The 144179-nt window shown below is 37.0% G+C and overlaps 1 protein-coding gene across 1 annotated transcript; it reads right to left on the reverse strand.

The window, feature by feature from the left end:
• Positions 1-33517: 33517 nt before the first annotated feature.
• On the reverse strand, positions 33518-93382 carry LOC131038494 (ubiquitin-like-specific protease 1A). The gene is made up of 9 exons (XM_057970931.2): positions 91969-93382; positions 74072-74154; positions 73853-73946; positions 73619-73717; positions 35405-35494; positions 35198-35317; positions 34953-35056; positions 34341-34413; positions 33518-34245 (listed from the first exon to the last, which is right to left on the reverse strand). The coding sequence occupies exons 1-9, from the start codon at positions 93073-93075 to the stop codon at positions 34183-34185; spliced, it is 1833 nt and encodes a 610-aa protein (XP_057826914.1). The 5' UTR covers positions 93076-93382; the 3' UTR covers positions 33518-34182.
• Between the last annotated feature and the right edge of the window lie 50797 nt (positions 93383-144179).

The raw sequence follows: 144179 nt of genomic DNA on the forward strand, positions 1-144179 counted from the left end.
CACTGTACAATGTGCTAACCCCAAAATGAGGGTTTTGAAGGGTTTCTAGGCCTTCTAGGTGGCAGTGACTGGTCTAGTTGAGGTTTGTGCATCAAATGACCTTTTCAAGGCTCCCCCTTTCATTGGAAACTTTTTCCCAACTCCTTGGACCCCTCCAAACTCTGAAATGGTGATTTGGCACACACCCCTGCACTTAGCACTTCATTTTCACCTTATTTCCTCTAGCCGAGTTGCTCCTGGACTTGCCTAGAATAAGTTGGTAGTCATACTTAAACTCTTATCCAGCACTTAAACCTACATAAGTACAATTTAAAGGTGGTTACCTACCATTTCCCAACTATCTGTGATGGCAGCACGTGTGGAACTCATGGGGCAACCATATTTACAAGAAAACTGCTATTTACAAGCCAAAATTGGCTATTTGCAAACAAGAACAAGAAAACACTAATGAACAGTATTTAAAAAGATCTAAATTGAACCAAAAATACAAAGATACACAATATTAACTCAATCCATTTTTGGATCAATGGATTCAATCCATATTCACTTGCAAAATGAGCAAAATCAAGTCAAACCGCTGCCAACAAGACTGAAAATGAGTAGTTTCTGTTGTTGAACTTACATCACACATTTGTCCAACCTTGGTAAACATGAAATGGAGGGTATTTATAGGTTTCCCACATGTGGAGTCCTCATAGGGCATTAGACAATCCCTAATTCCATTGCTAACCAATTTAGGACAAAAGTTGTCATGACAACTTTTTGCAACTTTGCACTTTTACACTTTTTGGTCTTCTCAACCTATAAGACCTATTCTAAGTCACCACATATGACTTTTAAAACATGTCTAAGACCTATTTAACCCTCCCTGATTCTTATACCAATTTTTGACACTTTTGACCATCAAGAAGGTCAACTACCTACTCAAACCCACTATTTACACAAAAATGCAAACCTAAGAAGAATTAACTCAACCTAGGCCTACATTGACACAAAATACTAACTCTTGGACCCTCCTAGAATTGTTATTCACTACTGACTTGGCTAGGGTCAGTACAAGCCAAAATTATGAAACCTATATTGCCTAAGTCCTAGGTGCTCCTGCACCAAGTACGACAAGAGCAAAGGACATAAGACTAGAAATTGTCATAGATTGAAGAACATCATACAAGATTGTATTGACAAGGGCAACATAGAAGTTGATGGTCACCCTTCCAATGAGTAACATGAGATGTTTAAGGAAACATTCCCTATACATGATAAAGGAAAACCCAAAGCAGATAATCAAGCTAATTATACTAAGATATCCTATCATTATGATTCTACCATTAACCATATTTAAATAGACAATCATGTTTCTACCATTATTACAAAGGACAAGACTCCTGAAGGTTCTACCCAAAGGAGTAAATTTGTTTTGAAAGGCATTATACCATCATCATCATCAACCCTTGAATGTAATGTCATGACCCGTCAAGGTAAAATCGGCATCGGAATAAGATGGATGAGGCTATGGGTGTCATCTCCTTACATGTTTCAGAAAACTTGTTTTTTCACCTTGATGGTTTGCTCACTCCTCAGGCTATGTGATCCTAATTTGAAATACTCTTTGGTATTGTTAATGAGTTCTGAACATTACAGATTGAGGCAGAGATCTCTTCCTTGTTACTTAAATCTTTTCCTCACATTGAGGACTTTCTAAACAAGTTCAAAACCACCAGATCTATCCTTCACAGTTGTGGTAAAAATAAGACAGACCTAGAGTGTATCTACCTGATTCTCTCTAAGCTTCAAGGTCCCTATCAGATATTTGCTTCCACCTTTTATTCTACTATGGATGCATTGGGTACACGCTTCACCATGCCTACTTTTGATGTCTTATATGATCGCTTGACTCGTGAGAAGGCTCACCTATCTCAATTGGACATTCTCATAGGATCAAAGTCAAAAACATGGGTTTCTCAGACATATAAAGAGAACAAGAAGCGGAAACCAAAGCCTAAGAAGGATTCAGCCGGCAGTGAGCATTTCTCCAAGCCACCACTTAAGTCTAATTACAAACCAAAGTATTATCCCAAACAGGAGCACTCTTCTAAGTCTGGTGAGTCTTCCTCCAAGACTAAGAAGAAGCCAAATGAACTTTGTAGTTTCTGTGGCAAAGAAGGTCATCCAGTTTCTCATTGTTGGAAATGATTAGAGGCCTTGGAGGCAGCCATGCAGCAGCATCATATTTCTCCTCCTCAGCCTTTATCTTCCTCTTCTACTAGGAAATGACTTGCTCTTTATGCACGAGCTATTCCTTCTCCATCCACTTGGATTATTGATTTTGGGGCTTCTCACCATAGCTTGTTTTTTATTACGAGAAAAGTAGGTTTTGAAGGGATCCCAAAACCCTTTACAAAAGATCCTTAAAAGATAATAGCATTAAGAAACATGAAAAGACAAACTGCCAAAAAACCAGCACAGTTTTGGGCAATAATCAACAAAAAAGCCCAACAAAACCAGCAACATCCAACCATAACAGAAAAAAAGACAGAAGACAAATTACTATATGTTTTTTAGGGCATTAGCCAAATTTCCGCTAATCCCTTGCAAATATTTAATATTATCCCTAAGCGTAAGGATTTCCTTGGAAGAGGCCACAATAGTTTTTTTCATGCTCGCCCTTGTTCTTTTTGCCGCACCACCAGGAGCACTTTCCAAAGTCCTTGTCTCAATAGCATCCTCATCAATATCTAGGTCCATGACAGGTTTGGAGGTGCTGGAGCCATCAACGAACTTGGTAATTTCCTCTAAATTCTTAGTAACAAAGGTAAGGATATCCGGAATCATTACCAAAAAGTTTTTCATAGCATTTTTTCCTTCCTCTAGATTACTAATCTGAGCTTCCAACTTCTTCACTTTTTCCTCCATATCCTTATTCCACTGCTCCTGGTTCGTTTCAGCTTTCTTCCCTTTCTCTGCCTGATGCTTATCAGTTTTTTCCAGATTCTTGATTCTTTCATAAACCCACCTGTCAAAACCCATTCTAGCCTCAGACTGGTTTTTGAGTTTATCCAAAATTATCCCCTCTCCAACTTTATCATGATCTTTTCTCGAATTCTCCTTGTCCTTCTCCTGCTCAATTTCCATTTCCCTTTCCTCATTAATCTTATCGTCCTGCTCCTCCATTGGTTGGTTGTTGACATTACCTATACTCACATTGTGGGTAGGACTATTCTGATCAGAAACATCCTCAGCTCCTCCTTCCTCTTCCCCTACTTCCTCTTCTTTCCATCTCTCCTCTCCTCCAGGCTCATCGGTTTCCATCTCACTTTCATCTTTTCCAATATCCTCTGAATCAATTTATGTCTCCTTTTGATTACCCTTGTCCTCTTGAATTTTCGCCACAGTAGCTTTTTGCCCTTTTTTCTATATGTCGACTCATCCTTGCTACGCCCACCTTCCTCCATCTTCCTCTTTCCTTTCCCCGGTGACACCGACAATCTCTTGTTTTCCAAGAAATCTTGCAATGCTCATAAATGAGCAAAATAAGGCCGCAATGAAGCACAAGTGTTGAAGGGTTCTTGCTATGATTATTCAGAGAGCGCGACAAAGATCTAAAGAGGTAATAGGGCAGAGAAATCCTCTTCTCATGTCTAAAATGATTTAAAAGCACAAAATGGTATGTGTGGACCCTTGTAAAATGACCCTCCACAGTAATATATTCCATAATTACATTAAGCACATAGCCCTAGATTTTCTTAATGTTGGAAGCATCATAATACCCCCCCCGTAGTTTTTCCTATTTTCGCCCTCTCCTTCTCTTTACGCGGAAAAAGCTTAACTAAATTATTAGACACTTTCAGGTCTCTAAAGAAATTAAGACCAAAGTGGGGCATACCTATGACCGTCACAATGAGGTCTTCATCCAGCTTAAACCTAACACCATGAATTTTGAAGGAGCCATTTATCCAGTTTTCAGTAACTTTGGTGACCGCTAGGTTAACTCTACCTTTATAATAGTCGACCAACTTTTCCATGAAATTCATCATGAATCCTTTCTCCAGCTTTGTCCAAACCTTAGGCATCTCCTTCCATCTGGAAATATTATCAGGTTCCTCTCTTCTTAGATCCCCCCCCCATTTTAGATTTTGTTTTACAATTTCTCTTCTTCTGCAACTTCAGAGCTTTCTTCCAAATGACACTCATTTTTTTGAAAATGCATACCCACAAAGTGTGCGGAAGATTAATATCTTTGATTAGGACTCTTCCATTCTGACGTGTCATCATTACCTTTCTAAAAATGTGAATATTACTCATTAAAACTTTCATGATTAATTGTGTGATCCATCTTTCCCCATAAATCTGTCCTTTCTTATTAGTTCTTTAATATTAAAATCAATATTAACTTCCCCATTCCATATACTTTGAGCTTCGGAAATTACGCCAAGGTTTGCTAGACCATCCACAACCATATTTTTTTCTCTGAATGCATGTTCAATGATAATAGATTTAAAGCTAGCAATAATTTCTCTAGCTTTAAAAATAATATTTTCTATAGTCCACGAAGGCTCAATTTCTCCCTTAAGGCATTTAATAATGTTAAGTGAGTCTCCCTCTAGCCATAGGTTATCATGATTTAGATTTTTTGCAATAATCAAAGTATTCAAAGCCGCAGAGGCTTCGGCATAATGACTAGTTTGATTACCCAAAGGGCCAGCAACTGCCACAAGGCAACTTCCAGCAAAATTCCTGACAATGCCCCCATAACCAGCTTTCCTCAGGTTCCCCTTAGAAGCCCCATCAAATTTGGCCTTAATCCATCCCTGAGAAGGAAAGCACCATACAAGACCATCCTACCCATATCCATACTAATTTTGTTATTGGAGAGGTTCCATCTTTCATTAAAGTCTTCTTTAGCAGCTAAACCATGATTAGTTCCATTTAAACATTCAAAAATCCCTTTATATATTTTATCCACCACCACTTTAGGGTTGCACTCCTTCCAAATGTTCCATATGACATTAGGGAGAGTAAGTTTCCAAAGCTCGACATTCTTAGAATTGGAACTAGGACAATACCATTGCTGCCAAAACTCTTCCAGAGAGTTTGGGAAAACCCAGCTCAACTTCCACCTACTAAAAATAATATTCCAGATTCCTGACTGAAAATACACTGGTAGAGGATATGATTAGCAGACTCCTCTTCCCTGCAACAAAGAGAACACATGTTAGGAAAAACAAATCCACTCTTTTGGAGATTATCAAGAGTTAGCACCTTATTTTGGATAAAAATCCAAAAGAAGATTTTAATTTTGGGCGTCAACTTCTTTATCCACACTTTAGCCCACAAAGGGATCTCTTCCGGAACTTTGTTGTGGATAGACACCATTGAAGACACGGAATATTTCCCATCCAAAGTTTCCCTCCAAATCAAACAATCCTCCACATTGTCCCTAAAAATTTTAGAAGAAAGCAAAATCTCAAGAAATTTTAATCCCTAACAAAGCTGGCTGAACTCAATCCACTTACCATTTCTCCAGTAGTCTCTAACAAAGCCTCCATACCTATTTTTGAACCATTATTTCCATTCCTTAAGGATAGGAATATCCTCCAACGGTTTATCCATAAGCCATCTATCCTCCTAGAATCTAATAATTCTCCCATTCCCCAATTTCCATGTTCTTCTAGTTGCTGCCCAAGTTTTAGCCGTTTGAACTACATTCCAAATTGCAGAGTCTTCAACAAAAAAAAATTCCAAAAATTCTTCCTCAGATGGTTGCATGTAAAGGTATTTCTTTTTCTAAATTAAATTCCATTCTCTTTCCTCCCCTTTCATTCTCCAAATTTGTTTAGCTAACAAGGCATTATTCATAGTTATAATATTCCTTAATCCCAACCCCCCAAAAGCCTTAAGAGTACAAATATTATTCCATGCAATAAGGGGGATTCTATTTTTATCTTCCACTCCCGACCATAAGAATTTTTTTTGAATTCTTTCAATTGCCTCTGCAAACTTTCTAGGGATTTTGAATAGGCTAAGGGCATAGATAGGCAAATTTTGAAGAGTAGCTTTAAGCAACGTCACCTTGCCCACTTGCCTAAGGATGGCTCCTTTCCATCCAGCCAGTTTGGAATTGAATCTATCAACCAACTTCATCCAGAAATTCTCTGAAGGCTTTAAGCATAGAGGGAGACCCAAATAGGTTGAAGGAAACTCAGCAATTTTGCATCCAAGGATTCTTTCAATCCTTTTTTGTCTATCCACAGGGGTATTGATGAAGAACAAATAAATCTTATCCCAATTTATTTTTTGACCAGAAGCAGTTTCATAGGAATCCATAACACTCTTCATGTTTCTCGCTTCCCTAATGGTAGCTTCCCCCATAGTAATTGAATCATCAACAAATTATTCATGAGTACAGGTTTAGTTGGAAGATGAAGGTTTAAGGCCTTTGAGTTTCCCTTCTTCCACATTTCTTATAATAAATCTGCCCAAACTTTCAGCCAAAATAGTAAACAAGATAGGAGAGATGGGATCCCCCTGTCTTAGGCCTCTAGAACTTTTGAAGAAACTAGAAGGGAATCCATTAATAATAACTGTAGAGGTAGAAGTTCCGGTCAGGTGAGAACAAAGCTGAATCACCTTTTCCCCAAACCCAAAGCTTTCATAATTTTGAAAAGGAATTGCCAATTCACTCTATCATAGGCTTTAGACATGTCCAGCTTAAGAAAAAAAACCCTGATTTTTGGCAGCAATTAAAGAGTGAATATTTTCATGAACAGAAATAATAGAATCCAGAATCTGTCTACCACAGCTTGTTACCTCACTTGCTCACAGTAATACTTTACAAATTATAGTTGGTGACTCAACAAAACTTTTAGTTTCAGGTTCAGGTTTTGTTCTGTTGGCGGGTGGTTGTTTTCAGGATGTTCTTTTGGTTCTTGACATTTCTACGAACCTCCTATTTGTTTATCAGATTTTTCATTCTAGCTCTGGTAAAATGGTTGAGTTCTCACCACATGATGTGGTTATTTGAGAGTTCCATGATTCTTATTTGGTTGTGGCTACTGGCAATGTTGATCCTGATTCTCGATTATATCAGTTTGATGTCTTTGAGATTCCAGATGGTTTAGGTGTTTCTCTTATAGCACATGCAAAGTTAGTGAGCAAACTGTGGCATGAGCGTTTTGGCCATGTCAACTATAGATACTTACAATAGATGAGCACATAGGCACTTGTTATTGGGCTCCCTCAGATATCTTGTACTGATGGTGTATGTCGAGGGTATGCACTTGGAAAGCATCACCGTGATCCTTTTCCTTCAGGCAGAGCCACCCGTGCTAAGGCACCCTTGGATTTGATCCACAGTGATCTTATATCATTTCTGACTAGATCTTTTTCAGGGTCCAAGTATGTGCTCACTTTCATTGATGACTTCTCCAAACGCACATGGGTGTACTTTCTTAAGTACAAGTCTGATGTCTTTGATTTATTTCGAGTCTTTAAGACATTTGTACATAGAGCATGGTTTGCAGCATCAGTTATCAGTTCCTCACACCCCTCAGCAGAATGGTGTTGCTGAGAGAAAGAACAAAACATTAAGAGAGATGGCCAATTGTATACTTCAGTCACGTTCTATGCAGCCTTCTTTTTGGGCTGAGGCAGTTAATTGTGCTACCTATATTCAAAATCAGATGCCTCATAAGGCATTGCGCCAATTGACTCCTGAGGAGGCTCGGTCCCATGTCAAGCCTGATGTTTCTTCATTTCAAGTTTTTGGTAGTGAGACTTGGGTGTTTATTCCATATGCTCAAAGGAGATCCATGGAGAGGGAGAGCTGACCACTCATTTTTGTTGGCTACTATGAGGATGTTAAGGTGTACATGTTGTTTGATCTTGATTCCAGAGAGGTCTTGTTTAAGCGGGATGTCCAGTTTGATGAGCGCCTTCCTCAGATGGATTCTCCGTTGGCAGTTTCTCCCTTAGTGCCTCCTCCTCCCTCTTCATCTTTTGAGGATTCCTTCTTCCTTGAGGATGATGTAGATGATGGGCCACCTTCACCACCACCACCCGCTACTCAGCCTTTGCCCAAGTGGGCCTAATTTACAATCGATGTTGTTGGTTCTATGGCAGGTGATCCTATTGATACTCATCATACTCGTGCATAGATATCTAGTTCTAGTCTTCTGAGTCATGCCATTTCAAATGATCCTCAGAAATTTTTCAGAGGCAACAGGTCACCTAGAGTGGGATAGGGCCATGGATGAGGAGTATTCTTCTTTGATGAAGAATCATACTTGGGATCTTTGTTCTCTTCCGAAAGGATGAAAGTTGGTTCGGTGCAAGCAGGTGTATCGTACCAAGTATGTTTTCGATGGTTCTATTAATAAGTACAAGGCTCCTCTTATTACGAAGAGGTTTCTCAGGTGGAGGGTATTGATTACTCCGAGACATTTGCTCATGTCGCCAAGATGAATTCTATTCGCTTTGTACTTTCTCTGGCAGCTTCACAGGGATGGACAGTTTTTCAGATGGATGTGAAGAGTGATTTCTTGCATGGAGACCTTCATGAGGAGATCTATATGGAGAAGCCTCGGGTATTTGTGCGGGATTCCTCTTTGGTTTGCAAACTTCGACGTTCATTATATAGTATCAAGCAGGCTCCTCGGGCCTGGTATGAGAAGATAGACTCCTTCTTGCTTTCCACACTCTTTACACGTTATTATTATGATCCTATAGTCTACATTCAGTGTCAGGAGGATGATATAGTCATTCTTGTGCTCTATGTTGATGATCTTATCATTACCGGTAGCTCATCCTCCTTGATTCAAGATATTCAGTGAGCCTTGATGGAGCAGTTTGAGATGACAGATCTTGGCCTTCTGCACTATTTTTTGGGCCTATAGGTTATTCAGTCTTCCGATGGGATTTTCATACTTTAGCAAAAGTATGCTCTTGATATGATTCACAGATTTAACATGCTTACTTGCAAGCCTGCACCCACACCATTTCAGTCGGGTGTTGTTTTGTCTACCACTTGTTCTACACCTTCTATGGATTCTACCTTATATAGGAAATTGGTTGGCAGTTTGTTGTACCTGACCCATACCCACCTGGATCTTTCTTGTGTGGTTGGTCTTGTCTCTTGGTTCTCCCATGATCCTCATGAGAGCTATTGGCAAGCAGCCAAATGTATTTTGAGGTACATTCGGGGCACTACATAGTTTGGCATTCACTATACTTCAGGATCCCCTCACATTGTTGGCTTCACTGACTCAGATTTGGCTGGTGGTGCTCAAGATCGGAAGTCTACTTTTGGCTTTGTTTTTTGCCTTGGTTCTGGTCCTATCACATGGTCTTGCAAGAAGCAGTCTACTATTGCATTATCGTCTATAGAGGCTGAGTACCGAGCAGCGGTGTTATCTAGTCAGGAGGTTTTATGGCTTTGACAGTTGATGACTGAGTTTGGGTTCCCTCCTGATAGTCCCACTATTCTTTGGTGTGACAATCAGAGTGCCATTCACCTTTCCCACAAACTAGTGGAGCACCATAGGTCTAAACACATTGCGCTTCACATGCACTTCATCAAACAGTTGATTCGGGATGGATTTCTCATCTTGGAGTACATTCCTATAGAGGAGCAGGTTGCTGACTTCTTCACTAAACCTTTTGCATCTTCGCGCTATCTTCAGTTGTGCTCTATGCTTGGGGTGAAGGAAGTTATCCTTGGGGGGTCTCATTGAGGCCTTCCTTCCTTCATGTTTATTTTTGCATTCTTTTCCCATCTCTTTTTGGAGTAGAGTTTTTTCCCATGTGGTTTTCTCTATTTCTCCGTTTCATAGAGATTTGGTTGTGATCGGGTACCTCATCAGGCCTTGTTGTCGAGACCCAAATTTGCCTTCTTGTAGTTGTTTTTTCCTTTCCTGCATTTAGTGTTTTTAACTACTCCCTAAGTTCATCTTAAGGGGGGGTGTTAGAGTTATCTTGTATTAGCTAATAATTATTTATTTAATTATTAGTCTATTATACTCTACACTTAAGCTAAACTTAGGCATTTAATAATATTGTAGATATTTAATAATTATTCTAATTATTAAATACTCTTTATCTCTTTAGGGTTGCTCATCTTTAGGGTTTCTCATACTCCTTTCATAAGGATTGTATTGTAACTTTGTTTTTTATTCCCTCTCTAAATGATAATCTCTCTTTCAGAGCCTTTTTTGTGTTCAGTCTCCAATCTTCTCTTGTGACAGGTATTCTTGCATACAGATGCTCTTGGGATCTCAGAAGTTGTACTTTCTCAACTTCTTCAATTTGCATCACCGATCCATAATAAAGTTTCATTCTTCTCCACAATAAAGTATCAGTTTCATGGATTAAGTCAGTTTCAGGTGTGGCACAATCAGTTGTGGGCTTTCAACAAACAAATCTTTCAGCAAACTTGGGCAACATCATGATTTTCAGCATTATCTATCCTTTATCAAGAAAACAACATTGTGACTAGATCAAAATTGTTAACATATGTGGCAAGAAACATAAATAACTTGAGGATTTCATTGGATGTTAGTGTCAAGTCCTAGTTTTCTTTTGATTTGATCTTTTATAGTGACATGTCTTTTAGCATTTGTGGGATGTCTTTAACTAGAGATTTTATCTCCAAGATGTCTTTGACTGAAAGGCGAGGATGGGATATGTTCACTTATTTTGATATTTTTGGATTGTCTATTAGTAATACTATGGCTTGTCCAAGGATATAACGACACTGTGAGTCTAGTGTGAACTAGGACATTCCTTGTTTGTGACTATATGATCTCCATGCAAATGGGTACAATGATTTTCTAGGTCGAAACTATACCTAGATGGTTATAACTTATTTGCCATAATAAAGCTCAATGGTGATAATAGCACAAGAATCTCTTTCACCTCCATATCTTCTACCTTCCATCCCCCTTTCTCATTTGTCCTCCTTTGTCCATCTTTAAGTCTTGTGTAGTCAGGTATCAATTGAGTATAATGACACGCCAAAACTATTTGCATCTCATGAAGTCTTCATTTTCATCAACATATGTTAGTCTGTCTCATACATGCATATAGAAATCATAACAATATCACATCTTGCACACACACCACTTGTTAGTACATACTATAAGCATTATATTCATGCATTTATTGGCATTAGTACATATATATTTTCATTATACATGACATTAACATAAAAAGTACAAAATATATATAAGGCATCACATTATCCACATAGATTGCATTGCATGAAATATTGTATCTCATAATCATCATAATCATAGAATATAAGAATCATAAAATCATACATGCATCCATACCATAAATCATCACATAACATCGACATATAAGCATCATGCACAATATATATGCATCTCATGAATCATATAAAAAGCATACATATCCTGCATCATCATATAGAAATATCACATAAGAACACATGCATATAATTACCACAAAGGATGTGTCATCTCATATATATATATATATATATATATATATATCAAAAAATATCAATAGCATGATACAATGATGTCAAAATATCATATGGCTACAAAATCACCCGAAGGCGCCTATATCATTATCCAAAAACCAATAGAAAAAATTGGATCCAAGAGAGCTATGATGAAGACCCTCCCTCAGAGTTGGCAGGCCTCGAAGGAATTTGAACTCCCGAAGGACCAACCCCTTGATCATCTCGTCAGCCTCCTCCTACAGACCCTCTGGGACCATCTCTCTATTAGAGCATTCAACAGTCCTGTGATTGCCCAAATCTCATACCTATACATAATGTGTCTCAATCCCATCACCGTGATTGTGGTGTGGTCCTCAGTAGTCAAATATGTCTGTAACCTTTGTGTCATCAGGAATCGCTCTCTAGACTCAATTTGGGGCAAGTACTCCTGCATACAATCAAATCGATTATGTCAATCATAGTAGTACTCATGTTCATCACATAGTGTTTCTTATCTTATCCTATCCTAGCCTAGTGGTACCTATGTCTATCACATGGTGTTGTTCATCAGGCTCTATCCTAGTGCTTATGTTTATCACATGGCGTTGCATCACATTGCACTATATCTTCTCTTGCTAGAGCACTCACCGGATTTTATCAATTTGACAACTTATCTTATATTCAGCTTCGCAAACCTACCTATTTTAGGGAACCTGTTGAGTGAGTCCTCTCAACAACTTATTCAATTGGTGACGTATGTCCCTCACATGGTTGTTGATTATAGCCTAGTTTTCAATTTGTTTTTCCCTAGGGCACATATTTGAGTGAATCCTCTCAACAGTTTATCCAATTGACAACATCTTTATAACAAAATTGTCAATTTTAGCCTTTTTCATGACATAGACACATTTATGTAACATAGACGTGGTTTCCCCTAATCTACATGCAGTTTTGCAACATAGACATGCTTTCTCAGAAGAAGACATGTTACTGCTCACATTGTATGCAATTTCTAGACACATATGCGCTTCTCAGTCATAGACGTGTCCATAAGTGCACACAGACATTGTGATATACACAGACGTGCACAAACATCACCTAGACGCGACTGTCTATCACAGGCGCCTTCAAAACCTACCTAGACGTGTTTTGACCTAAAACATCGCTTTCACTTTTTTGTAAATCTACCTCTCAAAAGCATTAAATGTCCTAAATGCAAAAATGTACTAAGTAGGATCAAGGTACTTACTAGCTCAACCATGTCGTCTAATCGTTGGAATTGTCGAACATGATTGAATTGATCGATCCTCTCTACCATCTCTCTTGCACTGTTGACTGCTCTCTAGGTGCTCTGCTCTACTCTGATATCCTAAGTGTTGTGGATTCCAATGAGGATGTTTTTCTTTTAGCCTGCATATATAGGCTGCCTAACCCTAGCTTATTATGTCAGTCTACCTGAATCTGTCTATTTTTCTTGTTTGGCCTTATCACTCTAACCTTTCTAGCCTTTCTTTCTTATCGAGAGAGTGTCTGCAAATTTTTCATCCAATCTGTTAAGGGGGCATATCTTCCCCTCTTGGAGAAAATTTGTATTAGTTTATCTTATCTTCATTGAGCCAACACAACAAGCTGCATTGTCTCAAAGAGGGGCAAAATGTAGACACCTAAAACTGTCTTGTTTAATTAAATAAATATTTTTTATTTATTTAATTCTTTTATCCTAAGTCTTGTATTAATAAAATAAATTATTATTAATTTAATTAATTCACTTATCCTCTTCTAGCCTTTCCTCATTTAAATAAATATTTTTATTTAAATTATATTTTTCATCAATTAAATAAATATTTTATTTATTTAATTGTTCCCACTTCCTTTATTAATTAAATAAATATTTAATTAATTAATTAATTCATTAGCTTTTTCTCTTCATGACACATGTCATTTATCTCTTAATTTTCCTCCACCTACCCCCTTCATATTTTATTATTTCTTTTACCTACCCTTTAATCCCAATAAACCACTTATTTCTTTCACCTCTTAATCTTATCCCTCCATTTTCTAGTGTCTTCTATATAATAGGATACTCTCATCATTATCAACCCTAACTAATTTGTCTAATTATCAATATTAGCTAATGCGTTTATCAAGCCTTCTTGCAATCAAGCGACTTCCCAACCACAATCCATTCTTTGTTGAGCTCTTGTGCACATACAAAATATTAGAGCAAATATATCAAACAAGATCAATAGAGATCGGAGACAATGGAGATCAAATCCTACTTGGCATGTGAATGGTATTATTCCTTCAATTTGTTGATTTGCATGTTCTTAGGTTTCTTCATTAGTGTATGGTGAATGTTTTATTGTAGAACTAGGATTGTTTGTGGTTGGATCTTTACAATTTTGCAATAGTTTGTCATCATCATTTTTCACCTCACATAATGGTTATTACTAGATCCTTGTACTGAGATAATTTCAACTGCCTAACATGATATGCATCTATGACTTGATTTACAATAACCTTGGAATCTCCATGGATTTAGATATGATTCACTTCCATTGCAATCGTGACACATAACCCAGGGCTTCATATTCAATGATGTTATTAGTACAATGAAATTATAGACAAAAAGAAAGAGGGATTGGCTCTCCTTCAGGCGAGATTAACACCACACCTTCTCCTGAACCAGTCTAACATCTTGATCCATCGAAATAAATATCCCATACGGGTTTTTGATTAATTGTTAATAAATCCTAATCAAGAAAGAGATCCAAAGTGGGAAATGACTTGATAGAAAGGGCTTCAGCCAATTGGTCGATGACATCCTACCCTTTAATTAATTTCTGAGCCACGAATTTTAAATCAAACTTAGAAAGCAACATTACCCATCTAGCTAGCTTACCTAAAAGATCGGACTTTGAAAAGAGATGCTTAAGAAGATCATTTTTAATATTTACCTGAATTTCTACATGAAGGATATAATGTCTTATCTTTTGTGTTGCAAAGACGAGATAAGCATTGTTTTTCCATTGCAAAATATCGAGTTTCATAATCAACAAGAACATAGTTAATATAATATACTACCCTCTCTCAACCATCATCATCATACTGAGCTAACAAAGCTACTAGAGAACTGGATGAGGCAAAGATGTAGACAAGGAAGGATCTATCTGACATAGTTAGCATCAAGATAGGTGGATTTTTCAAAAAAAATCATAGAATTAGTTTTTAACACTCTTCATTCCACCTAAAATGTACATCTTTCTTCAACAGTTGTGTAAAAGAAAGGGTGCAATCAACTAGTTGAGCCACGAATCTACAAATGGCCTGAATCTTCCCTTGCAAACTACGAAGTTGAGAGATGTTCTTTAGTGGAGGCATGTTGATGATTGCATCAATTTTGTTTGTATCTATCTCGATTCCTCGATGAGAGACAACAAACCCTAAAAGCACACCAAAACTACATTTAAGAGGATTTACTCTCGTCTTATATAATCAAAGCCTTTCAAAGATAGATTGAAGATCCTTGACATGATTCTAATGGATAATAGATTTTGCAAGGATATCATCAACATAATCTTTTAAAATCTTGTGAATGAAATCATGGAATATGAGGGTCATGGCTCATTGATAGGTTGCTCCCGCATTCTTCAATCCAAATGACATGATGAAATAAAAAAAGGTACCCCAAGGGGTCGTGAAAGTAGTCTTATACTGATCTTTCGAGTTAATGTGAATTTTATTATAACCAGAGAAGCCATCCATGAAAGAGAGCAAGGTGTAACTTGCAGTTGAAACAACGATCATATAAATATTCGAGAGTGGAAAGTCTTCCTTGAGGGAAGCTTTATTCAAATCCCAAAAGTCAATACAAATTTGGATTTGACCATCAAGTTTACCAACTGGAACAACGTTCAGCATCCAAGGAGAGTAGTCGATATGGATAAAACCTGCCTTAAAAATATTTTCTATCTATGTCTTGACTAACAAGGCTACCTTGGGATTCATCTTTCATATCTTTTTCCTTATAAGTTTGGCATCAAGACATAGCACAATATTGTGAACCACAATCAATTCATAAATCCCTGGCATTTCCTCATATGACCAAGCGAAGATATCGGGAAATTAGTGTAGGAGGTCCAAATATTCCTTAGATTCTTCTAAGGATAAACACCTCCCAACTTTGATAACCTTCTCAGGAGCCTTATCATCCATGGAAATGTCAATAGTTTCTCCTTTTATGAGGGTACTATGGTCTTCTGAATGAGATGTAGATATGTTATCTTCATCATGGGATAAAGAGGATTCTTTAATAATATTCACAATGGATTCCCCAAAGTATGCTTGAGCATTTAAACAATAAGGAAACCAATGTTTATGATGATAAGAAGGTAACTCCGCAAACACACCCAAAAATTCCTTCAAGGATTCCTCCTAAGGAAATAGATCCATGTGAATCTCATCAGGTGGTGTTGCAGTATCAATATACTCAAGATGTACAAGCTTAAGAGGAAGACGCTCAGCATAAACCATGTTGACAGTTAACCATGGTCTAGCCTTGCAAGATGTGGGACAATATCCTAATCCAATGTTATGATGATGAGTATCAGGTTTCAAAGGAATCCGAATACCTTGTTCATTAGATCTGTAACCCTTACCACCATAACAAAGTTTTGATACAAGATTATACCCTAGACCATAAATATCATGCAACTCTTCAAAAGTTGGAGGTTTGGTATAGAAAATATGATCATCATGATAAGTATCACCCATCTTTATGGATGCATATTCATCTTTTATAACCAAGGTGAATGAGATTTTAGGAAACCTCAGGTGAACAAGGTCAACTTTGTATTCACCAACATGAGAATCCGTGAAATCCAAAGAACCCCAATCATCACCTAAACATGCATTCACTTTAGATGGAGAAAGTGATTCATTATAATATGATTCAATAGAGGCAGACTCAAATTTTTGTGCCTTTGGGAGTTTTATCTTAGGACGATCCTCTTTCAAAGAATCCTACTTCTTAGATAATTCTTCCTTAGCGACTTCTTCACCCTTCTGACTCACCTTTTTAGGGGACACAACAGAAGTAGAAATCATCACTATAGAGGATAACGTTGGAACATAATTCTAAAATAAAGGTGTAACCGAGGTTTGGCCTACTACCGCTATTGATATAGATGCATAGCATCAAGGTCATCCTTGATTGTGACCACTTGATTATTTGCCACAAACTTTACTGAACCATGAAGTGTGTAAGAAACAGCTCCCAAGGCATGAAGCCATGGTCTTCCTAAGAGAAGGTTGTGAGATAAAGGAACAGGCATCACATGTACAAGAGTTGGAATAGTGATTGGTCCAACTTTCAATGACAATATGACTATTCCCAAAGTAGTCTTTCCACCATTATCAAATCCTCAATAAAACAGAGAAGACGTTGCTAAACAATTTGGATCCACCTTAATTTTTGGTAATAGGTATAGGCTATATACATTGAGTGCAAAGCTTGTATCAACAAGGATCCATCTAATCCAAACACCATTAACATGAACAATTATCATCAAAGGATCCACCAATTTTCCTACTTCTATAGGTAGGATTTCATGGGGATAGAATGTAATATTTAGCGTATTCGCACGAATATGATCCATCAACACATTCACATCTATCAGTCTTGTAGAAGAGGGCAACAAAATATTTTGCAAGTTTTCTTGTAGCATACCTTGATACGCTGGAGTAGTGTGAATAAAATCCCACAGTGAGATGTTAGCAAGAGTAACCTTGAGTTGCTCAACAAGATCATAATCACTAGGGCGCTTGACCGCAAGTGGATGTGCTTGAGGAAGACTAGGTTGAGAAAGTGGTAAAGGAGGTTGTTGTTTATTCATTCCAGTATTATATGTATGAGCGATGGTATTATAGGAAGGCTATTTAGATTGTATAAACCTAGAATATAAATCAGGAGCATCTCCCTTAAAACGGTTTCCCACCAATGGTTTTAATTTTCTTTAGAGAAGGACTAGTTGCAGTCACATAAATGAATGGTCTCCTAGGCTTTCGTGGATCCATAGAGATGACAATGGCATTCACGAACTCTTCATTTTTAAATGAAAAAGAGTTAGAAGAAGAAATATCTTTTACACTTCCATTAGAAGGAGATACCTCTAAAAGATCGTCTAAGACCTCATCTAATATATCAAAATCATCTTTGGAAAATGCCTTGTCAAATGCATCAAATTCTAAGAGAAAATGATCTAGCATTAGGAATTCACATCAATTTCACCAAAATGTAGAGGAGGGAATTTGTTACCTCTAGGATGAAAAATCTTAGAGAACAAATTGTCCGTTGCGACCTCACTTAAATTGGCGTTAAAGATGAGCCAGGGAATATGAGTATAACAATAAATGAGCACTAAACCATGCTAATGAAGTTATAGAATATTAAAGTATAACAAATGGATTAACGAAATTCCAATTATTTAGAAAGTATAGAATCAAATAGAAATTATACCAGAGAGCTTGTTTAGTCACGAGTTCTAGATGTCAGCACTCACGGGGACATTTGTGCAACGTGTTGTCGTCTATATGAATAGAGACTTGAAAACACATCCAAAATGCACTAGAATTCACCCTTAACCACGCAAAATGTGGTCTCCACCTACACACATGAAGACGGGGGAAAATATTGGGGTTCTATAGGGGTTTGCCTCAGGGGTGAACTCACAATATTGGTTCCCACTTTTTGACCAACTTTGACACAGATTAACATTTTGAAAAAACCTTCACATTCCAACACCAAAAAAATTTATACCATTAAGAATTTAAACATGGTGTAAACTAGTGATTTGTACCATCTTGTTTGTAGACTCTAAATATATTTTTTTCGAATTTTTTTGAATAAAATTTTATTGATTTTTCCATCTCCCTCAAAAAGTAGTTTTTTACAGCAAACAACATTTTTTAAGAGTGATGTGCATCCCGAAATGCATAACTTTACCTCTATAAGTGATAATAACTCAATTCTTTTGAATTTTGGTTTGTAACATCAATACCTACGACATGTAGTTGGTTTGATAGTGATATGTTGAATATTTTTCATTTTATTAAGTTTTGAAGTTCGACTAATTATAATTTTAGTAGTGATATGTTGAATATTTTTCCCAATGCATTGAACAAAGAAGTTCATGTTTGGTGAAAAACCTACATTCATAAGAAATAAAATAAAAATATATTAACGAAATTAAATATATTAAAAATTATACTATTTGGATAGCTTATAATAAGGACTAAATAATTAAAAAAGCAAAACTTCTAAATGAATTCATTTTAACCCCCCAAAAGCTAGTGTAAAATAGGTTTTTTATCAGCATTTGATAGATGCAAAGGAGACTCCTTTGCAAGTATGATTTAGAAGTAGAGAGGTTCTATCCAAGAAATTTTGATCTAAGAGCCTTTGATCTAACTCTCTTCAATTAATTACTTCAAATGGGACCTCTTAAAGCTTAAATCATTATATTTTTTAAAAAATATATGATTTCAACAAAAATCAGGATGCACCAAAAAGTGGGAACCAACATTGTGAGTTCACCCTCAGTCAAACCCCCATTTTGGTGTTTCTACAACCATGGACAGCCAGATACATAGATTGGATAAAAAGATAAATGTAATAGAAACTAACCCCACTTAATGGAGAAAAAACCCTACTACATGAGATGCAGGATAAATGATAAATGGAATAGAAACAATCCCTATTTAATGGAGGAAAAAAGATGATAAATAATAGACTAAATGCACCTATTCAATAGATACATTTAGAAATACAACAATGTAAGATATACAATGTTGCAAGATAAGAGATAAGAGAGAAGACAAATCATTCCATCCAAACCCCTCTCTTGAGATAAGAGAATGATGAATCTCAAGATGGTGTTGTTGTTGCAAGATAATTGCCAACTATCCACAATGAGAACCAAGAGCTTGAGAGCTAAGAGAATGAGTGAGTGATCTTTTGAGAGCTTTGTTTTTCAAGAGTGTCTAGAGAGCTTAGAGAGTCTAGAGAGCCAAAAATGAACAAGGAAACGATATTTTAATGAAATGAAAAGGTGTGTGGAACCGTTATGGATAAATTCAAGCAAAGGGGAACGCATCCAAAAATGTCTGATGCAAGACATGTGATTTTAATTCGAGAATCTGATAAGATGTTAGTGCAGCGCACAGACGTCTGTGCGACGCATCGTCGTACTCACCAAAATGGTCCCAATTGAGGCTTTGGGGAAATTGGAGGCACTTTGTCTTTTGACCTCATCTGTCAAAGTAATTTGATCTTGATCATGAGGCTTGTCATAAATGCACTAGGCACAATGCGTAAGTTTCATAAATGAACTAGGCATAATTTAGGACACTACACTATTAATCATAAAATATCATAACCAACCTTCAGATCTACAATCATGTCGATGTCTGGTAGAGGAAACTCGTCTTTTGGACGTGTTTTATTTAGGTTTCTAAAATATGTGCAAATTCTAATGACCCTAATGGCTTTGGTGACTAGTACCAAATTAGAGATTCATTATACATTATCAATGGGCCAGATGAAATCAACATCCAATAGTTTCTTGAGATTAACTTTTACCAAGAGATAAAAAAAAGTGGATGCATCTTTCTTTACTACTATTAGGCGAGCTTTTCTCCTAGATAAAGAGGTACATTATGTAGGATTAGTTCAGGGTCTAGTCCAGACATGTTGGCATATGACCAAGAAAATTTCATTTAACTTTATGTGAAGAATCTGGTAAAATATATCCTTTTTGTGTCTGAGAGATGCGGCAATGTGGACAATCTTCTGATTTTTTATCGTACCAACGTTGACCTCTTGTGATTTCTAAGCTGACAATGGGGATCTCTCTTGACTTGTTGGGAGTACATCCATCCTTCCATCCTCAGGAACCTCAGAGATGTCTACACCCTTAGATACATTTCTTCTTTTCAATTATTCATAGTCAGAAGGTGTCTTTCAATTTTCACCTAAAGACCTATTATTTTTATTTTTCAAAATTGTACTTTGCGACTTGAAGGTGGAATGAAGTCTCCAAAGTAGTCATAACATTAAATTTCATCGCAAAACCAACTTTATGATCACCCAAGGGTAGTCCCTTTTGAAGATCCACAAACTCAGCAATGGCTTCATCATTTTAAAAACGTCCAAGTTCGGAGGGCCTTGTTAGCTCCAATTGATAAGTTCAAGGTAAACTAGGGATATGTTATCATCAGTGTTAGGAAACTCTATGGATAAAGTATTTACGATAAAGACTAAGGAATCATTAGGATCCAAAAAGGTTTTGTTCGATGCATGACCATTGACATATTTATTATCATAGGAATCTAAATTGTTATCTCCATTGGATGTCTTGACACCATCAATAGCGTTCATGTATTTACTCAAAAGAAAATTAGTATTAGGAGCTCCCATATTCAACAATATCAACCCAATCCCTTTAATCTTTGACAATTGTGGAGGTTAAATGGGATCCTTAATTATTATTTTTGTGGTCCTAGGCCATTGTGGTCATCATATCCTTTTGTTCCATAATTGTGAAGCCCTTACCATATTGCTCAACATGTAACTTAACTGGTTTTGAATCTTCTTCATCCCTATAAATCCAAGTCGAAACATCTTCTTCTATGGATTCTTTGTCAACTTCACCCCACTTAACAAATGTGGTAGGAGGTTGATATTGTATGGTGACTTTCTTGTTCTTCTAGATTAGATGTAGTTTACCATAAGATTTGGGTGAGTTTGGTAATATACCAATGTAGAAAGATTCTCCAATAATGAACTCACCACAACCTTGATCTTGAACTTGAACCTTGATCTTAGGGTTAGAGAAAGATGGAGTATAAAATTTGGATAGTGGGCCAATGTAGGATGTGATGGAGGATGAGGCCACTTGGTTGATCGGTACAATATTTATGGGAATTGCTTTTGAATTATTGCAATACTGGAAGGGTCTGGATAACCCGATATAGTGATCTTTGTGTCATCATAGAGGAATTTGATGCATTGATGTTTTGTGGAAGGGATGTCTTTCATAGAGTGAATCCATGGTTGGCCGAGGAGGAGGTTTTCTCCAAGATTAAGGTCTAAGACTTGACATAATTTTTCCTTAACTAGAGGTCCAACTCTAATCGGAAGTATTATGACACCCTCGGTTAGATGCTCTTATCACAATTCTCTTTAGGTGTCTATACATCCCCTGAAGAATCCAAATGTTTTGACCAAGTTCAAAGTACAAATATTGAGTTCTAATCCCCAATCTATCAAAACTCATCTAATTTTTTGTTTGTGTATGAAATTTTTAAGACACAAAGGATTGTTATTGTAAATTTTGCATTAAGGCACATCTTTCTCAGTGAATGTGGCATGCTGCAAGGTTGCAAGATGTCCTACCATGGCCTAAAATAGGTTTACATTTATGTCAATGGGATCTGAAAACTTTTGCAAAGCTTTGTCTAAGACAACCTTATGTTCTAGAGAGATGCACAATAGCTCGAGGATAGACATATGGGTAGGTAATTTTCCTAGGTGCTCTAAAAGGTTGTACTCATTAGCAAGATGTGACCTTGAAGTGGCTCCATGCAATCTCACTTTGGATCGACAAGTTATGGAAACAACATTAGAATTTTTTCTCTTTATGATGATAATTGAAAAATAATTGTCAATGTATTGCATTTGATTGATTGTGTATTCATAGGTGACATTAATGTAACTCATATTGTTGTCCTAATACTTCATCGAACAGGAGGCCTTACCTTTCCCATGATTTTCCAGGGATCTTTGAAAATCGTGTGATTTATGTTTGAGGATCTTGATGGGGTCTCCACTTCTATGTCTCCTTGAACAATGATATCATGGAAAATATTCTTAAGTTTATAGCAATTAGAAGTTTTAGGCCCTTTAGTCGTGTGATATTCGTAGAAGTTGATATCATTCCACTAGGATGGTTTGAAGTGTCCTGGTTCATAGTGTTTTATCTCTGGGAGTGTAATGGAACTGGATTGTATTAGCTTCTTCAAAGATGATTCAATGAGTTCCTAAGTGCATGTATTTCTATCTAGGTTTGTTGTTGTTATTGGTTCTTGAGGACCACAATATGAGCTACTTTGAGCCATGTTTTTTGATTAATCATTATAGTGTGGTCGATGTGTTTTTTATGTGTTTGAAGATCTTTAAGGTTTATCAGGGGTTGAGCCTTGTTGATCATGTTGCCATTCACAACACCATCATTTGTAATGATTTTTTTTTGTGACCAAAATTATGATTTGTCATTTGTTGCATTGGAGTAACCATTATTAGTATCTTTGTAAATTTTCACAAGTCCTTTTGTGATTAGGGATTTCTATATGAAGATTCCCTTCTCTCTAACTTCATTAAATATGTTCAAAAATTGGATTTGAAGCTAGAACATCACTTCTTGGTTTAGATTTTGGATGAAGATTTGGACTAGTTGATTCTCTAATATATTACACGGTCATTTGCTTGCAAGATTTCTCCATCTTTTTAAGAATGAGGCAAAAGATTCCCCATTCTTCTATTTTGTGTTGCAAAGGTATGGCATTAATATCTCATGTTCCATTTTGTAGGCAAAGTGTGCAATAAATTTCCCTACTAACTCATTACATATTTGTAAACTAGGTGGTAGATGTGAGAACCATTCCATGGCTTTCCCACCAAGACTTTGTGGGAAGAGGCACATGAGATATGCATCATTATAAGAAACCTCGAGGAAAGAAGTGAAATCCCGAATATCATCTCTAGGGTCTCCCTTCCCCTTGTCTTTATCAAATTTTGGCATTTAAAAGTGGAAAGGTGGCATGTGAAATGTTCTTTCAAATGGATAGGAACATCATTCCTTTATCGTGTATGTCCTTTTATGTTTGACGACTTGTATGTTGATCATTTGTTGCTACAGATTTTGTACTTGCTATAATAGGATTTTTGTTTTTTGTTGGTGTTACATAAAAATTGTTGGTTGGAGGAAAAAATGTTTGTAGTTGATTGAGATCAATGAAAGGGATTCTATGTTGGTAAATCAATGGCTGATTGAATGTATGTGTGTATGGATTTTGAGGGTAAGTATTTTGATTGAATGTGTTGTTAATTCATGTGGTGGGTATTCAAGTTAGATGAGGATGTCAGGTTAGGTGGCGGTATGTATGTATGTAGAATATTGATTAGCGAACATTTTGTGTCGGGTGAAATATGTGTGATGTGTGTAGCAAGTGTTTTTTCTATAGGTGTTTGATGCAATGGGGTGGTGTTGCAATGGTGAGGGGGATAAATAAATTATTATGTGGGTTTGGTGGTATTATATGAATGTTTGAGGTTTGAGCATTGAAGATTTAGTTTAATGATGTCGCATGAGTGTTTGGGGGTTGCACGTTATAAAGGTTTGGTTCAATAAATTTGTAGTTAGTGTTTAAGGTTTGGGTCTTAGAGGTTTAAGTGTTTTCTGTGGTGTTAGGTGGTTTTGAGGTATGTTTGTTGCAATGGGTTTGTAGTGTTTTGTTGTATAGGTTTGTTGGTGTTGGTCTCGAATATCAGAAGTGGTTTGTTGGGTTGTTGGTTGTTATGGGTTGGAATTAATTTTTTATGACTTGCATTATGATATGTGTGTGTCTTCGTCTAGCTTAAACTCATGGTGTTTCTATTTCAGTCATTTGGGTCAAGGAATGGTGTGGTAAATAGCGAATTGGTGAATTGTAGGCCATACGTGGAGAGTGGAGGGATATTTGTGTGGATCATGTCATGTGGTATAGTTGTCAAAGGCATAGCCATATTTAACTGTTGAGACATGAGATCATTTTGTAGCAAGGGGATGTGTGTGGATCCTAAGTTTTGGGACACTATGTTAGGCACAAGTTCTTGCACAGTGTAGATATTAAAATAAGGAGGAAGCTTGGCTCCATTTTGTGCTAGCAACAAGAAGTATCTATTAGGATCTTTGGACAAAAGTTCCTTCATGACTTTGAGGACTCTAGGATCTTTTGATGTGTCATCGATTTCCTCTTGGCTTATATTATTGCTAGTATTTTTCAAGGTAAATTCATTATTAGGTGGTTGCATGGTAGTTCCTACATGGGGTGCATGATGTGACTCTGGTGATGACGAAAACTGCATTGTGCTTGTAGGATCTTAAGTAGGATCAATTTTAAGGTCCATTTGTTTTCTCTTGAATTTTGATCATGTGTTAACCATAAAAGACTTTTGGAGACTATCGAGTTATGCTAATGGATGCTAAAAATGCTAATGATGTTGTGGATGTATGATGATGAGGTAGATGTTTTTTTTATATTTTTGGTTGAATTCTGATTTTTGGGATTTTAAATGCTAACTAATGCAATAATCTACCAAGATGAGGAAGGAATGTCAAGACCTCAAGAGGGACAACGATCAAAGTGTTGGTTGTTAATGTCATACCTAAACTAGCCTGGTGGGTTTTAGGTCCTATTGTTGATAATATAATGATGAAGATGATGTGAGGTCAAGACAATCAATCGACAAATAAGGTTTCATCAAGTCTAAACGGGTTGATTTGCTGAGTAGGTATCTCAAAGGATCTATCTTTTCCACAAGCTTTATCTAGTGATATAGCATATAATGTTATAGCTTCTTGGAGGCAAAGGCACCTACTAGGCATAGGGGCTCAAAAGGTGTGTAATTGAGCTCATACCTTACTAGTGTGTGAGTTATAGAATATATGGATCTTTTTTTCCCTTCGTCATGATGTGCCACGATAGCCCTTATTGTCGATGTTATAGCTTAAATATATATAATCAATGGCTTCCCTTGTATAGGGGAATCAGCACTAGAGGTGAGAATAAATAGTCTTTGAATTGTTCGAAGGCCTATTGACTGCTCAATGTATGACTATGAAATTTAAACATTGTGATTCAATAATAAGCTTAACCACAAAAAAGCCTAAGAAACACAATGAATTCCAAATCACAACAATAGAAAATCGAAATGAAAGCAAAATTAAATCAAAAATAATTATACCTTAATTAAACAAACATTCATTTTGGCCTCCATTGTTCTTCTCACTTTCTAAATTTGATAGTATTATTGCCCTCAGAATTTATCTTAAGCACTATTTGAACAACTTCAATGCAAGAAAGCTTGAGGATTGTGGTTGTTTATCATGGATAATCAAGGTTACATTGGAAAAAATTTTGATATCGATCGATGGTGATGAACAGAGGAGATTTGATGATCAATGGTTGAGGTTTGATGAGAGGAATTGATTGAGTAAATTGATTGTGTGATGGAGACTGATTGATCGGTCAAGTGATTTGATTGGCTTGTTTTTTTATTAAAGAAAAAACAAGTTTTGAAGGGACCTGAAACCCTTTACAAAAGGAGATCAATTTGGACTTGACAAGACATTAAGCCAAAACAGACCACAACAACAAAACAGTCCCATAGAAAACATTTTTAAAATTACAATGATGGGGTAGAGACAAAGCCAAACAGGGAATAAAACTCCCAAAAACAAAGATATGGGTTTTCACAAAAGGCTCCCACAACCTGAAACAAATCCAGAGAAAGGCCAGAAAAAATCCAGCCAGGGCTCCCCCAAACTAAAACCATCAAGATTTGCACTTAGTACTACTATTGTGGGATCGAAGAGTCATATCAAAAGAAGGTTTTGAAAGCTTAGCTTTCTTACTTTAACAGTAATCCAACCCTCCTCCACCTGTGCTGCCTTGTTATGCCAAGCCAGCAAAGGTCCACCATCAATCTGAGAAAGAGAACCAGCAAAAAGAGTGTTCACCATATCAGGGGAATCAACGGTATTCCTCCCAAAATCAGAAGAGCCACTGAGATTGATTGTCAGAATGCTATCACAAGACATAGTAGCCTGAGGCCCAATCTCTCTCGCATTTGGGGAATCACCATGTACAACCTAGTCAACATCAATGTTCCCTCCCTTTGAGACATCCAAAGAAGATGTTGCATCAACATTCCCACCATTTGTGGTCTCCAGTGGGGATATCGCAACACACTGTGAATCCAATGCAACCACCCGAGAAAAACCCCTAGGTTGTTTAGATTTTTTCTCAACCATATAGTGTTGTTCAGAAGCCCCTTTCCACCACAAAGCCAACAAAGTCTTTTTCTCTAATCTCCATTGTGCAACTGTGTGACCTGTTTTAAAACATCTTCTACACCAAAAAGGTATCCTCTCATAGTCCAAAGATTGAACCCAGCATCCCTTAGAAGATTTTAGCACAATCTCAACAGGCGGCTTTTTTGAAACATCCATTTCGACCAAAATACAGGCAAAGGTAGAGTGAATAATATTAAAAGATTCATCATCCACCAAGGGCTTCACCCACTTCCTCTAAAAGAGGATCAACCGATAGATGAAGAGGAAGATTAGGAAGTCAAACCCAAATCAGGATCTTGCTAAACGTTTCAGAGGAAGGATTGAAATCTGAGTGCCAAGGTTTAATCATCAGCATAACCTCCCAACTAAAATAATGATCACGTAATATTATATTTCTGTCCTAAGCATTCTCAAACTTTGCAACAAAAAACCCTTTAATCGTGGGGTAAATATGAACTTTATCAGTAATGAGTGGTTCCCAGATCCAAGAATGCAGTTAAGGGAGGCTAGGCAAACCCCTAAACCGGCAGATAACTCCTTATGTGGAAAAAAACATAAACATTGTAATCTATTTCCTCTTCTGTCTGCACTTTCAACTTAATGCAAATGGCATTTGAAAAAGGTATAAACCCTTTGTCAACATTTCGTCTCTTCAGCCCTTGCTGAAATCGTGGACCAAAGCCAGCAACCACAGACACCGTCGCACCAAATCCAATTGCGGCAAACTGCAAAACCCTAGCGGCGGTAGGTGGACTGTGTTCTAGCAGCGGACTGCAACGTAGTCGTAGCGAACGACAAAGCAGTAGGCATAGCTGTTGACATGAATATCTTCAATTGATTTGATTGGATTGTTAAGTGAATTGGTGATTTGGTTAAGTGGATTGATTGATCTATGGAACTCGAAGTGAGTGTCGTGCAGTGGATTTAATTAATATTTAAATAATTAATTGCATAAGAAGAATAAATAAATAAAATAAATATTTAATTTATTTTAGAAGAAATTAGAAAAAGTGAAAAATTAGATAAATTAAAGAATTTATTTAATTATAGAAGACTTACTTAACTAATGAAATAACTAAAATAATTAAATTAATTATGGGAGAGTGCAAGAAAAAAGAATTAATTATAAAAATAAAAGTAACTTATAGTAATAACTCACGAATCTATTCTAGATGAGAAAATAATTATTAAGGAGATTTTGTTTTATGAACTATTAAAATCACTCATATATTTAGAAGTTGTAGAAGGTTTCCTATATTATAAGATGTGAAAATTCTATAAATATGTAGCCAATGAATAAATAAATCAAAAAGATTGGATATAGTGGACAATGATTCAATACTAGTGGACTTAGAAGACATTTTAAGTTTGAATGTGTGGCTCCGTTAGAAGTATAGGAAATATTTCACTATGTCAAGTTGTTGATGTGCATAAATTCCATTAGAGGCATTGTATCCCAAATCCAAGGCTTCAAACAATGGAGTTTCCCTATAAATATTTGTTCTCATGCTTTGCTACAAATGTCACATTTTTGTAGATTAGCTTACATCAGATTGCTCATTCTTTTTTTTTTTAAGATTTTCATAAGTTTGGTGCCAAAATGGTTGTGCTATGAGCTTTTAGGGATGGCACACAAGGTTATTGTCAAATTGTAAAGGATATAGTTAGGGGAGCTTTATTCCTAGAAGCGGATATAAAAAGTGGATTTGGTTGTATGGGATGATTAGATTGGTTGGATGTCATGCAAAAAAAAAAAAAAAATTAAATATAGTTGCTCTCTCTCTCTCTCTCTCTCTCTCTCTCTCTCTCTCTCTCTCTCTCTCTCTCTCTCTCTCTCTCTCTCTCTCTCTCTCTCTCTCTCTCTCTCTCTCTCTCTCTCTCTCTCCACACACACACACACACACATATATATGCATGAATAGGTACCAACTATGTCAACCACTAACGATGAAGTTGCTTTCAATATTAATGCACTTCCTATCAAAAAGATATTGTGTGATGAAAAATATTTTAGTGAAAACAAAAGCACTAGTATAATGTAGTTCATGGATCTTGAAATGGTTAGTGGTAACCAAAAAAACCATATGAGGTGAACAAATGAATATGTTCATGTGTGTGTACATGTATGTGGTAGACCTATGTGAAAAACATCAAAGGTTGATGAGAGTTGCATTTCATTTGAACCAAAATCATAAGTCACAAGAGTCGATCTTACTGTAGTTGAAAGTGTTCAAGTTTTAAAAGAGAAGAATGTGGACGTCATCAACATTGTAAACAATTGTGTAGGAAAGCAAGTGACTACAAAGATCCTCTAACTATCAGACTTATAATTACGGTTAGTCAATGATGAATTCGCTAGAAAAGAAAGCAAGATAAATTCAGGTATGTAGGTGATCATGTGCAGGCAGATCCAATTAGTAGTATGCAAACCTAAAAATAAATGTAGGCATATGAATCTATATGCAGTTCATGTGTTGTACTCTCCCCATGTTCACATTGAGAGGGGTGTTAGAAATCATGTTAGTGTTCACATTGGTAAGCATAATAATGTGTTAAAATAAAAGTGAGTTATAGTAGAAACTCACAAATGAATTCTAGTGAGAAATAATTATTTAGGGGTGTTTGTTTTATGAGCTATTAAAATCATGCATATATTTAGGAAGGAGGTTTCATATATCATAACATATGAATATCCTATAAGTATGTAATCAATGAGTAATATAATATTTTTGGTGTATGATATTTGCACTTGTAATGTAGCATTTTAAAAATCAATAGAAACCACTACGAGATTCTTCAAAGATGGATCAATGGTTTTAGCCCCCACCTTTTGTCTCATTAAAAGGTTGTGTTTCTCAAATATGCTCTTGCATGGCATGAGAGTTACGCACATTCATTGGAACTTTGAGAACTGGCACAATCTCCAAGTGGGATGAATTTAAGTGACTACTAAAGAAGCAATTTTATCATATTTGCCATGAAGATGATAGGTTGATGTGGTTCAATTACTCGAGGCAAAGGGAAGGGCTATCCAAACAAGTATCAGCAAGTTTGAGAATAAAGTGGCTCAATTAGGGAAGGATGTTATAGACCAAATAGTTTCAATGAAATACATTGGTGGATATGGTCATCTAAGAGCCTATTTTGATGGCCAAACTGTGAGATATCAATAAGGATTATACAAAAGCACACTACCTCGAGTTAGATGGAAGGTTAACTCTTCCTTCACAAAAAAATGAGGTGACTAACGACTTAGTGGTGAAAAGAATAAAGAGCAAAGCGAAGGTAAGGACAAGAAGAATGAAACCTCAACTACTAATAGTGAATTTCATTATTCTCATTCTAATCAAAATGAGCATTACAAGGAGAGCTGTTGGTGCTCAAATACAAAGTTCGCACGTTGACATAAGGTGGACAATAATGTCCCATGTGAGCAAAGTTATTGAAATTACTCAAAATAGACGAGATTGTTTTGTACCACAAATTATATGGTTGTTCGTGAGGTAAAAGATGGCTCTTGTGATGAGATGAGCTCAATCAACTTTCCACATCAAGCTTCAAGTGAAAAGTAAGTTCAAAGCTCTTTTTTATTCATGTTCGAAAGTAAACCTCCTTCTATATAAGCTTGTCAATAAAGTTTGCTTAGATATTGCAAATCATCTGCATTCCTACTATTAAAGCTGGTTGCAACTTGCAACATGGAATGGAAATGACACATCAAGCAATATAAGTTGAAATTTGCACTCAACCCACATTTTAAAAAGAGTCTTAGAAATGTAATTTCATTGAGATGTTTGTGATTTCATTTTTGGGACCCTCATAAGTGTGGATACTGCAGACCAATTACATTCACACTATTTCAGGTGGCTGCAACGTGTAGTCGATATGACACATATCAAGCAACATAAGTTGTAATTTGGAGTCAACCCGCAATTTTAAGAGGAAGTTGGAAATCTAATTCCATTAGATGCTTATGATGTCGTTTTTGGGAGCCTCATCTTGATGAGAGATGTTAAGGAGAAAGAATCAATATAGACTATATCTGGTTGGATAAAAATATACATTGCACTTTTTATGTTGTAAGTCCAACTTCACTCAAGCTAGAGTTGTTCCTCAATTGTTGGTTGGCTAACAAGAGCAAGAGGGTTGAGGTTGAACCTATGCGAGGGCTTCGACAACAAGAGAAGCTGCAAGGAGTAGGACAACCATGTGCAAAGGATCTAAACTGAATCTCCAACCTGGAGGATTGCACTCTTAGAGGTAACAAGCATGGAACTCAACCATACTTTCTAAAGTTGGGTTGAAAGTATTGTTGCCAAGAAAGGCCAAATGGGGTTTTAAAGAGGGCATGGGAAAAAAAAATAGCTGACTTTTGGATCATTCGAGTTTTGCTGACCAAAAACCTCCCCATGGGTGAGTCAGCTGCAAAATTTTGGTCAAGATGTTGGAACATTGCGATCATAGTCATTTAATGTCATGGGCTGAAGAACCTCCTATAGCAGCAAGTTATAGTAAGAAATCAAACTCATTAAGAAATCGAGCTGTTTGGGCCAATCCCAAGGAAGGATGGGTTAAACTAAATTTTGATGGAACTTCCAGAGGCAATCCAGGGCTTTCTGGGGAAGGAATAATTGCAAGGAACAGTACAAGCACAGTAATTGGCAAAGCCTCTATTCCCCTCCCCGAAGATACTAATAATGTGGCAGAGTTTAATGCACTTTTAAATGGTATTCTCCTTTGCATCGAAATAAAATGCCCCAAAGTTGAAATTGAGGGTGATTCCTCAATTATAATAGATGCAGTAAGCAAAGGGCACACTCCAACTAGAAATTGGGTGCCTTACTTGATAGGACTTTGGCACTTCTAAAACATCTGGAAGCTTTTAGCTTGAACCATATATATAGGCAAGGCAAACAGCGAGGCAGACCACTTAGCTAACAAAGATTGGTGCACAGGGTACTAGATTTGAGGTGGATTGTATTCTTCAGATGGTTGAAGGAGTCGCCCATGGTAGTCAAGAGAGGGCTGAGAATTTCATGGCAGCTCAAACAACTGAGGAGGCCACAAAGGAACCCATTCATTCAGCTAAGAAAATGAAAAAGTTTAATGAAGTCCTATGATTTTTGCATACTGAATAGTATTAAAGCCTAGGATCTTGATTTTTACTGTGTTTAAATCGGCTTTAGTTTTCGGAAATGTTACTAGGCTAGTCAAAATCGCTGTGTTATTTTGAACCTTGTGAGCAGTTTATCAGGGAATCCCTGTGGGCAATTATATAGAATAGGCTCACATTTTACCAAACAGGAGTTATCCTTTTTCAAAGGCTTCATAGTAGGCCATTTCTGCAAAAATGGTCTTACTTGGTTGTTTATGTATTGCCCTTTGTTTCAACTAATACATTTTATGGCTCTTGCCTTCATATTAAAAAAAACAATTTAAAAGTTGCCTTACAATGAAGACACGAGTTAAGAGGTTTTGATTGTCAAAAAAATTGTATCTTTACCAAAAATAGATTTGGGATGATCCGAAGCATTTCAAGGATGTCTTAAAACATAAGTACAAATGACCAAATGAAATAGTAACCAGTTTCAGCAAAACCATCAAAAATGTCATTAACCACAACAATTTGTTCTTGACCATAGCAATATCAAAAACCCCACCATCTAGAAGCAGTGAATTCCCCACAATTTAAGCAAATGTGAAGAATGTCATAAGAGTATGTGAAGAATGTCATAAGAGTTTATAACATTTCAATCTCTTTTCAAAATTTGATCTTCCATTTTTGGCATCCATGAGTCCATACAAGAGGACATGTTTTATTGTAAACACCGCTAAGAGGGAGTGGCTCTCATGTTTTAGCCTTCGTATCATCCATATTGATTCTTGTAAGCATTAGAGCAGAGGTGTCATCCAATACCATCTATATTGACTGTTGTAAGCATTAAAGCCGAGGTGTCACAGTGGAGGCACACTGCAGGCATTTTTAGATGTGTATGCGTAGTCATAGCCCTTTGTAGCCAATGGTGCAATTTTCACATTTGTATCTGATATGAGGAGCAAGATGCTCACTTTTGCGGAATTTATCACCCCTTCAGGGTTTCCCCAAGGTAAAACATGTCTCAATCATTGGGTGTGCTCTCTTTGAATTATTACATCTGTGTTTTATGTTTTTGTTTACGTTTACATAAGAACATAAGAAATTGTCTTAGTGTAACTACATCCATTAAAGGTTAATATACAATGTTCCGTGGTGTTTGCAGGGTCGGCACAAGGATATCCAAGCTGGTGAATGTTAGGAAACTATCTCCAGTGTTTTTTACAGTTCATCAAAAAAATAGCATACAGATCACTGAAGATCAATAACATACTTTAGTGTGTATGCAGCTACGTACACTTACAGGAATGTGTGCCTAAGGGTTAAGATACATAAATTAGAGCATACTAGTGATGCAAGCTTTTGTAAATAAATCTGCACCAAATACAAAATACAAAACTATAAAGACCTGTAAATGGATGCTACTTGCACGTTACCCCTTCCCAAACTTTACTTACTGAAGGTATTGGTGCCAAATGAACACTGGTATGATTCTGTAGAAAATATGAGATGCTAAGGGATTAACATTAATGAGACATAAGTATCAATGTTGCTTATTAGAAATGCATATTCTTTTGTAGAAAATAACATTTTCAACTCATATTAGGCACAATCTTTCTTCATTGGTTTTCAAGATTCCTACACAATTAAATCTCAAATCATGCACCTACAGGAGAAGCAGAAGCGCTGCATAGCTTTGTACATCAAATGGTTTTTCCATAAAACATTATGGTGCTGATTATACTTAGCATTATGAAGATAGCCAATTATTGTGTTTCATATAGTATGTACTTCCTCAAATATGCTTGCATTATCAACTTAAGGTAATTTTTGTGTTTCTTCAGGTGCATGCTCTCGCATATACAAAATGTTACATTGCTCCAGGCATGAATTGCTCCTCATATATACATTACAATTCAACTTTATAGCTTCGTCCAATTGGGCATAAAGGTGACAGAATAAATCGATATGTGCTTCCGTCTCAGCATAAAGCTAACAAACTCTCCAATAATTTGTTGACAAGACAAAAAAGCAAACAGACATCCTGCTGCAAGCATAAAGAAACCAAATCGACAAAAATTGTTACAAGAAATGCAGCCTTGATTACAGAAAAGAAATTTCTAAAATGGCAACTTTACTATTACCACCATGTTATCCTAGAAATGGCGTGACTCAGCTATGCACTAAATTTCACTGTGCCCTTTGGAAGACAACAGTGATATAGCAGGCATTGAAATAGATTGATATATACTGCATATGCTGAGAGATGCAGCATAGACATTCCAATTATGATATATATCTTGAATCTCCCAAAAGCTGGTGCTGATGCTAAATTGATGTCATAAGTGTGGTCAACCTGCAAGGAAATTAATACCATACTACCAAGTAGCAACACGAATCTATAACCATCGAGCAGCAAAATAACTTCAATGAACCAATCTTCGGAAACAGTTTAGTTATTCTGCCCTTAGTCTCAAGATCTCCTTTGCAGTCCTCGTACGAAAGTAGGGCATGTTTTCCTGCAAAAATTCATTACCTCAATTCAAGAGGAATATCATATAGCAATCTCCACCAATCCAATAATTAAATAAACTATAGATCTTACTGGTTTTACCTGAGAGAAACTAAGGGGCAAATCCTGACTATGGAAATCAGCATATTTGATCATAAACACTCCACAATCCCACCTGTCAAAAAGGTAGAGAAATTGATTACTACAGTCAATCAATCAACAACAAGAAAAAAAGTTCAATACTTTCCAGAGTCTATCATTAAAGGAATCTGAAGGTAAAGGAATGCACAAAGAATCCATCTAGAATCACCTCTAAAAATGTTGAAATGACAATTTAATAGGAAAATAGCACAGACAATTCATAAACCACAGAAAATTGCACGGTTGTTTTCCTTCTAAGAAAAGTGCTATTTGGAAAGTAACATCAATTTTCAAAAATGTCTTGAAAGATCAATTTCCAATGGCCCAAAAACACTCAAAGCTATACTATCAATTAAAATTTCAACAAAACCATGAATTTTTCGGTGCACATTCTATGCAAAAAATCTCAACCTTACTATGATTATAAAAGAGATGATAAAAGAGCACTAAAGGATTCAGATTGTGTCAACAGTAATAAGCTCCACTAAGCTAAATCAGCATCCCTGAAAAAAGAGGAATGCATAGAATGGGAGAAAAACTGATAGAAACTCTTGAAAATCAATCCTGACATACCCATTTTCCTGTGCAGGAAGATCTTCAACAAATTCTTGATCCCAATTACTTACATCTAGATCCTGGTCTGTTTTATCCTTTGCCTCATCTGCAATATATTTGGCCTGAAATGGATACATAAATCAATGTCATACCCTACTATTCATATATAGCTACCCCCATCACGTTTCCCCCAACCCCAAACCACCCAAAATTTAAAAAGGAAAAAGTTTGCATGAGTAGGGGAGAAACAGATAATCATTTACCAAAACTTGCAACACACGTGCATCAGTTCCCTTAAGTGAATCCAGATATTGGAACTTCTTTGCCCTCATATCAATGATAGCCAAACACCAGTGTATTTCCTTATGGATAGGTACAAATATCTGCATCAAATAGGGCAGAAACATTAAACAATCAAATATTGCTACCAGTAAAACCAGAAATAAGCAAAATCATTATTACAATATTACCTTGTCACAATCAGTAAGGCTGTATCCTATCTTCCTGTGAGTAGTCCATCTCCTGACAGCTTTGTAATCATATTTTGTCTTATTATAAAGCTGAAAAGCAGAGTGAATAATCAGTTTAGAAAATAAAGACCTTTTTGCATATCACAATCACAATAGATTAGCATGACTTACGTAAATAGTATCAATGGAACAATATTTTCTTCAATAATGGTCCCCTATGGATTACTCAACAGACAAGTCAACAATGTTATAATGCACAAAAATTACAAACATGACAAATGTCCAAATTACTTGTCTGTAAATATTATAGATACTCATTGAACATCATTAATAACTTAATAAGTAGGTTAGAGTATTATGTCTTAGTGTTTGTTTGCTAACAGATCAAAAAATGAATGAATATTGTTGTGACACTTGGTAAAGCAAGAATCAATTGTTTGAGTGGATGTAAATCCCTCTTATCAGACAATTTGTATATCTGTAATTCATGGTGAACAGTGAGATCTACTACAATGTGCAGATCTTACCTTACACATCATCAATTGTATAGTACCCGTATTAAGTCCCCACCCATTTGTTATACAATTGTGATATCCACTTTCTTAAAATATATGGTGTGATATTGGAGTCCTTGGGAGATTCCTCAGTCAATTCTCAATGTTTGCGTTCTACATTGTAGAATATGAACATTTCCTTATTTATTATAGCATATTACACTTGAACTCTATCATTGTAGCAGAGTGGCAGAGCCTTTAGTATTTAATCTAATGTTTTTATCCCTTGGCAATAAAACCGACTGCTGCTAAGGCATTTCTGCACACAAGGGAAGTTTGGTCAAGCCAGGCTATTTTGTTATCAACTGGATTTTCTAAAGAAATAAAAGAGATCACAATTCACTATTCAGCAGATCAACGGTTCAAAAGCTAAGTTGCTGAATCGGGAATAGGAACAGGAACGGGTAAGTGGGTACGAAACGCTGGTATGGCAAAATTGTTTTGGGTGTTCAGTACGTTTTCAGTATGTTTATTGTATGTATGCATATATATGTAGCTGAAAAATAAAAATAAGTTTTTAGAATGTCATATACCAATACATATGCTACACAAAACCATTACAAATTCCAAATTTTGAAACATAACATACTAATTTAAATTCAGTTTTCAATATCTTAAAGATCAAACTATAATCTTATGATAGATCAGTTCTGAGTTCACTAATCAGCACTGTAGGTATTAAGAATATCAAAAAGATCAAACTAGAATCACTAAACATTTCAGAAACATTTCGGCATCTAAAAACGTGAACCCTGGATGTGTTGATGTTTGTAGCTATGGTCGGATTCCTTCTATGGCCGACATAGCTAATAAAATTGTCTAATTGGCCTACCGGCCTGTTGTGACCATTTCACACATTGCCCCATCAAAATGGGGACCCCCCCTTTTTTTTTTTTAGGGTTTTGCTTTCCCTTAGTTAGTTTTTCTCTCTGCTTGCTAGGTTTTGAGTGAGTGAGTGGTTGCCTGGGCTGGCTAGATTAGGGCTAATCTCTAGAAGCTCGTTTTAAGGTTTCTTTCAGGTTGAGTCTAGACTAGTTTTGGGAGGTCGTTAGTTGTCTCCCTAGAACCTTATGTTTGCCTTAATGAAGTATTTCCTTTCAGGAGAATCAGGATGGTGAGATTGAAGAAGAGGGTGAATAGGTCTAAGGTCGGGGTAGGTCTAGTTTGATGGTTTTCTTGTTAGAATCCTATTTTCTTCCAGGTCTGAGTCAATTGAGCAGAGTCAGTAGTCAGAGAATAGATGATAGTTAGTTAGTAGTTAGTAGGTGAATAGTTAGCTAATAGTGAATAGTCAATTGATAGAATAGCAATTAGAGTAGAATAGCAAGAGAAGGCAAAGATTGTTGCCAAGATGTTGTTGTAAAAGACTTGTAAAACTTCATTGAAGAAATGGTGAAATCTATGGGTCGATTCAACAATTTGCATGGTCTTTATACTTCTCAAATTTGATTTCATGTTATTAGATGAGTGGAAGAAATGTGTTTGATTGATGGTGAAATTTGTATATCCATACTACTAGCAGTTTGTTGATTGCAGACTTGCCTTGTGTAGTCAACTGGAATCATTCAGCTTAAGCTTAACTTCAATTGTCGCTTCTTCACTGATATGCATCAACCTGATGGTGTCTATGCTTATAGCGATGATCTGAACATCATAAAGCTTTCCTCCGAAGATCGCACTAACCTTGTGGAGATGGTCCTGGGATGTCAAAACAAGACTTAGTTAGAATTTCACCAAAGGTTATTCATTGCTCCTACATTCTTAGTGTCAGAATTAGATCCTTTCCTCGCCCTCATCCTTTTTTTTTTTTCAAAATCTAGGCCAATGAAATCTTGTGATTCCAGCAAATCAGACGTTCGGGTCATCGAGTGTAAGTCCTCTTGTGATTCCAACAAAATCACGTCATACCACAAAGAGCTTATCCGCGAGTAGAGATCCTACAAAGCAGAACCTTTAAGTCCTTACGATTGATCCTTTTTGCGATATCTTCAGCATTCGGAGACTTTACTCAAAAGAGGATAAGATACCTCTGGGTATTTTATTCTGTGTTTGGTCGTGTACAAAATACACATTAACACGGCCTTAGACAATTATAGGTTTGAGTTATAGACACTTATATGCACCAATGTATTAATCAAATACGATTTGCTTATGTAATAAATAAAGTAATTATTACTTTTGGGCCGACTCGAAAGTCTGCCACCCCTTAATGAAAGAATACGATGCAGACGTGTTCCTTTGAAGGGTGTTGACCCTTGGGGAAGGGCTACCATCGGCGGATATAACGGGGGATTATATCTCCATTCCTTGGTATCGAGTTTGTTAATGCATTAGTAGCTTATGCAAGATAAGACTTCTCTAACCCATTAATCTCCTTTATTATGTTATGGTTTATTCATCTCTGCTATTAGATTATCTGATTTATGCTTTCCGAACTGAATATGTTTATTGTAGCATTGATCATGATTATGATATTGGCATTGGATAAAGATGGATTAGATCAACGACTTGCTTAACATAGTTAAGCATCGATCTAAATGCTATCGGGCTAATAACCCGATAGCATATTAATGTCGATTCATTTATGAATTGGCATTAATAAATACCCCGATAGCATATGTAATGCTATTTGTTATCGGGCTTAGTTCATACCAATAAACATTTATAATCGGGCCATTAACAAAGCATCATAACTAACACCGTTTCAACCGAGTGTTTAAGTATTAAATGTTAGTTACCAAACATAACCAAAATCAGGATGTGCAATATGGAAAGACACTAATCAATAGGTGCCTTGATCGGTCATGTCTAAAAGACATGACCGGTCAAGACATCTATTGACCGGTCTTCTAAAACATATAAAGCCCGACATGAATCATTTGGAGAGGACATATAAAAATATTAATGATCTCTCTCCTTCAGCCTACAACAAAACAATCAGATTATCAGACAATATAATCATATAAAATTCTCACATATATAATTTGTTCTTTTATTGCAATTGAATAAAACTTTACATGGTATCAGAGCGAGGCTAATCGAATCTGAGGCTATTCAATTTATGAATAATTCAAGAACAAAATTATATATTACATCACATTTCCAAAATGGCCAACGCTATTAGATTCGAAGATAGACTCGGAGGTAGCGATGATTTTTCAGCTTGGAAGTTTAGAATCAAAATGATTTTGAGAGAACAGAAAGTTGATTCATATGTTCAAACTGAAAGTGCAGCACCCGAGAATGAACTCGACAAAACAGCATGGATTGAGGGAAATGAAAAGGCTATTAAAATAATAGTTGATGGGGTAAGAAACAACATAATGACCATCATAAAGAAACAAGAGACGGCTTACAAAATGTTAAAAGCACTTGAAAGGACATTTGAGATATCAAATGCAAGTCGTACTCTGGCATTGAAACGAGAGATAAATCATATCACAATGAACAAAAAGGAGACAATCAACTCCTACTTCATGCGAATATCAACCCTAAGAGATGAACTTGCAACCCTTGATTATGAGATCCAGAGTAAAGAATTAACACTCATTGCTCTAGATGGGTTGCCCAGTGGATGGAATACATTTGTCCAAGGCATTAATGCGAGGTCCAAATATCCTAAGTTTGAAAGGTTAAGAGATGATTGTCTCCAAGAAGAGTCGAGATAGAACAAAATTGGAATAAAACAAAAGAACATAGACGAAGACCTTCAAGTCCTAAATACTAACGCAAATAAGAAAAGTAAGAAGAAGCAATTTAGGAAAAGAAAAAGTCATCAAGGCAAGAACACTCCAAAGAAAGACCTATCACATATTCAATGTTATAGGTGTGACAAATTCGGACACTATGTTGTGAAATGTCCGGAGAGAGCCAAACATGCCACATTTGTCAAAGTAGGAAAATCCAAAAGGGAAGATGACTTCAAGAACTATGTCCTCTACTCAGCACTCACAAGCCATACAACAAACAAGTCTAACTCATGGGTGATCGACAGTGGTTCATCCAAACACATTACTAGTTTTAGAGAAGTGCTAGGCTCCATGATAGAGGAGAATGATGAGGAAGTGACCATCAGAGATGATTCCTCACATCTAGTCAGAGGAATTGAAACCTGCATCATCAAATTAAAGACAGGCATGTCATTGCAACTTGAAGGAGTACTATATGTCCCCGGCATCAAAAGAAATCCAGTCTCCATATTAGCACTAGAGGATAATGGATACAGAGTGACCTTCATGGAAAACAAGGTGTTGGCTTGGCCGAGAAATTCTACCATCAAGAAAGCTAAAGTCATTGGACAAAGACAAGGCTATTTGTATGAGCTATACACAGAGCCCAACTTAGCCTTAATTCATGAAGCCACAAATGCAAATGAGGTGTGGCATAAAAGACTAGGCCACCTGAATTATAGGGCTTTATCATCTATGGGAAATCTTGTCACAGGTCTACCTAAGTTGAAGCAATATCATTCAGAAGCGTGCAAGGGATGTGCCCTAGGTAAAAATACCAAGGGTGCCTTCCAAAATAGTACTAGGAAGACAAGCAAAATATTAGAATTAGTTCATTATGATGTATGTGGACCTATGTCCGAACCCTCTCTAGGGGGATTTTTGTATTATGTAATATTTGTTGATGACTACTCTAGGAAAACTTGGATCTACTTTCTGAAATGTAAAGAATCGGAAGAGATCCTCAATAGGTTTAAAGAATTCAAATCATTAATGGAGAACTACTCAGGAAATAAAATTAAAACCCTAAGAACTGACAATGGGGGGGAATATACTTCAAAATTATTTAAAGATTTTTGTAAAAATTCAAGGATTAAGAGGGAGTTAATAATACCTTATAATCCTCAACAAAATGGGGTAGCTGAGAGGAAAAATAGGACTATTGTAGAAGCTGCCAAATTCATGATCTTTGATAAAAATCTAAATATCAAACTTTGGGCAGAAGCAACTAGCACTACGGTATATATACAAAACAGATGTCCTCACTCCCACCTTGAAGATAAAACTCCTGAAGAAGTCTTCACCAAAATAAAGCAAAATGTCAGCCACCTTAGGATATTTGGGTGTCTTGTCTATATACATGTACCTAAAGAGAAAAGACTAAAACTAGAACCTTCTGGAAAAAGGGGAATACTTGTAGGATATAGTGAAACATCCAAGGCCTATAGAATTTATATACAAGGTCAAAGAAATATTGAACTTAGTAGGGATGTAATCTTTGAAGAAGACTTGGCCTTCAAAAGAGCCCAAAGTACAATAGAACCTGAAATCTATATCCCTACTCCTAACATAGAAGAAGATCCTACTCTTGAGCTTCAGAGGGAGAATCCTGAGGAGACTATAGGTGAAATTCAAAACCCACCTAGAGAAAAACTCAAGAAAAGACCACTATGGGCCACCAAGACTGTAACAGAAGCTCAGAACTTTGTTGCTCCTTCAGGAACCTTCAGGGAAAGTAAAAGGCCTAATAAATTCACTAGCTATGTTGCCCTTATGAATGATCTCTCTAAAGTTGAACCAAACAATGTATCAGATGCACTTGAACATCAAGTATGGAAGGATGCCATGTCTAAAGAGTATCAATCCATTATGAAGAATGATGTTTGGGAGATTGTTCCTAGGCCAACTAAGAAATTTGTTGTTTCATCTAAATGGCTTTTCAAGATCAAACATGCTGCAGATGGCAGTATTGAAAAATACAAGGCCAGATATCTGTTATGTTGTTAATGCTCTAAGTCAGTTTATGTGTGAACCTAAGGAGATACACCTGGTGGCAGTAAAACATATTATGAGATACTTACAAGGTACCCTAAACCTTGGTCTTAAATATGAGAAAGTTGATATAGATCTACACGGATTTACAGATTCAGATTGGGTTGGCAACGTGACTGACAGAAAAAGCACTTCAAGGTGTTGTTTCAGTTTAGGTTCAGCCATGATATCTTGGATCAGCAGAAAGCAGTCTTCTGTAGCTCAAAGTTTCACCGAGGCCGAATATATTGCAGCTTCTATGGCTGCCCGAGAGGCAGTATGGCTTAGGAAGTTGCTTGTGGGATTGTTTGGAGAACCTATGAAACCTACTATTATTCATTGTGACAATCAGAGCTGCATAAAACTTTCAGTAAATCCAGTATTCCATGACAGGTCCAAACATATTGAGATCCCATACCACTATGTACGAGATATGATTGACAGGAATGCAATTCAATTAGAATATGTTTGTACAGGAGATCAAACTGCAGACATTCTGACCAAACCTCTTTCCAGAGTGAAGATTGATCACTTCAGAAAAGGTTTAGGTATGATAGAAAGGTAATCTGCTTTGTACATAAGATGTTTAATGTGTAAACTTCTTTTGTCATGTTGGGACATTTTGGGTTTCACCCCCTGCGTTCATATCTAAGAGGTGACAATCTCTCAGATTATGAACACTTGTATGCAGACATCATAAGGTGATGATCTTATGATTCTCTAAACCAGTTATCATGTTGGATCTCTAGTATGTCATGGATGTGCCATGATGGTGTTGTGGTAAAACATTTGTATAAAATGTTTGTGCACATATCACAACCTGGATAAGATGAGAATTTAACCATCCTCATATGTTTATCCGTAGTATTGCGTGTTTAGGCAATACTAATATCACATGTTCAGGTGATATCTTGTCATAATGAAATGATGAATCTTCTATATCACATGGTTAGGTGATACTCTATGTCACATACTTAGAGTGATGTTTTATATTTGTATCTTGTGTCCTGATGGTACCTCATATCATATGTATAGATGATATATATTCTTGGAGACTGACATTATTCTGGTTATGAAAGAGAAATGTGATGCAAGTTACTTTATCTATCTTCCAAAGCTAAGAGGGAGTGTTCATGCATTCGTAGCTTATGCAAGATAAGACTTCTCTAACCCGTTGATCTCCTTTATTCTGTTATGGTTTATTCATCTATGCTATTAGATTATCTGATTTATGCTTTCCGAACTGAATATGTTTATCAGATTGTAACATTGATCATGATTATGATATTGGCATTGGATAAAGATGGATTAGATCGACGACTTGCTTAACATAGTTAAGCGTCGATCTAAATGCTATCGGGCTAATAACCCGATGACATTATGAATCGGCATTAATATGCTATCGGGGTATTAACCCGATAGCATATGTAATGCTATTTGTTATCGGGTTTAGTTCATACCGATAAACATTTATAATCGGGCCATTAACAAAGCATCATAACTAACACCGTTTCAACCGAGTGTTTAAGTATTAAATGTTAGTTACCAAACATAACCGAAATCGGGATGTGCAATATGGAAAGACACCGATCAATAGGTGCCTTGATCAGTCATGTCTAAAAGACATGACCGGTCAAGACATCTATTGACCGGTCTTCTAAAACATATAAAGCCCGACATGAATCATTTGGAGAGGACATATAAAAAATATTAATGATCTCTCTCCTTCAGCCTGCAACAAAACAATCAGATTATCAGACAATATAATCATATAAAATTCTCACATATATAATTTGTTCTTTTATTGCAATTGAATAAAACTTTACAGAGTCAACACACAATAAGCAGATCGAATACACCTAGCACAGCATAGAAGACAAGCAGGTCGCCAGATAGTTGTGCTCGGGGGAAACAATAACAGTATATTGTCTATGGTTGGGAGGGCAACACTATGTCATTGCCTGTGGTTAATCAAGCACACCTAAAACAACATGGTATTAGAGCCAGGTTACAATCCTGGGACCTGTGAATCGCGTATGCAGTGGCTTGTCGTGCAAGTTGAGGAATCTGTGCTTTATATTACCTTCGGCAGCGAGAATTCCATCTCGACGACACAGGTGGAGGAGCTTGTGCTTGGCTTGGAAGCTTCTCACGCAACCCCTCAATTGTTGGATTGGGAACGTATGATGGCTGAAACCTCTAAATTTCCTACATACTCTGCCATGTCCCCTTTAGGATATTTTTTAAGGGAAATTAACAAAGGCCTTTGCGCAGCACAACATCGATACGGAACGACAAGGAAAAACAGAAGGTTTACAATACCATGTTCTATGTTCCCTGGCGATGTGAACTGGACAGACTGAGGTGCATAAGGATGATGAGAAATTGCATTCAAGGGACGAAGAACTTGATGCATCCTATGAGGAAGTGACCCAGGCTGAAGAATGAAGTCACAACTTTCTACCTTGGACTAAGTTGGCAACGCATAACTAGAGACATCTCTCAGTGAGGAAGAACCTATTCAGGTTGACCTTTGCAATCAGTTTCTTCGACCAGGAGGTCAAGAGATTGATGCAAGAACTTGGGCTTCAGAGAGCCACATCATCATGAAGACCTAGTAGATCCTACCATGTACAGCCAGCGGACTGGATTGTTGATACTAGACCAGATATTTGCTATGTTAGAGTGTAACTGATCAGAGGAGCACCTCTGGTTGTTGCTTCAGTTTGGGGTCTGCTTTGATGACTTGATGTAGCATGAAGCAGTCTTCAACGACACTGAGCACCGCAAAGGAAGAATATATTGCAGCGTGTATGGCAGCTCGAGAAGCAGTGTGGCTTCAAAAGCTCCTTGCAGGATTGGTTGAGCAATCATTGGAGCTGACTGCTATTCATTGTAATAATCAAGTTGTGTGAAGCAATCTGTCAATCCTATGTTTCATGACAGATCAAAGCATGAGGAGATCAAATATCACTATATTAGAGATATGGTGCAAAGGAATGCTATTCAGTTGAAATACACTAACACTGATGATCAGACAGCTGATATTCTCACCAAGCCTCTTGCCAAAGTGAAGTTTGAGCATTTTCGAGACAAGCTTGGATTTGTACAGAATGAAGCCATTGTTGAGAGGGAGTCTCAGCATCACTAATTTCTTGAGATGTACTATAATGCATTCTTCTTTGCGAGAGAAGTTTGATGTGCAAGCCCTTGTTAATGCATCCTTCTCCGTGAGGGAAGTTTGAGGTGCAAGCCCTTGTTAATGCATTCTTCTCTGCGAGAGAAGTTTGAGGTGCAAGCCCTTGTTAGTGCATTCTTTTCTGTGAGAGAGCCTTGAGGTGAAAGCCCTTGTTCCACCCTCTGGAAGTAGCCATGGTGGATCCACCCTCTGAGTAGCTATGGTGGATGTCATGTGACAGACTGCATGACTTAGCACTTGTGTTTATTCACCCTTTGGGAGTAGCCATGGTGAACGTCATGATGAAATGACAACATCACGTTGAGTGATTCCGTGATGAGCACTTGTGTTTATTTGCATTTCCATACATGGGAGTAGCCATGATGGACCCACCCTCTAGGAGTAGCCATGGTGGATGTCACTATGTGACTCAGACATCGAGAAGGATTCATCGCTAGCTAAGAGGGAGTGTTGATGTTTGTAGCTATGGTTGGATTCCTTCTATGGCCGACATAGCTAATATAATTGACCAATTGGCCTACCGGCCTTAGACAATTATAGGTCTGAGTTATAGACACTTATATGCACCAATGTATTAATCAAATACGATTTGCTTATGTAATAAATAATGTAATTATTACTTTTGGGCTGACTTGAAAGTCCGCCACCCATTAATGAAAGAATATGATGCAGACATGTTCTTTTGAAGGGTATTGACCCTTGGGGAAGGGCTACCATCGACGGATATAAAGAGGAATTATATCTCCCTTCCTTGGTATCGAATCAACACACAATAAGCAGATTGAATACACCTAGCAGAGCATAGAAGACAAGCAGGTCGCCATGTAGTTGTCCTTGGGGGAGACAATAACAGAATATTGTATATGGTTGGGAGGGCAACACTATGTCATTGCCCGTGGTTAATCGAGCACACCTAAAACAACAGGATGTACCCACAAGAGATTCGTTTCAGAATCTGATTCTGGTTGTTTTGTACCCGAAATCCCCTGGAAAACCCCACGATTCAGCAACTTAGTTCAAAAGACTTGTTCACAATGGGTCTAAAGAATCCTGTGCAAACCAAAGCACCAGAACAAATTATTTATATACGAACATTAAAGACCCTAAAGTAAGTAAGAATCTCAAATATCTAATCACATTTTAGGGAGCTTAAGAGTTGCATGTGGGCACGGTCATATCAGAAACCACCACCAAAAGAATCAAAAAGAAATCAAGAGATGACTAAGCAGTGTGGAGGTTGCCATTTAAAGAGGGCAGTGATTGGGAGGTGTTTCAGTGGCAACCAAAAAGCTGTTTGAAGCAAAGGCTAAGATCTTGCTCATGAGCTGGTGGCTATGCAGCACAGTAGCATATAGGTAGCAACAAAGCGCATTTTGAATGGACACCAAGCAAGAAAATCAACAAGAGCAAGCAAGGCAGCAGCTAGAAGCAGGTGGCACCTAAGAGGAGCAGCTAATGTGCAGCTCAAAGGAACGATGATTGTGTGTGCGTTAAGGATATAGCCTCATTCGGATTGAAGCAAGTAATATATATATATATATATATATATATATTGACATGTTGCAAATCTCATCACAGAATTATCCTGATAATTATCGAAATCGGAAGACATGGATAGTGACTGTCATCGTCATCCGATGACAGTCGAAGTAGTTAACCCGAGCACCGTAAACAAACCCAAGCACCGTAAGGAAGTCGAGCATCGTAAATGAAGTTAACTAAATGGTGAACGATATACGAAGAGTCGTGTTCCCATAGGGTCGTGACTCTACGTGGCATAAGCCACATAGAAGTCATGCCCCTACGTCGACATGACCCTTCACTCCTCTATTTATGAAACGGCATCGACACTTGCTGCAAAGTGAAACTAATAACCGTGGCAATTTCACGAACCAGCAAGTTGTCGATGTTATTATAGGAGGTTAATAAATAGATTTATACATATATAAATCAGAGGTAAACTTATTCATTGCAATGATCTCATTAAAGTCTATCCTTACTACATATTATCAGACTATTGTCTTCTCTATCTCTGATCTAGATTCCTTAACGTGGTATCAAAGCCAAGTTGGTAGAGAAATAATAAAAATAGTGACACCTCTTTTCTAAAAATTCAGACTTGCATTCAGAATCAAAGGAAAAACAATCATGGTGAACAGTGTTAGAGTGGAGGATAGACTCGAAGGCACATCCAACTTTGTCTCATGGAGAATTCGAATAACGGAAATTCTTCAAGAACTCGAACTAGATGCATACATAGAAGAAGACACTCAGATGCCCGAAGACGAGCCAGAGAAAACAACCTGGAAAAGACACAACAACAAGGCTAAGAAAATCATAATTGATGTTGTTAAAGATCACATTCTCCCAACCATCTCAAAACTAACCACATCTTATGATATGTTCAAGACCATTCAAAACTCATATGAAATAAATAATGCAAGCAGATTGCTCTCTTAAAAACAGCAATTAATGCATATCTACATGAACAAAGGAGAAACAATCACATCCTATTTCATGAGGATTTCAGAGTTGAAAGACCAATTGTCAACTATTCGTAATAATGTAGATGATATGGAGCTATCTCTAATAGCGCTTAAGGGATTACCATCCAGTTGGGAATCCTTTATTCAGGGCATTAGTGCTCGTCCGACACTACCAAAATTCGATCAACTCAAGAATGATTGCACTCAAGAAGAATCTCAACTAATCACAAGAGGATTGGGTCCAAACAAAGAGGGAGAAATTCAAGCACTACATGCTAACACAAGCAACAAAGGGAAGAAAAGGAAGTTCAAACGGAAGAGAGGAAATAATCATAAAAGCAGAGACTTCTCTAAGATTCAATGCTACAAGTGTGATAAATTTGGACACACTCATGGGTTCTGCCCAGAAAGAAAGAAAGCTCAAGTAACCATAGCTGAAGTCAAGGAAGTAGAGAATCCTCTATTTTTTTTAGCCTTATCAAGCGAACTAAACTCAAACAAACATATGTGGATAATCGACAGTGGAGCATCATGACACATAACCCAATTTAGAGATCAATTTGAAACCTTTGAAGGCCACTCAACTGAAGAAGTCACAATAGGAGATAATTCTACCTATCCAGTGAAAGGAATTGGGACCTGCTCAATTCAATTAAGAACAAGAGTTACATTACAACCGAAAGATATTCTTTTTGTACCAGGTATCAAAAGGAATTTGGTCTCTATTCCAAGACTAGTTGATCAAAAATATAGTGTCACCTTCCATGAAGATAAAGTTCTACTCTGGCCTAAAAATTCTAACATAAAGAATGCTATTCCTATAAAATCTAGAAATGGTAGTTTATACAAATTATGTAATACTCAAAAACAAGCACTAAATCATGAAGTATCAAACTCTAACGAAATTTGGCATAGAAGATTAGGGCATCTTCGATTTAGTGCCCTACCTTCTATAGGAAAGATTACTATAGGATTACCCAATCTAAAATCTGACCATGTTGGAACTCGTAAAGGATGTGCTCTAGGGAAGAACTCAAAAGGGTCCTTTCCCTCAAGTGAACACAAATCAAAAGTTGTACTAGAACTTGTCCACACTGATTTGTGTGGTCCAATGTAATTACCATCACTCGGGGGATTCTTGTAATACGTGATATTTGTTGATGATTACTCTAGGAAAACTTGGATCTATTTCATAAAACTCAAAGAATCAAATGACGTATTATTGAAATTCAAAAAATTTAAATCCTTAGTGGAAAATCAAACTAGGAAGAAAATAAAGACTCTACGATCAAATAATGGGGGTGAATATATCTCTGAAAATTTCAAAGAATTCTGCATTTCTGCTGGGATTAAGAGGGAGTGCATTGTACCTTATAATCCTCAACAGAATGGAGTCGCAGAAAGAAAAAACAGAACCATCATCGAAGCCGCTAAAGCCATGATGCATGATCAAAACCTACATATCTCATTTTGGGCTGCAGCCTCAAATACAGCTGTGTACATTCAAAACAGATGCCCTCATTCAATCCTAGAGAATATAACACCTGAAGAAGCCTTTACAAGGAATAAACCAAATTTAAGCCATCTAAGAATCTTTGGTTGCCACATGTATATTCACGTTCCTAAAGAAAAGAGAACCAAACTAGAACCCTCTGAGAAGAAAGGCATATTTGTTGGCTACAGTGAAACCACTAAAGGATACAGAGTCTATATTCCAGGACGAAGATCTATTGAAATCAGTAGAGATGTCAAATTTGAAGAAGATGCTGCTTATAAACTCTCTCTAAGTGCAGAAGATGATCTAACCACAGAATCAGATGAAAATCTTACAATTGAGAATCAAAGGGAGAATAGCATAGAAAATCATTAACTTCAATCACCTAATTTCGAGAATGCTGAAAATCCTAACAACAAGAAAAGACCACTATGGGCAAGAAAGATGATTGAAGAAAATAATGTGTAACCTGATGAAATCTTCAAAGAGAATAAGAAAACAAGAAGTCAATCATGCTATGTTGCACTCATGACCGAACTTACAAAATCTGAACCATCAAATGTTGAAGAGGCCTTCACATGTCAAGCTTGGAAAGAGATGCAATGATCGAGGAATACCAATCTATCTTAAAAAATGATGTCTAGGACATTGTACCTAGACCAAAAGACAAATCAGTTGTCTCATCAAAGTGGTTATTCAAAATCAAATATGCACCAGATGGTAGTATTGAAAAACGCAAAGCCAGATTCGTTGCCAAGGATACTCTCAAAAGGTTGGAATTGATTACGAAGAGACATTTGCTCTAGTTGCCCAATAAACCATCATTGCCATTGCAGCTTCCAAAGGGTGGAAGATACACCAAATGGACGTAGAGACCACATTTTTTAATGGTGTTATTGAGGAAGAAGTATATATAGAACAACCTGAAGGCTTTGCTGCACATGATAAGAATCTCTGTGTAACTCTTGACCGTAAGGAAGTCGAGCACCATAAATGAAGTTAACTAAACGGTGAACGATATACGAAGAGTCATGTTCCCGTAGGGTCATGACTCTATGTGGCTTAACTAATAACCATGGCAATTTCACGAACCAGCAAGCTGTCGATGTTATTATAGGAGGTTAATGAATAGATTTATACATATACATCGGAGGTAAACTTATGCATCGCAGTGATCTCATTAAAATCTATCCTTACTACATATTATCAGACTATTGTCTTCTCTATCTCTGATCTAGATTCCTTAACAGTGTGAACAATGCAGAAGAGCATCAGACCTACCATTTCAATAAGGCTAGAAGCAGCAATCAAGTTTGTCCCTGTCCTGTCAAAGCTTCTATAAAATCGCAGAACACAATATTGGGGTTAACACAGTAGCATGCCTGCCCACCCACTTGAGCAGGTCATTGGGCTTCTTGGATGTGGTCATGAAGTTAAAATCCCATCCTATCTCCTTGGTGGTCATTGTGTACTGTAAGGAACAACATGGATCTGAGCCAGAACATGTAGCATAATTTGATAGTTCACTTTGTATTCATAAAAATCTAAGGTGAATGTATGTGCTGTGTATGGAAAACTAACATGAAATTTGAGATGGCAACACAATCTTAAGTATTGATGTTGACCACATTTTTTAATATATTTACCAGTGTTCCATGATGATGCAAGTGGGGCATCCCCAACACATACCCATCAAATGGAAACATCTCTTTTTTGGGAATTATGACCTGCCCCGACAGCTTGCACTAAAAAAGGCCCAAACAAACTCTAAAAAAGAAACGGTTTAAAAAATGTAATGTCCCCTTCCTAGGAAACTGGTAGTATGATGACATTCAGCCATTTCAGAGGGTTCCCGCAGGCTAATGAGTTAGGGTTAGGGAGCTCTTTGGGGTTTGGTGATCGTTTGGTCCAATTAATCCAGCAAGAATTGCATTTTGACTTTTCTGGTGGGGTTTCAAAGAATTTGTCCACTTTTACTATTTTTAGTGACAGTCTCGACACTAACTTGGTCAGTTGACAGAGGGTCTAACCTGGGTTAGTCAGTGATTGCATTTAATGATGTCATTTTGGCAAGTAATGTTGTCTAAAGGTATTGTTTTAAGTAACGTTAAAGGTATGAAAGTTAATTTAAACGTTATTTCATTTAGTAATGTAACTTTGCATGGGCGCCTAGGGGCTACAAGGAATTGTTTTTAACTGGTAAATAAAGCGCTTCCTAGGGGTGGGCGCCTACATGGGCGACATAAGCAGATATTTAAATTAAATTAAATATTAGAAACCCTAAAAGGGAGTATGAGTTTTGGAGAAGTGTAAATAAGGCCCTTGAGCTTATTTCAATCATTCATGCATTCAGAAAATTGATAACAGCACCCTGCCGGTATGAACTTGTTCAACCTAAGGCTTTGTGAGGACGAAAACTTTCACAGAGGACATATACTTCAATGGTCAAAGATCCTTCCTGGTAGATTTGTTGGTGATTTCATCCAAAGACTACATCCGGGCTTCATTGATTAAGATTTCAGTTTGCATCTTCAGATTTTGAGCATAGAAAATAAAGGATAGATTTGTGGCGACAAGGAGGAGACATTGGAGGCATCTATTGCAGACTTTTCACTTCATTCCCTAGATGCTCCCTTCCTATAGCTGGCCATACATCCTCCATGTTGAGCGTGGACTCCCTAAACTTGGGCGTCTAGGGTTTTGGGCTGTTTGGTGCTGCAAAGGAGACAACTCAGGTTGCAATATTATATGCCATCAGTTTGGAGGAGGAAAAGTTTCCTTCTTGTGCTTTTTGACATCATTTTCAGAGCTCAGTTTGCTGGTTTCAGACACATATTATAGTTATTTTGTAACAGCATCAAATGGGTATGTTGGCATTGTGATTTAAATGTATTTTAGCCATCTGGATTTTATTGGAATTGATTTTATATTGGTGTCCACAAATTGTAATAATCTGATATTCATGTCCAGTTGTGGGTATTTTGAACATTGTGCTTTTGCATGTTATTTTTATATATCAGTATTGCAATCATTGTTTATCGCACTATCTACTATTTCTATATTGTGAGCTTTCAAAGCATCAAAACCAGAATTCAGGAAACAAAATCCAAAAAAAAAGTTAAAGGGTGTATATTACATAAACACCTTTTCCAGATTTAGGGTGTTGCATTTAAAGAGAAACAATAGTAATAAACCTATGCAAAGAAAAATAGTGTTAAGAAAATCTTGCATACGATAGAAAGATATAATGACAAACTCACAGTATATGAAGAGATTTCACCTTAGGGAACCCTTTCACAAACAGCACTTGCTTATGTATTAACTCAACCATTAACAATACAATAAGGTACTTCTCACTTGTGTTTAAGACTATTCCATGTGCAAGTATTTATGGACATATCAATAGAGGAAAACACTAAGCAGTATTAAAATGTGATGAGCATAAACCCTGGGCTGAAAAATCACCCATAACACCCACATATAAGTTATAACCCTTTATATTCCCTAGCCAGGGCACCCAACCCCAAGTCCCACTAGAAATGGTAGAGTGTACATAAGGGGTGTAGAACATGCAGCATATACAAGACATATCTAACAGCACTAAGGTTTTACCATAGAATGGATTTTGTGCTTTTAGCCTAAGTTAGCAATTCAGTTCTGGTTTGAGTATACTAAACAAGAAATTGGGTTTAGGCTTGATTCAGGTACAGTGTTACAAGGTATATAGGAACTAGATTCAAAATACTACATAACATGCATATAAAAAACAAAAAATATTACATTGATGTCAATTATCAATCGCAAATGTCATAATTGATATTCATTGATCATATAAAAATATAAAAAAATCATCAATTAGTGCCATATGGATCTTCATAAAGAGAATTATCATCATTGGCATTAGATGATGTAGGTAGATTATGAGAACCACAAGGAGTACAACTACCACTCGCACAAAAAGTATACTTGGCTATTTGACAGCACAAAAAAGAAAAAGAAATAAAGATTGTCAGGCAGCAGAAGCATCCAAGTCAGCTTGCTCTAGCTCTACATGCCACAACTCCGTTGCCCTTTCTTTGTGGTCATTCTGTTTATGCAAAAGGTGCAAATTGGAACAGGCATAAACTAACTCCTGTCTCTTCTGATACCAAACAGTTTCACTTTACTTGGTGGGTGGAGTGTATACACCAATTCCACTCAAATGAGTACAAACTAATGCCCTATTGAGTCAATGTAAGAGAGATATAATTACAAAATTATAAATGGAACTCCAAACTTGAAAAAATAATTTCAAAAACTAAACAAAATACAAATTTAAAATATTTTAAATTAAAAAAAAAATCAAAATTACTTGCAATATAATTTTGATTGCATGAGATTGTAGGTGTTGGAATATTTGGCCATGGAAGTACCACCAATTGTAAGCATACTTCTTATACTTCTCACAAAGAACAAAAATACTTTCACCATTGGAGTGTAACAAAAATACTTTCACCATTGGACTGTACAGAATGTACAAAAATCAGAAAACTCATTCACAGCTACATCCTCCAAATCAAGATCAAAGAAGCATCTAGCAAATGTTAACTTGTCAACTTCACTAAATTCCACATCTTTGTATGGTGTCACCCTCGACAAAGAATAAAGCTGTTGTAATTTGGAGTCAATGCAAAGGCAAAAAAATGTAGTAGGGCAATCATTTTATTCCATTGCTCAACAAAAATTCTGTGCACTTATTTCAAAACAAAATGCTTCAAAATTTTGAACTTTCTTATTTCTGATGTCTTCACCTTCTCAATCATTGAGTTAATACCACCACATACCTCTGCCGACCAGGGGTTATCCATGTCAATATAATAAATCATACTCATGATGGGCCTGATGAAAGTAAGAAGATAGTCCACTCAATCCCACCAAATGTCATCTAAAATCATCTACTTAATATTTCTTGTCCTCTCAATGTTGGATAGTCTCCATATCAACTGAAGTTGGCTAATGGCTATGCTAGAAAGTATCACCTAAACCTTAACAAGTTATCTGAAAGCAATTGCTGGAGGCAAATTTAAGCATAACAAACTACTCAAAAATTAAATATAAAAACTTAAAAGCAAAGAAGGAAACAGACTTAAATATTAAAAATAAATTACAAAACTAAAACATATCATGGTTCATAGACTTCATGAGTCACCAAGTACTCACCTGTAATGTCCCCACTTTGAAATAAAATTTAATAATAAATAATAAATATAAAAATAAAATTCACAAGAATAAAAAATAAAATTTAAAATTAAAATATAAAAGAATATAATTAAATATAATTAAAATTTAATTAAGTTAATGAATGGTCAAAAGACATGGAATGAAAAGTTGTTACTCCCTCAAACATGAGATATAAAGGAAGAAGATTAACTCATTTGAGAGGGGAGAATGGTGGAATAAAAAAGTGCAGAAATGATTGTGAAAGGCTGTGTCCCTTTCAAAGGGCGGAAATAATGAAGAGTTGCCCTTCTTCAAAGGGTGCTAATGGTGAAAGGGTGTGTCTCTTGCCGAAAGGCATACATGATGGAGAGGTGTGACCCCTCCCTCACATTGAGACATATAAAGGAAAGGAATCAAAAGCCTCTTGTGGACATCAACATCGATCAGATCAGATCGGAACTGTTGCTAAGTTACAGGCAGTAACATCCTTGTTCTTGATGTCATACTTCAAGAAAGAAAAACGGAAGAAGAATATAGAATGCAGGCCAGACTTAAATCACGTCAGACTCTCGACATCTCTCTGCTATTGTCCTAATGATATTCCTACGGTAATCAGTAAATTCTATAACTGATAAGAAATGGTAATAAACTGAAATATTAGAAATTAACTGAGCAATGATATAGTATGTGATAATAATTGAATATTGACAAATAAACTAACTGGTAAATAATCAGAATATTAAGACATAGCATGATTTTATTTATAAACAACCTGAACAACTATATTATCTTATTAATTCATGAGAGGTAGGGGAACTGTTACAAGACACCCTACATGATCATATTGAGTAGGGGAACTGCTATATAAGACACCTACATGATCATATTGAATAGAGGAACTGTTATATAAGACACCCTACATGATCACAATGAGTAGGGGAACTGTTATATAAGACACCCTACATGATCATAATGAGTACATGAACTGTTGTATACGACACCCTACATGATTATGCTTGAACAGTTAATCAAGACACCCTATCAACCCTACATAACAGCACATGGTGTTGATGATTGTCTCTATCCCTGATTCTGTTACGTGAATCTCTTTATGCTTAGTCATTTCTGTATATAGATGTATATATGGCCACTTCTTTATGTAATTTGTAGTATCTTTCTGGCCTTGTTTTTGCAGATTGACTACAGCAGAGGCTAAGGTACTTTCCTAAACTGTTATCTAAGAACTGAAAACCGTAATTAAAGTATTCTAAGGCACTTTATAAATAGGGGACATTACATCGCCACAAACTCCTCAAGTTTTTTTGACAATTTTTTTAAAGAACTCGTTGAGTTTTTGGGCAAGTAATGCGCAAATCTAATGTGTCAATTCACACCACTCCAACAACACAGAAAAACGCAGATTTTTTTCCTTTATATGCCCTTCGACATGTTAAACACGCACAACATTAAAGCATTCTAAAGCAAATTGGAAGCATTTGAAAAACAATTATTTAAAATTTCAGATTTGAACCAACTTGGTTCATTTTTTTCCATTATTACAAACATAAAAAATTTATAAATCATTTTCCATGTTTTTAAGAATATAAAATTTATAAATTTATTGCACTGAATTCATTCAACTATGTAAATTATAAATTTTATTGCACTGAATCCATTCAACCATGTAAATTTATTTGTAGATTAAAATTTAAATGATTTACAGCAATTAAAATATTATTTGAATCAATTTTTTTCATTTTCTTATTTTTTGTTGAATCTAGGGTTTACATTTTAGGGATAATGAACAATATATTTATCAAAATCCTTATTTCAATTACCATATTACATTTCAATTCTTCAAATGCATTTAATTTTACATCCATTTTTTAAAATTTGCGTTCAAATCGTTGTATTATTTTTTTAAACTATTTTTTTTTTTTTTATCAATGTTGCGAAGTAATATACAATGGCATTTGATTCTACTTCAAATTCAAACTTAGCAAGTAGAAGTCATGCCATTAAAAGTAAACCCTGTAGAAATTGTGACCTAACTTAGAAACATAACACAATAGGACCGGTAGCACGTACTATGATTTGTACCTAGTATGCAAAGAAGCTTAGCTGGGGCATAATTGTTTCAAATACCATCTTGCAAACATTCCTAATCACAATTCCAAGCTATGTGTAGAGGCCCCAAAAGAGGTGAAACAAGAGATGGTAGCACTTCTTGCATTATTGGATGAAAAGAAATTGGAGAAGGCCACGGCACAAGCAGCCATAGAAGCAACCATTACTCCTATTTTGGCAACAAAATCTGATATAGATAAGAATACACAATGTGCTCTAGTCATGGTCCACCCATACATGTGACATCCACCTCATTCAACTCAAGGATTGCTCAGTCACAAGGGCTCTTTGTACCTAGAAACATACATGGAACAATCTTCATTGCAGAGCTGAGTCACAAGGTTTGAATAAGAATTCAAAATCGACAACAATAAAATTCAGATGAAGTTCAACAAGGTAAAAAATTTGAAAAGAAAATTTACATTAAATTCACCTTATATTTAATTTAATTTTTAAAAATATAAATAGTATATCTATAAAATAACTAAATAAACTATTGTTGAAAATGTAGCTAGGTCGTATCCCTTGATTGGGCCGACCTAGCTTGGTAAATTTTAATGTGGCCTTCGGCCTTAAAATTTATTGTGTATGGGCCTATTTGGGATATTATTTAACTTGAATTAGGGCAGGCCCTATTTGGGCGAATTACATGTGTAACTTGTAAACACAAAATAGGTCAAGACCTATTCATGTAACTTGTGTTCATATGCTTGGGATAATAAAGCAAACGATTTTAGCTAAGGATCCTATTTTGAGATTGCATGAGCAACATACTAAGCCCATTGTGATGCAGAGGTGGAACACAATGAACACCCCCTTTTATATGGCAGTCTTTGCTTTAAATCCCAAATGGTATACACCAAGGGATGGAAGGGTGCCTCCATGCGATGACCAAGAGGTTTTACATGGGTTAACAAGGGCCATTGATAACATGTATCCAAAGGAAGAGGCTTCAAAACTTCACAAACAATTCCTTGACTTTGCAAATCTTTGTCGTCTAATATTAAGCAAACCACAAGCAAGGTTTGATAGAGCTATATTAGCTCAAACTAACCCTATTGGATGTTGGACATGGCACGGGAGGGATACACCACAATTGAAGATTATTGTCACTTGCTTCCTTGCACAAGTTGCCAGTTCCTCTATTGCAGGTAGGAATTGGTCCACATAAGGCTTTATCCACTCCATCAAGAAGATTAGACTTACCTCTAGACGAGCAGAGAAGCTAGTAATTGTGCATAGTGTTCTTTGACTTCAAGATTGTTAGACTCCAGAGTATCAAAAATCTCCAGCTTTACAATGGGATGTTTATTCCAAAGATGTCATGCAAGTTGACGAGGAGACACCAGAGAGATTGGTACGGAATCCATTGGATGAGATGGACCATGAAAGTGGCAATGACTCAAAGGACTCTGATTTTGATGTAGTGTTGAGAGATGCGGATTAGGGTCAGCAGCGTACTTGTATGTTATTTTTTAATATCACATGCATATTGACAATGAATTCTGAAAGCACTTTGAATTAAGAATTAATGTTTGAAAATTTGAATAAATGTCTCAATTGAACACAAACGTTATATGTTAAGGTTCTGTAATGTATATATGCATGCTTCATCCATGTTTTCATATGAAAATAATGTATATATCCATGATTTATTCCATGTTTTCATGTGAATATTTAAAATTTCCATATATATTTTAAAATTTCCCTTTGTCCTGAAAATTCAGGGTAACCTTGAGTTTTAGCAGTTTTAGCAATTTCTGCTTCACTTCACCAGCACTTTAAATTTCAGATTTCTGTTCAAATATTATATTGTATGTTTCTCTGAGATTACAGCAGTTATAGCATGCTCATAATTTAACTCACAAGATTAGATCAATGGACAACACACCTGATATGATACGATTATCACTGCATCAGATTGATCACTGGAACAATGGATTCTAATTTTTCTCTGTCTATTGCGTTTCAGATTTTAATCATTAATTATGGAATCTCAATGTCTGTTTAAGAAATCTGGGTCAGGTAAATAGTAATTACTTCTAAAAAATTAACTAATATTTGTTTATATAATTTTTTTAATAGCCGCCTATCAAATCTGGGAAAAAGATTGCTGTCCTGGCTACTCAGAGAAACACTGATTCTTATGCTAAACACAATAACTGAACTTTGCAAATCAGAAATCAACAATAGTATGCAGAGCACATCAAAGAATACTTGATGGATTTGTATTTTTACTGTCTGCTTTTTTTAAAATTGTGTTTAATTTTCATTTTTTTGCTTAATTTCTAAGAATTTGAGTATGCTTGGAAACCAAACTTTAAACAGGCTCAACTTTGTCATATGGACTTCATTTGACCCTGTTTCCAAAGCACTGGAAAAAATTTAAGTTCTACACAGTGATACATAGCTTGGGGTGATTTGAAGACCTTTGAAAAATAGGATCACTGCTAAGATCTACATAATGGATAATGAATCTGACCCGGTACTCTGCAAACATAGATAACAACAATGGGCCAAAGCAATAAGATATATTCATGGCTTAGAGTGTGTAGCTAGCAGTGAATGGGAACAAAACTTCATACATCAGAGAATAGGAGGCAACAGTGGCATTGACTCATCATGCTACTTGTGTGCTTCCTTAATATTGGGCCACTGGCAGGACAAGCCTCCAGCATAGATGCGGAAGCACTGACAGTCTTCAATCTACCTAAGGTCTTTCAGATTGGAGCAAGAGACATTAAAGCTTCAGCCTAAGGTCTTTAAGCAGATTAATGATTACTTAGCAAAGCTTATAGATCTGCAAAATACTACCTAGTTAGAGATAAATGCAAGGAAATAAATCTGCAGATGGTGCAAATTGTCATTGAAAATCTGAAGAAATGATACGATATATTATATCCTACATTTTACACCAACATGCTGATGAAGGAAAACATTTTTTGATTACCTACCAGGCTACCTCAACTGCAACCTGACAGACATGACAAGCTAATCAAAGTTGGCATGATTTCAGATTAGCACCCCAACATGACTAATGGCAAAGCTAAAAAGATGTCTGAGTGGTGTGACAAACAAGAGCAAGAAGGGATAACCAGGTTGACAGCAAAGATGCCACCAGAAAGGTATTCTAACAAGACAATCCAAAGGGAGTGAAGACATCGTAGGCGAGAAGAAGAAAGGGGTGTTCACAACACAACAATCAGGACATCACAAGAACCTTTGCCCAAAGAAGATGGATGGCCTTATTGATGAGAATGAGAAACATGGGGATCATCATGAAAACGGTAGAAATAATTCTACACTTATTGCTTGTACTTCTAAGCTATGTCACAAGGTTTGAGTTAGAGTTCATGATTGGCAAAAATAAAATTTGGATGAAGTTCGGCAAGATGAAATAATTCGAAAAAAAATCATAATTAAATTCGTCTATCAATTTGATTTTTTTAATATAAATAATATACTAAATTAAATTTTGACATTGGCATATTGTGATGGTTAAGTTGTAGGGGTGGTGTTCTTACCATCAAGGTTCAAAGCCCATTGGGGTGCTATTGTTGAATGTTAAATGGGGATGAGGTCCCCTATTTGTGACCTCATCGATTCATAGCTCCAGGTCAAAAGCATTTACCCTTCTTTTCAAAAATATATGCTGAATTAAATTTTGTTTTCAAAATATTAAATTTATAAATACTAAAATAATATTATAAAATAAATTTATAAATAATATATTTGTACATTTAAAAAATTTAATTTTTATATAGAATAAAATAAAATAAAAATTAAAAATTAAAAATTTAATTTTTATAGAGAATAGAATAAAATAACTATATCTAAATTTAAATAAATTATCTTAAATTTAAAATATTTATGTTTATGATTTTAACTATATATTTAAATAAAAAACAATACTATTATCTTTTTAATTTAATTCAAAGATGTTAGATTTTATATATTAATAATTTAAAATCATAATTAATATTTTAAACTATTAAATTTATATTGCAAGCAACATTGACAGTAGTAAGAAATCGTATAGTTCAGGTAGATTATGGGATTGTTTATGATGTGTATCATGTTCCTGACCTAACATATAATCTATTGTTCATATGCAAATCATTCAGAAGGAAAAAAAGAGGGAAACTTGTCTGAGCTGACCTATTATGAAACAGATTGATAACAAATTCCAAGTAGTTGCTGGTAGGTAATTAAATAAGTCCTATGAGGCTTATGTATTCACTGGATCTGAAGATGTTCCAAATAATGAGGGACAATTTGCACTAGTGGCAATGACAACTGATGATAGTGCCTCTGGTAATTTGATAAGGGACACCTGAACTTTCAAAACATGCAATCAACAGTCATTGAAAGATTCACAGGCTTTTTCAACTCTTGCTAAGGGTGTGTCCTCTGAAAACTTCCCTTGAGAATGTTTGAACATGATATTGCATGCAAAGGGGCAATCAGAGCTTGTTTATTGTGCTCTCGGTGTGATAAAAAAAACCAAATATTCCAGGTGCCGCTGTTCTTAAAGACTATTGGTATATATTCTGCACAAAAAATGCAGTCTAGGAAAAAACATTTAAAAATAATAAATATAAGAAAGTTGTTGAAAGACAATTAGTGTATCTTGTAAAATGCTTAAGAATGGGTCAAGAGGGTGTATACGTCAACAAAGCAATGGAGGAATTCTATTCCAAGTATTATGTCTCTGCGAGTTGTTTAGCTTTTCAAGCTATTTTAGTAGACAAAAATATATTCCCGATAATCCAATTTGTACGCAGGATAAGCTCAGTTGTAATTAAATAGTGTGAGAGGGAATTAGAGTGTTATATTTGATTGCACAAGAAGACCTTGATGGTGCAGAGAATAACAGAATGAGAATAGCAATAAGATCAGTGTTGTAATATGCTCTACCTTATCTCTTTGTAACTGTGTTTGTTGAAGGAAAGCGAGGATGGCAAGCAATTTGTAAATTCTATCTCGTTTTCACCATACTGAGATATCCAATGTAAAACCTTCTTATGTGATTTGTTCTATAGCTGTCAGCTGTGTTACTGGGTCCTTCAATTTCAACACCAGTACATGTGTGGATGTGGTCCGATTACTGGTCCAATCCAGGTACGCCCAAGGTACTGTTTGGACATACCTAGGAGGACCCACACATACCCACAGCTGCTGAACCAAAAAAAACTATTTTTTCATTAAAAGAAAATACTCATTTTATCTATAATACCCCCCAATGCATCCATTCACCCTAAAGTGAGGGTCTTTTATGTTTGCAACTCCTCCAACAAACACAAAACACCAAGAAGAGCATTTTTTGCCTCAAAGCTGCCATTGTTGGGTTTTGAAAATTGCTTCATTTTTTTTGAAGGCGAGGGCTACGGGGAAGCAAGACCTATACCAAAAGGTTAGAAATTGCTTCATAAGGAAGATTTAGTCATCAAAACTGACTAAATCTAACATTCTTTCCAAATTTTCAATAATTTTTTTGAAGATTTTTCAAAAAAAAAATAATAATAATTATTAAGTTCTGAATTTATTTTAAGTTCATTCCAAATGGCTAAAAGTTCTATTTTAGTTGCATAAAAGGTAAGAGTTTTATTTTAAGTTTAATGCAGCATCGCCTCATTGGTGACATACAACAATAATTCAACAACTTCCTAGTGGTGGGAGTTATCTTTGGCATTGTAACCAAAATACAAGAGAGTATAAGAGCTCATATTTTCGAGTGAAAGCTCACTTCTGCCCCATTACTTTACAAAACATAAAAGTTTGTCTAAGGCCAAATATAAAAGAATAGCCAAGGTGTAATGTTCCCACTTTGATATACAAGTTAATGGTAAATAATAATAATATAATTTAAAATTAAAGTATATGAGTATAGTTCAATATAATTAAATTTCAATTAGTTAATGAATGGTTAAAAAACAAGAAATGAAAAGTTGTGACTCCCTGTAATGTCCCTACTTTGAAATATAATTTAATAATAAACAATAATAATAATAATAAAATTAAAATACAAAAAATAAATATAAAAAATTAAATTAAAATATAAAAGAATATAATTAAATATAATTAAAATTTGATTGAAGTTATGAATGGTCAAAAGGCATGAAATGATAAGTTGTGACTCCCTCAAACGTGAGATATAAAAGGGAGACTTCCTCATTTGAGAGGGGGGAGAATTTGGAAAATAAGAAGTGCAGATCTGATTGTGGAAGGTTGTGTCCCTTTCAAAGGGCAGAAAGAATGAAGAGTTGCACTCTTTCAAAGTGTGCTAATAGTGAAAGGGTGTGTCTCTTGCCAAAGGACATACATGATGAAGAGTGTGACCTCTCCCTCACATCGAGAGATATATAGGGAAGTAATCAAAAGCATCTAGTGATATCAGCATGGATAAGATCAGATAAGATCAGAACTGTTATCAAGTTAAAGGCAGCAACATCCTCATTCTTGGTGGTATGCATGGGGATGTGTTTAATAATTAATAAGTATGCTTAATATATGAAGCCTGATAATGTTCTTATATAGAATTAATAGTAATATTAATATGAACTGCAATATGTATGGCAGTCATACTTAATTTCATATATATTCATAATACATAAGAAATTAGTATACTTATAGTCTAAATCATGTTATTACTGTCAGTATTTAAGAAGATGGGAATGAGATGTTCCAAAGAGGGGCAGTCTAAATCCGAGCAATAGGTTAAGTCCCAAAATAGGGTGGGGATCAGCAACCCGTAAGCCTTGAGGGCATTGACCCAAGAGAGGTAAGGGCTTGGATCTGTAAACTTTGAGGAAACCTATTGTAGTTGGTCTCTAAGCGCTTTGGTGCCATACATATCCTCCTCCTTCCTTAAAACTGAAGTAGTACCAGAGGTTGGTACATTGCATTAAGATTTATGGATTAGGGATGATAGAATTAATTATATAGTATGATAAATTGATAATTTATCCATTAATGATTGATAAATTATTTGAACCATGACAGCTTTGAATAGGGAACATTACACTCCCTCAAATATGAGATATAAAAGGGAGAAGAGAACCTCATTTGAGGGGAATAATTTGGGGAAGCAGAAGTGCAGATCTGATTTAAATAAGAAGTGCAGATCTGATTGTAAAAGGTTGTGTCCCTTTCAAAGGGCAGAAATAACGAAGAGTTGCACTCTTTCAAAGGGTGCTAATGGTGAAAGGGTGTGCCTTTTGCCAAAGGGCATACATGATGAAGAAGTGTGACCTCTCCCTCACATTGGATTGGAGGGTATAAAAAAGAGAAAGTCTCATTTGAGGACATCAAAGGGAGATCAATTTGGAGAACAATTTATATTTCTCAAAGGGCAGCAATGAAGAGTGATGACTCATTTCTTATGAAGAGGTGTGACTTCCCACAAATGAAGATAAGAGATTAATTCAATTGAGAAGAGAGAATTGGGTAAAAATTAGCAGACTTTGATATTTAGAAGGGCTAGATTTACGGCAACCACAAAAGCGGAAATTACAAGTGGTATCAGAGCAGTGATTCTGCCAGCTTGTGAGAGCAGCACTATGCAATATGCCTGGGGATAGTGATCAAGAACAAGTGTGCAAGCATCGAGTGGAAGAGATGAATGAAATACACAGGCATCTGAAGAAAGATAAAGATATATGAACAGAGCTATGGAAGAGTTATGAGCATTCATTTCTGAAGGGGTGTTCACAGGTAGATCTAAAGAAAATATACAGCACAATTAGAACAGACATATAAGCCACTTTAGAGCAGAGGACTTACGAGCAGATTTCTAAAGCAGAAGTTTTATGTGAGAATGCAGCAAATATTATTTAAAGAAGAATAACCTAAGAGCAGATCAAGAATATCAGAGATATGTTGTGAAGAGGAATTGATGCAAAGATAAAGAAGACTTTGGAGCAGATTTATGAAACATTTTGAGGAGAGTATTTTTAGAACTCCATGGCAAATTTATGAGGACAACTAGGAGCATAATATCAAGATGATCATTAATATAAGCAGATTTGAAAAGAAGAGCTTGTTGTTTCAAATGTAATGGTTCATCACCCATTCATGTGGACATTCACAAGGAGATGATAGAATTGATAGAACCTATATGAAGATCTTTAGATAAGAAGCAAGTTTGATTACCCCAAGAGAGGGATCTGGTCCTGGTTGGACATTCTTGCCTCTTGTGGGCTAAGTAACGAGTTGATCACCCCAAGAGATGGATCTGGTCCTGGTTGGACGCTCCTGCCTCTTGTGAATTGGTTACTCCTAGAGATGGTTCTGGTCCTAGTTGGACGCCCCTGCCACTTGTGAGTAAAGTGAATTGACCTAAGAGATGGATCTGCTCCTAGTTGGACGCTCCCGCCTCTTGTGGATTGGTTATTCCTAGAGATTGTTCTGATCCTAGTTGGACACTCATGCCTCTTGTGAGTAAAGTGAATTGGCCCAAGAGATGGTTTTGGTCCTGGTTGGACGCTCCTACCTCTTGAGAATAAACTGAATTGGCCAAAGAGATGGTTCTAGTCTTGGTTGGATGCTCCTGCCTCTTGTGGATGAAATGATAAAGTGAATTGGCCCAAGAGATGGTTTTGTTCCTAGTTGGATGCTCCTGCCTCTCATGGATGAAATGATAAAGTGAATTGGCCCAAGAGATGGTTCTGGTCCTAGTTAGGCGCTCCTACCTCTTGTGGTTTGGTTACTCTGAAAGATGGTTTTGGTCCTGGTTGGATGCTCCTACCTCTTGTGGATGAAATGATAAAGTGATTGGCCCAAGGGATGGATCTGGTCTTAGTTGGACGTTCTTGCTTCTTGTGGGCCAAGTAAACTATATCTGCATGTGTATGCTTGTATCTGAATATATCCATGTGTCTACTTCTTGTTTTCATGTGTATATTCCATGTTCTCAAGTGTATGCTTCATGTTTTGCTCTATATTTTTAGTTAATCTATAATATGAGAATAACAATAGTGAACCAAAATGGATTTAAAGGTCATAAATATGTTTCATGCATCTAATCCTCTCCTCAATGAATGAGGATTTCACATTCGTTTGTATCGAGGAAACAACCAAACACGATTCTTACGATTACAAATCTTCAAGGGTTAATTAGGAATCCTTGCATTGGGAAAATTTAGTTAAATTGTTCATTGCTTGAGGAAAAGCAATTTTGAGTAGGGCGGACTGTAATGTCCCCACTTTGATATACAAGTTAATGATAAATAATAATAATAAAATTTAAAATTAAAATTTACAAGTATAATAAATATAATTAAATTTTAATTAAGTTTCTGAATGGTCACAAGACAAGAAATGAAAAGTTGTGACTCCCTCAAACATGAGATATAAAAGGGAGAAGCGAACCTCATTTGAGGGGGATAATTTGGGCAAGCAGAAGTGCAGATCTGATTGTGAAAGGTTGTGTCCCTTTCAAAGGGCGGAAATAATGAAGAGTTGCACTCTTTCAAAGCAATCCAAAAGGGGATATTACACAAGGGAACCAAAAATTGGCTTATATTAAAGAACAAGGCACTTGCACAAACTCTTGCAAAGAGAAGCTTGCTGAAACCTCCTAGTGGTTTCTCACAATCAGCAAGCCCACATCCTTCATGTGAATGCCACACCATCTTTTGAAGAAAAGAATGTTTCAGTTTTGCGAAGAAGACACCCATTGGAGAAGGCCTTCAAAAATGAAATGTGGAAGATTGAAGATCAAAGCATTGATCATTGCATTTATGCCAATGAACTTCCTTTCAAAGTTGTAAGATCACCTTATTGGCACAATATGGTGACGACCCTTTGTAATACACCTCCTAATTATGTTAGTCCTAGGTATGAAAAGATGTAAACCACCTTATTAGCAAAGGAGAAATTTTCAATACAGACATCATTGAGAGTAATTAAGGATACACGGCCCAAACAAATGTGTCCATCAATTTTTATTAATCGAAAGATTTCAAAAGTAGACCATTGATCAATGTTTTAGGCTTTTAGTGTGTCACTTAAAGTGGCAATGTTTTTGAAGGCAAAGGATTGTGAAGGGAAAGTAAAAGATCCTAGTTTCATTGCCAATATCCTCATAGAATCCACTGAAATAGTGTAATGTTCCCTTTCTAGGAGATAGGCAGATGAGCATGGTTGGCCTATTATCTGGGTTCCCGTAGGTCAGGAGAATGGTTAGGGGACTCATTCTAACAGGCATAGAGCTTTGCAAGGGCTCTGTGAACTTTTTCAGTGTTTATACGGCAATTCCTACTTTTTAGGTAAGTCTCCTATTTTTTGGGGAGAACTAGTAGTTGAAGGGATGACCACCCGGGGGACCACAGAATAGAGCAAGAGCCTTTTGAGCAGTTTCTAGAGTTTGGAGTGAGATTCCTATTTTTTAGGGCAAGTTCCTAGTTTTTAGGAGGAATTGCTAGTTAGCCTGCAGGACTCAAGTGGCATCGGTGACCATAGTGCTTCAGACAAAATGACGCATGAAATGGTGATTTAGGGCAAAACTTAGGGCTTTTACTAAAAAGGGACATTACACCAAGCCCATCATCAACATGATCACATATGCTAATATCAATTGCCCATGTTCGGGTGAAATTTACCATGGCATGGACTTTATGGTGGAGAAATAAGAGTTATAATAGAAACCAAGGAACATGATCCAAAAGAAACATTTTTTGAAAATTATACAAAATATCATCGACCATTGGAACAAGATCACCACCCCCTTACAATTTTTGGCATTTTTTTTGTCACCGAAGTATTAAGCAAATAGATACTTTCATTGTTGAAGGGGTTGCCATTGGTCACAAGGTTGAAATTAGCAAGATACTTTCAAATGAAGGTACATGATCCAAAAGAAACATTTTTTGAAAATTATTCAAAATATCATCAACCATTGGAACAAGATGACCACCCCCTTACAGTTGTTGGCATTTTTTTTGTCGCCAAAGTATTAAGCAAATAGATACTTTCATTGTTGAAGGGGTTGCCATTGGTCACAAGGTTGCAATTAGCAAGATACTTTCAAATGAAGATATCCATAGCATAGATGCACTATTCATCGAGTACTCGCATTTTTTTTGTTGCCAAAGTATTAAGCAAAGAGATACTTTCATTCTTGAAGAGGTTGCCACTAGTCACAAGGTTGCAATTAGCAAGATACTTTCAAATAAAGATATCCAAAGCATATATGCACTATTCATCGAGTATTCGCCAAGTTTTTGGCTCAAAGGAATTATTCCAACAAAAACTCACGAGTTTTACTTGTCACGTTTTGACTGAAACTAGCCGAGTTTTGGCGAAAAACTCGTCGAGTTCTGACCAAAAACCAAACTTGGCGAGTTTTGCCGGAAAACTAAACTTGTTGAGTTTTGTTGGAAAACTTAACTCGTCGAATTTTGCCTGAAAACTTAACTCACCACGTTTTGCTGGAAAACTTAACTTGTAGAGTTTTGCCAAAAAACTTAACTCGCTGACTTCTGCCAAAAGACTGAACTTGTCGAGTTTTTCTTGGTTCGACAAAAAGACTTGGCCGCTTATAAATATATGCCCGAGACCCCCACCGAAAAGCACATTTTAGTTTCATTTTTGCAACAATCTTCTATCGAGGAGACAAAATTAGAAAAGATTTTTGGATGAATTTCAAAAGCAAATTGAAATCAAATGTAAGTTTTTAGCTTTTGTTAATCTTTGTTTTTAAAACATTTAACTTCATTTTTGTTGCATCTAGGTTTTAAAAAAAATCATATGCTAATACTAAGTAGTCTAAATAGAATTAAATTCCACAAAACAAAGATTCATCACCTTTTTTTGGCAATTTTTTTCTTCTTTTTTCACTATTTATACAATTTTTTGAATCCTTGTTTTTTGAAGAAAACGTTTAGGATTTTAGATTAGATTAATTTTTACTAATCTATATTGACTTATACTAATTTAGGTTAATTTTTTAATTTTTCTATGAAAAAATTAACAAGTTGTGCTTTCGCTTTGTATGTGTAGGTTAATTTATAATGGCAAATAGAGAAGTTTTTGCATCTAGTTCAGCCTCAAACTTTGCCCCATTGATGTTGCCATCATCATTTGTAGGCACTTGTCTTGCAAGAGCTAGAGACCCTGCTTGGAAATATGGCTATCAAGGACCATACCCTAGGTTAGTTTTTTGCATTAGATGTGTAAAAGTATATCGTGGAAGCATAGGCCACCTATAATACCATCTCGCAAACATAACTCACCGTTATCCCAAGTGTCGTCCTATGACCACTGAAGAAATAAAAAGAGAAATGAATGCCCAACATGTAGTCACAAAAGATAAAAAAATTACAAAGGGGGAGAGCAAAGGCAAGCATGGCAGCATCCATAGTTGCTTCTCATGGTGCTCCAATCAACCTTGAATCAAATAAGGATGCACTTTAAAACATAAACTACCCTCTTCATGGTCCATGTATCCGAAATGAATCCACCACCACCACTAACACCAATTCATCTACTTCTGGTAGAGTGACAGCACTAGCCCAAAACAACACTTGGAGCACGACCATCATTGGAGGCAATTGGTGGTAATAGGGAGATGCATGAGCATGCAAACATTGCATGTGTTGATTTTTCATGCTTTAAAAACATCCATTTCAATGTGACAAATAATCCTTACTGGGAGAATTTTAATACCGTATTATAAGTTGCAGGAAAAGGCAACAAGGTGCCTTCTTGCAAAGACTTGAGTGGCAGGTAAGCTAACTTGAGTGGCAGGTAAGCTAACTTAAAAAAATTTATAATTTATAATTTATACTGATAGTTATAGTAATTTATGTTGAGTTTTAGAAAAATTTCTGTTCTTTAATTTATAATAATTTATGTTAAATTTAAGCTATTTTTTGCTTAAAATTTTAAATTGTTATCTTGATTTCAATTTGTAATTGTAGGTCGCTCATGAATGCAATTGATAGGGCAATGGAAGTGGTGGAAGATCAAATAAAGAAATGGAAAATATATGGGTGCACTATTCTTCCTGATGGGTAGATGAATGGGAAAAACCACACCATCATTGATTTTTTGGTAGCTTGCAAAAATAATGTGGCTTTTTGAAATCAATGGATGCCTCCAACAAAGCAAAAAATGCTGAAAATTTGGCTCTAATGTTGGTGGAAGTTGTCATCAAGGTGGGAATAAAAAATGTGGTGCAAATAATTACTAATAATACAGCAACATATGTGGTGGTTGAAAGAATCCTCCAAAAGAAACAGAAGACACTTTTTTGGTCACTTTGTGTGGCACATGTCCTTGACCTTCTTTTGGAGGACATAGGCAAACTTCATTTGCTGACATCAATTGAAGATAATGCAAGCATCATCACAAAATTTATCTATAATCGCCCTTGGATTCTTCACTTGATGAGAGATCACACCCAAGAGAAAGAGTTGGTAAGATTGAGTGCCACAAGGTTTGCAACGATTTTCTTAACATTGCAAAGCATTCTTGGTTTATTGATGATTTTGAAACAAATGTTTGAGAGTCAAGCATGGCTAACCTCATCTTATTCAAAGTAGTCTAAACGAGAGAGAGTTGCATGTGTAGTCTTTGACAAACTTTTTGCACAAGGAGCTACACATATAGTGAAGGTAACTTCAAAACATCGAATTAAAATTCAAATTAAATATTTTTTTTTATTTAAGTCTTTCGTTATAAATTTGTAACTTTAATCTTTATTAAATTGTGGGTGTCGGAGCCCTTGATTAGAATTCTTTGCTTGGTAGATGGGGATCAAACCCTGATGGGATATCTTTATGAGCCTATGGAAAGGGCCAAGGAATAAATCAAAAATGATTATAAGGGCAACCGCCTCAAATTTCATCCCATATGGGAGATTATTGATAGGAGGTGGAACAATCAACTCCACCAACCCATCCATGCAGCAAGGTACTTCCTCGACCCTCCCCAAGTTGAGGTTAGAAACCTCATTGTCAATGAATTACAAAGTTTATAGGAAAGCAAGGGGTGTGCTCTTTTCTTCAAAACTAACTAAGCGAGGAAAAACCATTCAAACACCAAGAATAAAATTTGAAGCCTTCCACACGCATCTTACAAGTTACATTTACAATTTACAATTATTGATAATTTGATCAAATATGTTTTGACTTTGCTTTGTAACTCTTCAATATTTTATTTTGTGTAGCCTTAGAGGATAAGTTGGGGTGGAAATACCCCAATTCTCCAAAGATTTGCCCTACGCATCTTATGCCAACCTATAGAGTATCCATTTGTTTGCGCAATTGGAGCTTGTTCAAGGCCATCCACACAAATAAGAGGAACAAATTAGCTCAGAAATGCCTCAATGACCTTGTCTTTGAGCAATACAATCTTTGGCTACCCACAAGAAAGGTAGAGGAAATATCCGATGATCCAATTGATTCAGATGAGATAGATCCTTATGGTGATTGGACAGGCAGTATCGGCAACCTCCATTGCTTATCGAGGATGAGATCTATGATTTGGAGAGGCGGGCATTGGAGGAGGGGGGTGCAACATGAGATTTGGGATTGGATGACATTGATGAGGCTAAGGAGTCATTGCCACCAACATCTACACCTAGGATGGAGGTCGAGCCACAGCCCATCAAGTCAAGTGAGGCAAAGGAGCCACAACAAACTCCTAGGACTAGACCATCTAGTACTACCTCTCCCCTAGAACTAAAGCAAGGAAAAGGCAGATGTAGAATGTTTTAATGAATTTTTTTCTGTTAGTTTTACAAAAACACTTTGCTATTTTCAATTTGTTTCAAACTATTAGGTATTAGCATTCCATAGGAGGATGCCATTTTGTACCCAATTTGCATTCAAATCAATCAAATATAACTTAGACTCAACTTGTTTCTGTTATGTACTCATTGGATGCATCTTCTCACTGAATTTTGCAACAACAAAAAAATGTGTTTCAAATGAAATTTAAGCATATTTTTTAAGTTGTCGAGATTTTGCTGAGTCGTGTTTTTGGGCTTGGAGAGTTTTTCCCAGGTATGGGTAGTTCAACTTTTATCCATGGTATTCTCTCAAACAAGTTTGACCACTTCATATCTTCAAAAAAATCATGATGTTTCCAATCTTCGAGAAAAATATAAGATGCTCATGATTGGTGGTATCTAAATAGTCAAAGCTCCATTAACTTGCAGCCTCTTGCAATTAAAATTCTCTCCTAAGTATCTCTTTTTTTCTATTTTTCATTCAACGCTATTATGTAATATATTATATTTTATCATAATATAATTTTATAATTTATGTTTTGAATATATAAAATTAAATACCAAATGTTGTATGCAAACTCAATAGGTTGCAAGTTCTTCTTCAACCGAGCAGAATTGAAGAACATTCTCCTTCATCCACTCGATCATGCACAACCATTTGGGAGCCGAGAAGTAGAGGATTTGGCCAATGTACTCTCCAACCTTCATCTCTTGTCACATAAGACACCTAAATGCAATGAGGACATGACAAAGAATCAAGATCTACCCCTTAAGTGTGCTTATTCGAAGTCTCTATGGATGAGGCAGCTTTTGCACGTGACACAACTAGTGGGAGTGGCACTCCAATTGATTGTGTTTCAAATAAAATTGAGCCAAACGTTGACCTTGATGCTTTTGATGAAGAAGAATTTGAAGACTATTAAATATTGATTGTAATTTTGAATTTTCATTGTGTAATGACATTGAGACTTGAGTATTTTCATCTTTGCACATTATGAATGTGATTATATGAGGTATTTAAATATTCTATTTATTCGCAATAATGAGTATCACTATTCTTATAATTTATAATTTTGAAAATACCGTACCCAAGGGGAAAAATATCACATACCATCATACCGATTTCAATATCTGTACCCGAACTGGTAACTTAGATGTTGGTTTACACTCTTCACATTTTGTTTTGTACAACTACCATCTATCTAATTTTGCAATAGATGAAGACCAATTTTAGCACCAAGTTGCACTCCAAAAGCACTACCATTTAAAGTTGACCCAATTAGAAACATCGAAAAAAATAAAAGTGAGATTTGTTTTGTTTTCTCACAAATACAATTGCAAATAAATTATATCACTTGGAGGACACCCGTATTTTATTCCAATGGACTCTTGGTGAAGTCAGAGTAATCATGGCTAGTAACAAATGGATGCCAACTATCCCAAAGCCTCATGGATGGTAAGTGATGTTATCTAGTAGCTGGCGCTTCTGAATAAGTGGTATCCCTGTGGATTATTTTAGCTCAGTTAGTACCTTCTGCACAAGTTCAGTGTGAACATAAAAGTGGTTTGAGTTATTTCTATTTTGTAATTCACTTAAGTGATAAACTGAAAAACTCTTATTTAGTTAATTAAGTCTAATAAAGTCTGGATAAGCACTAATGATTCAGACTTATCTTCCAAAACATCTACTGCGTGATATAAGAATACCATTCTTGAAAGATAAGATTTTTTTAGCTGAATAGTATAAAGATAGATACAAGATAAAAGTATCATAACTCAGTACAATGTAAAACTTCCATGCAGCTGTTAGTTTGACAGTTGTGGAGGATTACTTGTAAGCTTTCAAAGAAATACGAAGTAGTAGATATAAGGTGTAAATTGTTTGCATACTTGTCTTCGTTTCTATAGTTTGAATTTCAATGATTTTTGTGATTAATTCAATGTTTTTCAAAGCATTAAGTAATTTGTCATCATATTGGAATTTTTACAGTCCCTGAACAAAGTGAAAGTCATCCTTGAAGTCTATAAAGCAGCAAAGACTTTAGAAGACTTGTAGCACACGTCACCTTGCTCTAAGAGTACCACACTACAAGCACTCAAAAAGCAACATGAAAAACATTGACACGAAATTTGGAAAATATCTACACTATAATATTAGTTCTCAAGTTATTTATGTGAATGAGGTGCTTTTGATTTACTGGGGTGTATGCTGAGTTCCAACTAAAAGTGAAATATCTAAGCAAACAATCTTAATTAAATCTCAACCATTGGAAAGGAGAGAGAACCCACACCATAGCATAAACGCCTATCAATTTACTGAATGGCTGGTACATAACTTTCAAATAGCTCTCCTACTACACAAAGGAGTGTGAGACGAGACTCAAAACAATGCAAAGATCTTGGTTACTGTAAAGAGAACTAGCATAGGAGAACCACGCACAACAGCCAATCGTTGAGGGCTTTAGCTAAATGTAAAGGTATGCAAAAAAGGTCTTTGGGGAATGATGGAGAGCTTTAATGATGGCATTTCTGCTAAATGCGAGAAATAATTTGTTGTCATTTGCTTTCTTATATCATTCTTGAAGAACAACAAACAAGACAATTGCTTGGATATATTATCTTCACAAAAATGATAATAGCTCAGAGATACATATAACATACCTTTTTGTAAAAAAATGTATTAAAGAAATGGCACTTTAAGAATTTCTCTGGATCACGTTTCTCTCTCTCTTTTAGTAATTCAAAATATAAGTTTATAACCTGTAATTACAAAGAAAAATTTCAACATTAAACTACTTTAAAAGATATTCTTAGGGCATATACTTCCCTACATTTATCAAATGTACATATGAAGACTAAAAAAATTGGACTAAGCAAGTTTTTCTACAGACTTACTTCATCATTCAACCATGCACCAGGCGTCAAACATTCTAGTGTTTGTTTTGTTATTTCAATATTAGAACTTTTATGCATGACCAATACTTCCTGTCTGCAAACAAAAAACTCAATTATCAAGAGAGGTCATGCATGCGAACTCTTGAATCTGCAACAATAAAGTCATCCTACCTCCCTTGATCTTGTTAATAAATACATATTACAAGAGTTAAATCATACCTCCTCCGACCCTTTAAGACACGTGCTACCTCAGCTTCAGCTTCATCATCAAGTGGTGCAAGTGCATCACGTAGAGAAACAACCTGTAAGAACTTGTGCTTTATCAGGACAATTTTCACACAATATTTTAAGCATTATATGATAGTTTTCTGGACAAGATTACACCTTGAATACAGACTTGGACAGAGGGAAAAAGGATTTGCATCAAAAGTATTCCTTAGTTGATTTTCAAACAAACCCTTTGGCATACAGATAACAGAAAAACATTAACACTCGTCCAACAAAAAAAAACAGAAGAACACTAATAATACAAAAAAAAATTGCTGTACTTTTGAACTTTCAATTTTATGCAACGTTGATATTAATTCAGGAAAATAAGAAAGCTTACAATTGGAAGCAAAAATGGTAAAATGAGCAAACCAAACAAAGTCTGAGAGAGGATGTAGGGAACCCTTCCCCTACAGAAAAAACCAAACTACATTTTGATAGTGGCTCTCTAGGTGATCCAGGTGTGGCAGGAGGTAGCATTGTGCTTAGGAATTGACAAGAGAATTTCTATACAGTGGCTCACTGTTATTAGGGATTAATAATAAGGCGTAATGGGAAGTATTAATAGCTAGTTTGCAAGCTGCTGCTTCTCTCAGGCTGCCCAATAATGTGGTTGAAGATGACTCCGTGGTAGTGATTCAGACCATTAGCAAAGGAAAGAGCCCAGTTTGGAACAGATATATGGAAGAAGTAGTGGCCATTAAATCTAGACTTGATGAGATCAAATTCGATCATTGTAAGAGGTGGTTGAATTCAACAGCCCATCACCTGGCAAATGCAGATGTGGATTAAAATCCTTCAGTGGCCATTTGTAATCATTTACTGAATACTTGGTTAGATTTTAGCCGGCATGTAACATATCATCCACCTTGAATAAAAGTCTATAAGGCAAGATATGTTAACCAGAGTAGCCGGAAACTCCCGTGTCCCTACCTAGGCATGCGTAACCCGATATCTGAAACAGATACATATCCAATACGGCTGAGATACACGTTAGATACTGTACCCACGCATGCCCAAATAAACTTGATTTCCAACCGTGCCAAATACTATGTGATTTGATTTTTCCAAAATTTGACATAAATCTTCTTAAATTTAAGTTAAAACAACTTCATTCATGCAATTTTTTAAAAAAATTGGTATAAACAAAACATACATCAAATGAGAATTATCTTCCAATGCAAATCTACTCTTTTTGCATATTGTAAATTTTTAAATCACCTTATAATTATTTATGTAGCAATTGTATGTCTATATTACTTTTGAAGTAATGAAAATCTCCTCTAATAACTTAAGAAATTGTATTAAATATGTGTATGTGTTTTTTATGAATGTCATATCCAGCTGTATCCATATTCGGGGTCTTAAAAAATGACCGTATCCATATCCGTATCTGTGTCCATCCAACTTTGATGTTAGCTCACAAGGTAATATTTGTCATTATTGAAGAAGGGATTGTGTTTCATATTGGTTAATGTCACCGTATCTTGGCATGGGCCAATTGGATGTCTAGGAGATGATTGGGCATTAAGTGAGAACTTTGGTGGCACAAGCCATTAATGGCAGTAATTGAGATAATTTGTGTAGGAGGACATTTTAATGTGGTCAGTGTTTGTTGTAATCTGTCAAATTTGTGTTCGAAGACAATAAAAATCAAATGAAGTTCAGCAAGGGGAAAAAGTTCGAAGAAAACAAAATCGTGATTATATTCCCCTTTATAAATTTAATTTTTTTAAAATATAAGTAAAAAATTCATAAAAATAAAATAATATTATATTAAATTTAAACACATGTTTGAAATTTTAATTTAATTATAAATATATGTTAAATAATAAATATATTAAATTAAAAATCTGATTCAAATATTTTTAAATATTAAATTTGAATTTTTAAAATATTAAACTTTAATATATTGAGTAAAAAACAAATTTAAATAGCAAATAGACATGGTTCGAAATATAAAACATTAAGATATAAATTTTATTTGAAAAAACAAAAAATTAAAATAAAAAACAAACCTAAGAATTAAAATCAAAATGTTAAATATTAAAGGAGTGGATGCATTCCTCTTCTCTGACCCTCAAGCATACAATCTGTGTCTACAGCCATCCATAAACAGGTTCGTTATTCCGCTCAACCTACTGCTGCAGCCGTCCATGAACAAATTTGTTGTTCTCTTCAACCTGCTGATACAGTTGTCCATAAACAATGAACATCCAGCTCCTAACCGCAGGAAAATCGTCACAAATATATTGCAGAAGGACCTCAATCAGGCGAGTTCTTCTCCTCTAACTTAAAAAAAACCCCACAACAAGTTTTTTTCAAATATAATTTATTAAAAGATTCAAAGCACTACAACTCTGATTATTAACATCTTCATCTTTAATGATATTGCTTTCCGGGTGAGATGGCGTTGTGCAAAGCTGAGAGGCGATGCGAGCTGGGGGAAACCCTAGCCGCTTGAGGCTTTGCCGCCAGATGTGTGGCATTTGGGGGGCGTCTATTTGCTGAGGGAGAGAAGAGTGTTGTGTGAGGCAGCCTTTATATGCAATGCCCTTTGGGGGTTATTTCAAAGCTTTGGGCGAGGCGGCTTGGTGGTGCTGTGTAAGTGTGTCAGTTGCCCTTGCATGTTGGAGATCTAGTCCGTGCGGGTCGTCTAGGATTTTTTTCAGCTTGTTGTAGTTTTGTGGGAGGTGTTTGTGGTGTTTTGTTAATAGAGGCTGCATTGGGTTTTGTCTCTGATGCGATTCTAGTGTCCTAAGGGTGGTTGGGGGTTTTAGATTTTGTTTTCTTCCTTAACGGCCTTGCATGGCTATGCTTGGAGACTCTTCAAGAGAGGCAAAGATTCATTTCAAAGATGCTTTAACCATAGGTGTTGGTTCACCAAGCATGCATGATAATCCGAACTTTGGTGGGAATAATTCTAGGGAGGGTGAAAATCCAGTTCATGATGAGAATTTCAAGTATGCAAAGATTAATGGGTGCCTTGCAAAAAGCGAGATCCGGCCTGTTCTGGTGATTCAACCTGATTCTATGGGAGAGGATATTAACTACTTGACAAACCATGCCCTGATTTGCAAGTTTATGGGGCTTCGGGTTTCATTGCCCTTTTTGGAGTCATGGGCGCAACATACATGGAACCCAGAAGGGGAGATGGAAGTGTTATTTGCTGCAAATAGTTATTTCCTAGTAATTTTCTCTTGCATGTCTGATAGAAACAAGGTTTCGAAGGGGGACCTTATTTCTACAATCAGGTGGGCTTGTTTATCAAGTCATGGCATCCTGATTTCATCCCTCTGATGAGATTCCATCCAAGGTCCTAGTCTAGGTGAGATTTCTGAAATTCCCTCTAGAATTATGGCGAGAAGATATTTTCAACTTCGTGGCGGCGCAAATCGGCAAGCCAGTGAATCCTTCATGACAAATTATGGATAAAAAGGTAATTACCTATGCTCATGTTTGTACTGAAATTCATTTAAGGATACCTTAACCAATTGCTGGATTATGAAACCTTGTCGTTTAGATGTCGTATTTCTCATGAATATGGACATTTGCAAAGGGTACGTCCTAAAGCTAGGCCATAGGGGGCTTCTACTAGTGGTCGGCTCACCCTTCCTCTAAATAAGATGAAGGAAAAGCTCCCATGGTGGAGGACAAAGAAGGATTTATCCTAGTGAAGAATCGTAATAAGGGTAGAGGTCAGAAGAGATCCTTTAATTCCAAGGAGGCGGATGAAGTATTTAACAAGTTTGAGGCTTTAAAGGACTTGGACCGATATGATGGAACTATTGCGAATGTACATGTTGTTCAAGCCCTTATGGAAGCTGATACAATAGGTGCTAAAAATGATAGTGCCATTCCGGTTGGAACTCAGGAGGGAGACTTAAATTCACATATGAATTTACAAATGGATACAGATACCCCGTTAAAGACCTTTGCAGTAGTGGGGACACCTAAACTTAGTGTGGGATTAAGTGATTCGAATCTTATAGTTGTAGTCGACATTTTGGTGTAGTAGTCACAGGATAGTAATAAAGGTAAGGGTTCAACCTCAAGTTTGGGAATTCATCAAAAAGCCCTGAAAAAGGGTGCCCCAAAGAAGCCTCTAAAAGTTGGTAGGAAGAAGGATCAGGAGAAGGTAAAGCTAATTGGTGAGAACTTGGTGGAGTCTGGTGCGGTCAAGACTATCGACTCTTATTTCTCCCCATCTCATAAATGATTGTAATTGTTAAATTTAGGTGATCAGATTATATAGATAGAAAATTCACACAAAATGCGCTGCATACACCAAGATACCCTGGGAAAACCTTCCAACTTGAAGGTGAAAAACCCAGCAATATAGTTCCTTATCAATTGAATGATCTCAATTACAAGCAGGCTCAAATAATATGATTCTTTTGTAATATATAATCAATCTTTGCACAACGAGATATGTGATATGATCAATGTATTTTGTTAGATGAATCAGATCCAAACTGTTAAATGATAGTCCACGAACAATTGACGATAAGCAATATACTCGAACTGCAAATTGGTTTGACACGATCAAAGATTATATTGCTGAAGATGATGCTGATTTGCTTACACGATCTGCTGAAGGTTCGATTTGCTTGTTATGTTAACCATTCGATGCACTTGAAGAGAGAGGGAACCGAGTTATATGTACCCATATGTGGATGTCTCCAACCAATCTGCCCCTTCCAAGCAACAAGTCTCTTAATCAAAAGTCGGCACTACTTCAATTAATGTGTCTTTCTCCAAGGGTGGCAAATTAAAACAATAATCGGTTTGAACTAACCGATTAATAATAGTCATTATTAACCGTTTAATTAGACCACTTTTAATTAAATACGAATTACAAATTGGTAAGGATAAGTATTAAATCGAACTTATAAATGTGTGAGGCTGATAGGCCATTCACACATTTCCATTTGCTATGTCGGCCTGAAGGATCCGACCATAGCTATCACATTAACACTCCCTCTTAGCTAGGGAGGAATCCTTCTTGTTAACTGAGTCATACAGTGACATCCACCATGGCTACTCCCAGAGGGTGGAACAAGGGTTGGAACCTCAAACTTCTCTCACAGAGAAGAATGCACAAGAAGGGCTGATACCTCAAACTTCTCTCATAGAGAAGAATGCCCAACAAGGGTTGATACCTCAAACTTCTCTCACAAAGGAGAATGCATAACAATACATATCAAGTAATTACTGATGTTGAGACTCCCTCTCAGCAAGGGCTTTATTCTCCACAACTCCAAGCTTGTCTCAAAAATGCACAAATTTCACTTTCGCAAGAGGCTTGGTGAGAATGTCAGCCGTTTGTTCTTCAGTACAAATGTATCTCAACTAAACAACATTCCTTTGTACCATATCTTTCATATAGTGGTACTGAATCTCAACATGCTTTGTTCTGTCATGAAATACTAGATTGACTGCAAGCTTCACACAGCTTTGGTTATCACAATGAATGGTAGTAGGCTCCGATGATTGTCCAAACAATCCTGCAAGGAGCTTACGAAGCCACACTGCTTCACGAGTTGCCACACATGCTGCAATGTATTCTGCCTCTGCAGTGCTCAAAGCTACTGAGGACTGCTTCCTGCTACACCAGGAAATCATAGCAGATCCCAAGCTGAAGCAACACCCAGAGGTGCTCTTCCAATCAATAACACTCCCTGCCCAATCAGAATCAAAATATCCTTCAAGTATCAAGTCCACACTGGAAGAGTATTTCAAGCCATATCCGACTGTGCCACGCAAGTATCTCAAAATATGCTTGGCTGCAACTAGATGTATCTGTCTAGGTTCACTCATGAACTGGCTAAGTGCACCCACTGCATAGCAAATATCTGGTCTAGTGTTAACCAAATACATCAAGGACCCAATCAACTACCTGTACATGGTAGGTTCCACAAGATCTGAACTAGCTGCAGCTTCCCTCAATTTCTTCAAGTTAGTTTCCATTGGTGTGGACGTAGATTTACAAACGGTCATTCCAAATCTCTTCAAGATATCGATGGTGTATTTTCCTTGACATAGGATGATCTCATTGGGCCTCTGCCAAACTTCCAACCCTAGAAATAAGTACATGAGTCCTAAGTCCTTCATTTCGAATTTAGAAGTCCACTCCTTCTTGCATCTATCAATGAGATGATCTTCTCCTGTGACAAATAGGTCATCAACATAAAGTACCAAAATCAACATATCACCATTGAATACCTTGAAGTAAAGGTTTGGATCAGCATCATTCTTGCAGAAACCCAAACCCACTAAATATCTGTCAATTCTTTCATACCAAGCCCGAGGAGTCTGTTTAAGACCATATAGGGCTTTTTTCAATCTATAAACATGAGACTCTTTCCCATGAATCACGAACCCCTTAGGTTGCTCGATGTAGACCTCTTCTTCAATCACACCATTGAGAAAAGTTGTCTTCACATCCATCTGATGTAACTTCCATCCCTTAGTTGTTGCAATGGCAATGATGGTTCTAATGGAAGTATAGCGAGCAACGGGAGCAAATGTCTCTTCATAGTCTATTCCCTCTTGTTGATAGAAACCACAAGCCACAAATCTAGCCTTGTACTTATCAATGCTACCATCAGCTGCATGCTTAATTTTGTACAACCACTTGGAAGATACAACAAACTTCCCTTTCGATCTAGGCACAATATCCCACACATCATTTTTGAGAATGGATTGATACTCCTCATCCATTGCATCTTTCCAAACCTGTTGTTTTGAGGCTTCTTCTACACTGGAAGGTTCAGACTCAATAAGATTACACATCAATGCAACATAGATAGAGAATCTTTGATGTCTTTTACTTTCTCTGAGCATGCCTCTAGGAGCGGCAAACTGTTATGCTTCCCGCATAGTGTTTCTTGCCCAAAGAGGTCTCTTTCGAGTCACAACAATATTTCTAGGCCCATTAGTGGGATCCAAAGGTTCAATTGGATCATCATTCATATCAAGTTTTGTAGACTCCCTTTGAATCTCAGGAGTATGATCAACATCCATGTCTTGAGGAGTCTCGTGATTATCATCGTCCATCTCCATGCAAGAACCCTTAGATTTCCTGAATGCACATCTTCCTCAAATGTGACATCCCTACTTACTTCTATTTGCTTCTGACCAGGAATGTAAATACGGTAGGCTTTGTAGGTATCACTATAGCCTACAAATATCCCTCTCTTGCCAGAAGGTTCCAACTTGGTCCTCTACATCCCTACTTACTTCTATTTGCTTCTGACCAGGAATGTAAATACAGTAGGCTTTGGAGGTTTCACTGTAGCCTACAAATATCCCTCTCTTGCCAGAAGGTTCCAACTTGGTCCTCTTGTCCTTGGGAATATGAATATACACAGGACAACCAAAGACTCTCACGTGACTGATATCAGGTTTGATCCTTGAAAAGGCTTCTTCAGGAGTCATATTTTGTAATATCCGATGAGGACATCTGTTCTTCCTGTCTGCAACCACATTTTGTTGAGGGTTGTAAGGGACACAAAACTCCCTCTTGATCCTTGCCTCAATACAGAAATCACGAAAGCTACCCAAGGTGTACTTACCTCCATTGTCAGGCCTAAAAGTTTTAATTTTCTTCCCAGATAAATTTTCTACAAGAGCTTTAAACTCTTTAAACCTACCTAGGACTTCATCAGACTCTTTAGACCTTAAGAAATAAATCCAAGTCTTCCTAGAGTAGTCATCTAAGAAATTAACATAATACAAACATCCACTTAGGGTTAGAATTGACATTGGACCACATAAATCTGAATGTACAAGATCTAGTATTTCTTTAGACCTACTTTCACTGCTATGAAAAGGACTCTTAATATTTTTACCCATAGCACAACCTTTACAAGTACCATCATGTACATGATTAAGTTTAGGAATACCTTTTACCATCTTCTCCAATGATGGAAGAGCCCTGAAGTGAAGATGTTCAAGTCTTTTGTGCCAAAGTTCGTTGGAACTGGAAGAATCGTGAAGAAGAGCTTGCACTGGAGGAGTGGAGAGTTTATACAAACTCTCATGTCGATTTTCGATCACATGAGCAATCAGAAAATGCAATTTGATATCCTTTATCCTCTAAGGCTGAAATAGACACAAGGTTTCTCTTCATCCCCGGCACAAACAACACATCACTTAGATGTAGAGAAACTCCAGATTCAAGGTTTAGAGATGTAGCACCAAATCCTCTTACTGAATAGCGTGCATCGTCTCCAATGATAACTTGAAGATTTGACTCCCTTCTCCACTAAAACAGAAAGGTGCTCCCGATAACCGGTGATATGTCGAGAGGCTCCACTATCAATTAACCAAGTATCACTGTCGGTAGGGACATTGCTTGATAATGCTGCTATGAAAAGAAAACCATTGGAGTTATCTACAAACTCCTTCTGAGATGAGACTTCATTGATGTTTGCTCCTTGATGATTTGGTCTTGTCAAACAATCCTTTGCAAAGTGACCAAAACTGTCACACCTAAAACACTGGATGCGAGAGAGATCTTTCTTCTTCTCCTAAAATTAGGTACGGAACCTGATTTCAGATCTCTATTCCTTTTGAAGTTGCCCTTCTTCCAATTCTTACGTTTCTTGGTAGATTGAGTGGCAAGAACATGTGCATCTTCATTTTGAGAGCTTTTGATAATTACCTTAGCTGTCAATCTTGATTCTTCTTGAACACAATCCGCACGGAGTCAATCAAACTTAGGTAATTTGGATCTTCCACTTATGCTTTGGATAAATGGCTCCCATGAATGAGGAAGGTCATTCAAGGCTAGCATGACAAGGTCTTTATCAATCACTTGATCTCCAATTGCGGTTAGTTGATCTCTCAATTCTGAAATTTTCATGAAGTAGGAGATGACTGAATCTCCCTTTGCCATCTTGACTTGGTGGAGTCGCTGCCTCAAGGCAAGAGCCCTACTCACGTTGTTAATCTCATATAAATCTTCCAAGGTCTTGAACATATCTCTCGCAGTTGTCATCTTGGAGATGAGAGGTACCAAGTGATCCCTCACGGAGTCGATTAATATCTTCTTCGCTTTGATGGCATTTTTCTTGAATTGAAGCTTCTCCTCATGATCTTCAGGTTCAGATAAATCCTTTTCCTCCACTAATTGAAGAAGATAATTTTCTTCAAGTGCAATGAGTACTCTAAACTTCCATGAGGTGAAGTTAGATGCGCCTTCAAGCCTATCTTCAACTTTAAGACCGTTCACCATTTTCGAGACTTAGAGATACTACTCAAAGGAGAGAGAGAGGAGAGAATACTTAGAAGTTGTAGAGAATCTGATTGCGATCTTCTTTCACTGTGGCTCAGATACCATGTTAAATTTAGGTGATCAGATCATATAGATAAAAAATTCACACAAAATGCACAGCATACACCAAGATACCCTGGGAAAACCTTCCAACTTGAAGGCAAAAAACCCAGCAATATAGTTCCTTATCAATTGAATGATCTCAGTTACAATCAAGCTCAAAAATGAAGCCAATAATCACAGCACTATAACCTAATTCTTTTGTAATATATAATCAATCTTTGCACAACGAGATATGCGATATGATCGATCTATTCTGTTAGATGAATCAGACCCAAACTGTTAAATGATAGTCCACGAACAATTGATGGTAAGCAATATACTCGAACAGCAAATTGGTTTGACACGATCTGAGAATATATTGCTGAAGATGATGCCGATTTGCTTACACGATCTGTTGAAGGTATAATTCAATTTGCTTGTTATGTTAACCATTCGATGCACTTGAAGAGAGAGGGAACCAAGTTATATGTACCCACATGTGGGTGTCTCCAACCAATCCGCCCCTTCCAAGCCACATGTCTCTTTATCAAAAGTCAGCACTACTTCAATTAATGTGTCTTTCTCCAAGGGTGGCGAATTAAAACAATAATCGGCTTGAACTAACGATTAATAATAATCATTATTAGCCGTTTATAATTAAACCACTTTTAATTAAATACGAATTACAAATTGCTAAGGATAAGTATTAAATCGAACAATAAATGTGTGAGGCCGATAGGCCATTCACACATTTCCATTTGCTATGTCAGCCTGAAGGATCCGACCATAGCTATCACATTAACAGTAATTTCATGGAATGTAAGGGGGTTGAATAGCATCCCTACACAAAAGGCTATTTGGGAGTTAATTGGTTCTCATTCTCCTAATGTGGTTTTTATTCAAGAAACTAAGTTATCTGGGGAATGTATGTTGAACAGAGTACCTAAAGTTCAGGCTCGTTGCCATTGTCAAGGCATTGGGGCACAAGGTAATTCTGGGGGTTTGGCTTGTCTTTGGGATCCTCGCAAGCTCACTCCCATCTAGTGGATTTCAAGGTGGTCTTTTATTTCTTTGGTGGGTTGTGAGTCTAGTGAGACACTTTTGCTTACTAATGTTTTCCTTTGGTCGCATATTACATTGGACTGTTCTCTGGCTCCACTATTCCCTTGGATCCTTGCTGGAGACTTTAATCCAATCTCATGTCTTGACGAGAAAAGGGGAGGTAACCCTAGGTTAGACCCTTCAGAGAGCCTTCTAAGAAAAAATATTGAGCTCTTGAGTGTTGATTGTAATTAGGGAGGGGCCAGCCCCTTCTCCAACGTATAGGGCTGGGCCCTATACCTCACAGCACATCATAAAAACCCCATGCTACTCCACGCCACATAAAAGCTAACGTGCCAAACAAAATAGGGCCAACCCTATATAGAATGCATTTCGGATTAAAGGGAAAAGAATATAAATTAAAAGGATAAGCCGACATGAACACAAGCCGACATACAAGGTCAATGCATCATATAAATAAAGACACTTCCCACCTCAATAATACACATTCATCTTTCATTTCATCCTATGCGAAATATATGGTTCTGCTAAATGCGAGTTAAAGAAGGAATGTTATATCTGCCATTACAGCGAAATACTTCTGTTACATCGGCGAACTACAGCTGCTAGTGAAAGTATGAAATTCATTCATGTGAAAAGCGAACTGAGGTTGGAGGAGAGCAAACTGAAGTTGCAGTCCATCAAAGAGAAGACTTCACATATTACAGTCCTAGGGTTTGAACCTGATTGCTGTTGGAAGGATTAAAGGTGCAAATGTGACTACTTGATGCTTGTGAAAGTGCAGTCTTGTGGAAGACATTATCAGTCCTAAATGCAATCACCTTCAAGTACATGAGATAAGTGTTGTAACCTTCATATGAATATAATTCATAATCAGATCTGAGGATCTTTTCAAGCTGGGTTTTTCCTCCAGGGAGGTTTTCCCAAGGTAACCGTGTCTTGTTCTTATTTTGTTCCCTTCCTTGTTCTTATTTTGTTCACATATTAATTTAGTTAATAATTAAAGTCTGATTTTCTGAGATTAGATTAATCTGAAAGTGTTAAAATCAACATTGAGGTTGGTTGATGTCAAACCTAATAATGGAATTTTTACTTGGAATAATAGAAGATGTGAGAGGGATGCAATGGCAAAGCATCTGGATAGATTTTTGGTCTCCTATTATTGGATGAATGAAAATTGGGCAACCAGCTCATAAATTCTTGACTGGAGAGGTTCTGATAACTGGCCGATAAAGTTTTTTGCATCTCTGCTTAGGACTTACAAAAACCCATCCTTTAAATTTCAGCTTAGGTGGCTCTGAGATCCATTCAGGACCTCATGTCACAGTGGTGGAGGGAAGGGAAGTCAGCACATGGTACTACTATGTTTTGTTTTGTAAAACAACTGCAATTTGTCAAATATAAGCTTAAGGTGTTGGAGGAATGGGAGCTTCGAGAGGAGATTTTTTGGAAGCAAAACCTCAGAGTTGAGTGGCTTGAGGAGGGTGACAAGAACACTTCTTTCTTCTATAATATTGTAAAGGATAGAAGATGTGGCAACTCTATCACTTCTCTCATTACCTCTGGGGGAGTTCAGATCTCTTCAGCTAAGGAGATTTGTCAAGAGGCCAACAGATTTGTTTTGACCCTTTTTACTAAAGATACCCCCTTGCTGGAGTGGAGGAGAGATGTATTCTGGATTGTATCGCCACCATTGTTCCCAATGTGATGAATGAGGACTTGCTTAGACCCATCTCTTTGCTTGAGGTGGAACAGGATGTATTTGGTATGAGGAAAGGAAAAGCCCTAGGCCCTGATAGTTTCCTAATAGAATTTTATCAAAAGTTTTGGTATATAATTGAGGATCTCTTTGAGGTGGTCATGGAATCCTATAGAAACAATCAGCTGCTAAGGGCTATGAATGCCACATTTCTAGCTCTTATTCCTAAAAAGGTAGAGGCGAACTCTTTGGACTCTTTCCATCCTATAGCTCTATGCAATGTGGTGTATGGGATAATCACAACGCTGATAGCGGAAAGGTTGAAGCCATGGCTTAGCAAGGTAGTTTCTAAAGAGCAAGGAGGATTTGTAGATGGGAGGCAGATCCTAGATGGGATCATTATTGCGGCAGAGACTATTCATTATATGATAGAATCTAAGGAGAAGGCAATGTTTATTAAATTAGATATGGCCAAAGCTTATGACAGAGTTAGATGGACCTTCCTTCAAAATGTTCTTGTTGCCTTTGGTTTTAATATGGTCAGGATTAGCTGGGTTATGAACTACATCACTTCATCTTCTTTTGAAGTCCTTATCAATGGAGAACCCACAAATTTATTTGGGGCAACTACGGGTCTTCGGTAGGGGGACCCCCTCTCCCCTTACCTGTTTATGTTTATGGCTGAAGGCTTAGGAAGGTTTATCCAACGTTGAAAGGTGAGACACATCATGATGAAGGATTGGTGAAGGTGATCAAATTGAATAAGATGATGCAATTTGGGAATATCTCCCACCATAATCACCTCAAACAATTGAAAATGTTGAGTATCAAGAGATATTGCCAAAATCACAAACTCTTCTTTGTGATGAACTACAAGATGAGCAAGCTGAGGTGGCACCTAGTCATCACCAACCAAATCCCATCATTCCAAGTCAAAGCATCCAAATTCAATGCACTTGACTCATCCAACGAGGAGGATAACTATGTGGAGGCACAAAGCTCGATGTACCTAACCTCATCATTCATTGGTCAATATTCCAAAAAGGACATATGTCCTATTTATTGTAATTTTATCATTAGTCAAGCATTGAATGTTATGTAATGGGTGTAACAAACCCTAATTAGCGTTTCTATCTTTCAATCTTGACCATTGATGTGGATTTGATTCTGACCATTCAACTGTGTTCAGAGCACTATATGAGGCTTGCTCTCCTCATTTGTAAAGTTTTAAATAGGCAATAGTTGATAGCAGACCCAGTTAGAAGTACAGTAGAGTAGGAGGAGAAGGCAAAAATTGTTGCCAAGCTTGTAAATAAACATCCTTTTTATTGAATTCATGGTAAATAGTGGTGTTTCTTCTACATATTGCATGGTTTCTTGTAATGCCCCCAATTTTTAAGGTGATATTTTATAAAATTGATTCTTATTAAGTTATCAAAATATAAATAAAATATTCATTGATGACTTAATATTAATTAATTTAATTAAATAATTAAATATTATATGTACCTTTATTAAATTAAGTTTCCAATTTTTAAGTCGGCCTTATCTTCTAGAAAGTTCTTGGAGGTCTTTATAAGGAGGCTTGCTGGGAGTTGTAATGCATGCTTGTTTTGATAAAACGTTTTATGATTTCTGGAGACGGAAACCTTAAGGAGTTGGACAGAAGAGTTGGATGAAAACCTGACTCTTCCGAAGAGGTGGATTCGCAACGTAGTTCACAGCTGTGCAAATTTGTGAAGTCTCCTTTGGAGACAAATTTACAGTAATAAGCGATCTTGATAAGAATAGGGGAATAGATTATTTCATCTTTCAGCAATAGTCTGAATTCTTATAAGTTAGCTGTATATTTCATATCTGCCCAGTTTTTCTGTGAAATAATAGAGTATGGCTATGGCTTTATGAATATTGGGATTATTGTGCGACGTCATAGGTTCGATTATTGACGGCAACCTTTCTAAGATTCCAAATGATAGGCAATAGAAGTTTGATATCTATAATAAGCGGTGAACATTTGGAAGGCCAAATATTGAATATATGATGTGTCATGAATACTCGATATAAGCTGACTATCGTCTGTATTCAGCTGTGGTTTGAATAAGATTATTTTGTTATTGCTTGGCCAACTCAGCTGCGTGGTTTTATATAAGGGCAATGTATTAAGGTTTTGGTGCACGAAATTATTGAGCTATTTTTGTGTCTTTTACCAAGGTCGGCATCATTCATAATTGATATTCCTTTGCCGGAAGGAAGGGCTCGATGTTGCTGTGAAGACATGGCTTCCTGTTGTTGATTTTCTGAGAATCGAAGGCATACATATTAATCGCAGAGGTGGGAGAACAGAACAAGAATGATATCGCAGAGTTCCATAAGCTGTGTGAGTCTGTTGTGGAGCTTATTTGCTGAAGCGCCTCCCAACGCTGAAGCAAATACATATATCATGAGTCCCAGAAGTCAAGAAGCGTGTGTGGTATGTTCCTTATTGTTAAGAATTCATTGGCTTAAAAGACTGCAGAGTTGTAATAATTGTATTATTTATCTTTGCCCTGAATTTCCGATTCTATTGCAATTCTGTACACAAGCTCTGAAAGACATATATGCAATATCTGAAGCAAGTGTAACAGCAGAGTCGAATCTAATATAATTTCGAATTGTTTTCCACTCATTTGTGTCATTTGAGGATTTTTGCTATTATTACCATTTAGGGATTTCACATTCCTTGTTGTATCCTCATGTTAGATGAAGTTCATTGATTGTGATGGAGTAGCGTGTGGATGTTGATAATTCCTTGGTTCATATTATTTGTGGTTGGATGATTTTCAATTGCAATACATAGTTGGCAGAGAACATTAAAATTTGCTAAGTTCAATTGTGGATATGTTTATTCAAGTTGCATCAGTGTATTGGGTATTTGGATGAACGTTCATGATATGAAAACCTTTCATTTACCTTGGAAGATTGCATATATTTTGTGTAATTGTTGGCAACATGGCAAAGCAAAGACCAGTTTAAGGAATGTGTCCATCCTAGCATGATCCAATGCTATCATTGACCTTAGCAATAGATTAGACTTCTCTAAAGCCTCATCCTTTTTATCTGTTTTTAACAAATCAAGTAAATTCCCGCATTCTAGCAGCATTCAAGCAAGAGTTCAAGTACAAACATAAGTCCCCCACTGTAATTCCAGCAATATCACATCAAACCATTGAGCTTATCCATGTTCATGTATGTAGCTAGGTCGGAGCCCTTCTAGGGCCGACCTAGCACACCTTGCATGTGTATGGCCCTACCGGCCTTAGAAGACATAAATGTTTTTGTATTAACCAAGCCCTAAGTGGGCGGCATATGTAACTTGTGTAATTTGTATCTTAATTATGACCTATTCCTCTTGGCGCCAATATTGGCAAGGCCGACCTAAAATGATTTGGGATGCTAGCAGCACATACATATACAAGTCAGCATTCATTGTTCAAACACACACTCAAGCGAATTACTTCTCTAATCAACGAATTCATCTAAGTATCCAGCGAATCCTTCTAAGAAATCAGCGAATCCTTCTAAGAGGTCAGCAAATTCATCTAGAAGACAGCGAACATCATCTAGAAGGCAGCAAACCTTATCTAGAAGACAGCGAACATCATTGAGTGACTGCGAACTGGTTTCAAGTGGCAGCAGTCATCATTTGAAGATCAGAGAACTATTCTTGAAGGCTGTGAACACCATCCTAGGATCAGTGAACTTCATCCCTGTGACAGCAACATTTGTATTGCAGATAAGTTCATCATTATAGTTTGCCCTAGGTTGAAGATATTACTGTGCATGGTTTGCTGATTGCTTCAAGTTGTGAAGCTCATTGTAAAGATACATTTGGTTATTGCTTAATCAAGATCTGAGATTAGTTGCTGGGTTTTTCACCTCCAAGAGGAAGGTTTTCCCAGGGTATATTGGTGTTTATTGTGCACATTGCTTTGGTTCTATTATTTCTGATTATTTTGCTACAGTCTGATACAAAATTAACAATCCACACGTCAAAATCTGACATTTGGAACATTGCAATCACCTCAAGTGATCACTCAGTTCAGCATTTGAGATTTTGTTCAAGAGAGGATAAGATACCTTGGTATTTTATTGTGTATGAAATGCATTAAAACACATCAACAGGTGGCATTTTCAAGACATCCTTCGGAATTAAAGTTTGTTATTTGAAAACATAAGTTGGAGAAAGTACAAACACCCGTGTACAGCAGTTATATTCTTACATAAAGGCCAATGCTTTCATGGACATTTTTTAAAAAAATGTGAAATACCAGCCAAACACATGACAATCTTGTTTGACACATGGAATATGTTGATATATTTGCACCTCATAAAAAGTCAAAATGCAAATGATGTAATGTATATGACACGTTAAAGGCAATGCAGTGATGGATCAATACTTTAATGAAGGCAACGTACTACATGCTTGTGCTTTATAATCAATACGAAGACTTTAAAGTAAGTCAATAACAGAGATATGATGGTGAGGTATAGTGTGACACTCCAATTAGGACTACACATGAAATGTATGACCTTGCATTTAAACGCTGATAAGAATAAATAAGAACACATTGATAATAGAGTTTATCAGAGCACTAATCAGAGATGCATGATAAGCAGAACTCAAGGTGTAGTGATCAATGGATAACCAGGATGCCAGAAGAGAGCATATTTGGTTGAGCCTAGAAAACATTCAAAAAAATGGATATTTATGCGCAATGTTTGGGTGCGTGTCTTCAATATGTTGACAGTGACATTTCCTGGGTCTTTGATTATCATTCTAAAGGAATCAAGGATGAATTATTGCATATATTTTCACTTGTCTAATACACTTACTTTGTTTTAGGGTCCATACTCTAAAGAGTCTGTGTCAAAGGACCAGATATAACATTATGAGTTCAATGTTGATAACTACCTTTACTTAGCATCTATTGTTTTTCTTATGCTTGATAAAAAATAAAATTTATCTCATGGTATATGTCTCGTGTTGTAAAGAGTACATGCATGGATTATCCTCTATCATCCACAAATCCCCGTTTGTACTAAAATATATAGAAATACCAACTAATAATAGTGTATAAATCAAGCCCATGAAGGCCAAGCTTTGGGTCCATGCAATTATGTTGTAGAAGCATAACAAAAAAATGAATATTTCAAAATGTGAAAGGATACGGTCAACCAGTCAAATCCAACTAACAATGAAATGTATACCAAGCCCATAAAGGCCAGGCCAAGCCTTGGGTTCGCACAGTTCCATAGTATAAGCATAGCAATACAATGAATATTTCGAAACGTAAAGCAATATAGTGGAGCAGTCAAATCCAACAAACAATGACATGTAAAACGAGCCCATGAAGGCCAAGCTTTGGGTCCACGAAGTTCAATGTTAAAAGCATAGCAATAAAAATGAATATTTCAAAATGTAACGAACTACGATAGAACAATCAAACCCAGCTAATAATAACGTCCAAATTGATGCCATGACGACCAAGATTTGGGTCCAAGTAGTTCTTTTGTAGAGGCATAGCAAGTAGAATGAATATTTTAAAATGTAAAGGAATACAATGGACCACTCAAACCCAACTAGAATTGACATGTAAACTGAGCCCATGAAGGCCAAGCTATGGATCCATGCAATGACATTGTAGGAGCAAAGCAATATACATGAATATTTCAATATACAGTAATGCAATTATGCAACCGATAAAATGTTTTGTGGTTAATACATACCTGTTTTTCCAGTTCTAAAAGACTTCCATTGTCATCTTCATTTTCCTCGTCGTCTTGCTTTTCCTTGTATTTGGTCTTGAACTGCAATGCTTCAAGCTTGGCACGGGCCAATGCAATCTCCATTTCAATGGCCTTCAATTTGAAATCTCTCTCTGCAACCTTTCCTTGCATTTGCTTGTACAGCGGCTTCCCTTCCTCGGGTGGCTTACCCACATCCAATGCAATGGCCTTCAATTTGGAATCTCTCTCTGCAACCTTTCCGTGCGTTCGCTTGTACTGCAGCTCTCCTTCCTCGGGTGGCTTACCCACATCCAATGCTTCAAACTCGGCGGTGGCCAACGCAATCATTTCATTGGCCTTCAATTTTGAATCTCTCTCTCCAGCCTTTCCTTGCGTTCGCTTGACTGCTTCCTCGGGTGGCTTACCCTCCTCCCTCTCGCCCTCCCTCTCGCTAATGATCTCAACATCAGCGAGGACAACTGGAGTGAAAGAGGGGCGCCCACTATCAACGACTTCTCCTTCGCCCTCGGTCTCAATCCCGACACTATGAGTAGCACCGTCAAAGCGTTCATCCTCAATCCTATCACCACCTCTGTAAGTATCAATGACAGAGCCTTTGTCCTCAACGCCAGCACAGTCAGTACTATGGTGATTCCCGCTTGTATAAGCAAATTTGGCCTGCAGAGCAGCGATTCTCTTCTTATACGATTCAAGAGATTTTAAGTCTAAGTTAGAGGTATCGTAACACCTTTCCGGCATCATCCATTCCTGTTCCAACTGGTTATCAAGTTCGCTCTCTGATGAAACCCTAGTTTTCTGGAAATTTGTGGGTTTGTGCGGCCCTTGAACAGTCCTCTTCAGAGGGCTTGGAGGAGGCAACTCAAACTTGGGCTTGGCCGTGGCTTTGCTCTCACTCCAGCACCACCTGCTCTCCACAATGGAGGAAATGAAACGAAAGGGCGTTTCCTCCTGCTGCTGTCTGGACCGCTTATTTCTGTGGGCAAACTCCGCGTGATCGGCTCCGTGAGGGTAAATCCTGTTCCTCCTCTCACAGCTCGCCCGCCTTGGGCGATCCGTCAGCGCTCCCTTTCGATCTGTAAAACCCATCACAACAAGCTTCGGCTTCCATTTACGCGGAAAACCATTATCCCCTCCACCACTTCAGTGCAATCCGCACTTGAATTACTTGAGTCTGCAAATTCTGAACCCTTCGCACTAATTTCAAAATTTCTCCGACACCCTGCGACCAAACCCTGTATTTCGTTTCTCTTTTGTTTCAAATTCCTTTGCATTTATGTTTCTCTGAAGCCCTTTATTTTTGACCGCTTCGAGCATGTGTTTGAAATTTCCATTCTCTCAAGAGGTAACGGTACATCGATTTTGCGATTTTTTGTCTTCCTTATTTTCGAGGAAAGTGTGCAGCTCTGAGGAATTATTTACATTCCTTTCTAAGTTACTCATATAAAGTAAAACGTATCCTTAGTATATTATTACCTTTTTTCTTAATGTGTATTTACCAAGCTCAAGATTTAAATTAAATTTTAAAGATTTTTTTAAATTAAATCAACTTAGGGAAGATCAAGAGTCACAAATTAGAATCTACTTATTATAGATCACCTAGAAGTCAATTATAGAAGACTAAGAGTCACAACTTTGAATTCCATATTAGATGTCTATTTGAGATTTGAACTTTGATCTCCATAATGAAAATTTAATGCTTTAACCAATAGAACTCAAACTTTGATTTCATAGATTTCCTAACAAAAATCAAAATATACTTTCTTTTTTTTAATTTTTTAAGTTATGGTATATGAAGATATGCATTAGTGTATAAAAGACATAGATGCATTTGTGCATCCTAATGACTAGGAGGGTTTGAATTTTTTTGTTAGTAATATATTTTTCATTATGAAATTTTTGTTTATATATGCTTTTTGTTATTTATATGTTATTTGGTTTGTATTAAATCCTAGTGCAATATGACTACTAATGCATTCGTCAAATTTTTAAATATAAAGAAATGATATCCGAGAATTAAAATAAGTTGACTAAGTTTCTTAATGTTTATATTTTTTAAAATATAAAAAATTATTTTATCTATTATTCTATTGGATATAAACTTTTGACTATTGATTGAATTTTTTTTAGGTATTTTCACAATATTTTTTAAACAATACTATTTTACAATATTATCATTATTACATAATAGCAACTATTTTTGTCTTGTTACTTTTGACTATGCAATACTTGATAAGTGGAGATTTAATTTTTAATTATAATTGTTTAAAAATATATATATAATTATAAATATTAATAATTTTTTATATAATGGGATCATCCTATGGTGTGATGATTAAGTGGTTGCATTTTTAATGGTGCAACCAAGCTTCAAATCCCCACTTGGCTCACACAGTGATCATGCTTGGGTGGGCCCATCGAGGATTTGAACCTTGGTGGTGGTTTCACCAAGCAAGTGTTTTAGTCGTTGTACTACATGGGTCACCCTATTCTTATGTTTAATTAAGTTATAATTATCATTATTATTAATCCCCTATTAACCCTAGAGATGGCATTCAGTGGATTGTTCCTAAGGAGGGTTGGATAAAAATCAACTTCGATGGTGCCTCGATGGGCAATCAAGTGGTGTCAGATGTGTTGCTAGAGATCATGAAGGGCGTATATTGGGGGAGAAGATGCAATCGTTAGAGGTGGCTACTAATAACTTGGCTGAATTTCGAGCAGCCCTACAAGGGCTTGAATTGGGCCTAGAAGTAAAGGCAAAAAAAGTATATTTGGAGGGCGTCTCCCTAAACACCATCAACGTTATCTAGCAAAATTAGACCCCAAATTGGAAAATCAATATATGGTTGGCTCCTATCAAGCTTCATGATCACGCATGTGTATAGGAAGGGAAATGGGTTGGCAGATGAAATAGCTAAGAAATCAGCAACAAAGAATCATGGGATGGCATCGCAAGAAAGAAATTGAAATATATTATGAAGTGCAAGTGATTTGATGGATGTGAGAAAGGATATTATGAATTGGTATGCCTTGAAGAGGGGAGAAAATGAAAGCATATAAGGAAGGTATGGGGTTCGTGTGATAAGTGGTAAGGACGAAGACGTGGCATTCGAACTAAATTCAAATGATGTTGTCATCATGTATGGTAGTACGGTTGTTGAAGGAAATGTGCAAATTATCCCAATAATAGATAATTAAGGTTAAGTGGCAGATTGGAAAAGATTTACCCATACAACGAAAATCATTAATGCAAAAGGCATTGTGCCTTCATGATGTCAACACAAGGCAGATATTTATAAAATGATGGAGGTAGCGGTAAATGAGTCACCTTGTGTTGTTTGTCTCTATGAGCTAAAAGAAGAGAAAATGAACACGATGATTCCGCTTGAGTTGACCAAGCGGTAGATGTCCTCCTTTGGGGAGGTGTTTGATAAAAGGTTGGTGGCTATACTTTTCATGGGTCACCCCTTGGTCATTCATGTTGTAAGGACCATTCTGGGGAAGGGCTTTTTTAATTATAATTATTTAAAAAATACATAAAACTAGAATTGTTAATAATTTCTTATATAATATTATATAATAATATCATAATTAATATTTAATAATTTCTTATATAATATTATATAATAATATAATAAATTAACATAAATTAATGTAATAATTATTTTTATAATAATTATTATAGATTAATTATTACCTATATAATTATGCATAATATTAATTATTATAATTATTCTTATGCTTAATTAATTTATAATTATTATTATTATAATAATAATTATTATTATTATAATAATAATTATTATTATTATAATAATAATAATTATTATTATTATTATTATTATAATAATTATTATTATTATTATTATTATAATAATAATTATTATTATTATTATTATAATAATAATAATTATTATTATTATTATTATTATATAACTATATATTAATTATGGATCTGACTTGATGGACTTTATTAATCACAATGCTCTCATTGATATGGATCTCAATGAGGCATCCTACACTTGGTCTAACCGAAGGAATGGTGAAGATATCATTCAGGTAAGACTTGATAGATCCCTTGTCACTAATGATTGGATTTTTTCTCATAGATGCTCCCTTTCTGTTATTAATAGAATTGGTTCGGACCATTATCCCATCTCTTTTGTTGCTGAGAATTTTAAGAATAATCAGAGCTTCCCTTTTCGGTTCGAAATGATGTGGATTTCCCACCCTAATCTTGAAAAATCTATTGCCAACTAGTGGAATATTGATGTAAATGGAACTGCCATGTATAAAGTGGCCAAAAAACTTTAAAATATCAAAGTCAACATTAAGATATGGAACAAGAAGGTCTTTGGTGATATTTTTTATGCAAAGAAAAAGCTAAAGGAGGATCTGGTTCAGATCCAAAATTCTATACAGAAAGATGACTATAAAAAAAACTCCAAAGCCATGGAAGATGATGTTTTAGTCAAACTTCACAACATTATTTCTAGGGAAGAAATCTATTGGAGGCAGAGATCCAGGGCGATCTGGCTAGAGGCTGGGGACAGAAACACTAAATTTTTCCATGTGACATCTTTAAAACATAAAGCTGTGAATAGAATTTCAACACTTATTATCGAGGACAAAACTCTTCTCAATAAGGATGAAATCAAGGATGAAGCTTTCAGTTTCTTCAATCAGCTTCTTACTAGTAACAAGGACATTGATCATTCCCATCAACACAATTTGGTTAATATCATTCCCAAGATCATTAATCCTTTTCAGAATAAGGCCCTATCTGTTATCCTGTCTGCTGGTGAAATTAAAAAAGTTGTCTTTTCATTTTAAGGGGATAAAGCTCTGGGTCCTAATGGCTTCCCTATGTTTTTCTTCCAGGAATTCTAGCATATTGTAGAAGAAGACACAGTTAATGCGGTCAAAGAATTTTTTGGATCTAGAAGAATTCTTAAGGAACTCAATTCCACATTTATTGCCCTAATCCCTAAAGTTGCTGGGGCGGACTCTATGGGAAAATTTAGGCCAATAAGTCTATGTAACTCTTTCTATAAGATCGTATCAAAAGTTTTGACCACTAGAATTTTAGTTGTTCTCCCCTTCATCATCTCTAAGGAGCAAAAAGGTTTTGTTCCTGGCAGGCAGATTTTGGACTCTATCATTCTTGTGCATGAGAACATTCATTCACTCAATGCTGCTAAAAAAGAAGGCTTCCTGATAAAATTGGATCTGGCAAAGGCTTATGACAGAGTGGATTGGCATGTTCTTTTCAAAATCATGGAGGCTTTTGGATTTGATGAAAAGATAATAAAAATTATCAGAGAGCTGATCACCACTCCTATGTTTTCTATTCTGATTAATGGATCTTCTACTAAATTCTTCAAATCGTCAAGGGGGCTCAGACAAGGAGATCCCATATCTCCTATTCTTTTCACCATTTTGGCTGAGAGCACGAGCAGATTGATTTACAAACTAAAATTGAGTAAAACCATCAAAGGCCTTCAGCCTTCCTCTGCTAATGTTTTTTGCTCTCATCAACAATTTTTTGATGACGCTATCCTCATGGGATATTCCTCTGTTAGGGAGGTTGAGGCCTTCAAAACTGCTCTTAATTCTTATGCTTTGGCTACTGGTCAACAAATCAATTGGGACAAATCAGCTATATATTTCATGAACACTCTGATCATAAGACAATAGAAGATTGCTAAAATTATTGGTTGCAAGGTGGAAATGCTCCCTTCCACCTATCTAGGTCTTCCCTTGGGTTTAACTCCCCCAGATTCCTTTTGGAACATGCTTATTGATAAATTCAACAAAAAAACTAGCTGGGTGGAAAGGTTCCATGTTATCTCAGGCTGGGAAATTGCAGCTTCTTCAAGCTACACTCCAGAACCTCCTTGTTTATGCCCTCGGCTTATTTGGCATCCCTACTAAATTTGCTAAAGCATTAGAAAGAATCCATAAGAGATTTTTATGGTCAGGAGTTGAAGAAAAAAAGAGGATATCCTTGGTTGCTTGGGACAAAGTTTGTAGACCAAAAAACAAAGGAGGGTTGGGGATTAAAGCTCTAAAAACCTTCAATAAAGCTCTTCTAGAAAAACAATTATGGGGAGCCTATGATACCAAGAAATATTGGAATCAAATATGGTTTGATAAATATATTCAGAATCAGCCAATCCAAGGGGTCCTTAATTCTCAAGACATTCTTGTTGGATCCTTTATTTGGAACAGTATTATCAAATCCATAAAAGTGGCCAAAGCTGGAGTTGGATGGGTACTAGGAAAAGGCGACAGAATAAGGTTTTGGGAGGACCCTTGGATGAAGAATGAAGCTCTTTATGACCAAGACAACAGTCAAGTTATTGAGGAATGTAAAAGGAGGTTTGGGCTTATGGTGTGTGACTATTGGAAAGAGGACAAATGGGTGAGGCTTGATGTTATTTACTCCAGTTTTGCCTTACTCCAGAAGGAGATGTTGTCCTTTTCCTCTAACAAAGACTATGATGATGTTTTTTTAATGGAAAAGTAATCCTAGAGGTGAATTTACAATTGCCTCTGCCTACAAAAACACCTTTTCTCAGACCAGTAATCCCATTTGGAGTAAAGTTTGGAACAACATTCTGATCCCTAAAGTCAATATTTTCTTTTGGCTTGCTTCTCATAATAGTACCCTTACTCTTGACAACTTGGTCCGAAGAGGTTTCAAATTCCCTAATAGATGCGAGCTATGCCAGAAAGAGGAAGAATCAGTTGATCATCTCTTTTTTCACTGTTCCTTTACCTGGGAAATTTGGTGTAAGATGTGGGAGAAATGGAAATTTAATTGGGTTATGAATAAGAGTATCAAGGATATTATTTGGCAATGGAACTTCCCCACCAAATGCCAACTTATCAGGAACCTTTGGTCTTTGACCCTCCCCATGATTTGCTAGGCCATTTGAAAAGAAAGAAATAATAGAATATTTAGGGAAGCTAAGTGTAACTCTCAGGTGGTTTTTGAAAAAATCTGCAGGGCCATAAAAGAGAACATCAATATTCCCCACAAGAATAATAAGCAATGGTTTGTTACTGATGTGAATGATATGGAAAAAGAAATCCTCACTGAATGGAATCTAATACATAAAGTCTACAAATCTGACAATAAGAATAGGAGAGATAATATTGTCTGGCACTTTCCTAATCATGATTAGATAAAGGTGAATTTCGATGGGGCGGCTAAGGGCAACCCTGGGAAGTCTGGTGGTGGAGGAGTTATTAGAAATGCTCAAGGAGTTTGCATTGCAGCTTTTGCCTCTCCTTTTGGGGTCCAAAATAATCATGTGGCCGAAGCTTTAACCATGTTAAAAAGCCTCCAGCTTGCCCAGGGATTCAAATTCAAAAAAATCTGGCTTGAAGGGGACTCCTTAAACATCATCCAAGCCCTCAAAGGTACAAGTTTTGTCTCTTGGAATATTACTAACTTAGTTAAAAGTGCTAATTATTTGTTAAATAACTATGTTAGTATAAGCATAACTCATACTCTAAGAGAAGGCAATAAGGTTGCGGACCTCTTAGCAAATGAAGCAGACAATTTAGAGAATGGTGTTAAATATATTGAAGAAACTCATTGTAAAAGGGAGGTTAAAGAGCAATTATATTTTGATCGTATCAATGGGTCAAGTTAATATAATGATTATATTTTGGGGAACGAATTCCAAAGACAGATTTTGGGGGTGGATTAACTGCTAGTTAATGAGTGTTTTTTGGCATCATTTCCATGATCATATGCGTGAGAAAGATTATAATCATAATTACTGGGTTTGTGTGGCCATAAACATAAGTTTCAAAACAACAAAAGAGTCTTTGTTATGTAACTCCAGAATTTACAAGCATTTGGGGTTTCATCTGCGGACTATGAATCATAGTTGCTAGTACTTCCACCTGGAGCTCAAAATGGGTGGTAATTTAAACAGGAACGAGCCCCCAGGATGCGAAAATTGGAAGAGTGAACGAAAAGTCTGGAGAAGACTTCACGGATATGGCTTTACTGACAATATGGAAAAGCTTCACGGAAGCAGAAATTCTCTTTCTCACGGTTTTGCCAAAGGCTGGAGTAACAACAGAGTCACCCTGTTCGGGTAGATATCACAAATTGATGAGAACCTGGTCGCAGAGGTCATGGGTCTTCAGAAAGAGGGCACCAAATTCTACAGAGATCGGAAGTATGCAGCTAAAGTGTTCAAAATCTTCCCGAATCTCAAATATAGTTTTTACAAATGTATCTCTTGTTTTATAAGGTTTTCAAAAAATACAATAACTGTAGACACTTAAAAAATATTATTTTAATTATTTTAAGTTCTTTGCATAATTAATTTATTAATTGTGCCACTTCCTATTCCTCCTCAATATTAATTAAATATAATTAATGTTGTCACTATAGTCTGTTAATTGATTTATTTGATAAATCAATCCACCTTTATTCTTCTAAAAGTCCCCAATATTAAGTCTTCTCAAATTCCTCCTTTTGATTAATTAATCTAGGTGATTCCTACAAATCACCTTTTTCCTAATCCATCATTAACCTAATGAATTCTTCTAGAAGCTCCCTAAACTCACTTAGCATTATTCTTCTAATTTTTAAATCCCCCCACTTATTCTCTCTCCTAGTCAAATCCTCCTACAAATATTGTCTACCCTAATCCCACCTAATCATTCTCCTAACCCCTCTCCTAATGAGTTGCTAGTGGCTAATCATCGTGATTAGCCACAAAGTCAACTCCTTGTCCCTTCCATCCAACCGCCTTCCTTAAATACTCTTTTCCTGGGTGAATGTGAGATTTTCATTCCTCTAGGCATCCCATCATCCAAAGAATTTTGAATTCCTCCTTATTCCTCCAATCCCCATGAACATCCTTTTTGAAGAATTTTTAATTCTTCATCCCCATCCCTCAAGGAATATTTTATTCCTTGTTCTTCCCTAGGCACATTGGGAAGTCTTCCCAATGAGCCTTAAGGAGTGCGGAGACAAGAAATTCCTCTAAGGCATATCTCTTGGTCTCCACACTTGTCTTGTCATCTCCTCTTGGGCCTTGTGTGGGCTCACACGAAATCCTAACCCTCCATCTTGGGTCAATCCTAGCCCTCCATTTCTCCTCTTCTCCTCCTATAAATTGAGGACTCCATCCCCTTACATCTCATCTCCAAGTTTAGTAAATCCATGTTGCTATTTTGTGCCCAAGAAATCATCCTCATACCCTTACTATACCAAAATTTGCACTCATCCATACTTAGCCATTTCATGTTTTGATCATCAATCCATCCTTCCTCATCCATCAATCCTATATCATTTGTGCACAATATTGGAGAGCCAACCACATCATTCATATTGGATTGTTCATATCAAGCTAGGAAGAGGCACGTCCTTGGCTTCAACAAGAGTCTGAATCGGAGGAACAAGAGAACTCTCTTGGCAAGGTATAAAGGTTGTCTTCATATTTTGTTATTTGGTTGTTTTATGTCTTTTGTTCATTGATTCAATCTAACCTTGCAACCAAGAGTTTTCCCTTGGTTCATTTTGGCACGCCCGGTGGGACCCACGTCCCTGAAATTTAATATTTTTTGAGCTCTTTTTGTGAGATTTTGATTGCAGGTATCGGAACAACGCGAGGGCCTGCAAATTAGGCATTTCAGTGCGAGCGCTCCATATTCAAATTTATTTTCCCTCTCCCCTACAGGTCTACACATTGGTGCGAGCGACTTTGGAAGAGTGCGTCTGATCTAAGAATTTCCAACCTATTATAACAATCTTTTCTATTTCTCACTTTTATTATCTTGTTGCCAATAGTTAAAATACATAAAAAATCAAAAAAAAATCTAGGAAGAAAAATTTGTTAGTTAGTTTTACTATTTAGACGGGTTTTTTTAGTACTCTCGGTTCAGCGCGAATGACCTGCGAATAGTGCAGGCGCTCTACTGGGGCCCCCGCCCAAATTTAAATTTTTGAATTTTTTGAATTATGTTGATTGTATTGACCTCTTTTAGTGCATACACTCGCGTTTCAATGCGAACGAATATGTATCAATGCAACCGTTTCTCAAAATCCTGCCTAGCTTTAAAAATTAATTTTTTTGAATTTTTAGCCTAACCGCTAACTTTTTTTTGTTTGAGTTGTGTTTTAGCGTGAGCACAGGTGCTTCAGTGCAACCGAATTAGAATAGCGCGACAATCAGGTATAAATTAGCAAGTCTGCTTTATTTATTTTTTTGCTTTCGGCCCACTTCAGCGCATACGTAGGCGTTTAAGCGCCTGTGCAAACGCTTTAGCGTGCATGACTACAGATCAACATGTGCGTTGTTTCTACAAGCCTATGGCTACTAATTGTATTTTTTTTGTGAGTTGTGCAACTTCTTCGATTGTCCAAGACTTAAAAATACAAAACTACTAATCAAATGGTTTTGCAGGTTGCCTAGGAGTTTCAAACAAACATTGTGTTTTTTTTTTACTAGGCATCTAGATCTAATTAGGGGGTAAATAAATCATTGTTTTTTGTGTTTGTGAAAAGTGTAATGGTAGGAGAGTATGCTCTCGTCTATCTAGATGATCAGAAATCCAGACCCTCCAAGCTTTTCATGTTTGTTGCATGTTTACCCTCCCAAGTTGCTCTTTGAGCCGGTGAGAGGGGAACGACCCAAGTGAGTACACCCGGACCTGCGGTTCCCAACTCACTATAATAAATAGGCCATTGAGATTGAAAGAATCAATGGTTGAGGCTCTATGAGAGTTCGCTCTCACTTTGGGTGCTTAGTAGGATCTTAGAGATCTTAATCACACTTGCGTGACTACTAAGTTCTTGGTGCTTCGTTGGGCTATAGGCCTCAATTGCGCTTGCGCAACTACGAAGGGTAGCTCCTAATAGGAAGCCATATTAAACACCTTGTGCATAGTGGACAAAAACCTTCTAGTCATTGGTATAGGAGGTCAGACCTCTAAAGCCGCCCATATTTTTACGACCCTTCGTAGAGACACAAAGTTTGTCAAGAAGAGTTTTCATGGGAATTGATGCTTGGCTTCCCTGGAGAAGTGAGTGTTGTGGAGGGGAGCCAGTGGGGTCAAGCATCTAAGTGTCTGCTCTAGGTAAGCGTAGCTGGGAAACCAATTGGGATCCAATGACTATTGTCCTTGCTAGCCTCAAGAATGTTGTATCTAAGAATGAGTGTCTTTGAACTAAAATTCATTTGATTATTGTGTTTGCTTTACTTGATACTTACTTGCCAAGAGTAGATTAAACACATCATTATCCTCAAACACTTTGCAAAAACACTTGTCTAAAAACAAACAATCATCCAAGTCAAAGTCCTAGTCACAATTCCAATCATAGTCATACCCAAGTCATATCCTAGTCACCTTCCACACAAAGTCCCAATTGAGTCAAAACTCCATCCATCTCATGTTTCATAAACCCAAGTCATATAAGCATCCTAAGAAGTCAATCCACCGACCTATCAAGAAGAAGAAGCTCACACAAGCACAACTCATTAGATGTCAGAAATTTTGGTATACAAACCGCAAACTCTTGCTTAAACATAGGACCTTCTTACATCATTGCCACAATTACGTCCATGGTCATAGCAATGAGTTTGATGCTAGTGATGAATTAAGAGTTTGTGCCCTCCATCAAGGTTCGGGTTTGTCTTTTAACACCAACTATCATCAAAATCAGGGCGGTTGTATCCCTTCGTACAACTTGCCATCCAAACCAATCATCTATTGAGTCATGTTCATGCCAAGGATATCCTAGTCACCAAATTTCTTCTAATCATCACTATCATCCCTCTTCAATCAATCATCCTCAATATTTTCCTAAGAACTTAGCACATCAATTGATCACAGAATCAATCACCTTCAATTATCAAATCAATTCTCAAATCCAAATCCAAATCATCCTTTAATCCAATTTAACCTCACGTTAAGGTTGCATGCCTTGTGAAGTTTCATTTATACCTCATCCTTAATAAATCAATCACTTGGCTTTATGCTTGAAGAAGAATCCTCTCCAAGTACCTTTGCTTTATCCTTTGATTCAATCAAGACTCTTATCTCACGTCTTTGTTTTACTTAGGGTCATTAGTCAACCCTTAGTGGAAGAAAGGCTTTTGATCATCATTCCAAGGTCTAAATTCTACCCATCTTGGTCATTGCCTCGCTTGTGGTTTCATCAACATTCCCCACCTAAAATCCTCATCCAAGGACTAAGGTGCAACCCTAATCAAATCCGTGTCCTAATCCAAGGACCCTATCAATCAACAAAATCCATTTTCATCAAATTTAAATCTTAAAATCCAAGAGCCTTGCTAAGTCCTCTCATCAAAATTTCTTCTCTCTCCAATCAATATTTTCTAAGGTTATTCTTGTATGGTCACAACTCGATCTCAAAAGAAAAGGATGGCCGAACAACAATACGGTATGCCAGACATTAGTGTCCTATATGAAGACTCTACACAAGATCCTACACAAAGTGTGCAACCTAGCATTCAAAATCAATCGCAAGATACTAATATGGTTGACCAAGATGAACTCTCTTCGGAAGTGCGAACTTTCTTATAATACTCTTATAATCAAGAAATGATGGAGAAATTTATCTGACACAATCCTAGTGCTCTTCTAAAGACTCTCCTTGAAAATGGAGCTCAACTCCCACTCGATTTTGATAGATCCACCCTTGGTCAACAACCACAAGGAGACCTTGCTCCCACTCATACCGTCACACCTGTTATTTAAAATCAATCAATTGTGGCCCCGCTAATCATTCAGCCCCAATCAATAGCGCACACAACATCTGTCCTCGTGGTCTCCATTCCGCCTTCTTCCTTCTTAGCATCTATACCACTATCAAATCCTATCTCGTCTATTCTCCAGCATGCCTCTATACCATCTTATTCTACCTGACCATATATTTCTATTCCACAAACCTCCATTCTCATCAACAATGTCGCTAACTTCATTCGAGCCTCACTCTTGTCACAATAGTTTGTGGGTCGCAACCAACTGTCACTCAGGTCCCTATGACATCGGTCATCACATCTCACATCCCCGCTTCCTCATCATATCAATACATTAGTGGTGGTGGACCTTCCATAACTCATCTGATTCTAGGGGCAAACACAATTCATCATGTCCAAAATCCACAACAAGAAGAAATCCAGGACATGAAAAACATCATCAAAGACATGAAGGAAGGGACTAACCAAAGGAAACCTTACTTGTTTGAGGAATTTTGTCCTTGTCCTTATGACCCATCTCTATCAGTTGCCTCATGCCCACTAGGATGTGAGATCCCTAAGTTCACAAAGTCTGAGGGCAAAGGGGACCCCCGAAACCATGTTCTAGAATTTCACATCCTATGTCAAGAAGTCTCCTATAGGGACCTATACCTTTGAAGACTCTTCCCTGAGAGATTCACATGAGATGCTCTTGCATGGTTCTCATCCTTACCTCAAGGATCAATTACCTCCTTCCCGGACTTAGCAGATAAATTTGTGGCACACTATGCCTACAACATGGCGAATGATGTTTCCATGACGGACCTTTGTAACACAAAGCAAAGGCCCGAAGAAACTTTTGCTAACTTATTGCAAAGATGGCGACACCTCATCAAGAAATTCCAATGGGACATGCCAGAACAACACCAAATTGAATTATTTCAAAATAATCTGGTGCTCGAACTATCAAGGCCTCTGACATCTCAATGTATTAAATCTTTCCGAAAATTGATTGATAATGGCCTAGCTCTCGAGTGTGTCTTGTTAGAGAAAGTAACCTTGAAACATTACCAAAAATCAAGTCAAAATTCTTCCTCTTATCATAATGATAAACCAAATTTCTTGTCCAAAAACAAGAACGTAGTCAATGATGGTGTGACTGATGCAAAACGGATCCAGACCGTGGCCTCTCCTCCAAAGCCCACCACCACCAAGGCCAACTCAACAATCAAAATAATCAAAATCAATCTCAAAAGCCTCATAATAATGTCTCAATCCAAGGGTGACTGCCTCGATCCAATAACAGGACTCCAAGAGATTTCACTCCTCTTATTGAACCCATTGAAGTGGTGTTTCAAAAGCTTGTTCAAGCAGGCATAGTGGTCTTCCTGATTACTCGCCCGTTCGATCCCAATCAACCCAAACCTGGGTGGTATAATGAGAATGAATATTTTGAGTATCACCGTATCAAGGGGCATGATACACGAAAGTGCATGAAGCTTAAAGTCTACATACAAGATCTCATTGATAGGGGTGAAATTGAGGTAGCAAATGCAAAACCTAGTAATAGCAAAGGTAAACTCAAAATGTACCAGGAACCCTTCCCAAAACATGACAAAGGAAAAGGCTCATCATCTAACATTGTGAACTATGACTACACTAATCATATAACAGACTTTGACTCTTTAGTAGGTCGCATTGAGCCCGCAGACAATCATGTCAATGTCATAACTATCCAAGGAGCTAACCCTCCCCCTTCCCAAAGCAGACCTAACCCTGCTAAGATAGCCATTCAAGGTGCCACACCTTCCACTTCCCACTCTCAGAATGACTGCACTGTAACCACTCACCGAGGCAGAGTCACTATGTTACTACTTATCAAGTTGCCATTAGTTTTTATATTCAAAGTCATACTATATACTCTAGTCGATTAACACTACCGAATCATGCAGTCGGTATACACAGAGAAGTCGGTATGCACAGTCTAGTCAGTTACAGAAGAAAGCAGTCACAGAACGCAATACACACCGAGCTGTCTACCGAGTATCTTTTTATGTCTACCAAGCAGCAAAGATGACACACCGAGTTGATATACACCGAGTGAAATGTGTTACCAGATTCATTGAACCTGGACATGCATATGAAAACGTGTTACAAGATCGAGGCACATATAACCATTATCACATTAGAAATTGCACTAGAAGATTGTGTATGATTTTGAGATCAAGCTAACCAATGAAATATTTTGTATAGTTATTCATTCGAGGAATCGTGTTTGTAAGATTGAAGCAATGAATTGGTTCACCGTCTTAAGAGATCTATTTATACATCATGAGTTAAGAGTTAAAGGTGTGTGCATGAGTGTAAGAAGACTGTTACAAAGACACAGAGGTCACCGAGAAGGTTTTCAGAAAACAGTCAAAGAATAGAGTAAACAGAAGGGTTTACCGATTTACTATATGGGTTACCGAGGTATGCTATAAGCAAGGTAATCTATTCTGAGCACATAGAATCTGCTATAACATTTCAGATGTAAAGTTGCAGATATTTGTAATGATTTTATTGTAATATTGTGAAGTTGTAAGAGAAACCTTTAACAGGGTAAAAGACTCTAATCAAGTCTATAAATTGTAAAGCCTCTAACTAGGTGCAACATTTAGATTAAATGTTGTAAAATCCTTTAGCAAGGTAGATCTAACAGATCTTGTTACTCCTAACAGGGCAAGCTATCAGAAATAGCTAATATGTAGCTCTAACCGAGCACTCTTTATTATTACAGTAGTGAAGTTGTGGGTGCCATCCCCACCGCAGTTTTTCTCTCTAACCAAGAGTTTCTGCGTAACCAAAATATATGTGTTATGGAGTGAATCATGTATGATTGTTATCTATTTGTTTTAACTTTATTTTATGTTACTGCACTATTCTGTTTATGCATAACAGTAAAGTTATTATTCAAGAAAAAGTTTTGGAGTACTGATTCACCCCTCCCCTCTCAGTACATTAGCTTTCCATATCAGGCCTAACAATTGGTATCAGAGCTTGAATCTTGGAAAAGGGTTTAACTACCTAAAGAGAAAGATCTTATCAATGGAAGGCTACAAACAATCTCAGAGGATTGTGTATCTACAAGAAGAGCTGGATCATGCTAATCAAGTGATTGCAGACATGCAAAGGCAAATGCAAAAATCTCTGAAAGTAAGAAGAAGATTATCTAATGACTTGCAGGATTCTCAAGAGTTAGTGGAACAAATTGAGACATCATCTGAGAACAGTATATCTGAAGAGACTGAAGAAATGATTGGAGTATTGAAAGAAAAGAACAAAGCACTGGCTGATCAACTAAAAGCAATGAAAAGAGAACATGAACATTTCAACACACAAATGACTGAAAATATAGATGCATTAAGAACAGTTGAGGATAAAACAAGAGATCTACAAAGAGAGAAACAACAACTCGAAGTCTTAGTATCTAATAAAAATGATGAAATCATAAGGTTGACTGGGATTCAACAAAATATGACAGATCAACTAGGTTATGCACATCATGAAACAATTCTGAAGAATGATGAAAATCAAGCATTGAAACTTGAAGTATCAAGGTTGACCGATGAACTTGAAACGGAGAAGAAATCCAAAGAAACACTGAAGAAGAGTTATGAAGCATCAAAGATTTTGGATGAGCAATTGAATACAAGAAGACCCAACAGAGATGCAGGACTCAGTTACAAAGGAAAAGACTCTACCGAGAAAGGAATTCATACTACCGAGAGAGGGGAATCATCAAAGCAAGCTGGAAATAGGAATAACATCAAAAGAAAGAAGTCTATTTGCTACTACCATGGAAATCAAGGTCATACTGCCAACATGTGCCAAATCAGAAAAGGTAAGCAACCAAATGTCACTAAGTCCAATGGTTATTGTTACAATTGCAATAAATATGGTCACACATTTAACCAGTGTAGGACAAAGTCTGTTAACAACTATCAGAAGGCAAAATACAAAGGGTTTTGTAGAAACTGCAATAGATATGGACATAGTACTGAGAAGTGTTGGCTTAAGCAAAAGAACTACATGTGGTCTGCACACCGAGCAAACACTAGAAGTTACCGAACTCACACAGATCCTTACCGACAATATGCAACAGTACCATGGGATTACAATACAAGGATATGGTGTGAATGTTGTGGAAGAAATGGACATATTAGTGCTAACTGTTTTATAAGGTTTGGAATGAACAACCGAAGATCATGGAGAAATCCTGTTATGGCATGTTTTCATTATCACAAAGCTGGACACTTGGCTAGAGATTGCAGAGATCAACCTAGAGGAGACACTAAAGAAATAAAGGGCAAATTACAAATGATTTGGAAAAAGAAGGAAATTGTGTCAAATGAATAAAGCACCTTACCTACCGAGTTAGGTGCACCTAGTCCAAATTAATCAGTAAAGGTATTAAGGGACTACATTTTCTAAAGGTTAAAATCATAACAGTTCCTATTCTATTATGTACTAAATTCAAAATTTGCATAGTTAAGATGCATTAGTATGTTTGAAATTCTATCAAAGTCTTTGAAGCACTTTACAGGAAACCTGACAAGTCGATGAATACAGGAAGCCTGTCAAGTCGGTAAATGAAGGAAGCTTAGTTACTCGGTTAAAACAAAAAGGAGAGTAAATTGGTTAAAAAGGAACCGAGTGCATTTAATGTTTTTGACCTAACCCGCACGGAGGCTGATAAGATATTTTGTGTACTTAAAAGTATTTTCATGGTCATTTTCATTCACCAAGTTTTCAAAAGAGCAGAGTAGAGCTATTCCAAGGCGATCAAACCTCCTTCAAAGCAAATCCAAGGTATTTACATCAAATCTCAACATATTGTTAAGCTGGTTACCGATCTTGTTGCCATTATTTGCTAAGTATAAAGCGTTTGTCGTTTGGAATTCTAAAACCCTAAGGACTCTTTACTTGTTTTTTACTTGAAATCCTAAATGACGCCCAAGATCCAAGATCCCATAGTTGTCAAGAATGTAGAGAAGCCCTCACTGAAATACTCTTTGACTCCTAAAGTTGCCTCCGAACCGGATGACAAAACCGCCTTTTCACTCATCCCGGATAGAATATTGTTAATCGAAGATGCGAGATTCTTCACCAAATGTCGTGTTGAAGAACTCGGTCATGTTGAAATAAGAGACACCTATGATGAACTATGTACCGATGGTGTATTAAACAACAAGCATGAACACATCAAAATCAAAGGATTGACTGAAGCCCTAACCTATCCTCGTGTGTTCAAACCCCAGTGGGTCAAGTTTGTTCTGAGCGGAGTTCATGATGATTTCATGTGGCTAGAAGAGCAACCATTTAAAATCACCAAGGAAATCATTCATGTGATCACCGGTTATCCTATCTATGATCATGCACGAGCTCAAAAGATGATATCACAGAAGGAATTGATCAGTTTAACCGGAGTAGAATCTGATTACAGAGGACTTAAATTGAACAATGTCACCGATGCAGAACTTAAGTTTGCCATTAGAGTAATTGGTTACTGTTTCTTCCAATCAGCAAGGGAAAACAATGTGCCCTGTGCAGCAGTTGACATAGCTTATAAAATTGTGAAAAAGGGAATGAAAATTGACTTATGTGAAGTGTTACTGAAGAACCTGTTTGAGAATCCGAACACAATAAGGAAGCCAAAGAATGAAAATAGCTAGAGCTTTCTGTACCTCTTCTATCATTTTTGCAGTAAGCTCCTTATCTTTTAGCTTGCTCAAATACTCAGATGCATCAACTCCAGATATTTCTATTTGATTAAGGAGTTCATCCAGTTGAATGTGGATGGCTGCATCGGTTGACATTGTAGTTGTAGGTAGCATATCTGATAGCAGTGTCTTCACCTTTTGAAGTACTTTATTCTTCTTTTGTATGGCCATCTATTTTTCTTGTTCGGCCTTTGCTTTGCATAGTTCACCAAAATCAATGAGTGCTTGCCCCTTTAATTTTGATATATCCACATTGGGCAACACTATCGGTTTAGATAAATCAACTTTGAAACTATGCTTTTTCACCTTCTTCTCTTTACCTTTGGTCGGTTGGACCAATACAATAGCTTGAGAGGCTTGCTGACCCTCGGTAGGTTGCTCGGTAGAGACAACACTTTGGTCGGTTCCTGTAGCTGCTGTGGTGTCTTTTGGTGTCTCGGTACTGGGTGTCTCAGCTACAACATTTTCAATGCTTGAAGGTTCTTGAGAGGTCTGTTCTAGAGTAGTATATTCTCCTATTGTAGACTTGTGACCTTCAGTGCCTTGTGTTGTATCTTGAGGAGCTTTGGTAGAGACAGGTTGATTGATCGGTGGATAAGGCTGAACTTGTTCTAAAACAGATTCACTAGATACAAGTTTTGCATATGCAGTGCCTTCTATCATTTCCTGCTTCGGTTCCTTTGTATCCATGACATCTTCATCTATTTGAATAGTGTCAGCAAGGTCTTGTTTGGTGACATCAGGATCGTGCTCATTAACATCAACAATTTCAACTGTAGATTGTTCACCAGCATCTTTGATTTTGAAGATTTCCTACCATTTTTCTTTTGTCTCATTTTCTACGTCAATATATAGCCCATTCATCAGTTTTAAGGCTCTTTGTTTGACAAGAAATTTTGAATTGTAGGTTGTTAGATGTTCCTTTATTTCGGCTACTGACATATCAGGAAATAGATGGACTAGACTTCTTTCTCTGATTTGTTTCTCTGAGTCCATTGCATACTTCCACCTATTATCAATATGTAAGTAAAGTTCATTTGGAAGTGACTTTACTAGTTCCAATGGAGCTAATCGGAACTTTAGAAGTGTGCAGATGACAACTTTTGTCTCTTCTCATCATTATTTCTAGTTTCATACTTGACATATCTAAATGAACCAAATCTGCCATATTCTTTCAGATTGGCACAAAAGTTTTCTACACTATGTATATTTACCTTCTTGCTCTTGACAATCTGGAATTTGTTTGTGTAGTCACATAAATCTATCCACTTAATTAAATGAATACTTAGTATTTATTTGATTATTTAACCATCAATTAATAATTAATTAAATTAATATTTAATTAATTCATCTTAACCCTCTTCTCCTATTAATTAAATAAATTATTCAATTTATTTGATTTAATTCACTTAACCAAATTCAGACCATTAATTAAATAAATAAATCATATTTATTTAATTAAATCTTCTCTCACATTTAAATAAATAAATATTTATTTAAATTCCCCCAAAATCCCACCTCTCACATTTAAATAAATTAACATTTATTTAAATCACCTTTATCCTCTACCCACTTGTATTTTCCTACAAAAGCAAGTTGCACAATTATTTTAAATAAATAATTTATTTAAATCACCTTTATCCTCCACCCACTTGTATTTTCCTACAAAAGCAAGTTGCACAACTATTTTAAATAAATTATTTATTTAAAATCCTATTTATCCTCACCCACTTGAAACCTTTAATGGTTTCCCTTAAAGTATTCAAACTTGATGGCTTTAAAGTCTTCAAACTTGATGGCTTCCTTCTATAGTCTTCTTAAGACTTTAATGGTTTTCCTTAAAGTCTTCAAGCCTTTAATGGTTTCCCTTAAAGTCTTCAAGCATTTTAATGCTTTATCTTCATTTTTCTCATTTAAATAAATTAATATTTATTTGAATATTTATCCAAATGCAAATTACACCATTTAATTGAAATAAATGATTTTATTTTAATTGAAAATACCAAAATTTCTCCCCCTTGCATTTTCCTACAAAATCCACTTGCATGCCTAAACCCCTTCTAGAATTTTCTAATCACTTCTAAATAACCTAACCCCTTCTCTAAACTTTGTCACATTCCTAAGCAAAAGGGAAGTCACTTCTCAAACCTTCAAAGTCTTTGATAACCATTAAAGGCTTTCAACCTTCAACCACTAAATGGCTCAAAGTCTTTGATAACCATTGAAGGCTTTCAACCTTCAACCACTTAATCCCCAAAGTCTCCAATAACCATTAATGGTTACCTCAAACCCTCCCACATGGTTAAAACATTTGTTTTGACTCAACCTCTACCCAACCCAAAGGTCTCATCAGGCCATTAATGCTTTGACCATGATTATCTCTTAAACATTTGCACAAAGGTTTATCCTTGGATTAACTCTTAATCCAATGGGTAATCTTAATTTGGACTTGACCCTTAGCCTCTAGATAACCATGAGGTCTTCTCAGGCCTTTAATGCCTCCAACCTCTTCTCTCAACCCAATCCTATGTTGACACTTGTCACCATTTTATTGGTTCCAATTGTGCACATGGATCCCCAACTTTCAAACTTGGCCCTTGATTAAACCATTCAATCTTAACCCTTCATTTCCCCATTTCTTCTATAAATAGAACCCTTCTCCTCAAGCAAAAAAGAAGAAGCATTAGAGTATTGTTGTTATACTGGCATTAGCATAGAGCTTTCTCATAGCATCACTATCTACACTTGCATAGGATTTGCTTATCATATTCAACCATCTTGAATCTCCATATGGCATCCATGGCTAGTGCTAAAAGCTGAGAGCTACACTCATTTGGGACTTGGAGAGGAGAGGAACAAGGGAGGAGCAACTATGAGCATCTTGATTAGCATTTGGAGGAGTATAGTTTATCTATTCTATGTTTATATGCTTTCTATTTCATGCTTAATATCTCTCTTGATATGCCTGTTTAGGATAATCTTTTGTTGCTAACACTAACGTTTGTTTCTTGTGCTCTTGTGTGTGTTGCCATCAAACAGATTTTCTAATCCTTTTTGTAGAGCATCAGTTTGCATCTTCAAATTCTGTATCACTAGACTCTTTTGCCAAAATGAGTCTCCGAGTAGATTTCTTGTATGTCTTTGTTACCTTGGGAGCAGTAACACTCTTTTGTTTCTTACTCGGTGATGCTGCAGATGCTCTTGTATTAGGTCTCTTTGTTGGAGGAGTCGGTAGGGCCTTTGAAGTGTCCTGTTTCTTTCTTTTTAACACTTTACCCTTAGGCAATTCGGTGCTCAATGTTATAGCTGCCTCTTGAGCTTCTGATTCCTCTTCGATGATGGCAAGAGTGCCTTTGACAGGTGTGGAGGAAGAATCTTCTCTGAATTTCTCCGTTAAAACCTTTATCATCTTTGTTGCTTTTCTTGTAGCTTTGGGTACTACAATGCTCATTTTTACTTTTCCCTTCACTTCTTCATAGGTTCCATACCTCAGCTTGGTAGCATGCCTTGGTAATGTAAGAAATGCATCAATTTGTTGTTGTGTGATGTCAAATTCAATCTCGTAACCTATAGATGGCAAAGATTGAGTTCTTGTTTCTACAACATTCACATAACACTAATCAGTGTCTACCTCAAAGCATATGTCATCTTTATATTTCTCCACTAGCTGGGGTGGAATCCGATACCTGTTGTGCATTTTTTCTTGAAATTTTCTAAAGTAATAATCCATTATATCATTGAAATTATCACCTAGCTTCTTGATGAAGTCATTAATCTGATGGGTGATTGCTTGGTGTAGCTCCCAAACTACTTTACCAACTAATGGAAAGAATTTTTCAAAGTAGAAAAACATGCATACAAGAAGTGAATAAAGTACTTCAAAAGGTGAAGACACTGCTATTAGATATGCTACCTACAGCTACAGTGTCAACCGATGCAGCCATCCACATTCAATTGGATGAACTCCTTAATCAAATAGAAACATCTGAAGTTGATTCATCTGAGTATTTGAGCAAGCTAAAAGATAAGGAGCTTACTGCAAAAATGATAGAAGAGGTACAAAAAGCTCTAGCTGTTGGCAAAGTCAAACTTGTCAAATTCATTGCTGAGTTGTCCCCTCAACTCAAGCACATTCTTTATTTATTTCAGAAACTCTGTACATTTTCTATATTCATTAAAGACAATAAGAATAAAATTGATGCAATTGAGAAAGAGATCACCGATCTCTCAAATAAGTTGACCCCAGACCCCAATTCAGTTCAGAATTTTTATACCAAGCTTCAACAACTCATGGCTCAACAATTGGAACTAAGAAATGAAGAAAACAAGATCAGGATGGATATAATGACACTCCAGACATTATTCCTTCCTCATCTTTCATCCGTCCAAGAACAGATTAACTAAGCCACACGCCTATCTACTACACAAGAGGGAAGCACTCTTGATGGCTTAATATCACTATTGGCTGATATTCAAGCACAAAATTCTTTAATGGAAAGTGTAAAGGATGCACTCTCTGTCGCTCTCACCAACACCCGAAAAAAGTACAAATCCATTTTTTACCAGTTACCGCCCCCGGATGGAAATTAAAGTTTTTTATGTTTGTCAAAAAGGGGGAGTAATATGATAGTCTTGAGGGAGTGATATAATATATTTGGGGAGTGATACAGTTTTGATACATACAATTTTGATATAGTATTGAGAATGATATAGTATTCGGAGTATTGTATACAGGGGGAGTATACCGAGCAGAGTATGCAGAGTATCCAAGGACAGTAAGCAGAGCACACAAGCACAGAACCGAGCATGCAAAATCAGAGTTATGTACAATATAATGATAAGGGGAGTATATCTGAATATACTATTTCATTGACTATTGTATATACTGTCAAGTACAGTCATTTTGCAAAGTATATAGATTTTTGAGTTATGACTTTGAAAGTAGTTTTTGTCAAACATCTCAACTAATGTCAAAAGGGGAGATTGTTACTACCTATCAAGTTGTCATTAGTTTTTATATTCAAAGTCATACTATATACTCTAGTCGGTTAACACTACCGAATCATGTAGTCGGTATACACAAAGAAGTCGGTATGCACAGTCTAGTCGGTTACAGAAGAAAGCAGTCACAGAATGCAGTACACACCGAGCTATCTATCGAGTATCTTTTTATGTCTGCTGAGCAACAAAGATGACACACCGAGTTGATATACACCGAGTGAAACGTGTTACCAGATTCATTGAACCTGGACATGCATATGAAAACGTGTTACAAGATTGAGGCACATCTAACTATTATCACATTGGAAATTGCACTAGAAGATTGTGTATGATTTTGAGATGAATCTAACCAATGAAATATTTTGTATAGTTATTCATTCGAGGAATCATGTTTGTAAGATCGAAGCAATGAATTGGTTCACCGTCTTAAGAGATCTATTTATACAGCATGAGTTAAGAGTTAAAGGTGTGTGCATGAGTGTAAGAAGACTGTTACAGAGACATAGAGGTCACCGAGAAGGTTTTCAGAGAACAGTCGAAGAACAAAGTAAACAGAAGGGTTTACCGAGTTACTATATGGGTTACCAAGGTATGCTATAAGCAAGGTAATCTATTCTGAGCACATAGAATCTGCTATAACATTTCAGATGTAAAGTTGCAGATATTTGTAATGATTTTATTGTAATATTGTGAAGTTGCAAGAGAAACCTTTAACAGGGTAAAAGACTCTAATCAAGTCTATAAATTGGAAAGCCTCTAACCAAGTGCAGCATTTAGATTAAATGTTGTAAAATCCTTTAGCAAGGTAGATCTAACAGATCTTGTTACTCCTAACAGGGTAAGCTATCAGAAATAGCTAATATGTAGCTCTAACCAAGCACTCTTTATTATTGCAGTAGTGAAGTTGTGGGTGCCATCCCCACCACAGTTTTTCTCTCTAACCAAGAGTTTATGCGTAACCAAAATATATGTTTTATGAAGTGAATCATGTATGATTGTTATCTATTTGTTTTAACTTTATTTTATGTTACTGCACTATTCTGTTTATGCATGATAGTAAAGTTATTATTCAAGAAAAGTTTTGGAGTACCGATTCCCCCCTCCCCTCTCAATAAATTAGCTTTCCATATTGGGCCTAACACACTATTCAAGGAGCCCCTCCCCCACCAAATCCTCCCCCCATGTCTTTCACTCGTCGATATGACCTCCTTGACCAACTTGGGAAGACCCCCTCATAGATCTCCATCCCAGAACTTCTCAAGAGTTCCCTTGTCCATAAATAAATCTTGGAACAAGCCCTCCTTGAGTCTCGCATTCCAGATAATATTAATGCTACCCAATTTCAAGCTCTCAATGATTCTCCTACAAATGAAGACCATGATAAACCTTTGCACATCGAAGCCCTTATCTAGAAACATAAGGTCAAACGTATCCTGATAGATGGTGGATCCGGACTCAATTTGTGTACGTGCAATTTAATAAAACAATTGGGACTTTCTGAGGACCTGGTAGATACATTAGGAAGCATCACAATAAAAGCATATGATGATGCAGAAAGAGTTTCTAAAGGCATGATCACCTTACCTCTTCAAGTGGACCCTATCACAATTGAAACCCCTTGCCAAGTTCTAGATCTTGATCTCATCTACAACATCCTTCTCAGTCGGCCATGGATTCACTCCTTGCAGGCCATACCCTCCACTTATCACCAATGCATCAAATTCCCCTTCATTATAAGACAGATCACTATCAAAGGTGATCCACAACCTTTTCAATATTGCAAGCTCCTAGAGGGGAAGCATCCATATCATTGCCCACTAAATAGACCCTCGCCAACTCCTCCATCTGACGCACCAAATGTTGCCTCCACCTCATCCCAAGCAGACCCACAAATCAAGATCCTGGATAATGGTTGCGGAGAATACAAATTGGAGGATGTCTTATTAATAGGAAGCCTCCCCTTATCTCCCAAGTCATTTGGCAAACCAAAAGAACTCAAAAAAGATCAAAAACGGGTTATACAATGCAAAGATACCACCTTTTAGCAATGTGGCCCACTTGATGAGGAGAGCTTAAACACAAATGTCTCTTCATGGTTGTACCGGGAAGAAGATGAAGACCCAAAAAAAAAACCTAAAAAAATGTATCTAAAAGCATCAACTATAGTTAAAAAAATGGGTAACAAAGGACACGACTTGGGACCAGAGGAGAAAGGAAGAAAAGCACCCATAAATCCTATCTCCTACAAGTACAACAGAGGCTTGGGGTGCACCCCAGTGCTTAATATTACTATCACTAGTGCCCCTTCAAGTTTTTCTTTGGATATCGAAAACTCTGACGAAGAGGAGTTCCATGAAATGCCTTATGAATACGAAAATGACATCTTCTTTGACACTCACGTCAACACCATCACCCCCATAACCCCTCCCATTTCACATGAGCTACATCTTGTCCATCCCAAACTCATAAACTAGGGCCAACGAGACAAACCCACTTTAGATATCTGGGCCAATGATAACGCTCTCATTACTCTCTTGACTATGTGAAATTTGGAAGACTACAATAGAGTACATGGGATTCAACTGCATGAAAAGGGATACTTTGGTAGTCAGGCCAATGCCCTTAGCCACAAAAAAGATAATAAAAAGAAAAAGCATGATTCCCTAGGTGAAAACCTCTCCGAGGCACCTTTGGATGAGCAAAAAGTAAAAACAAAGGGCGTATCCGAAAGTGAAAACCTAGAAAAAGCACTTGAGGATGAGGGACTTGACCTCCCTACCTTTGGTCACCTTCCACAAGACAGTTCAAATTTGTTAATAGAGGAAATAGACAGTATCAATATGGGCACCGAAGACATTCTAAAAAATGTGCTCATTGCCAAGTCCCTCACGGAGCAAGAGAAGCAAGACTTCATCAATTTCCTCATAGAAACAAAAATCAACTTCGCATGGTCCTATACTGTCATGCTAGGTCTAGATCCTGACTTGGTGGTTCATAATCTTGTTGTCCACCCAGATGCAAAACCCGTAAAATAGAAGTTGCGCAAAATGCATTTACATATTGCACTCGTGGTCAAGGCAGAACTCCAAAAGATGTTGGATGCAAAATTCATCAAACCAATAGACTACGTTGAATGGGTATCCAACATTGTACCTGTTGCCAAACCTGCTGGGGGCATCCGCATCTGTACTACTTTCCAAGATCTAGACAAGGCTTGCCCTAAAGATGATTTCCCACTCCCCAACATAGATATGATTGTGGACCTTACAACAGGACATGAGATGCTACCACTTATGGATGGATTTTCTGGATATAATCAAATCAAGATTGCAGAAGAAGATCAACACAAAACTGCATTCACAATGCCATGGGGGATGTTCTATTGTCGGTTCATGCCTTTTGGCCTCAAAAATGCTGTAGCCACATACCAGTGTGCCATGACAACAATTTTTCATGACCTCTTGCACAAAATTATGGAGGACTATGTGGACGATCTTCTAGGCAATTCAAAGACAAGACAAGAGCACATCCCTATCTTAAGGTAGAACTTTGAAAGATTGGAAAAATACAAATTGCGCCTCAATCCTAAGAAGTGTGTTTTTGGTGTCACATCGGGACAACTACTAGGTTTCATTGTTTTTCGCAGAGGCATCAATGTCGATCCTGCAAAGGTGAAAGCCATCATGGAAATGCCTCCCCCAAAGACCCTCAAACAATTACGCATCCTCCAGGGTAAACTCCAATTTGTTAGAGCAGATAAATGCCATCCATTTGCACACCTGTTGCGCAAAGACACAAAATTCAAATGGGACTGCCTGTGTCAAAAGGCCTTTGAAAAACTCAAAGAATATATGGTGTCACCTCCAGTTCTTATGCCTCCTACTCATGGAAAGCCTCTTATTTTGTACATATGTGCTACTACAGTGGCATTGGGGGCATTATTGGCACAAATAGATGATCAAGGGAAGGAACATGCCATATATTACATCAGTCGGACACTAGTGGGGAAGATTTTCTAAGGTTTTGTAAGATTTTGTAAGATGTTGTTGTAGATTATTCTTAGTTGTTTTGTTTATCATTAAAAGGTCAAAGCCATATTGTACTATATTATAAGATATGGCAAAATATTACATCCATGGAAAATTTTGGAAGTTGAGCCAATCTCCAGGCTAAACCAGATCAGATTCAAAAACTTATTAAAAAACTTAGAAGCCTACCAACCCTAAGTCTACACCAACTACCCCAACAACCCTAAACCATAACATGCATATTTATCATAGCACACAGCCCTGAACCATATCACACATCCATAATACAACTTACATAATTAAGCAAACTAGAAGAGCAACCTAACAGACCAAATAAAAAATGTCACTTGCGCAACCATACATCAGTAGCTAGTTCCTTCGTTTCCTCTCATGCCTGAGAAGACTTTGGTCCACAAACACACAGTCCCCATGTGGGGGAAGGTGCTTAACCGAAGCAAAGGAAGACCCAACCTCCCAAGAGGGCCACTCTGACACCTACTCTGGTTCAAGCCTTGCCACGGCTGTTGAACCACCATTGTCTTGACGAGGGATAGGGCTTCTAGCCTCGACCGACGTCAATTCATTCTTAGTCATTGTTAGTGATATTGTTTCACTTATAATTCTCTATTGATATATGTCACATCTCGTCTTTTACTTGCATTAATAAAATGGTTGAGACTATGGTTGATTATCTTATGATTATATGAGTATGGATGAATGTGTTTTTCAATGCATAAGATTGAAATTGAAATCATAATGAAATGTGTTTCTGCAATGATTTAATGGACTAACTTATTGATGTGAATGAAAGTGTGAATGAGTGCAGGAACATGTCAAAGATGAGAACTTGGCTAAAGTATAAGTGTTCTAGCCACTTAGCAATTATTGGCATGATAAAACTCAATGCACACACACACACACACACACACACACTACATCAGTTGTTTTGTTATGCATTTCATGGTATTCCAGATGCATAGTTTAAAATTTGAATGTTTCTACCGAATAATGTTGTAATTATCTAAAAATGTCTACAATATGTTATTTCGAATGATATGTTAGGAAAAATCAAACCACCGCCTTTATATTTGTGTTGTTGTTCTCTCATGCTACCACTTTGTTTTTACTAGAAAAATAAAATGTTGTTTTGTCCCTCGAATGTAATTGGGTAAAAGTATGGATCGGTGTTGCACTTGGGGCTAACCCGAGCGATCCGAGTGGAAGTGTTCTGGCCAGATCGCTTCCGGTCGGACCAATGTGGTAGCCACGCAGTGCTAGCGTGGCAACAAGTTCTGGTCAGACACCCCTTGCCCTATATAAGGTGTGAAATAGTTGTAACCCTTCATTTTGCATTGAGGGACTTACTGAGCAGCAAGCGAGGAGAACATAGAGACAGAGATCCGACCGAAAGCATTTTGGGGTAAGTATTTTTAATTTTTGTTTTGTTTTTTAATGCATTAATAGTAAAATATTAATTTTTATTTTTTTTTCATAATTTTTTTTATAGTTTATTTGTTTTTTAGTTATTTAGTTTTTTAATTCTTAATAATATTTTAGCTTTATTTTTTTTTAAGTTTAATAATATATTAGTTTTAAACATTTAATTTTTTTTTTAATGGTTAATTAGTTAAATAAATTTGACATACACATACACACAACACCTTAGGACAAGATTACTTAAGTGCTTAAATGTTTAATTACTTAAATAAATGTGACATACTCATATGTACATACACCTTAGGACACTTGAACACGTACTAGAACAACTAAAGATACTATTAAACCATTAATTATCCTTTAATACATCTTAAAACATATTTTGACCCAATTTAACATCCTCACGTGTATAACATATAAGACCCCATACGACACAATATGAACCCTTAAGAGCTATTTTGACTATAATGACCTCTTATGATTGTAATGAAACATAATAATACCTTAATACATAATACCTTATGACTCATAATGACCCCTTAAGACCCAATTTGACCCCATAGGACCCAATAGTGTCCTAAGGGTTCATGTGTGGTCCTAAGGTGTCACACATGTGTTCTAACACATGCGTGACCCCTTAAGAGCACATATCACCCCTTGTAACATCCTAGTTTATATAACATACCCCTTATGACCCAATAGAATACACAACGTAGACACTAGGATGCTATAAGGGGTCATATGTGGTCCTAAGTGGTCACGTATGTGCTCTAACACATGTGTGACCCCTTAGCACCACATATGACCCCTTATAGCATCCTAGTGTGTATAATGTACCCCTTAGGACCCAATTTGACCATGTAGGACCCAATAGTGTCTTAAGGGTCATATGTGGTCCTAAAGGGTCACACATGTGTGACCCCTTAGGAGCACATATGATCCATTGTAGCAACCTATTTTATATAGCACACCCCTTATGACCCAATAGCATGGACAACGTACATAGTAGGATGCTATAAGGGGTCATATGTGGTGTTAAGGGGTCATGCATGTCTGCTATAAGGGGTCATATGTGGTCCTAAGTGGTCACTCATGTGTTCTAACACCTGCATGACCCCTTAGCACCACATATGACCCCTTATAGTATCCTAGTGTGTATAATATACCCTTAAGGACCCAATTTGACCCCATAGGACCCAATAGTGTCCTAAGGGGTCATATGTGGTCCTAAGGGGTGAAACATGTATTCTAACACATGTGTGACCCCTTAGGACCACATATGACCCCTTGTAACATTCTAGTTTATATAACATATCACTTATAAGCCAATAGTATGCACAAAACACACACTAGGATGCTACAAGGGGTCATATGTGGTCCTAAGGGGTCATGCATGTGTTAGAACACATGTGTGACCCCTTAGGAACATATATGACCCCTTGTAACAACCTAGTTTATATAACATACCCCTTATGACCTAATAGCATGCACAATGTACACACTAGGATGCTACAAGGGTTCACATGTGGTCCTAAGTAGTCATTGATGTGGTCTAACACATGTGTGACCCCTTAGCACCACATATGACCCCTTATAACATTATAGTGTGTATAATGTACCCCTTAGGACCTAATTTGACCCCATAGGATCCAATAGTGTCCTAAGGGGTCATATGTGGCCCTAAGGGGTCACGTATGTGTTCTAACACATGTCTGACCCCTTAGGACCACATATGATCCCTTGTAACATCCTAGTTTATATAACATACCCCTTATGACCCAATAAAATGCACAATCTACACACTAGGATGCTATAAGGGGTCTTATGTGGTCCTAAGGGGTCACGCATGTGTTAGAACACATGCATGACCCCTTAGGACCACATATGACTAACACATGCGTGACCCCTTAGAACCACATATGGCCCCTTATAGAATCCTAGTGTGTATAATGTACCCCTTAGGATTCAATTTGACCCCATATGACCCAATAACATCCTAGTTTATATAGCATACCCCTTATGACCCAATAGCATGCACAACTACACATACGGATGCTATAAGGGGTCGTATGTGGTGCTAAGTGGTCACGCATGTGTTCTAACACATGCATGACCCCTTAGGACCACATATGATACCTTATAGCAGATCCTAGTATGTATAATGTACCCCTTAAGACCCAATTTGACCCCATATGACCCAATAGTGTCCTAAGGGATCATATAGGGTCCTAAGGGGTCACACATGCGTTCTAACACATGCGTGACCCCTTAAGACCACATATGACCCCTTGTAACATCCTAATTTATATAACACACGGTCCCTTATGACCCAATAGAATGTAATATACACACTAGGATGCTATAAGGGGTCATATGTGGTGTTAAGGGGTCACTTATAGCATCCTAGTGTGTATAATGTACCCCTTAGGACCCAATTTGACCCCGTAGGACACAATAGTGTCCTAAGGGGTCATATGTGGTCCTAAGGGGTCACACATGTGTTATAATACATGTGTGACCCCTTAGGAACACACATCACCCATTGTAACATCCTAATTTATATAACAACCCCTTATGATCCAACAACATGCACAACGTACACACTAGGATTCTGTAAGGGGTCATATGTGGTCCTAAGTAGTCACACATGTGTTCTAACACATGCGTGACCCCTTATCACTACATATGACCCCTTATAGCATCCTAGTGTGTATAATGTACCCCTTAGGACCCAATTTGACCCCATAGGACCCAATAGTGTCCTAAGGGGTCATATGTGGTCCTAATGGGTCGCGCATGTGTTATAAAAAAAGTGTGACCCCTTAGGACCATATATAATCCCTTGTAACATCCTAGTTTATATAGCATACCCCTTATGACCCAATAGAATGCACAATGTACACACTAGGATGCTACATTCTATCGGGTCATAAGGGGTATGTTATATTAAATCGGATATTACAAGGGGTCGTATGTGGTCCTAAGGGGTCATGCATGTTTTGCAACACATGTGTGACCCTTTAGGACCACATACGACTCCTTATAGCATCCTAGTGTGTATAATGTACCCCTTAGGACCCAATTTCACCACATAGGAGCCAATAACATCCTAGTTTATATAACATTTCCCTTATGACCCAATAGAATGCATAACGTACACACTAGGATGATATAAGGGGTCATATGTGGTGCTAAGGGGTCACGCATGTGTTCTAACACATGTCTGACCCCTTAGGACCACATTTGACCCCTTATAGCAGATCTTGATGTGTATAATGTACCCCTTAAGACCCAATTTGACCCCATAGGACCCAATAGTGTCCTAAGGGGTCACACATGCATTCTAACACATGCATGATCCCTTAGGACCACATATGATCCCTTGTAACATCCTAATTTATATAACATATAGTCCCTTATGACCCAATAGAATGTAATCTACACATTAGGATGCTATAAGGGGTCATATGTTGTCCTAAGGGGTCACACATGTGTTCTAACATGAGTGACCCCTTAGCACCACATATGGCTCCTTATAGCATCATAGTGTGTATAATGTACCCCTTAGGACCCAATTTGACCCCGTAGGACCCAAAAGTGTCTTAAGGGGTCATGTGTGGTCCTAAGGGGTCACTAATGTGTTCTAACACATGCATGACCCCTTAGGACCACATATGACCCTTATAGCATCTTAGTGTGTATAATGTACCCCTTAAGACCCAATTTGACCCAATAGGACCCAATAGTGTCCTAAGGGGTCATATGTGGTCCTAAGGGGTCATGCACGTGTTCTAACACATGTGTGACCCCTTAGGATCACATATGACCCATTGTAGCATCCTAGTTTATATAACATACCCCTTATGACCCAATAGCATGCACAATATACACACTAGGATGCTACTGTAGACACTTAAATTAATTATTTTAATTTATTTAAGCTCCTCGCATAATTAATTTATTAATTGTGCCAATTTCTATTCCTTCTCAATATTAATTAAATATAATTAATGTTGTCACTATAGTCAGTTGATTGATTTATTTAATAAATCAATCTACCTTTATTCTTCTAAAATCCCTAATATTAATTCTCTCCAAATTCCTCCTTTTAATTAATTAATTAATTAATCTAGGTGATTCCTACAAATCACATTTTTCCTAATCCATCATTAATCTAATGAATTCTTCTAGAAGCCCCCTAATCTCACTTATCATTATTCTTCTAATTTTTGATTCCCTCCACTCATTCTCTTTCCTATTCAAATCCTCCTACAAATCTCAACTACCCTAATCCCTCCTAATCATTCTTCTAATCCCTCTCCTAATGAGCTGCTAGTGGCTAATCATCATGATTAGCCACAAAGTCAGCTCCTTGTCCCTTCCATCCAACCACCTTCCTTAAATGCTCTTTTCCTAGTTGAATGTGAGATTTTCAAAATCTCACATTCCTCTAGGTATCCCATCCTCTAAGGATTGTTTTCCTTATTCCTCCAATCCCTATGATCATCCTTTTTGAAGAATTTTTAATTCCTCATCCCCATCCCTCAAGGTATATTTTATTCCTTTATCTTCCCTATGCACATTGGGAAGTCTTCCCAATGATCCTTGAGGAGTGTGGAGACAAGAAATGCCTTTAAGGCATATCTCTTGGTCTTCGCACTTGTCTTGTCACCTCCTCTTGGGCCATGTGTGGGCTCACAAGAAATCCCGACCCTTCATCTTGGGTTAATCCTAGCCCTCCATTTCTCCTCCCCCCCTCCTATAAATTGAGGACTCCATCCCCTTTTTTATCATCTCTAAATCTTGTAAGTGCATGCTACTAATTTGCTTAGTGAAATCCATCTAAGATACCCAAACTCTAGCCAAATCATTCTCACTTGCATGCTTAGCCATCTTGATCATCATCCACAACTTCACTCTTCCATCCATCTATCCATCTCCATCCTCATGTGTGCACACTCTGGAGAGCCAACCACATATCTACATTGGACCAATCCAATCAAGCTAAGGAGTGGCACATTCTTAGCTTCATCAAGAGTCCAAATCAGAGGAACAAGAGAACTCTCTTGTCAAGGTATAATAGATTGTTGTTTTTGTCTTTTATTTGTGTGTTTTGTGCTTTGATTTGAATTGAAAATCTAACCTTGCATTAGGATATTTCCCTTGGTTCATTTTGGCACGCCTAGTGGGACCCACATCCCTAGAATTTAATGTTTGTCAAGTTTTTTTGTTTTTTTTAATCACAGGTACCAGAACAGCGTGAGCGTCTGCAAATTGGCATGACCGACTCGGGATCAGCGCGACCGACTGGGTTTTCAACACACGTGCACACGCTGGAAATTTGAATCTTTTTTCCTGCTTCTCTGCAGGCCTGCACATCAGCGTGAGCACTGTGGGAACAACGCATCTGTTCTTAAGATTTTCTCATTTAGTTTAACAAAATTCCCTCTTTCTTATTCTTCTTTCTATTTTATCATAAAAACCTAAAAAATACTAAAAGGCAAAAATCCAAAAAAACAAAAAAAAAAGTTAATTTTGCTATAACTTGTATTTCTTTAACGGTAGTCTTGTTTCAGCATGAGCACCCTACGAATAGAGCAGGTGCTTTACCAGGTTTCCCGCTTAATTTCAATTTTTTGAATTTTAAATCCTTGTTGTATGTGCTAACCTACTTCAGCGCGTACACTCGCGCTTCAACGCAACCAACATTATATTAGCACGACTGTTTCTGACAAAATCCTGCTCATTTTTTGAATTTGAAAATTTGAATTTTCTAACCACTAACCTGTTTTGGAGTTCTTCTTGTTTTAGCGCGAGCGCAGACACTTCGGCGCGACCGAATCGGAATAGCGTTGTCGCTCATGTATAAATCGATATTTCTTTTGGTCTCTATATTTTTTTTGCATTTCCTTTTTTTTCTTTTTCTTTTTCGATCCACTTTAGCGTTTACGTAAGCGTTTCAGCGCCCGTGCAGACGCTTCAATGCAGTTGTCTACAGATCAATGCGTGCGCTATTTCTACATACCTATATCCACTAATCACATTTTTGTGAGTTTTGCAGCTTTATCCGATTGTCCAAGACATAAAAAACAAAAACTATTGATATGATTTTCTATAGGTTGCCTTGGAGATTCAACTAAACCTTGTGTTTTCATATTTTTAGGCACTCAGACTTAATTAGAGGGTAAATAAACCATTGTTTTCCTGGTTGTGAAAAGCATAAAGGTAGGAGAGTATGCTCTCATGTATCTAGACGATCACAAATCTAGGCCCTCTAAGCTTTTCGTGTTTATTACATGTTTACCCTTAGCAGGCCTGCCCTCCCAAATCGCTCTTAGAGCCAATGAGAGGGGAATGATCTAAGTGAGTACACTCGGACCTGGGGTTCCCAACTCATTATAATAAATAGGCCATTGAGAATGAAAGACTCAATGGTTGGGGCTATTTGAGAGTTCACTCTCACATTGGGTACTTAGTAGGATCCTAGAGATCTCAATCACACTTGCATGACTACTAAGTTCTTGGTGCTTTGTTGGGCTATAGGCCTTAGCTGTGTTTGCACAACTGCGAAGGGTAGTTCCTAATGAGAAGCGATACTAAACACCTTGTGCATAATGGCCAAAAACCTTCTAGTCATTGGTGAAGGAGGTCAAACCTTTGAAACCGCCCATATTTTTACGACCCTTAGTAGAGACACAATGTTTGCCATGAAGAGTTTTCATGGGAATTGATGCTTGGCTGCCCCAGAGAAGTGAGTGTCATGGAGGGGAGCCAGTGGGGTCAAGCATCTAAGTGTCCACTCTGGGTAAGCGTAGATGGGAAACCAATTGGAATCCAATGACTATTGTCCTTGCTAGCCCTAGGAATGTTGTATATGAGAACGAGTGTCTTTGAGTTCAAATTCATTCGATTAATGTGTTTTCTTTGCTTGACACTTTCTTTCCAAGAGTAGACTAAACACATCATTATCCCCAAACACTTTTCAAAACACTTGTCTTAAAATAAACAATCATCCAAGCCAAAGTCCTAGTCACAATTCCAATCGTAGTCATATCCAAGTCACATCCTAGTAGTCTTCCACACAAAGTCCCAATTGCATCAAAACTAAGTTCATCTCATGTTTCATAAACCCAAGTTGTATAAGCATCCCAAGAAGTAAATCCATCGACCTATCAAGAAGAAGAAGCTCACACAAGCACAACTTATTAGACATTGAAAGTTTTGGTACAAAAACCGCAAACTCTTGGTTAAACATAGGGCCTTCTTGCATCATTACCACAATTACGTCCATGGTCATAGCAACGAGTTTGATGCTAGTGATGAATTAAGAGTCTGTGCCCTCCATCAAGGTTCAGGTTTGTCTTTTAACACCAACTATCATTAGAATCAGGGTGGTCATATCCCTTCATAGAACTTTCCATCTAAACCAATCATCTATTAAGTCATGTTCATGCCAAGGATAGCCTAGTCATCAAATCTCTTCTAATCATCACTATCATCTCTCTTCGATCAATCATCCTCAATCTTTTCCTAAGGACTTAGCACATAAATTGGCCACAAATCAGTCACCTTCAATTATCAAATCAATTCTCAAATCCAAAACAAATCATCCTTTAATCTAATTTAACCTCACATTAAGGTTTTATGCCTTGCGAAGTTTCATTTAGACCTCATCCTTAATCAATCAATCACTTGGCTTTGCGCTTGAAGAAGAATCCTCTCCAAGTACCTTTGCATAATCCTTTGAGTCAATCAAGACTCTTATCTCACATCTTTATTTTGCTTAGGGTCATTAGTCAACCCTTAGTCGAAGAAAGACTTTGATCATCATCCCAAGGTCTAAATTTTACCCAACTTGGTCATTACCTTGCTTGTGGTTTCATCAACATTTCCCACCTAAAACCTCATCCAAGGACTAAGGTGCAATCCCAATCAAACCCATGTCCTAATCCAAGGACTCTACCAATCAACCAAATCCAATTTCATCAAATTCAAATCCCAAAATCCAAGATCCTTGCTAAGTCCTTTCATCAAATTTCTTCCTCCTCCAATCAATCTTTTCTAAGGTTATTCTTGTATGGTCACAACTCGATCTCAAAAAAAAAAGATGGTCAAACAACAATATGGTATGTTGGACATTAGTGTCCTATATGAAAACCCTACACAAAGTGTGCAACCCAACATTCAAAATCAACTACAAGATCCTAATATGGTTGATCAAGATGAACTCTCTCTGCAAGTGCAAACTTTCTTAGAAGACTCTTATAATCAAGAAATGTTGGAGAAATTTATCCGACACAATCCTAGTGCTCTTCTAAAGACTCTCCTTGAAAATAGAGCTCAACTCCCCCCCCATTTTGATAGATCCACTCTTGGTTAACAACCACAAGGAGACCTTGCTCCTACTCATACCGTCGCACCCGTTATTCAAACTCAATCAATTGCGTCGCCGCCTATCATTCAACCCCAATCAATAGCACTTGCGACATCTGTCCCTGTGGTCTCCATTCTACCTTCTTCCTTCTTAGCATCTATTCCACTACTGAATTTGATCTCGTCTATTTTCCAACATGCCTCTATGCCATCTTCTTCTATCCGACCATACGTTTCTATTCCACAATCCTCCATTCCTCCCAACAATGTCACTAACTTCATTCGAGGCTCACTTCCTCCTCTCACAACAATTTGCGGGTCACAACCGACTGTCACTCAAGTCCTTGTGACATCAGTCATCACATCTCACATCCCCACCTCCTCATCATATCAATACATTAGTGGTGGTGGACCTTCCATGACTCATCCAATTCTAGAAGCGAACACAATTCATCATATCCAAAATCCACAACAAGACCTCGTTAAAGAAATCCAGGACATTAAAAACATTATTAAAGACATGAAGGAAGGGAATAACAAAAGGAAACATTACTTGTTTGAGGAATTATGTCCTTGTCCTTATGACCCATTTATATTGGTTGCACCATACCCACCAGGGTTTGAGATCCCTAAGTTCACGAAGTATGAAGGCAAAGGGGACCCCCGAGACCATGTTCATGAGTTTCACATCTTATGTTAAGAAGTTTCCTATAGTGACTTATACCTTTGAAGGCTTTTCCCTAAGAGTCCCACGAGATATTCTCTTGCATGGTTCTCGTCCTTACCTCGAGGTTCTATTACCTCCTTCTTGGACTTAGCAGAGAAGTTTGTGGCTCACTATACCTACAACATGGCCAATGATGTTTCCATGATGGACCTTTGTAACACGAAACAAAGTCCTGGAGAGACTTTTGCTAACTTCTTTCAAAGATGGCAATATCTTATCAAAAAATTCCAATGGGACATGCCAGAACAACACCAAATTGAATTATTTCAAAAGAATCTAGTGCCCGAACTATCAAGACCTCTAACATCTCAATGTATTAAATCTTTCCAAAATTGACTGATAAGGGCCTAACCCTCGAACATGTCTTGTTAGAGGAAGGAACCTTGAAACATTACCAAAAATCAAGTCAAAATTCTTCCTCTTATCATAATGATAAACCAAAATTCTGGTCCAAAAACAAGAACTTAGTCAATCATGGTGTCACTGATGCAAAATGGGTCCAGACCATGGCCGCTCCTCCAAAGCCCACCACCATAAATCACTAATTCAATAATCAAAATAATCAAAATCAGTCTCAAAAGCCTCATAACAATGTCTCAGTCTAGGGGCGACCACCCTGATCTAATAACAAGACTCCAAGAGATTTTACTCCTCTTGTCGAGCCCATTGAAGTGGTGTTTCAAAAGCTTGTCCAAGCAGACATAGTGGTCTTCTCGATTACTCGCCTGTTCGACCCCAATCAACCCAAACCTAGGTGGTATAATGAGAATGAGTATTGTGAGTATCATCGTATCAAGGGGCATGATACACAAAAGTGCATGAAGCTTAAAATCTACATACATGATCTCATTGATAGAGGTGAGATTGAGATAGAAAATTTAAAACCTGGTAACAACAATGACAAATTCAAAATGTACCAGGAACCCTTCCCAAAACATGATAAAGGAAAAGGCTCATCATCTAACACTGTGAACTATGACTACACTAATCATATAAATGGCTTTGACTTTTTAGTAAGGTCGCATTGAGCCTGCAGACTGTCAACGTCATAACTATCAAAGGAGCTAACCTTCCTCCTTCCCAAAGCAAACCTAACCTTTATAAGATAGTCATTCAAGGTGCTACACCTTCCACTTCCCACTCTTAGAATGACTGCAATGTAACCACTCGTCGAGGCAAAGTCACTATTCAAGAAGTCCCTCCCCCACCAAACCCTCCTCCCATGTCTTCCACTTGTCGATATGACCTCCTTGACCAGCTTGGGAAGACCCCCACATAGATCTCCATCCTAGAACTTCTAAATACTTTCCCTATCCACAAGGAAATTTTGGAACAAGCCCTCCTTGAGTCTCGCGTTCCCAATAATATGAATGCTGCCCAATTTCAAGCTCTCATTGGAAACCTTGTCACCCAACAACACCTTGTGTTCACCTCTAATGATGCTCCTACAGATGAAGACCATAATAAACCTTTGCACATCGAAGCCCTTATCCAGAAGCACAAGGTCAAACATATCCTGATAGATGGTGGATCCAGACTCAATTTTTGTACATACAAGTTAATAAAACAATTGAGACTTTCTGAGGACCTGGTAGATACATCAGGAAGAATCACAATAAAAGCATATGATGACATAGAAAGAGTTTCTAAAGGCATGATCACCTTGCCTCTTCAAGTGGGCCCTATTATAATTAAAACCCCTTGCCAAGTCCTAGATCTTGATCTCCCTTACAATATTCTTCTCAGTCGCCGATGGATTCACTCCTTGCAGGTCCTACCCTCCACTTATCATCAATGCATCAAATTCCCCTTCAATGAAAGAGAGATCACTATCAAAGGTGATCCACAACACTTTCAATATTGCAAGCTCTTAGAGGGGAAGCATCTGTATCATTTCCCACTAAATAAACCCTCTCCAACTCCTCCATCTGACATATCAAATGTCGCCTCCACCTCATCCCAAATAGACCCAAAAAAAAACATCCTAGACAATGGTTGCGGAGAATACAAATTGGAGGATGTCTTATTAATAGGCAATCTCCCCTTATCTCCCAAGTCATTCGGCAAATCAAAAGAACTCAAAATGGATCAAAAATCGGTTATATAATGCAAAGATACCACCTTTCAGCAATGGGGCCCACTCGATGAGGAGAGCCTAGACACATATGCCTCTTCATGGTTGTACCAGGAAGAAGATGAAGACCCAACAAAAATACCTAAAAAAATGTATTCAAAAGCATCAACTATAGTAGAAAAAATGGGTTACAAAGGACACAACTTGGGACCATAGGAGAAAGGAAGAAAAGAACCAATAAATCCTATCTCTTACAAGTATAACAAGGGCTTGGGGTACACTCCAGTGCCTAAGATCACTATCACTAGTGCCCCTTCATGTCCTTCTTTATATATCGAAGACTCTGACGAAGAGGAGTTCCATGAAATGCCTTTTGAATATGAAGATGACATCTTCTTTGACACCCACATCAACACCATCACTCCCATAACCCCTCCCATTTCACATGAGCTACATCTTGTCCATCCCAAACTCATAGACTGGGGCCAACGAGACAAACCCACTTTAGATATATGCGCTGATGATAATACTCTCATTATTCTCTCGACTATGCGAAATTTGGAAGATTGTAACAGAGTACACGAGATTCAACTACATGAAAAGGGATACTTTGGTAGTCCCTTAGTCACAAAAAAGATAAAAAGAAAAAACATGATTCCCTAGGTGAAAACCTCTCTAAGGCACCTTTGGATGAGCAAAAAGTAAAAACAAAGGGCATATCCAAAAGTAAAAACCTAGAAAAGGCACTTGAGAATGAGGGACTTGACCTCCTTACCATTGGTTATCTTCCACAAGACAGGTCAAATTTGTTAATAGAGGAAACAAACAGTATCAATATGGGCATCAAAGACAATCCAAAAAATGTGCTCATTGCCAAGTCCCTCACGGATCAAGAGAAACATGACTTCATCAATTTCCCCACAGAGACAAAAATCAACTTTGCATGGTCCTATGTTGACATGCCAGGTCTAGATCCTAACTTGGTGGTTCATAATCTTGTTGTCCACCCAGATGCAAAACCCGTAAAACAAAAGTTGCGCAAAATGCATCCACATATTGTACTCCTGGTCAAGGCAGAACTCCAAAAGATGTTGGACGCAGAATTCATCAAACCAATAGACTATGCTGAATGGGTATCCAATATTGTACCCATCGGCAAATCTATTGGGGGCATCCGCATTTGTACTGATTTCCGAGATCTAAACAAGGTGTGCCCTAAAGATGATTTCCCACTCCCCAACATAGATAAGATTGTGGACCTTACAATAGGACATGAGATGTTATCCCTTATGGATGGATTTTCTGGATATAATCAAATCAGGATTGTAGAAGAAGATCAACACAAAATTGCGTTCACAACACCATAGGGGACTTTTTGTTATCGGGTCATGCCTTTTGGCCTCAAAAATGCTGGAGCCACATACCAATGTGCCATGACAATAATTTTTCATAACCCCTTGCACAAAATTATGGAGGACTATGTGGACGATCTTTTAGGAAAATCAAAGACAAGACAGGAGCACATCCCTATCTTAAGGTAGATCTTTGAAATATTGGAAAAATACAAACTGTGCCTCAATCCTAAGAAGTGTGTTTTTGGTGTCACATCGGGAAAACTACTAGGTTTCATTGTTTCTCGCAAAGGCATCAAGGTCGATCCTGCAAAGGTGAAATCCATCATGGAAATGCCTCCCCCAAAGACCCTCAGATAGTTGCGCAACCTCTAGGGGAAACTCAAATCTATCAGGAGCTTCATCTCGCAGCTTGCAGATAAATGCCATCCATTTGCACTCCTGTTGTGCAAAGACACAAAATTCAAATGGGACTGCTTGCGTCAAAAGGCTTTTGAAAAACTCAAAGAATATCTGGCATTACCTCCAGTTCTTATGCCTCCTACTCTTGGAAAGCCTCTTATTTTGTACATATGTGCTACTACAGTGGCATTGGGGGCATTATTGGCACAAACAGATGATCAGGGAAAGGAATATGCCATATACTACATCAGTCGAACACTAGTGGGGTATGAACTCAATTATACCCCCATTGAAAGAGCAAGCTTAGCATTGGTATTTAGTAGACAAAAGCTTTGACAACACATGCTAAACAACAAAACAAAACTGATTGCTAAGATTGACCCTCTTAAATATCTCTTGTCAAAAGCTGCCCTCATTGGCAGAACCGCTAAATGGGTCATGTTGTTAAGCGAGCTTGACATTGAATATGTAGATAAAAAAGAAATCAAGGGATGGGTTATTGTAGACCAACTAATTGATGCTCCACTTCCAGGTGACCATCCGATCCTTACAGAATTGCCAGATGAATTCATAATGACTGTCACCACATCCTCCACATGGCAGTTGTACTTTGATGGCTCTTGCACCCAAAATGGATCGGGGGCAGGAATACTATTGATCTCACCTCAAGGAGATTGCATCCCAAAGTCATATAAGATATCCTTTGCATGTACCAACAACATCGCAAAATATGAGGCACTGATTACCAGACTACACTTGGCTATCCAATGGAAGATAGTGGAATTACAAGTTTATAGTGATTCCCAACTTGTCATAAAACAAGTCAATGACGAATATCAAACAAAAGATGACAAACTTATTCCCTATGGTATCATGGTTGAAGATCTTAAGCAACATTTCACAACAATCAAGTTTGATCAAATCCCACAAACAAACAACAGAGCTACAGATGCAATGGCCACCATTGGCTCCTCCTTTAGATGCCAACACATAGTCAGAAGTGTGAGTTCTTGGTCGAGCAATTATTCATATTGACATACAATTTACCAAAATCTGAAATGGTGTGCATACTCATTGGTCCCGAATCCCCCTGGTATCAAGAGATCTTCGCTTTCCTAAAAGATAACACCATTCCCTCACACCTTACCAAAACCCAACAACAAACCTTCATTCGCCAATGTGCTCGTTACACTATCCTTGGAGATACCTTATTCAGAAGGCATTTCGATGGTTCCCTCCTAAGGTGTTTAGATAAACAAGAGGCTGAATGGGCACTACATGAAGTGCATGAAGGCATCTATGGGGCACACTCAAGTAGGCTCACCTGGTCTAAAAAGCTCTTGAGAATAAGATATTACTGGCCTAAAATGGAAGTAGATGCATATAATTATGTGAAGAAATGCATCCCTTGTGAGCAACATGGCAACAAGATCCATGCACCATCACAAGAATTGCAACCGTTCATTACACCCTGACCCTTCTCACAATGGGGGCTTGATCTCATTGGGAAAATCTACCCTACATCCTCCAACGGTCATAGATTCCTTATCACCGCCACCAAATATTTCATCGAGTGGGTAGAGGCCATCCCTCTTACCTTCACCACTGGTAAGAAGATATCCAAATTCATCTTGAACTACTTAATTTGTCGATATGGAATCCCAAAAGTTATCATTACAAATAATGACAGACAATTAAAAAATTAGGATGTTAAAGAACTTTGCCATAAATTTGACATCCAACATCGCTTCTCTACCCCATATTACCCATAAGGTAACAGTCAAGCTGAGGTTTCTAACAAAACCCTAATCAAAATCCTCAAAAAGATGGTCAATGAAATTGGTCGTGATTGGCACCTCCAGCACCACGCTGCTCTATGGCCTACCACACCTCCATCTGCACACCCATAGGCACCACCCCTTATTCCATTGTCTTTGGCTTTGAAGTCGTCCTCCCTCTTGAGATCAAGATCCCCTCTCTAAGGGTGTCGCTATAGAATATCCTACCAGACGAAGAATACATAATTGCTAGACTACAAGAGCTAGAACTATTAGATGAAAGACACCTCAAGGCCTTAAACCATCTCTGGGTATGTCAGAATCACCTACGCATGAGTTACCACAAGAATGTCAGAACCCGAGAATTTGAAATTTGTGATCTCGTCCTCATGGAAAATAAAAATTACCTTCAAGAAAGAGAAAAGAAAGGCAAGTTTGAGCCTAATTGGCTTAGACCATATGTAATCACAACAAAATATGGATTAGGGGCATATCAATTGGCTACTCCTGAAGGAGATCCTTTGGATGATCCAATAAACATCATGCACCTGAAAAAGATTCTATGCCTAGTCCTCAGAAAGTCATCAATTGCCAAAAAAAAAAAAAAATCAGGAAAAATACAAAAAATGAGAAAAAGATCCTAAAAAAAGATCATCACTTTGGTGAAAACCTGGTATACAAGTGCCTTGTGACACAAAATTTAAAAAAAAAAAAAATCAATTCGTCCATTGGTGAAAACCACTTTGTGGCGCTATGGACAAGTACCTTGGTGAAAACTTGCATGCAGGTGCTAAGGTAAATAATCTAGATCCATTGTCTATCAGGTCAGTTTTCCATCACCTCACATCCATCTTCCTCACTAACCAATTCGCCCATCGCGATATCCCTCCACCCCCGCTGGAATAAATCACGCGTATGATGATGAGGCTTCGCCTAAATCATGAATCAAGATTTTCCCATCAAACTGATCTTTTGTGCCTTTGTGTGAGCTTCATCAAGTCTTGAGGTCAGTCCCGAGTCTGCAAGTTAATCTTCAAGGTAATTTGGTCACTTTCCTAATCCAAAATCCACCCACCCTATCCTTTTCCCTAGGGATGAATCCTTCCCTCGCTTGGCAGTTTAATCCTCCATCCTAATCCTACTCTTGGCAAGAGGCATCAATTGGTCATGAATGGGTGACTTGTTTGATTTCTTGGATTTTCATTTAGACTTGCATCTTTTGCCCTACGACTGCATCTATCTATGACTACTCGGATCTTCTACATCTAGGTATGTTTACAATAGGTGCATGCTGGGGCATATTTTCATAGCATGGCGTGTTTTGGATCTCTCTTGTATGAACCAATGACCTGTTACTAGTATTTATTAACACTTACCATCTCGTATACAAAAGGTGTTAGTGTGTTTGAGGGTTTCCTTGCACGTACCCACAACTTTGTATCAGTGTTCCTCAACACTTGCATAGCTGTGTGTAAGGAATTCCCATTTGACTGTGAGTCAGTCCATGCCTTGGGTTTCTCATGGCATCCTAGTTCCTATAATTAGTGGTGCAGGTTACTTAGGGAAATATCAAACTAGGTTGGCAAGCATTAATCACTTAGATTGCATTTAGATTGCATTACATACGTCATTTAAGTCACATTATCCATTCATATTAGAGGGCATTAATTCATTCGCTTAGATTACATTACATTATTCAATCATATAAATCGCATCATTTACATAGCATTGATCATTTACATTGCAATATCTATGTAAGTGACATTACATTCATCATCCATTCCTCATGTAGATTGCATCTAGGCTAGTTTATCATTTATCATAAATCATTTTGCATCTACATCTATTTTTGCATTGCATACTCATCATACATTAAACATCCTCATATACAACATATATGCACATCAAAATATGCAGACTTGCATAATCACTCATCCTGCATCCATAAACATGTTAGCAACATATCATAAGCATACATATATAAACATCCACCCTGCATCACAAATATGTCAGCACAATACATCCATAATCATCATCCATGCATCACATCACAAAATAATAAATAGAGTCCATCATAATAAAGCACATATATCATCAGTCGTTGCAAATCATATATATAAGCTCAAAAAGATGAATATATCTATCATAATACAATGATCACCCCGAAGGGTCAAAATACAACACATAAGCCAAAATGGAGCTAGCTCTCTCCCCTTGTCTCTCCAACCCCCTCCTCTACACCTCCTCCCCCTGATCCTCCTGATCCCCCTCCTCTAGGTGGCCTAAAATCTACCGATCCACCTGTCTGTTGGCTCTGTGCAGGTCACTGACTCTGTGTCCTACACTCTCAGTGTACGAGGCTGCTCGTTGTGCCATAGGTACTACTCTATGGTATATCCCCCTATAGTAGGCCGCCTCTTGAGTTTCCCTCTCTACCCTCTTCCTCTACTGCATCATGTCATAATACATCTGCCCAAGCCCCGCGAGGACCAACATCTGACGGGTTGCATCCCTCTCCCCCACAACCATGTGACATCTGCCTCTGCCCTCTGCACTCGGCCCTGCAACTCATCTAACTTATCATCCTGCCGTCAAAGAACATCCTATAAAGCCTCAATGGCGGCCCTATTTGTGCCTCCTCTGTCATCTTCTTAGACTCCTCCCTCTCCCCTCTCAAAGCATCTACCTCTGTCCTCGCTGTATGGAGGCTCTTTGTCAAATCTTCTATCTCCTATCGCAATTGCTCCACCCCTACCTCCAAGCTCTCCCTATTGGTATCTTGGATATGTTGATATGATTTTGTCATTGATGTCAAGACTTATCAACTCTGGTCAGCCTACTGGCACTTGGAGAATTGGCAATGTTCACCGGCAAGCAAGTGACTTATGCACAGTCACTGATATTTGGTTCACCGACAGGATATATTGTTCATCGGCACTTGGAATCACTTGGATAATACTTGGTTATGTTGAAGACATCTCTTGGACACTTTGTCATGGTGATTTGTTCATTTGTTTATTCATGTTTGCATATTTGTTGTTACCGGCAAATAGGTCTAGGATAAGCACTGACAGGTTTATCTATTCCAGATTAGCACGACACGCTATGGAGACGATTTATTATTGTTGTAAATGCATCAAGCCGACATGTTGAATCAGATATTGCATCGGATATTGTTTTATTTATTGTAATATCTTTTAGTGAGCCGACCTACTAAATTGTTCTTAGGTTATGATATAAATGTAAGATCTCATTTGTGAGATCAATGTGCGAATGTGAAAAGGATTATAATAAGGTATATACGAATATCAGTATAACCATACACACAAATATCATTCAAGATTGAAGGAAGGTTTGAAGAAGGCATATCAGAGCTAAACCAGTACTGAATCCAACATAAGAAGATGCTATTTTGTGCAGTACATTATCATTGGATTTAATCATCCAATTGTAGTCAGTGTGACTCTCATTTTGTGTTTGAGCAGTGAGCTCTAGGCACTTGGCCTTTCTACATGTGCAGACCCCATTTGTATACACATACTATCTGCAGTAGTACCATCTGATTGTGGGTAAGGTTTCCCACCGTGGTTTTTCCCCTTACAGGGTTTCCACGTACAAATATTGGTGTTATGTGTTGTGGATGTTATTATCTTTCTGTTTCATGCATTAATCTTTACCGGTACTACAATTAACTGATAAACTGTCTACCGACATCAAGTTTGGTTTATCGGTATTAAGCATTAAGTTTGGTTAAGTTGTTTTTGGTTTGAATTTATTAGACAACTGATTCATCCCCCCCTCTCAGTTGTCTTCGGGACATAACAATTGGTATCAGAGCCTAGTCCTCTTTTGCAGAAGTTTAACAGCTTGAGGAGATCCAATGTCTTCTAACTATTTCAGGAAGGACAGTCCTAAACTTGATGGAACCAACTATGGCATATGGAAGATTAGGATGAATTGCATTGGAAAGGACATATGGGAAGTTACAAAGAATGGTTATACTTCTCTTACTCAAAGTCAACCTAATCCACCTAACTTGACTAAAGATGAGGAAAATGATTGCAAAGCAAGAGAAGCACTTTTGAGCACATTGTCAGATCAACAAATCATGGGATTATCAGATAGGTCTATTGCTAATGCTATGTGGGACCATTTGGAAACATTGAATGAAGGAGATTCCATAGTCAAAATTGCAAAACTTGAAAGCTTCCGGGTCAGGTATGAAAATCTGAAAATGGAAGAAGATGAAAGGATTTCTGCTTTTATGGAAAGAGTAAATGAAATTGTTTTGGATATTAAATGTTGTGGAGGAACCTTAAGTGAAGATGAAATTATTTCAAAAATTTGAAGAGGATTGCCACCAGCATACAAAATGAAAGTTACTGCTATAAATGAGTTGAGAATAATGCCTAATACATCAGTAACTAGAGACACATTGATTGGAAAACTTTTAGCTTTTGAAATTGAGGAATTTGGTATAGTTGCTACTATAAAGACAAATTTGGCTTTTAAGGCATCAACATCATCTACATCATAATTTGACAAGTCTAATTGGAAAGCCTTTTATGCAAGAGAACTTGAAGAAAGCAGGAGAGAAAATGAAGAACTTGAAGCACTATTTGCAAGGAAAATGCCTTAAGGTCCAGTTGGAAGTAAGTATGAAGGTAAAGCACCCTTTAAATGTTTTAACTGCAATAAGATTGGTCATATGGCTTCAAGGTGTCCTGATAGACATGAAAGATTGAAAGAAGAAGCTAGAAGAACATACAAGCCTAACCTTGAATATTAGAGATACAGATTTAAGAAGAATAAAGACAAGTATTGTTATCTTGCTGATGAAGGAGTCACTGATGATTCTGATGAGGATCCGACAAATAATGGATGGGTCTTTGTTGCTATAACAAAAGATCAATTGACACCTACTGTTCAACCGGTAGAGTAGGCCTTGGCAGCTAAAATTGAAGTTAAAGATGAATGGATCATTGATTCAAGATGTTCACATCATATGACTGGTGATAAAAGTAAATTCTTGACCTTTCAGGAATACAATGGAGGTCTGGTAAGATTTGGAGATGATAAAGCTTGTTTGGTCAAAGGAAAAGGTACAATATCTCTTGATGGTAAGCTCAATACTGATAATGTTTACTATGTTGAAGGTTTAAAGCATAATCTCTTGAGCGTTGGTCAATTAGTTGAAAAAGGTTTTTAGTTACAATTGAAGAATGGTAAATGCAAAATCATGAACAAAACTAGTTTGGAAATTGCAATCGGTAATCAAACTAGAGGTAATATCTTTCATTTGAATAATAGTGAAAAGACATGCTTGATTGCACATATTGATGAAAGTTGGTTATGGCATAAGAGACTCTGTCATGTAAATTTTGATTGCATTGTGAAAATTAGTACAACTAAGGCAGTAAGAGATTTACCTAAGATTGTCAAACCTCACAATCCGGTATGTAAGGAATGTCAATTTGGAAAACAAGTTAGAGCATCTTTTAAAAGTATTCCTGAAAAATCCAATAATGCTTTTGACTTAATTCATACTGATTTATGTGGTCCAACTAGAACTAAAAGCTTACAAGGTTATAGATTTTTTATGCTAATCATTGATGACTATTCTAGAATGTGTTGGGTTACTTTTCTAAAAGAAAAATCAGAAGCTCTTAGGAAATTCAAACTATTCAAGGCAATGGTAGAGAATGAAACCGACAATAAAATCAAATGTCTGAGATCAGATCAAGGAGGTGAATTCACATCTAAGAAATTTAAAACATTCTGTGAAGTAAATAGAATTAGAAGACAGTTATCAACACCCCGGACACCACAACAGAATGGAGTTGTAGAAAGGAAAAATAGAACTATCTTGGATGCAGCTAGAAGTATGTTATCAGAAGCAAATCTACCACATGTATATTGGAGAGAGGCAGTAAGCACAACAGTCTACACATTCAACAAAGTTCACATCAAAGGTGAAACCGGTAAGACCCCTCATGAACTATGGTTTGGTATTACACCTACTCTTAAATATTTCAGAATAATTGGAAGTAAATTCTATATTAGAAGAGATGAGCATATTGGAAAATTTGATCCTAGAAGTCATGAAGGAATATTTCTTGGTTATTCATCTAAGAGCAAGGCATATAGATGTTTTAACAAGAGATTGCATAAAATTGTTGAGAGTACAAATGTGAAGATTGATGAACAGTTTAGAGGAACTTCAAAGTATATAGACACTGAACCGACAACAGAGATACTGACAAATGAGCCTACATTGAACACACCGGTACAAAATGAAGATCCAGTTACACCAGTATCATCTAAAAATTCCACTGTAACTGAAGAACAACAACAAACAAAGACACCCCGATATGTAAGATTGAACCACTCTGAAGATCAGATAATTGGGAACAAATATCAAGGAGTTATGACTAGAGGAAGACTGGAAAATGAAGAGGTATGTCTTATTTCTCAAATTGAACCAACATCAATTAATGAGGCATGTGAAGATAAACACTAGATTAAAGCTATGGAAGAAGAGTTAGAACATACTGAAAAGAATAACACATGGACATTAGTTCCCCGACCTAAAGACAAAAAAATGTAATTGGAACTAAATGGGTATTCAGAAACAAACTCAATGAAGATGGTAAGGTAATCAGAAATAAAGCAAGACTAGTGTGTAAGGGATATTCACAGAAAGAAGAAATTGATTATAATGAAACCTTTGCTTTGATAGCCAGAATTGAGGCAATCAGATTATTCTTGGCTTTTACAACACACAAGAACTATAAAGTATATCACATGGATATTAAATGTGCATTTTTGAATGGAGATCTTGAAGAAGAAGTTTATATTGAACAACCTAATGGATTTTCTTTGACAGATAACAAGGATATGGTTTGCAGGTTAAGGAAGTCTTTGTGTGGGCTAAAGCAAGCTCTAAGAGATTGGTATGCTAGATTGGACAAATATCTTTTGAAGATTGGTTTTTCTAAAGGTAATGCTGACAACAACTTATACTATAAAGTGACTAATGATGACATCTTGGTTATATAAGTTTTTGTTGATGATATAATATTTGGAGGAGAAGATGGATTATGTAAAGACTTTTCTATTGAGATGCAACAAGAATTTAAAATTTTTATGATTGGAGAGATAAAATTCTTTTTAGGATTGCAGATTTCGTAGACTGATAAAGGTACATTCTTGAGTCAATCAAAGTACTTGAATGAATTACTGAATAAATTTGGAATGGATAACTCTAAACCAGTAAGCACACCTATGACTACAAATGACAAATTATCACTAAGAGATGAATCAACACCTGTTAATCCGACTAGGTACAAATCTATGATAGGAGGTTTACTGTATTTGACACAAACAAGGCCTAATATTATGAATGCACTATGTATTGTTTCAAGATTTCAGAGTAATCCTAAAGAAAATCATGAATCAATAGTAAAAAGGATTTTCCAGTACTTACAAGGCACTACAAATCTTGGCTTATGGTATCCTAGAGATGAAAACTTTGATTATGTGCATACACAGATGCAAATTGGGTAGGAGATGTAGATGACAGAAAAAGCACCACCGGAGGAGCATTTTTTCTTGGAAGCAGATTAATTTCTTGGTTGAGTAAGAAACAAAGTTGCACATCTTTATCAACAGCAGAATCAGAATATGTTGCAGCAACAACTAACTGTACACAAGTATAATGGCTCAAACAAATGTTGAAGGACATAAAAGTAAAATGCAAGGAACCTATAACTATCTATTGTGATAACACAACAACAATTGATATATCTAAGAATTAGGTATTACATTCTAAAAATAAACATGTCTCTTTCAAATTGAATTTTCTGAAAGAGAATGTTGAAGCAAAAGAAGTAAAATTGCTTTATGTGAATACTAAAGAGCATATTGTAGATATTTTTACTAAGCCTTTGCCTAAAGAAACTTTTGAATATCTCAGAGATAAGCTTGGGGTCATATCCCCACCAATAGAGACTTAGATAGTTGATATTTGTCATCAACTGATAGAACTAACAGAAAAATCTTTATTCCGGCTTTGATGAGGAGAGCTACTTCTCAGGGGGAGTAGTTGGTATACTGGATAAGTTGGTATTTTGTATTTGGACCTGGTTTTTGTATTGCTTTGGCATTTGATGTCAAAGGGGGAGAGATTGATATGGAAAAACACATGTTACTCCTAGGGGGAGAGATTGTTATTTTGAGAGAGATTGATTACTCTCTGTACCTAAATTTTGATTTCTGGTTATGATCTCTTTTGGGAGATTGTTGGTTTTTGGTATTTGGCATTTTTGTTTTGGCACTTTGATGGTTTTTCCATCTTGTGTTGCCATCAATGCTAAAGGTGGATATTTTTGGTATTTTGGATATGTTGATATGGTTTTGTCATTGATGTAACCACTTATCAACTCTGGTCAGCCTACTGGCACTTGGAGGATTGGCAATGTTCACCGATAAGCAACTGACTTATGCACAGTCACCGGTAT

The sequence above is a fragment of the Cryptomeria japonica genome, chromosome 10, assembly GCF_030272615.1.
Source record: "Cryptomeria japonica chromosome 10, Sugi_1.0, whole genome shotgun sequence".
In the NCBI taxonomy this organism is placed as follows: domain Eukaryota; kingdom Viridiplantae; phylum Streptophyta; class Pinopsida; order Cupressales; family Cupressaceae; genus Cryptomeria; species Cryptomeria japonica.

Excerpts from the sequence above, each read along its gene's own strand:
- LOC131038494 (XM_057970931.2), bottom strand. The coding sequence starts at position 93,075 with ATGGGTTTTACAGATCGAAAGGGAGCGCTGACGGATCGCCCAAGGCGG. Across the intron at positions 73,947-74,071 it reads GTCTTAAAGGGTCGGAGGAG|ACAGGAAGTATTGGTCATGC; the intron begins GTATGATTTAAC and ends TTTTGTTTGCAG. Across the intron at positions 34,414-34,952 it reads CTTCCTGCACAGGAAAATGG|GTGGGATTGTGGAGTGTTTA; the intron begins GTATGTCAGGAT and ends CCTTTTTGACAG.